Raw genomic sequence first — 139,540 nt, 5'->3', positions numbered from 1 at the left:
ATTAGTAGAGAAGGTGTATGAATACTCAAGTGAGCAGTGTGGTGTTGTAAAGGCATGAGGAGAGGTGTAAAGGTGTAAGAAAAATTACACGTAGTTCCACAAGGTGACAGTAAAGAGCTGACACGGTGCCGCTGTTATTATGGAGTACAACACATCACCTGGTGCTGCTGCCTGTTTTAGATTGCATTGCACTTGTTTTTATAAGACTTATAGGAACTGTAAAGGAAAATACCAGCGAAAGGAAACTCCACAAATGTACTGATCTATCTATTGCCTGGACCCGTATTGTTCAATAGTAGGCCTACTTAATAAACAATTGCTTTTTAAAAAATCAGCAGCCCTAAAAATATCATTTCTTTCTATTCAGTAAAACATTTGTCATGGTGTTAAAAAAAAAGCATATAGCATAGGGTACCAATATGCTTTCACAATTCAGTGATCACAGATTTGCACTTGTTTAAGCCTTAAGCTAAGGACTGAGGACTTTGTACTTCTTAGACCAAACCTTTACAATCACGCGGCAGACAGGATCTTTATAGTGTAGATATAACATTGGACATGATAAGCTAATATTTATTTATTTTTTACTTTGAAGTGAAAGGTTATAATTAGCTGATGTCTTACATTCAACAAGTTGTGCGTGAAAAAAACGCTTTAAAATAATCGATAATAATAATAATAATAAATAGAATAATACAGTCATGAAACCATGACTGTTTCATTAATTAACTGGAATATAAAGTACTGTGCTCCCAGAGACGTGTGGAAGTATCGTAGGCTCCATACCCAAGTGTGTTTCTTTGGAGCGTTATCCCACGGTTACTTGAACGCAGCATAGCTTTGTGATTGACAGCTCCTTTAACCAAGCGTTTGAAGTGGGAGGGCTTTAGGTCATTATCCATTTCCGGAACCAGAGGAGCACACACACATACACACGTGTGAGAAAACCTGGCGTTCAGTGTTGCCTGCTCTCTTCTGAATATCACCAGGTCCAGGTAGGTGAGTGGGAACGTTTGGAAGAGCAAAAGTCCTTTTTTTAAAAATTATTTGCTTTTACCAGCGACATTTGAGTTCAGGTTTACAAACACGTTAACTGGGGGTGTTAGCTAGCTAATAGATGCTCTGCCGTCTTTGCTAAGTTTTGAGTGATAACTAATCCCCTTCATTTAGTCTTTTAAGTGCCTGCTTCAAGCTTGGATCCGTCAGGAAGTCTGTGCAAGTGTTTGGCGTTTGGAAAATAAGGAGTGTTTGCAGCCATATTTCGCTACCGCAGTCCCACAAACGGTAAGTTGTTGGTATTGTTTTCTAGGCCAGTAATGCCCACTTAGTTATGTTATCGTTACTCGCAGATACTGAAATGTAGTGTTCACAGTTATACTTTGTGCTTTCCATTTCTACGTAGAGTCACGTAATAACGGGTAACTGATGTTGTAGTACTGATGTTATATCATGTCATCAGTGCTGGTATCTTGCCACACGCTTCAGATCTGACTGGTGCGTCACACCAAAACAAAGCGTGCTGTAGTGTTGCACTTCGACAGTTTTGAGGTTGTCCCTGCAGCAGTCAAAGCAGAAATACGCCTCGCCTTGGTAGTGTCCACGAGGCGTCCGATTCAGATGACCAACGCATTTCGGTGGCTCCTTTCAGTGTGACGGAGTAGCAGCTCTACCCTGAGCTCCTCATTTCATCTGCAAGGGTATAGCCCACACACCCTTTGGAGGAAACTTCAGTTCTGTCAGTTGTATCTGTAGGCTCACTCCTTTGATCACTACACACGGTTCATGGCTGCAGAAAGAGGCCATTAGAAACTAGAGCATTTGGTAAATTGACGGCGTCACACACGATTCAGTGTGACAGACTGGTACAACATCCATGCTATTGCACCACACCAAACCGTCAGTCAAAATATTGGAGTGTTTCTTTAACCTGATTTTAAAAAAATGAAATGAATAAAGCATACCATTCAGACTAAAACAGGAGAAAGTGCTGGGCTGTAAACAAGCAAGCTGATGTTTAAAAAAAACCCAAAACAAATCACACAAAAATACCACACCGTGAGACTCGGGTTTTATATATGTGTGCGGCTCATACTGTTAACTAAATTCCTTATTGCTCCAGCTGGGCACTAATGGCTGAATCCGAGCCTGTGACCGTCGTCGTCCCAGTTGGAGAAAAGCGAGGGTGCCCGGAAGATGAAAAAGATGATGCACCATCAAAGAAACCAAAATTTGAGAGCGATCCTCCGCAGCAAGATGAGATGGACGAGCCCGAGGGGGACGCAAGTGATGGAGAGGAGGATGGTGACACATTTGCTAACATGATGAAGCATGGTCTCACCGAGCTCGATGTTGGCATCCTAAAGTATGTCAGTGACCACGAAGGCTTCTCTGGAGTCCTGAAGGAAAGGTTTGTTTGTCATCTGGAGTTAATGAAGGATTTAAAGAGTTTGCTTAACAAAGAGTAACCAATCACTTTCTTTGTTTTTTGCACTCAGATATTCTGATTTTGTTGTGCATGAAATCAACAAAAATGGCAAGATTGTGCATTTGGATGACCTCTCTGTCCCGGCGGAGGCTGAGGTAACGTTGCTTCTTCTGCTATTTTAACAAGCCTCAGATTCATCATGAAGGCACACTTCGCATTAACAAAATAAGACTAAAGAGAACTCCAGGATCGGGTTACATAATACTCTCCAATATGGTTTTTGGTTTGTTTTTCTGCTGTTTAGGAAGCCCAAGAACCTGAACAACAGCCAAAAGAATGTGACCTGCTAACTGAAGAGCAGAAAAAGCAGCTTGGAGAGCTTCAGCTGTTCAAGAACAAAGAGGGAAATGTCTCAATTGAGGTAACAGGTTAAAAGGAGTGCTCCAATAAAAAACACACAAAAATCCATAAAACTAGCTGACAGCTTTATGTAATGTTCTTATTCATTTATAGGTACTGGATGATTCTAAAGAGAAACGGACATTGGTCCACAAAGCCATCAAGAATCAGTTTCCTGGTTTGGAAACAAAGACTGAAGAGAGGGAAGGGCGGAAGTTTATAGTGGCTTATCATGCTGCTGGGAAGAAGGCTTTAGCAGGTATGTGGATCTCAGGATGGAAGGCCAAACTAAGTTAATGTTTTAGGAATGTTAATGAAATTTATTGCACGCCTTCCTCACTTCAGCTTATATTTTATCTACTGCAGTGCATGTAGCCCGAGCAGCAAAATACGATGCATGCGCTTTTGTGTAAGCATGGTCAACACACCTGCATGTTTCTACTGAGACCTTTACTCAACACCACAAAGGATGGTAGAGATTAGCAGAGCCACACAGGCCAAAAGTTTAAATATCACACTTCACTCCAGGCCCATGCATGAGATCTCACCCCTGACAACTCTACCCACAGACCATAAGACTCTCTTTCTTAGTAACATTATTCTATCCTCCTTTTGCTCTTCTCTGGTGGATAGAAGTCAAAACAACTACAGGTAAGAACTTATTCTCCTCCCAGCACCAGAGGAAATGGTTAAAAGCCATGTGGAGTTGGGTTACACTTAGCTTAGGATAAAATACTGTGTCGTAAAATCAGCTTTAATATCGTGTGTCCATGTCGTTTTGCCATTAAGTGATTGGATCTGAGTGCCAAAGCAAGGTTGTTGGCTAACTGCTGAGATATGTTTGGAAGTACAGGATCTATAATGAGTATTTCTATAATATTGGGGACTTATAAAGTACATGCTATGTTTTAATATTAAAAAACATCACAGCATGTTTTTCATCACACCATTTTTCTGTCTCCACAAAAGCTCCAAGGAAACACTTTTGGCCCAAAAACCGTGGCAGTTTCTGCCACTTTGTTCTGTATAAGGAGAACAAAGACACCATGGATGCTATCAATGTGCTTTCAAAGTTCCTCAGGTAGGAGACGTGTGTGTTTTTTAGTTTGTTTTATAAAAAGTAAGGATCATTCATTGATAAAAGAGCCAACACACTAACGGATGTGTGAAATGTTTTTTGCAGTTAAGTTTTGCAGCCCTATGTATAATGATGGATGTCTCTCTAGGCTTAGACCCAACATGTTTTCCTACATGGGAACCAAGGACAAGAGGGCCATTACTGTGCAGGAGATAGCGGTGCTCAAGTGAGTGTTATAATGCAGAGCCCTGCAGTTACTAGTGTGCAGATATTTTTGTTTTTTTGATGATTATGCTAGATGTGTGTTGTTATTGATTCTAATTTATCTCTGATGGGTTCTTGCACAGGATCGGTAATTATAACAGCCTCTTCTTTGTTCACTTAGGATCACTGCAGAGAGGCTGGCTCACCTCAACAAGTGCCTCATGAACCTCAAGCTTGGAAACTTTTGCTACAAAAATCACCCTCTAAAGCTGGGGGAACTGCAGGGAAACCATTTCACTGTGGTGATAAGGTCAGCAGGTGTTAATATACACAGTGCTTGTTTCAGAAATTGATTTTAAAAGCTCGGCATTTGTTAAACTGCCAATTTGAACTGAGGTCACCTTTATTGGCAGTCTCTTCCTGTTTAAAGGGAAGTTTTGTCCTCACTGTGATCAAGTGTTTTCTCCAGGTGGATTAAAGGAAACAGAGTTAAATTGTCCTGCAAAACCATGATGCATTTTTTTAAATTGCTTTTCAGGGTAAAGTGTTCAATGGCTCATTGTTTTTTGTCTTTGTGTTTGCAGGAACATCACAGGAACAGACGAGCAGGTTGATCAGGCAATGAAATCCCTCAAGCAGACAGGTTTCATAAACTACTACGGCATGCAGCGTTTTGGCACAACAGCTGTGCCCACGCATCACGTGGGCAGGTGAGGTCATGACATGGAGATTGTTGCGTAAATTATATAACTATAGGACCATAAACTATAGTGTTTTCCCTCAATTTGTTGGGGACAGGGCTATTCTGAAAAACGACTGGAATGAGGTGATGGATTTGATTCTGAAACCCCGTCCTGGAGGTAAATGTACCACCCTCACTCTGTTTTCTGCTGCAGTTGAAGCGGTTGCAAAAAGTATTTCAAGTTTCCCATTGTCTCGTTTTTTTCTTTTACAGCGGAGAAAGAATTTCTGGTCCGCTGCAGGGAAGAGTGGGCAAAGACTCAGGATCCGGAGGCAGCACTGAAAAAGCTTCCCAACAAGCGCTGTGTGGAAGGACAGCTGCTGAGAGGCCTGTCTATGTATGGCAAGAAAAACATCGTCACTGCATTTGGACTGGTTGGTTTTCTATTGCAGTCTTGTAACAAGTTGATGCAGCAGAACCAAAGGCTTTACCTTAATTATTCCGCAAATAAATCTTCCTTGTTTACAAGTTACAGTTACCCGTGAAACAATTCAGTCAGAGATTCAGACGTACCTCTAGCCTCAATGGAAATTAAATTTTGTGCTCACGCTCTTTTGCTCTTCTCTAGATCCCCCGGAACAACCGCCTGATGTACATCCACAGCTACCAGAGCAGAGTGTGGAACACCATGGTGAGCCGCAGAATTGAAGCCTTCGGTCTGAAGGCTGTGAAGGGAGACCTGGTACTCAAAGGAAGTAAGTTGGCCTTTAAATCACCTGCCTAATGTTGATTATTAAGAGTGGGACACTGTGGGATATGTACAGTAAACTGTAGCTTTTAACCTGGATTCTGTACAGGTCAGTAAATGGGATACAAAGTGTCTTGTTAGCAAACTTTAAATGAGTTGAAAAGTGATTTTCACCCAAGGATCAACATACATGTCTATGTTTGGATATCTTCTCAGGAAGAGGAAGTGTGTTAATGTAGAGTGGGTACATTTTATCCTGAACAAATTCAGGTTGGGCGGGTCACATTTAGTAGTGGTCACACTTGCTCTGTGCTCATTTTAGCCATGCACAATCTGTCCTCACAGAGAGGCCACCTTTTAAAAGCATAAGAATGATACAGATGCATTAAAACACAAGTGCAATGTAGGATTAGAAACCTGAAAGGCTTATTGAGTTTCCAACAAAAAAACAACTGGTCATTTTTTTTCTTTCTTATGATATCATCTTCCAAATGTTATGTTTCCAAAGCCACGGCACACGTGCTGTCTGCAGAGGAGGCAGAGAATCAATCCATCCACAACATTGTGATGCCACTTCCAGGGTTTGATGTCATTTACCCCACACACCACAGTAAGTATAGGCTATGTATAATGCAGAGTTGAGTTTTTATAGCATATAACCCAAATTAACATTGGGTTGTTTTAACACTAATGTATTTAAGATGGTAACACCTGTATAACAAAGTAACGGGTGCTTCCGGTGGAATAGTCTGAGTGGTTTAATAAAATAAAAATTGACATAAAACATTAAATAAACTTACAGCAGAGGAGAAAATTGTTTTGTTTTGTGTTACATTGTCAGTCATACCTGTGTGTTTTGTTTTAGTCGGAGAAGGTTACAGAGAGCTGCTCACTGCAGACGGGCTGGACATCGACAACATGAGGCACAAAGTGAAGGACTACTCTCTGGCCGGAGCCTACAGGCGCATCATCATCAGACCCGCTGATGTCAGCTGGTCAGCACCTCTCACTGCCTTTTTCACACAATGCAGTGCATGACTTGTAACAATCACAATTACTGTTGTGCTTTGCTCTTTCACAGTTAAACATAATGGTAGTGATAGATTAATTGTGTACTGCTCTTACTGAATGCTTTGTTAAACTGTTGCTCTGTTTACTGTAGTACTACATTTCCTTGTATTTGTCGCTGTTCTGTGCAGGGAGGTCATTAATTACGATGACCCCAGGGTGTCTCTGGTGCATAGTGATTTTGAGAAACTAGAGAACAAACCCGCACCTGTCTTCAACAAAGGTAAACTTATTTTTACGCCTGTTTAGATTTGTGTCAACGATGGATGTAAAATTTTATTTAATTTCCATAGATTAAAACTTTTAAACTTGCAGGCATAAGTCAAGTATGTATAAACTCAGTTTATTTAAAAGGGAAACTGACAATAAAACTTACAATATGAGATCATTTCAAGGGCAGATTTTGAATGAAGTACAATAATAAATGGAGGACATGTATGATATCCAACAATCAAAAGCATGAATTATTTATTTTACTAGTTAAAGTAGAAGAAATAATGTTTTGTTTACAACCTGCATAAACTGTGCCACTCTCCTTCCTCCTGACAGAGGGGAAATATCGCGCTCTGCGGATGGAGTTCTCGCTGCCTCCATCGACCTACGCTACTATGGCAATCAGAGAAGTCCTCAAGCTGGACACCAGCATCAAGAAACAGACGCAGCTTAACACGACCTGGTTTAACTGAGACCACGACACCTTCAGGCATGAACTGGACTGTTGATGCAGTGGCTGCTTACTGTTGTTTTTAAGTCATGTGTAGTATGTGTGTATGAGAGAGCATTTGGGTTTTATACAAACCCAAAGATAATTTCTTTGACGTACAAAGAGCAACAGTTTATAATTATTGAACTTTTTTATGTTTTTATTTGCTTTGACAGGTTTTTGTGCTGCACATTGCGATTTCACATATTTTGACAAGATTTAAATATGTTGTGTGCTTTCAGGGCACTCACACATTCAATAACTACTGCTGCTGGTTTTGTACAGAGATGAGAACTTCTTTTTAGCTCAAAGCTAATAGCATACGTTTTTTTTGAGAAGGAAGAGCAATTTAAATTGTTGAGAGAATCGGCACAGTGTGTGTGTATGAACAAAAAAATCTGAAATATTATTTTTCTTTTTTTGTCCTTCCACTTGTAAAAGTGGTAATAAAGCTGTTATCTCTCCTTTCAGTCTTTTCCTCTGCAAGATGTTGTGATTGCAATGAGTACAGTAACACAGTCTCCCTCTAGTGGTTGACCTCTACTACCAAAACAAAAGTGAACAGATCCAGACTACTGATCCTACTGGACACAGTAGTGGTGGAAGAAGCACTATTTTATTTTTTGTATTCCATTTTATATCACTACAGATAAGCTTAGTTCACATTTAGTGGGGGGGTTGAGATCCAAATGTACAAAATATTAATATTTGATTCTGAAGCATAATTAGTTGCCTGCTAATAAAACTGAAGTACGGTTGAGTACTACAGTACAGTACAGACTGTTCAACACTCTCAGGTGTAAGCTGGATTTTTGATGCAAGCTACAAAAAACTAGTGCTGCTACTTACTGTTGTGGTTGGAAGACTGTTATATGTGAGTCTGAGAGAGGATTTAGGTTTTATATAAACCCAAAGGTAATATTCTGTGAAGTGCAAAGTAACTGTTGATGGTTATTCAGCTTTTTTATGCTTTTACTTGTTACTTGCGAGGCTGTATACTTTTTAGGGTGCTCACACTTGGAGTAATCCTTCTGGTTTACTGTGCAGAGATGATGACCAGTTTTAGCTGTAAGCTAAAATGTATTAAATTTAGAAAAAGCAGGTAAAATTGTTGAATCAGGAATGCAATGACAATTATGGTTTGAATTTGACTCTTAGATGTAGTAATGACGCTGTTACGGCCTCTGATCTCTAGAAGGCGTCTGGCTAAATGATGTGACTGCAAAGAACTGATTAACACAGTCGCCCTCTAGTGGTAGTCAGTGCCAACATCAGTATGCTAGTATCAGTATGCAGCTGGTCAACAGGCATGGTGGCCCAGACCAACTGCAATCCTCTCAAATTATTACAGATCACTGCAGAGAGTACTCTGCAGTGATCTGTAATAATTTAAGGTCTTTTCTTAATCATTTATTTATAAACAGCTAGTAAAGTACAAAAAAGATGAGAAGTGAGAGTCCAGTTGAAACATATTTGAAAGAAACCGGAGATATGAATTGTCTCTGAGTTTATTGAATTTATTTAAGCAGAAGCACTTTGCCTCTAAAGCGCTGAATGTATGGAACGTTACAAGAGTTAAAAAGGCAAAAAGATCAAAAACATATTTTTAATGCGTAAAACAATGTGAATAATTCTTATAATAATGAAGTGCTACTGTAAGCAAATGTTTTTATCATGTTATATATATATATATATATATATATTGGCCAGATAGATAAATAGATGGGATAGATGAATACACAGTATATGATATGATTCTTAAAACAAACCTAAAACAACTGAGCTCGTGTGGCGCAGTAGACAGAGATAGTGATGGTGACCAGGGTGACCAGAAGGATAATACGGATGATCATGTAGAGGGAATAATTCTTGTCCTCAAATTCCATTGAGCCAACCACCCACACCCCTTTCCCAAACTTGATCTGTGGGAAACAAAAGAGTGGAAATCTTGTTATTTACACAAGCGCTGCACATTTTACCAAAGGTAAAGACGGGAAGATACTGGAGTAGGGATAGAACGTAACTTTCTGCTAAATTGGGAGCTTAAGGTTTTTGAAATGAAAAAAATAAATTAAACTGGGTACTTAAAGTTCACTCTCTTGATACTTCCATATTTTTAAATTTTCAGAGGACTGCCTTCATTTATGAAGTCACGTTAGAGCGTTGTAGCTTGTTAGAACTTTCAATGAAATAAAACAGTTGGACCATGTCCTCCATAACATTGTGTCATCCGTTTGTCTTTTTGTGGCCTGACCTTTACATCCACCTGTGTGGAGTGAGCACGAGGTGGGCTGGAAGGTGTTACCAGGAACAGCTTATCATCCTGAAGGAGGCTGACCACATACTGAACGTCACCTACGAAGGCTTGAGCCTCCTTTGCTGTCATGGCTTTGGAGAATCCCCGACCCTGCAGGAGGAAGAGTGAATCCAAGGCTCTAAGGGCAGTGACTGAAGTTAATTAGACAGATTATACAATGAGCACTGAAAACCTTATCAGCAGCACTTTATGAGTAATGTGTGGGAATGGGTGTACTGTATGACAGCTATGAGCTGTTATACACCAAAAGTAAAGAAAAAGATAAATATTGTAAGCATCTATTGTAAAAAACTTTAAAATCCTCCAAAAGGTCTTTAATATTCAGTCCCCATCTTATCTTACTCACAGTACCTTATCACCTAAATAGAGAACTTCACTTTCAGACGCTGGCCTTCTTGTAGTTCCTAGGTTATTTAAAAGCAGAATGAGATGCAGAGCCTTCGGTTTTCAGGCCCTCCTCCTGTGGAACCAGCTCACCGTTTGGATTTGTTGGATTACGCTTAAAACTGTCCTGTTTGATAAAGCATATAGTTAGGGCTGAATCAGGTGACTCTGAATCCAGTCCATACTTATGCTGCAATAGGCATAGGCTGCTGGGTATTCCCATGATGCACTGAGTGTTTCTTCGTCACTCATTTTTTTTTCACGCACTATATGTTTGTACACCTCTCTGGATTTTAGCCTGATTCTGCCAGAGGTTTCTTCCTGTTAAAAGAGTTTTTCTTCCCACTGTCGCCAAGTGCTTGCTCATAGAGGGTTTTCTGATGGTTGGGATTTTCTCTGTTATTTTTTCTCTATTATTTTCTATTATGACAGAAAAAACAAAATCAAAACAAATCATTGTACTAGAACTATATTAAAGCGACCTCATGGTTGTACTCACAGTAACGATAATCATGCTGTTCGCAGTGATGATCTTGTTTTGTAGATTATTGAAGCTGGGGTCAGGGTGGTAGAAAAAGGGCTTCAGCTCCTTCTCCCAGTTGTCCAGCTTAATGACTGTTTTCAAGTGCTGGTCTGCGGAGCCGTTTACTGTTGGAGACTGAAACTGGATGACTGTGGCGTTCTTCTCATGGGCAAACTGAGTATGTTGTGTAATAGAGGGACAGTAAATTGTGACAAAAGGACATAAAAAATACAAGCATGACATGTCATAAAGGAAATTACACCATAGAAAATATGCAGCAGCAATAAAAATAATAAAGCAAACTTTTCTGTTCTGATGTATGTTCTATATGTTAACGAGCCAAATGAGTAGTCACATAAATTGCATTTCTATTGTTATATGTCAGAAATTTGTAAGGTTTTGATTACGACATTTAATACAACATTACAACATTCAATAGAAAGAGTAAGGACAAATCTAAGAAATTATGACTCTTAGAGGTGGATCAGTGCATTGACTCAGAGGAAGATGAGGAAAATGAACAGGAACCTCTGAAGATGACCAGTCACGTCCCTGGACCTTCATGATCGCAGTCTGGATTACGTCAAACCTGGTGCCAGTTACCACAATATTCCTCCCTCCACTAAAACGCACACAAACATATGTATTCACACCAAAAACACAGGAAAATGCATATTAAGGAATTGTACTCCTACCCACACAAAAATAAGAGCACAAGCACACAGAGAGAATTAAGGGAAGACAGGCAGGGTTCTTAAAATGCACGTGTGGTAATTTTAATGATTATCATTCTAGTCAGTGTTTCTAATCATGTGGCAGAATTGTGATCAAAAACAATGTCAACTTAGAAGCTTTCTTATTTCTATTTTAAAGGACATATTCAAAAGCAAAACTCAGCCTGTGTCTTATTCTCTTATTTCTGTCCATTGAGACAGTAATCTCGAAACACTGAAGTTTAGAGATTTCAGAAATATGAACTCTGAAAATAACAATGTCAGTCACTGTAGGGAGAGTGAGCAAATTTTCGATCATACCTACTCTGTAAGACTGTATGTAGGTACAGAATGCATTTAGTACTTGGTCATATTATTCGTATTAGGAGATCAATAGTCTGAATGGATGAAAATAGGACAACAACATACACATTTATCCCCTGAACTTTCATCCTGCCCTGCAGGTAAAATGAAGGCAGTAAAAATACAACATGTAACAAACAGATAGAGTGAATGTCACAAACACCATGACTGCATACTGCTGTGTTAAACTGACCAGACAAAGCTTGCTTTGGGCTGGTGATCCTGCACAGTGGGGTTTTCAACAAACCGAAAGCTAGCCGGGATGCTTTTTGTGGTTCTCTTTCCATACTTCATTACGACGTCGAGAGGGTCAGAGGGCACTTTATCCACGCGGTATTCTCCTGTCCTGCAGGTGATATTTTCTCCAAAGTGCTCCCTGCCAAGACAAGGACATAGCTCAGTACTCGCTGGCTGAAGGAGTGGGGGTGGCACAAGGTCACTGTGCAGTGGAAGCCAACATGGCAGCAGGCTGACAGCTTGTTAAAATCTGTCTTTGCTGCTTCTCTTGCTCGTTATTTTTCCGTTACCTCTGCCTAAAATGTCACCGCGAATCGGTTTTGACAGAGCACTGGTGGTCACAACAGTACAGGAAAATTGTAAGAGAAAAAACTCCCTCCTCATTGTGACACTAAAGTTTAGGTCAATTCAATTTTTTGCTTCAAGAATATACACATATATAAAAAAAAAATCAATTTATGGACTTCAAAATGTGCGCAAAGCAGAATTTGCATAGAATTAAATGTCTGAATAACAAGTAGCTCTATTAACTAAAGAGGCTGAATTGAAAAAGTTTGGTCTGAATGAGAATTATTGAAAAAAAGAAATCCTTACACACTGCAGTTCACCCCTCCGATGGTAACCTGGACATCTTCCTTACTGCCAGCATTCAGAAATAGTCCAGAGATTGTAATGAGGGTTCCCCCTGCTTTAGGACCTCTATTTGGCATCACCTCCTCAGGCATCGGGTCCTAATGAAGGGGAGAGGGTGTCACCAAATACCACCTTAATACACACTCATATTTCAAGTACACACTAACTACTGGTAGATGCTGGCACACACTAGAATAACACACACAGATACAGCTCCATGTCAGAAACATTGCTTCTCAGCCTGATCTAACCCGACCCACTCTTTCAGAAACATTCAGACACACAAACTCCCACAAGCACCACATCTGCCTCAATTTGCTGAGCAAACAGTTAGGAGGAGCACTCCCCTGTGGGGAAGCTTTAGCAGAGCCAGAGATATGAAAAGCCAGTTAAATAGCTACGCTGTAGCCTCTTAGAGTATTAAAGTGACAAAGGGAACTGCTGCACAGCATCTGGTTAAAGAGGAATGCCTGCACATTTTGACTTACTGTACAGTAAATTACCACAGCAATGTGCATCTAGGTGCCTAATTTACTGTTACATTTAGCATGTTTGGTCAGTCTTCTTAACTGTCATGCCCTTGGTATGTTTTGATAAGAGTTTCTCTGGAGCTAATAAATGGAAAACATAAAACAGTCCATAAAACAACAAAATCAGCTGAAAGCTTTTGGATGAGTTTAATTTCTCAATAAAAAGTTGTACAACTCAACAGAGGACGTGCAGCTGAGGACAGTGTATGTGTGTGTTTGTGAGTGTGTTTGTGTGTATATGCATTTACCCTGTAGGTGAAGGAAACAGAGGAGGTTCCTCTCTTCCCTCCATTCACCTCGATCTCAACCTGTCCCCAGTCAGCTTTATCAGCAGGTCCAATCTCACACACAACTCTGATCAGAACAACAGAAAAAATAAATTAATAAATAAACAAAAATAAATGCTGGGACTTGACCTGGAAACTCAAAACTGGGTAAAGAATTATTTACTATTTACATATTAAGGCAAGTTTCAACTGTTTTATGATGGTAATGTCCACTATACTGCTAACAAGTCATATTTTTAAAATGACTTTTTTTGTAGTGAGAAACAGAATTTTACGCTTTCGGTTCGGTACGCATATGTATCGAACAATACAAAATTTGTAATTTATTTTATCAACTTTCCTTCTGACGATGCTGTCTGTGTTGAGCGCTCAGTGAATCTGCGTTCGACTACTCCGCCTAGGCTGCACTGTCGAGCGCAGATCCACTGACACAGACAGCATCGTCAGAAGGAAGAGCGCAGGGCAAGCTAGCGAGACAGAAGTTAAGCTCTCCTTGCAACATGGCAAACTGAACCTCCCCCACCCTCATTCAGATCTGGCGTTTGGAATTATTTTGGTTTTCATGTGATCAAAGGAGCTTGCAAAGAAAAGCGTCTGGACTTCTTTAAGTTGCTTGAAGACGTTTCACCTCTCATCCGAGAAGCTTCTTCAGTTCTAAGGTCAAATGGTGGAGAGTCCCAGATATAAACCTAGTGGGAGGGACCCCCCACAGAGGGACAAAAGGACCCCCTGATGATCCTCTAATCGCCTGAGCCAAGGTGGGAAACTGGGTGTGGGTCCCAATCAGCCAGAGTTTCGGGTGTGTTCATTGTGAAACCTGGCCCCACCTTATCATGCGAATTCCTGAGGTCAGATGGCCCAGGATGTGAGTGGGCGTTAAGGCGTCTGGGAAGGGATCTCAAAACTGGATTATAGATGGCAGAGAGTTGGTGTCGTAAACCCCCGCCTCTGTTCAAAGATGGTCGCTCACAGTGGACATAGATGGCTTCTTTTCACTCCTCTTTCAAACCATCTGTCCTCTCTGTCCAAAATGTGAACATTGGCATCCTCGAAAGAGCGTCCTTTATCCTTAAGATGCAGATGGACTGCTGAGTCTTGTCCTGTGGAGGTGGCTCTTCTGTGTTGTGCCATGCGCTTGTGAAGTGGCTGTTTGGTCTCTCCAATGTAGAGGTCTGAGCATTCCTCGCTGCACTGTACAGCATACACCACATTGTTAAGTTTGTGTTTTGGCGTTTTGTCTTTCGGGTGAACCAGTTTCTGTCTGAGCGTGTTGCTGGGTCTGAAATACACTGGGATGTCATGCTTGGAGAAAACTCTCCTGAGTTTCTCTGATACGCCGGCTACATAGGGGATGACAATGTTGTTGCGTCTGTCCTCCCTCGCTGGTGTCTGAGCTTCTTTTCTGTGCCTCTTTGCTGACTTTAAGAACGCCCATTTAGGATAGCCGCACGTTTTGAGTGCTTCCTTTACATGTGTGTGTTCCTTCTTTTTCCCTTCAGGCTTAGAGGGAACATGTTCTGCCCGGTGGTGTAGGGTCCTGATTACTCCAAGTTTGTGTTCCAAAGGGTGATGGGAGTCAAAGAGGAGGTACTGGTCCGTGTGTGTGGGCTTCCGGTAAACTTCGATGTTGAGTTTGCCGTTCTCTTCAATGTGCACAGCGCAGTCCAGGAAAGGCAGACAGTTGTCCTTTGTGTCTTCCCTGGTGAACTTGATGTTCTTATCCACAGCGTTAATGTGTGCAGTGAAGGATTCCACTTCTTGTGTCTTGGAATCTTGTCTTGGAAAGAAGTCCAGACGCTTTTCTTTGCAAGCTCTTTTGACTACGATGACCTGGATGACTGAGAACCTTCACAGACGTTTTCGTGTGATGTATGACCCTGAAGGTAAGCGCGTCATGGACTAAAGTAAAACAGTATGTTGGATGTGCCATGCAATGCTCAATTACATGGGTGGGAACTAGTGTGTTAGCTCAGTTAGCTCGTTAACATGTTGGCCGTCTAGCCCCATGCAGGGGTAGCTCGTTAACGGAGATTTGCCGTGTTGTGGCGTTAACGTCATTTCAACGAGATTAACGCTGACAGCACTAGTGGGAACACAACGAATATGACTGCACATTTACGCCGACATCATCCTAGTGCAAAGACAAGTGGAAGCAGACAAAAACAACAAGCATGCATGCTACAAACTTTACCCGAGTCATTTAGACAGCCGTTAGCACATGATTCTCCTTATGGGGACCTGATATGTTTAATATTGTGGCGAGCTCAGACAAGGAGGAGACGGAGGTATTGTTTGGTCTTGCTTCCCGTGAGCTAGCCAGGGAGCACAGCCGTTTATTGACATCTGCAGAAGAACACTGCGCTAGCTAACTGCTCAGCGTGGCAACCGCACAGCAACAACAACACGCAGAGCGCCCTCTGACCCCGGAAGGACACACCGTCGCAGCGAGAAGGCGTCACCCGTCACTATGGCAACATAAACAAAACATTACTGTACAAACAGAACTCCGAACAGCGCTGACCCGCTACATAGCCCCCACCTAAGGGGTCAGTCGTCCCCGACGACCCCATTACCCCACACAAAGTCCTGCAAATGTCCAGGTGCCTTCTTTTGGCGCACCGGCCGGTCACGACCGGGGGCCCGTTCTTCGTACGTCGCTTACTACATCCAAGATCAAATGACACATCCAAGATCAAATGACACATCCAAGACCAAATCATCGCGCTAACCGTGAGCTCGCTAATCCGGTTCTCCGAACACACCTGCTGTTGACGATTAGTACAGCTGGATGAAGTAATGTGAGATCACTGGGTGTCGTAAAAGGGGCTACGCATCGATAGTAGAAACATTGATCGGCAACCCTCTGATTGGTCGGCGAAAATGTCGAAGGAGCGCGCTCGGTATTTTTCGGCAGCAGAGCAAGAACTCTTGAGTGAGGGATTTCAGGAGTTTCAGAGTTTAATTAAAACGCAAGGGAACACTGCAAAGGCTGCAAAAGCAAGGAGAGAGGGCTGGCAGAAAGTTGCTGACAAATTAAACTCGTAAGTAATTTAATAATAATATTAATAATAATAATAATAATAATAATAATAATAATAATAATAATAATAATAGAGTTGATTTATATAGCGCTTTTCAAGGCACCCAAAGCGCATGACAATGCCACTATTCATTCACTCTCACATTCACACACTGGTGGAGGCAGCTACGGTTGTAGCCACAGCTGCCCTGGGGCAGACTGACAGAAGCCAGGCTGCCATATCGCGCCATCGGCCCCTCTGGCCAACACCAGTAGGCGGTAGGGTAGATTTATCATATCACACTATATTATCCAATATTATATTACATTATATTATATTATAATATGTTATATTATATCCCCTTTCACATTAGAGCCACAACAGGACCCACTAGAACATGGGAACAAGTAAAAGTGAAATATGAGAATATGCTACAGAATGGTAATATTTATCACTTATATTGCTTTTAGTCTCTTGCAAAGAAACCCTGAAATAATCTGTTTGTTTGTTCATAACAGCAACCAAGAAAAGGGCAGAGCAAAAAAAGACAGGTGGTGGTCCTGCACCCCCTCGTCAACAAGTTGGTTAAGTAAATAATATCCTCACGGGAAAATCGATATCTCTCTATGAGCACACTGTCGCGCTGAGCTAAAGGATCCTGTCTGTCCCGCAATATACGCTGGATTCTGAGGACTCTCCTTATCAATCTTGCACCTTCCGCAATGGGTTGCTCGCGTAAACGGACAGGACATGGCTGCGACAGGCTTCCCAAATCCACCTTCGCTTTTATAGCCGTGGTCTCTCATCTTGCTTACACGAAGTAATTTACTATTACTACTCTGAAATATGACTTACATCTGTAATAATCACATACATGTAATAGAATGTTAATAGCACATTTCCCTTTTTTAGGAAATGACCTGTATGTATCTGTGTGAAATCAATAAAAGGATCAAGTGCTGCATTATCTTTGGTTACATTGATGTTATTTATTTATGGTGAAACAGTGGTGGAATATCGCTGTTGCTTTCGTATAAATGAAGCGGACATACCTGCGTGGCCGCGATCTAATCCTGTTTACATAAAGTAAACCTGCTCCCGAGCAGGTTTACGCTTACGGCTCTGTTGCTATGACAGCAAGTCCCGGATGAGCTTTGGGGAACCGAACGATCCAAGATCACGCGAAATCGTCAACAATCAAATCCAGCTAACTTACTTAGCGAGGTACGAAGAACGGGCCCCGGCGGGGGAAAAGTCACTCGGGTCAGAACATGGGGTGCCACCATCATCCCACTTCTGACACCAATGTGGCGAGCTCAGACAACGAGGAGACGGAAGTGTCGTTTGGTCTTGCTTCCCGTGAGCTAGCCAGGGAGCACAGCCGTTTATTGACATCTGCAGAAGAACACTGCCGCTAAGTAACTGCTCAGCGCGGCAACCGCACAGCAACAACAACAACAACAACACACAGGGCGCCCTCTGACCCCGGAAGGACACACCGTCGCAGCGAGAGGGCGTCACCCGTCACTATGGCAGCATAAACAAAACATAACTGTACAAACAGAACCCCGAACAGCCCTGACCCGCTACAATATGCTGCTGAGAATATAGCCCAGAAGAAGCGTATAGTATAGCTTTTATTTTGGAAAGAGCCATTTCTCTGTAATAAACTCTCTTTTCCAAAGATGAGTGTTTCCTCAATCAGATACAGGTGTTACCGCGCCAGATCCGCGGCCCCGAACCGTAGTAAGGAAACCTCTGGCAGTTACTTGAAGGTTCTGTAACTGACTCGTAGCCGGCAACAGCTTACTATACAGGTCAACTCCGCTAGCAAAAAGATCGAAGGAGGCGTAGGAAACTGCTTCACCGAACTTTATTTCTTCTCTAAGGCACGAACACCGCGTACAATGGGCTGAAACAGTTTACTCACAGCGAGCATCGCCGACACAACTCTGGCTGTCGAGGGAGTTATTATATTCCTTTTATTTTATTTTCGTCTCTTCTGTAGCTAACCGTTACTTTCCCCCTTCTCCGCTCTCTCTCTTCACACACACACCAGGCAGTCCCGCTACACACATCCCGAATACATTTCCCATCAGGCTTCATCCTTAAAGGGCCATGCCTGTAACACAGGTCTTGCAAAATCGCTAGCCCGACGTCCCGGGGCTAGCGATTTTTCCAGTCGGGCTACCAAAATCTATCTCTGCCCTGCCCGTCGGGCTATTGTAGGAAGGAAAAATATATGTCAATGCTTTTGCATTCTTTCGGAAATGTAGCTGGGTAATTATGTCACTGGCATCGGTGAGCCACTGTCAATATGTGACATATTAAAATCGCGTTTGAATTTGCGCTTGTTTTTTGCTTTCACTTTGCAAATGTCCAGGTGCCTTCTTTTGGCGCACCGGCCGGTCACGACCGGCGGGGGAAAAGTCACTCGGGTCAGAACATGGGGTGCCACTATCATCCCACTTCTGACACCAATGTGGCGAGCTCAGACAACGAGGAGACGGAGGTGTCCTTTGGTCTTGCTAGCCAGGGAGCACAGCCTTTTATTGACATCTGCAGAAGAACACTGCCGCTAGCTAACTGCTCAGCGCAGCAACCGCACAGCAACAACAACAACACCAACACACAGGGCGCCCTCTGACCCCGGAAGGACACAACGTCGCAGCGAGAGGGCGTCACCCGTCACTATGGCAACATAAACAAAACATAACTGTACAAACAGAACCCCGAACAGCCCTGACCCGCTACAATATGCTGCTGAGAATATAGCCCAGAAGAAGCGTATAGTATAGCTTTTATTTTGGAAAGAGCCATTTCTCTGTAATAAACTCTCTTTTCCAAAGATGAGTGATTCCTCAATCAGATACAGGGCTTGCAAAATCGCTAGCCCGAGGTCCCGGGGCTAGCGATTTTTCCAGTCGGGCTACCAAAATCTATCTCTGCCCTGCCCGTCGGGCTATTATAGGAAGGAAAAATATATGTCAATGCTTCATCAGCTTCAATCAGCTGTCAAAACCTTGATTGATGAAACATGAATGGATCCCCGGGAACCTGCACCAATAAAGTCCATCAGAACTCACACATTCAAAGAAAATGATCAAGATGTATTTTGTGTGACAACTAAGTGAACTGTTACAGCTTATATTGCTGTCTGATAGTAAGAATTGGGATTTGTAATGTTATTCATGTGGAAAGATACTCTGCATAATCATGACAAAAACAAAAATACTGACGGTCCCCAGTGCCACCCACCCCTTAACTTCCTTGATTTGCCTATGGTAAGTTTAAACATCCAAGGAGACGTCCGTCTTGAGTTATTGTATTCACAAGATTTTTTGAGTAATTCTGTTCACAAAGTTGGGTGTCCTCACACCTGTTCGCTATGGTTGAATGGTAAAAAGTGCGTTTTAAGCCCTCTTCCAGCAGAACACTCCAGTCTTAAAGGGGAACTATTGTCATTACTTCCATTTCCAAAACTTTACCAGAGTAGCTTTGCATGATTCACAGACAAAATAATCCTTATTTATCTTATATTGGACTTTGGTGTGGCCCCCAAAGTTCATTCTGTCATGGTCCGCGGTGGTTAGCTTTATGAGGCTCCTGAACCTACCTGTGATCTGCCCCTGGGCAGGGCCACCTCCTCCAGCTCCTGCACACCTGGAGCCAGTTGCAGGCAATCAAGCCAGAGTGATTTAAGCCACACGCTGAGTTTGTCATCAACTCATTTTCTGGATTCATCTTGGCTCACCCCATCTCAACTCTCTGTTTCCACCTACTGCAAGTAAGAATTGCTATACTTAACTGCTTACCACTTCAGGGCTACTTCCACTACCTCCCTAACTCCACTGTCTTCTCTCTTCAGTGTGATTGTTTCCTGCCCAGCTCCAGTCAGCATCTCAGGCCCCATTCCCTCGCCCCAGTTCTGCATTCCCCTCGCCACGTTTTATTGCTTTTGTCCTTGCCACGTTTCCAGAGCTTAAGCCTTAAACCATCTGCTGTCTCTGTTCTGGGTTTCTGCGCGTGAGTTCAGTTCATTACAGACCACTCGGTCCCGTGTGTCTAAACGAGCCATTTTAAAAAAAAAAATGTATTTATTTTTGCTTCCTTTCACTCCCTTTTAAGCTACTTTTTTTTCTTTCTAATTGCAACATTTAAATAGTTGGTAAGAGTGCCGTATCATCGCTTACAGCCAGAACTGTACACCTGATATGGGGGACCCCATCTCTGTGAAATCATACAGATGCATTACTTTATTTTCTTAATTCCCTATCCTACACAGCGGGGATTAGTGGGAGGACTGAAGCCAATCCCAGCTGTCATGGGACAGGAAGTAGGATACAACTTGTAGAGGTTTCAATTGCAGGAGAAACGCGACCATACAGTCTGACACTTACACCTATAGCCAATTTAAAACCCCTCATTAACAGATGCAAGAGTAGAAAAAAAAGAAACAAGTTTGGCTCATTCTCCTTTCTTTTAGCCTAAAAATCGACCCTTTTTTTTTTTTTTTTTTTTTTTTTTTTCCTCCTGTCCAAGGGAAATCCACAAACAGAAAGAGAGTGTTTCTTTCCCTGGAACTCAGATGCATGTTGGAGGTGGAGTGGGGCCAGTTTACCTGGTAATGTTTCAGATTTATGCCTTCAAAGCTGATTCGAGTCTTGTAGCCCACAGGGATGAGCACAGGATCTGGATTCTCGAACCGAGGACAGTTTGCGCTCTGAAACAGAATGAAAACAAATTAGATACTTTAATAATTTACATTTTAAACATCCTAACCACTTAACGGACGCCCTCATCTGTGGCGACAGATAACTATATCGCTGAAACATCCGCTGATGTGGAATCTGATATCCTCCACCCTGCAACGTTTGTCATGCAAGATGGTGGCAGCTGATAGTGGGATTTGTGTATTTATTAATTTTTCAGGAGGAGTTTGGACCACTCAAGCGGTGAATCACATGTAAAGTTTAGATGTGTCCTTTAAAACTTGTGCTATAGTCGTTCTCCACATCTATCACACACATACATGACAGAAAAGAGTCCTTGACCTGTCAGAAAGAACTAACCTGACGGTGCTTGATGATGTGGGAAACAACCACGCTGTTGTCCGCATCGCTGCAGGTGTGGTCCTGCGTGTTCCACTGACATCCCCACTGACTGCTTACACATGACATGCACCTGAAAACACAGAAATATGGACCAACTTGGATAAGGAAATACTTTCACATGCACAATCAGGGTAGAGCATGCACACACAAAAGCACACACAAACAACATCTAAAACATGCAAACTCATCAGAGAGCGTCCGGCACAAAAATCTATGTTGCTGACAATGAAATGGATCTCTGCAACTTCACATAAGCAAAGCTCGTTCATCACACGTTCCTCTGTGTGAAAGAAATGCAGAAAAAAATGAGGGGAAAAAAAACAGCCAGGATCGACTTTCTTTTTTTGATTAATGAAAAGGAAACCGAGGCAATTTCCTCGGCTTGGTAATAGAAGCAGGAGTGAAAATGCAAGAGGTGCATTCAAAACCACCATGCATCACAATTTACAAACAGAGCCTTGATCTCTCATCTGCTCATGCACGGTGATACATTTACATCAAGGTTGTCAGATGATGCTGTGTTCCATGTCACTGTGTATTTTCACTGAGTGACAGAGCAGAACTGAAAGATTAACAGCCTGACTCACGGTGTGTTTTCAGATTTCCTCACTGTGGCAGCACAGTTGTAGAACATGAATTCCCGCGTGGCCAACTCCACAGTCTCATTCACAAAGATCCTGATAGCCACGACCACAAAGTCTGAAGATACAGTAAAACAGTGGTTAAAATGTGATACACTAGCTGTTTATGTGAATACAAGTTTTATATAAAAGATGTGAAGTATGCTTGTACATTTAAAGACAAAAAACAGAGCGATTAAATATTTTGATAAATCTCCTCAGAATCAGTTCAGTGATTATTTAACTGCCTGAACTGCATATTAGTGTATAAAAGCCAAAACTTGAGCTGTATTTAAAAAAAGTTCCATGTTTTGTTTTATAAAGGACTTTTTTTTATGGGACTCACTTTGTTTTGGGCAAGATGTTTGCTGACTACTGATACAAAAAACTATAAACTGAAATAATAAAGCTTAAATTAGATTAGTGTGTTGATTTCGTGCAATTTTCTGGTGCAAATTTGTTGGACACTGTAAGTTCTTCAACAAAATGATGGAGAATTTGCCAGCTGACATTAACTTAACCTCGTGTTTTTTTCAGCCCATTTCCCACCTTGGCCAGTTAGTAATGCAGCGTTAACCATCATGGAGAAGCACAGACATTAGACCTTAAAGACGACAGAAACATGGCAGGGTAATTAAAGAGACCATACCTTGGCCCTCAGGTGTTTTCGGTATAAGCCCAGGCTGGGGCAGATCACAGGAGACCTCACCAGAGTCTGACATGATGCCGTTACTCTGGAAAGACTCAATCTTGCATTGCAGACGGTCAGAGTGTCCAATGGTAGGAAGGGAGGGAATATTGATGTTCACCTGGACAGACAAAAACATACTGACTGGAAACTGTGGCTTCTTAGCCCGTAACATCTCACTGAATTTGTATCTCTGTGTAACCAAAGTTATAATAAAGAAACTGTTTCTCTTTTTAAAGAAAGAAACTGAGAAAGAGAAAGGAGTGACATGCTGCTGATGGGAATTCATGTGTGAGTCAGACGGGCAGGAACACAGAAGAAGTAAAAAATGGGGGAATAGGAAGAGGCTCTCCATCTTCAGACAATCAGCCATGCAGGTTATAATAAGACAGTTTGGATTTTTCTGGGTGGATCAATACAGAGCTGGAAGACCTAGAGCTTGAGGTCTTTGATTCCCAGTTTATTACTCAGTCTCTGCATGTAAGTGGAGTTAGGTACTGCAGAGAAAAGAGGGACAATAAAAGAGAACAAAGGAAGTCAGAGACAGTTTGAGTGAGGAACAAACAGAGCTGTACCTTGCCGGTCTTTCTGCAGGAAAGGTTTGAAGGAGAGAAGGATACAATCTTGACACACTGCTGCTTGGGGCTCCACAACCAGCCATTCTTCTCCTCTGCCCGTCGGCACTCAGACCTCCTGGTACACCTTCAGACGAAGGATGAGAAAATCCCATCAGCCTGAGCTGCACATGCCATGAATGCTTTCACAAAAAGTCAGTTTGTAAATAACAACTCAATGCCTACGTGACTTCCAGCAGGGTCTGTGCACAAAATAAAGATTTATGTATCAAAAAGAAAAACATGCAAGGTCCTCAATGGTAACTACATTTAATATTTATAATATGACAACTTTTAACTCATATAACCTTTAAGCAAGTAATAAAAAATAATATTTTTTCCAACTTCCCAGTTGTGAGCATTTCAGGAATGAGATTAATAGAAAATTATTTTAATAAAATTATATAAATAATAAAGAAATGTAACTGTTGGTCATAAAATGAACTGTCTCAATATATACTGTTATAAATATAATAGGTCTAAAAGTGTCTGCAATAAAACACTGAACAAATATCCTGCTGTGTTTTACAGATGGAATTGCATGTGTGGGTGTTTGTGTTAGTCTGTTGTTGTGTGCATGCATTTGTAAATGCATGCAAGAATGTACTTATGTGTGTGCGTGTGTGTGTGTGATCCTCACCTGCCCTCCAAAACACACCAGCCACAGTAAGGGTCCCTCAGTCCCACGCATGATTGGCAGTCTTTCATTTCGAGGCACGTCTGCACTGGCACCTTGGTGATCTGGATTATTACAACGTGAAATATGATCAAAGGTGCACCTTAAGGGAGACACTGGACAAAAATAACAAGTATTTAAAGTGTAGCTGTAAATGTTCCTTAGTATGTTGCAGGTGTGCAGAGTGGGAGCGAGTGGGGTCTCTCGTGTCTTCTCCCCATGTTTAATTACTTAGTTTATTCAACACAAAGCACTGAATGTTTACTGTAACCAGGGTGAAATTGTTTTCTTTTTTACATGTAAAAGCCAATCCATTAGATCTTATTTCAAGACATCAGTATTTTTCAGATAAAATCTGAATGTTTAACAGCATCAACATTAGAAACTCTTCCCCCTCTGCAGAAACAGATGTGAGTCAATATAATGAAAGCAAAACTTCTGAAATCGCAAACTTAAAAAAGCTTAATGAAACAGCGGACTAAATCATTTTGATTTTATATATCTCCGTGCATACACTGAAAAAATGGGAATTGGGAGGCTTTTGAATTTGCACAAATGAATTTAGTTAATGCTAGACAAGCCTTTCATGTTTCTCTTATTTACATGATTAAATAAAGTACTATTTACTTGATTATAAACAATACTGAGACTACTCATTTTTCTTGCATTGATTTAAAGTTACTAAATGTTGTTTTTACCTGTGCCCATAAATGCCAAATCATTTTTCCATTTAGTCATTGTTTTAGGTGAAGTGTCACTTACTTGACTATTCTATTGGTTAAGCCCAAATAATACAGCAGATATCTACAAGGAGATAAGTTTGTTCAACAGAGTATGTCTTATTAAGTGATGTATTGTGAATTTTCCAACATTGTCCTAACAAAAATTAGGACCCTTTCCCCCGCTTTTTTTCTACTTTGTGTAGAACATATGTGAGCTGCTTCTCAAAACATTATGTATAAATGAGAGAAAGATTGGTACTTTAAAGAAACCATTGATGCTCTTCTGGACTGGAATATCTTTTTTCAATTAAAATGTTTTTTGTGATGGTGGAATTTTTACCTTTATGATTACAGAAGTCAAAACATCAGATGATGATAGCTTACCATCTAAACTCCCCATCTCTTGGCAAGTCTGAATTAGAGGTCTCAGCTGTATCTGCCTTTCTAGTGGATTTGCTTAAAGAGGAGATAGCTTATTATTATTAGGTACATATTCCCTGACATTCTAGAGGTCAACCTTGCACAGTGTGTGACATTAAAGGGCATAACGTATAGAAATGGAATGGTACTGGCCCAAAGGGCAGCAGGTGGATTGCCAGAATACTGAAAAACCATATCTGCATTGTACCACAGCATATTCTACATTGTCAGAGAGCTTGGTGGCTGGTACAGAGAGCACCACAGAGCTTTTGAGCTCAGCCCAGTATCCACAAGAATATACACTCTGTGAACTCCTTGATACTTATCCATTGGTTGGCCATGAGATTGGATCAGTCCACATTGTGACAATGCTATTTGGACTCACGTATGCATTAAACCTTGCCTACCCTGCGGACCTTCGCAACTTTGATGTTTTCCAGAAGGTTTTCATGGAACTGGATGGAGCTAAACTCTATAAAGTTCTTGCTTTAAAAAAACCATCTGTTTCATTGAGAAGTCAAAGACTGCACTTCTGCAATTCTTTGCAGTTTTTCATTTTGTGTTCAGTAACGTTATACTGCTTATGTTTTTATTGCTTTCCCCTCATGTGACTGCAATGCAGGATGATTTTTCCTTTTGGTATCGTGTTGGAAGAAATTTTTACTGACGATTTTTAGCAATATGTTCTAAATCAACCTTAATGTCCTGCTTACATGTTTAAAATGAATATTAAAATTCATGTAGGTGTTTGGTATTAGTTATGTAACAATGTCATTTAAGGCTCAACTTAGTTGAAATCTTGTACAGGTAAATACTTGTACAGAAGCTGAAACTGTTGTCAAATAACACACAAGTTATATTTGTGTAAATCTGTTTATTCATAAAAGCGTGTTGCTTTTTTTCAGGTAGTCTTAATTTAGTTTACATTTTCAATTGTGTAATTAATACAAATGTTATATGTAAGAGATGACAGGATCATCTATAAGCACTTTCTTTTATTTGCTGCTAAGGTCAGTTTTTTGTGAAACATTTGCAAATATATTCTCAAACTAACTTTTTCTTTTAGTTAGTTCTGCGGGCTATCTTTAAAAATGTGTTAACAAGTTTATATGGATGCGATTTTGGACTTGTTCATGGCAGAATTGCTGCTTTCACTGCTGTTACAGTTTAATAAAGGTGTATTGTTCAGTAGCACTCAGTCTTTGCCTTTTTTGTCAATAATGATCAGTTAATATTTCAATTGAAAAAATTAAGTAGGATTTAAAGCCATAATTTGTCTTGCAAGAACATACTTGCAATGTGTTTACATTACATAATATCATTGCGTACCACTGGCAAATAAAAATAAGTTGGTGTTAAATATTAAAATATATTGACATTATGCAATACATTGATATTATGATAATAGATTAATATTAGTACATCAAACATGATTTTTTTAAAGTAATCTGATGTAAATAAAATACTTTGATGTGACAAGCATTAATTACTTGAGGGAAAGTGGAAAATTAAGTCAGTCATACTTATTCATATTATGTGGGACCGATGTACACAATAAAATCAAGTAAATTGAAAGAACTTTTTTTTTCAGTGTACCCACAGAATAATTTTTTGCTTTGGATCAATTTTTTTCTCTTTTAAATGAATACAGTCTTTGTGGAGCTCAGTCTTAGCACCAGCAAGTACTCTGCCAGAATTTTAATGTATAATAAGTGTTAAATATACACACACACCCTTTTCTCTGTGGTAATGTAGAGGTGGCTCTGGCTTTGGTCAAGGAAAAGGTTCTTGTTGACCTTCTCTCCTATGTTGTTGCCAACATAGGAGTACGGCTCGTTGCCATATTCACCTGGTCTCAGGTGTACCTGGACAAAATAAACAAAAGACAAAAGGTAAGAGAAATTTGAGGTTTTAAATTCACTTGATACACCTTCCCTCAGATAAAAGTTTAAACTGAGGAAAAAAATATCCAACAAAAAAAACCACAAGAGAACTCAACCTTGAAGACCTCTCCGTTGGCGCTGCCCAAAAAGGCGATCGTGTGGTCATTCTCCACAGCAACAGTTACAGCAGTCAGATGGACCGACATGGTCAACGCTGCATCTGCCTTTAAGGCAAATGCTGGCTTGCTTGCCAGAGGCGAAGGCAAATACTCTGCACCACACTTGAAGTTTCCCAATGCATCCTTCTGTAAAGGGAAAGGATAACAAGAAGGGACGATCAGACATTGCTTGCTTTTCACTCCAATAACATTAACTGTCTTTGCAGTACTGTTCGTATCCTACTTAAACTTTATAACAGAGATGGGAAATGTGCTTTGAACACTCGACTATTTTAATCTACAATCTAAAATTGGCTTTGTTTTGACTGATCATTTCTTTGATTACAATAATGAATTAAAATAATGAATAAAAATTACAAGTAAGTATTCGCTTTAGAGTTGGAAGTCTGAGACGAGAACAATAGGAAAACTCGTGTTAACGATCACTTAACAAGAAACTACTAATACATGCAAGTATCGCTGAACTTCTATCGCTGCACCATCGAGAGCATCCTGACCAACTGTATAACAGTCTGGTACGGGAACTGCTCTGCCTCGGACCGGAAGGCGTTGCAGAGGGTCGTGAAAACTGCCCAGCGCATCGCCGGAGCACCACTTCCTGCCATAAAAGACATCTACAGGAAGCGGTGTCTGAAAAGGGCTGGGAAAATCATCAAAGACCCCAGTCACCCATCACATGGACTCTTCACCCTCCTGCCCTCTGGGAGGCGCCACAGGAGCCTCCGGACTAAGACCACCAGGTACCGGAACAGCTTCTTCCCCACAGCTGTCAGACTCCTGAACTCTGCCTCCTGACATCTGACCCACGTTAAACTCATGGACTGAACATACACACACCCACAATGGACAACTGTACCCTCAAACACAATAATAACATGGACTGAACCACCACTCACAACCACTAGCACTTTATATAGCCTCTGTAGAAACTATCTACACCCTCACTTATCTTAACTGCACTACTGTATAGCTCTGTGTAAATAATCATTCTGTACATTCGATAATTTTTAATCCTACAACTGTTTACAACTTGCATAGTTCCCATTTCTGTATAGCTGTGTATCCCAGATTCTGTAAAGTTATTTATTTCATATTCTGTATAGTTTTTCATATTTATATCCTGTTCATATCCTGTACATAGCTTGTACTCACTACAGCCTGTACATACTTATAGTTATAGAATATTCACAACATACTTCATACCGTGTACATTATAACATACCATAATAGACCCATTTCTGTAATATACTCACATATCTATATTATTGCTAATATATATTGTAATATATCTATATCACTAAAGCACTTCTGGATGGATGCAAACTGCATTTCGTTGCCCTGTACCTGTGCATGTGCAATGACAATAAAGTTGAATTCTATTCTATTCTATTCTAAGTAAAAAATGTAAAATAACCAGTTAAGTTGGGCCATAACTAAAAAAGTCTTTGGCATATTAAAATTGTTCATGGAATACTTCAAGTATTTCTGAGTAGGTACTGATCTCGGTATTAAGCTCAGTCTCTCTAAAGTAAATACCCTACAGCTGCAGACCCTATGGTGGGAGCTGGAGATGTGAAACAGCTAAAATATCAACCAGTGGTGCAGGGTAGCAGCGGTCTTGACATGTCAGAGGCAGCAAAGGGAAAATTTTAAAACATGAATAGACCGCCAAATTTGACAAGTGTATTTAGTACATGGAGAGAGGAGAGTGATCCATATTAAAGTTCGGCCCATAACTTCAACAAAGGCGTAATTTTGGTGGTTTTGTCTTTCTACACCACAAAGGCAGGTTCTAAATCAAATAATCAATAAATGATTGAAGTTAAATTTAAGCTTTAACTCAAGGCATTTTACCAAATCTTCGCCAAAATTTATTTGGGAATTAGAGCCCAAATACATGTCAGTGCAAATGAGATAGGCTAACATTCAGCTGAAAAAATAAATCAGAATCAAAAATAATAAAAACTTCAGGAGTAAAGAAATTAATAATCTGGTACTTTCTTAAAAAATAAGGAATGAAATGGCCAGCTCAGCAACACATAAAGACCTGAAAAAATGATTTCCATAGATAAGCAAAACAGCTTCATAATATCTAAGTCAAAAACACCCAGGTGAGGTAGACATATCATTGTCAAGACACCTCCATGAATGGGAATACAACAAGGTTCAAACTATTGGTGACACTCAATAACAAGAGGATCAGATTAAACTTTGCCAAAGAAAATCTGAAAGAACCTTTACAGCTCTCAAAAAATATTCTTAAAGTATGGAGAGGAGAGAAACAGCTCATGATCAGATTGGGCATGTATCGCTGCCACTGAAACTGGGTCACTATTGTCTGATTACTGTGACTGCTGATCGAAACAGAAACAGAAGGATGAAATGTGAAGTGCACAGGGCTATACTCTCTGCTTAGACTCAGACAAATGCTAAACAAACAAAACCAAAAAACTGTGTAACCCCTTAATTAAAGAAGAAAGTCTGCACTTTAGCCACATCTTGATTGTGTGATTTAAAATCCACTGTGGTGGTGTACAGAGACTACAAGAATTGTGTCTTTCTCCAACAAATTATGGACCTAACTATACATCTATATGGCCTGAAGCAGCTTATCTCACTCAGTTTATAGAATTACATTACAATTAATACCATGGTCAGATTACAAGTTATCCAGGGAACGAATTAAATGTTGAGATTTTATAATAAAAAGTGATAACTGCATTAAAGATTATACTAATCTGAGTTTTTCAAAACATTCTTTTAAATTAGAGTCAGCTGACAAAGAAGCACTTACAGAAATTTTTGAAGTGCATACTGTGTAGGCTTGAGATGAGTAGGGTACGTCCACAGCAGGAACCCCAGAAATCTCCCCAGAGTCACTGTAGCATGCACTGATTATATCCATCAGCTGATGCCTCAATGATGTTCTCAAACACAACCCAGTCCTGGTAGTCCTCAAGGATTCGTGTGCTGATTAGTTTTGCACTGTCCAGGCTTCCATAGCCCTTTCCAACAAGGAACACTTTGAAGGTCCGGCCATTTTTTGTGTAGTTGGACATGACGCTCACCACGTTCACATTATCCTCTATGCTAGCCACGTATGTCCGCTGTCCTTTGTTGTCATTGTTACAACTCTTGTTCTACATTAGACAGGTTGAGGAGGGAACATATGCCTCTGTACCGACTGCCACATACTATTAGTGAACCATTGGATGGGTGGACCAGCAGAAGTTTGTTGCTGTTGGGCATGAGCACTGTGTCCTGACAGCCTGAAGCAGGAGGTGTACATGTTTTGGCATCTTTTTTTGGGCCCGTCTCAGTGCGGGCCTCCTTCTGGAGGGACGGGCTCAGCTGGAAGATATTGTTGACTGCTCCCAGGTAGATGCGACCAGTCTGTGGGTCCTGGACCACATTGTTAATCAGGGTTTCAGAGATGAATTCCACAGTGGGGATTTTTCCACTCCCCCCTTGGGCTTGAGAGACTGACAACCAGATTAGGAAGAAGAGGGTGGAGACCCAGCTTGCCATCTCTGGAAGGAACAAAAAAGAAGGTTTTACTATTAATGAAGTTAAATGGCACCTTAAATGTACATTAACTATCAAAAAATGACACATCAAAGAAGGGTTGCTGTGTGGTTAATATACAGTGGGGCAAAAAAGTATTTAGTCAGCCACCGATTGTGCAAGTTCCCCCACTTAAAATGATGACAGAGGTCAGTAATTTGCACCAGAGGTACACTTCAACTGTGAGAGACAGAATATGGAAAAAAAAATCCATGAATTCACATGATAGGATTTGTAAAGAATTTATTCGTAAATTAGGGTGGAAAATAAGTATTTGGTCACCTCAAACAAGGAAAATCTCTGGCTCTCACAGACCTGTAACGTCTTCTGTAAGAAGCTTTTCTGTCCCCCACTCGTTACCTGTATGAATGGGACCTGTTTGAACTCATCATCTGTATAAAAGACACCTGTCCACAGCCTCAAACAGTCAGACTCCAAACTCCGCCATGGCCAAGACCAAAGAGCTTTGGAAGGACACCAGGAAAAGTATTGTAGACCTGCACCAGACTGGGAAGAGTGAATCTACAATAGGCAAGCAGCTCGGTGTGAAAAAATCAACTGTGGGAGCAATCATCAGAAAATGGAAGACATACAAGACCACTGATAATCTCCCCCGATCTGGGGCTCCACGCAAGATCTCATCCCGTGGGGTCAAAATGATCATGAGAACGGTGAGCAAAGATCCCAGAACCACACGGGGGGACCTGGTGAATGACCTGCAGAGAGCTGGGACCAAAGTAACAAAGGTCACCATCAGTAACACACTACAACGGCAGGGAATCAAATCCCGCAGTGCCAGACGTGTTCCGCTGCTGAAGCCAGTGCATGTCCAGGCCCGTCTGAAGTTTGCCAGAGAGCACATGGATGATACAGCAGAGGATTGGGAGAATGTCATGTGGTCAGATGAAACCAAAGTAGAACTTTTTGGTATAAACTCAACTCGTCGTGTTTGGAGGAAGAAGAATACTGAGTTGCATCCCAAGAACACCATACCTACTGTGAAGCATGGGGGTGGAAACATCATGCTATGGGGCTGTTTTTCTGCCAAGGGGACAGGACGACTGATCCGTGTTAAGGACAGAATGAATGGGGCCATGTATCGTGAGATTTTGAGCCAAAACCTCCTTCCATCAGTGAGAACTTTGAAGATGAAACGAGGCTGGGTCTTCCAACATGACAATGATCCAAAACACACCGCCCGGGCAACAAAGGAGTGGCTCCGTAAGAAGCATTTGAAAGTCCTGGAGTGGCCTAGCCAGTCTCCAGACCTCAACCCCATAGAAAATCTGTGGCGGGAGTTGAAAGTCCGTGTTGCTCGGCGACAGCCCCAAAACATCACTGCTCTCGAGAAGATCTGCATGGAGGAATGGGCCAAAATACCAGCTACTGTGTGTGCAAACCTGGTAAAGACCTATAGTAAACGTTTGACCTCTGTTATTGCCAACAAAGGTTATGTTACAAAGTATTGAGTTGTATTTTTGTTATTGACCAAATACTTATTTTCCACCCTGATTTACGAATAAATTCTTTACAAATCCTACCATGTGGATTCATGGATTTTTTTTTTTCACATTCTGTCTCTCACAGTTGAAGTGTACCTCTGGTGCAAATTACTGACCTCTGTCATCATTTTAGGTGGGGGAACTTGCACAATCGGTGGCTGACTAAATACTTTTTTGCCCCACTGTAACTGGACATATGTAAAGAACTGTACGTCAAAACAACCAGACATCTTTACATACAGGCCATTAGTTTGATGAACACTTAGAACACTCACATAGTGTCTGTATTTGAATCATCCACCATACCCGCTTCTGAATCAAAGCATGCTGCATATGCTGTTTTTGTTCTGTTGTACATATCTACATACTATTAAATCTGGTTCTTGTCATTCTTTTACTGAAAAGAGAACACGACTCAGTTAGTCAAAATATTTATAATTATTTTATTTAATCATCTTCTGGAAGAGAGAGACATGCACAGCCCAAAGCCATTTTGCAGATCTCTAGCATATAGTCCTTTACACGTCACACATAGTTTAGATAAAAACAACTACTTCTGTGTTACTTAGTTCTGCTTTTTCTGTCTGGTTTCCTGTTCTTTATTAATATGCCTCTGCAGCTCTTCCTTTATTTTTAGTCTGGCTGAGCACTTGGTTTGTGAGTCAAAGCTGGCCTTCCTTTATACAGGCCTTTATTATTAAAATACATAAAACACTATAATCAGAAAATAAGCACTAAGAACATATCCAGCATATGCTGGATACATATCCATTTCTTATTTATTTAATCATTTACTCCAACGTCTCTGCACCCTGCACAAAACCATTCTTAGTGGTTCCTTTAAACAGAAACAGGGTGGTGTATGAAAAAATTTAAGGAAAAAACATCTGAATTGTACATCAAAAGGACAGAAACAGAGGGAGACAAATATGTTACTTACTGAGTCTTTGTGCAAGCTGGTAGGTGTCTGTCCGTTGTCAGGGTGAGTTAGAGTGTGGATGATGAATGTGTGAATATCTCACCACAAAACCTCAACTCACAGTGTAAAAGCATGTCTGACATCCTCTCACAAATACTAATGAAGATGAGCTTACACTACTTTTTCTTCTTGGTCTGGATGAATAATATAATTTTTTAAACACAAGCTTCACTTATGAGAGATTTAAAACGTTGTGCACGCTCTATATTTTAATGCAAGAATGAGAATTGAAATATATAATTAAATAATATATAGTTAAATTGTTAATTTTTCATTGTCTCAATTTGTAACTTCAATTTCAAAGAAATTGATCGTTCAGTCCTTCTCTTTCATGCAACACATGTGCTGATTCCAGTGCTGATTATACCGAAATCATATATGATACTGAAGTGGGTAACACCAGTAAGAAGGTTCCTGGTTAGCTCAGCCCTTTTTGTGTGGCGTTTGCATGTTCTCTGCATATTTCTATTTCTTTATTTATACATCACTTTTAATTACAACAGTGGTGTAGCGACTTCCACAGTCGCTAGAGGCCGGGGATGGAGCCTGCCTATTTGCCCGACACGCTGTCAACTTTACGCAATAATGCGAGAGGTGGAATTGTTTTCTTGTTTATTAAAGTGCTTTGAGAGTTTACAGAGTAATGTGATCGGCTCCTGATTCAGACTCTTAAAACATCACAGGCTCTAATGCAACAACGGGAAACTCGTTGTGCAGCGGTCAACAAAAAACTACGGCTACCCAGCCCTCCTCTCTGTCAAAATCAAAACCAGTGAATGACAGACAGACTGACAACGCCCTCTTAATGTCACCTCTAGCACCCACGTGACTCCCGTTACGCATCACCATAGCAACCAAACAAATGAAAACCCAGTGATCAACAAAATTCAATACATTTAATTATGGCTCCTACAAGTGGTGTTGACCAAAGTGCTGTACAAACATACAAATCACACAATAAAATAACACACAATAAAATAGCAATATCAATTAACATCAATGCCAACTATCTAATAAAAAATAAATGTGTTTTGACATAAATTACCAAATTCATGCACTTGTGCTGTCTGCAGTTAGGAAATATTTCAAAATTTATTTATTTATTTATATTTTTTATGTTTATGATTTTGATTTGTTTTTGATTTGAGTTTATTGTGTTCTGTAAAGCACAAATTCTTTGAAAATAGAAGAAGCTAATTTAAAATGCTCCCTTGTCACCAGATGCCTGTCCCTGTGCAAAGTCAGTGTCTTGGTTCTTTTTCTGCGACTACTGCAGTTACACAAATCTCCCCCTGTAACTCTAGAGATGGTTGAGTATGGAGCTTTTGAGAGCTAATAACAGGATGGGTAGCATCTGATAAAGCATGTGAATGCCTCGCCTCAAACCATAACTCATGACACCACAGCACTATCTAACTTCCTCCTAATTTCACCATCTATTTCACCATATGCCTTAACATCTCTCATACTCTCATGCTTCTCTCCTCCTGTTATCACCCCAAAACCCCATCCGCTTAGAGACTATCTCTGCTCCCAAACAGACAAAAAAACAGATAAAAATCATCAAAAAATGACTTAGACATTTTAAAAAATCACAAAGAAAAAGGAACACAGTATCATCAACAGCACCAAAGAATAAAACAGTGAAATGTGGGTTATTAAACATTAGGTCTCTCTTCCAAGTCGCTGTTAGAGATTGATCAACAAATACTCCACCTTACAGAAACCTATGTTTAAATGAATCAACACCCCTGAGTCATACTAACTATAAGAATCCTCGAAGCAGAGGCCAAGGGGGCAGTGTGGCAGCAATTTTCCACACCAGCTTGTTAATCAACTGAAGACCAAAACAGACTTAATTCATTTTAAAGTCTAATGCTTGGCCTTGTCCACCCCAGCTGGAAAACTCAAAAAACAGCCTTATTTGTTATCATCTAGCATCCTCCTGGGCCTCACACAGAGTTTCTGTCTGATTTCTCAGACTTGTTACCTGATTTAGTGCTCAGCTCAGATAAATTAATTATTGTGGGTGATTTTAACTTCCATGTAGATGTAAAAGTGACAGCCTCAACACAGCATTTAATCTGTTATTAGACACAGCTGGCTTCTCTCAAAATGTAAGAGAACCCACCCACCACTTTAATCACACTCTAGATCTTGTTTTAACATATGGAATAAAAATTTTACATTTAACAGTGTTAAATAGCAGTGGGGAGTAGACTTCATCACAGTAGATGTCTTTCTGAAAGCTGTAACTAAGTTTAAGAATATAATTCACCCACTGTTATCATGTTCAAGGCCCTGCACCAACACAGAGCAGAGCAACGCTACTCCAACAGAGGTTGATTATCTTGTTAATAACTTTGCCTCCTCACTACATATGACTCTGGATACTGTAGCTCCTGTAAGGTCTCAAATCAGAAGTACCTGACTCCGTGGTATAATTCCCAAACATGTAGCCTAAAGCAGATGACTCGTAAGCTGGAGAGGAAATGGTGTGTCACATAATTTAGAGGATCATCATTTAGCCTGGAGAAATAATTTGCTGCTTTATAAGAAAGCCCTCCACAAAGCCAGAACATCTTACTATTCATCACTGATTGAAAAAAATAAGAACAACCCCAGGTTTCTCTTCAGCACTGTAGCCAGGCTGACAAAAACTCAGAGCACTGTTGAGCCAACAATTCCTTCAACCCTAACTAGTAATGACTTCATGAATTTCTTTACAATTAAAATTTTAACCATTGGAGAAAAAATTACTCAAAATCATTTCACAGATGTAACATTATTTACAGCTACTTTCAGTACCATTGATATTCATTTAGACTCTTTTTCTCCAATTGATCTTTCTGAGTTAACTTCAGTAATTACTTCCTTCAAACCATCAACTTGTCTTTTAGACCCCATTCCCACAAAACTGCTCTAAGAAGTCCTACAAAGAATTAATGCTTCAATCTTAAATATGATTAACCTATCTCTAATAATTGGCTATGTGCCATAGGCCTTAAAGCTGGCTGTAGTTAAACTGTTACTTAAAAAAAAACAACATCTTTTGCTGTTTTAATTAATTATAGGCCAATCTCCAATCTTCCTTTCATATCAAAAATCCTTGAAAGAGTAGTTGTCACACAGCTAACAGATCATCTGCAGAGGAATGGTTTATTTGAAGAGTTTCAGTCAGGTTTCAGAGCTCATCACAGCACAGAAACAGCTTTAGTGAAGGTTACAAATGATCTTCTTATGGCCTCTGACAGTGGACTCATCTCTGTGCTTGTCCTGCTAGACCTTAGTGCAGCGTTCGATACTGTCGACCATAATATCTGATTAGAGCACGCTGTAGGTATTACAGGTACTGCACTGCAGTGGTTTGAATCATATCTATCCAACAGATTCCACTTTGTTCATGTAAAAGAGTTCCACAGGGTTCAGTGCTAGGACCAATTCTGTTTACATTATACATGCTTCCCTCCATCAGAAGGCATAGCATACATTTTCAGTGCTATGCAGATGAAACCTATCTTTCTATGACGCCAGATCACTTCCACAGCATGTCTTTTTTCTGTCTTCTTCCCTTCACCCCAACTGGTGGTGGCATATGGCTGCCCCTCCCTGAGCCTGGTTCTGTGGGAGGTTTCTTCCTGTTAAAAGGGATGTTTTCCTTCTTACTGTCACCAAAGTGTTTGCTCATAGGGGGTCATATGATTGTTGGGTTCTTCTCTGTATGTGTTATTGTAGGGTTTACCTTACAACATAAAGCACCTTGAAGTGACTCTTGTTGTGATTTGGTGCTGTATAAATAAAATAAAATTGAATTGAATACACAATCATTACAACTGTATTTAGTTAGACTATCTACACTACTTCTTCTTAGTTTCATTCTCCTTTTGGGAATAGCAAAAGTGATTCAATTTGCAGCATAATATTGGGTCCATACGTTTTTAGACAATGCCATGATTTTTGATCATTTTGCCTCTATGCTCCATCACAGTCTATTTTAAATCAATCAATATGTGATTGAAATTCAGACTTTCAACTTCAATCCAAGGGATTTTAGAATAAAACATGTCTGTTTAATTAATTTATTATGGATTACAGTCATTTTTATGTATATAGTTTCATAAATTTTCAGGGTTCAGAATGGATTGGACAAATGTGGACATTACTGTAAAGTAACAGACACAGCTGAACATGACCTTGTTTCTCTCTTTTCACTCCCCCAAAAGTGAAAATAGTGAAGCTTGAGATCACACTGATAGGGTCTCCCTCTTCTGGTCACATCAGCAAGTTATTCTTTGACTCATATGGGCTCTTTATCAATCTGCTGCTGGTCACAGCATCCACAGTTGAGATGACCACCTGCTGTCATATGCCAACTGCCAGGATCTGCCCGAAATATCATTCATTCAGTCTCATTCACTGATATAATTCATGGAGTTAATATCGGCTTGTCTGTTTTATGTTATAATACTGTATCATGTGTGACCTCCTGTGTGAAAAAACGAGTAAAGAGACCAGACGCTGAATAAAATGAATAGACAGTCACAAAAAAATAGAGTAGCAGACAGAAAGAGGATTTTATTTTTATATTCTAATTAAATGGCCATAATGTTGTTTCTTTTGTGTGTAGTTCACATTTAATGGTACAGTTTGAAATCCAAATGTCAGAGCAATTAGCAGCGAGTACTTTTCCCAAAATCTAGAAATGCTCTTCTAAGGCTGTAGAACTAGTGCAAACTGAGGTGCAGAGAACTGCTGTAGTTAAGGTGTACGAGAAAATGTAAAACAGCTGGTCTAATCTCTGTCCTGAACAAAAGGCCTACAGAGGCAGGTGTAGTTTTAATTTATAAGGAGCATGGGTTTGCCAGAGATAATGTGAAGATGAACAAACATTTTGATTGTTTTACACACTAATGGAAATGTAATTAATTTTTTAAGACAAATGTGGTGCACCATTAGGAGGCAGGCAGTTGTCATAGAATATCTGGAAAGAGCTGTCAACATAAGTTACTCTCTTCAGGAAATCCTCCAGCTGCTGCACCGTCATCTCTATAACTTTATTATTTTCTCTGTCGTTGAGCCCACGAGATGCAAACGCAGGGAACTTGGAGCGCTCGGAGTACGGAGCATTGTGGTCATAATCAGGGCAACAGTAGGCTGACCACAGGTAGGTAGGGATGCCCACACGGTTGATGTTGTGACGGCGGATTGTGTGGCCTGACGTGGTGACCCCGGTGACCACATAGGCGGTGCCCCTGCAGTAGTTGTTGAGCCTCCTGCGGATAGTGTTCTCGTGTTGTTTCCATGGACCAATGTTGAACTCACGAGCCTGAGGAACCACATTTGTCAACGTGTAGGTGGCTGCTTTGTCGTCAGGGTCGGCCTGGTGCTCGTCTGGATTGAGCTGACCGCGTTCGTAGATCACAGTGTCGGAGTAGTCCTCAAGCACAGCCTGAGCATCCTCAAAACTCCCATGCACATTTTCTGAAGGCAGCTGCTGCATGTCTCTGGGGCCGGACACTGAGGAGAGCTATTAACATGGTCATGTTAAAATTGTAAAATAAACAGGATATTTAGATTTCTTATATATTTATATTATTTATTACCAGCAACAACACTAAATGTGTCATCTTCATTTTATTTAAAGGGTGTGCATTCTGAAAATGGGCTTCACTGATCATTTACAAAAAGATTATTAAAAGGCTGAGATGCTGCTAGTAAAAAGTGTTAGTTCAACTATGTTTATTTTAATATATTTTAACATACATAACCTATACATTTGCACTGATCACAGTGAATTAGCAAAAACAGAACATTCAGGTTGTAATTTTTTGCAGCAACAGCATTTTACTTGATAAAAAAGAACTTTTGACCTTCTGGTAACCTCACAGCAGTGGTAGTAGTGCATTTATTGATAAAACTGGAGTTTCAATTTTCAAACTTTGTGACAAGCACCTAGTGGCAAAAAGTGAAATGATTAGTTGTATTTAAACTGTGGTGAATTACTATTCGTCCATAAGCTCTCATACATATCTGTATCTCAACATATTTGTCATGAATGATATCACGTCATATTGAGAGAAAAAAATGGCATTGGATTGATTATATTGTACAACGGGCATAAAGAGACTTGCAATACAGGTCATTATTTTATATATAACCCTGTTCTGTTGACTACAGCCTATTTACCAGTGCATGAGAATATCAGCAAATATTAGACACACACACACAGACACACACAGAAACAAAATACAGAAACACCACCATTTTTTGGCAGATGGTCAGAACACATTTGAAGGCTCAGACAGCAAAGCTAGCAACCCTGCCTACCTGCGGCTCATACATCCAAGGCACGTCCACTTTCTTGGAGCCGTCTGAGCGCTTGAAGGTGTAGGCAGAATAAATAGGGATGTGGTTGAAGGTGTCGTAGAGGGTTACAAATCGTGGCTTACCCCCATAGAACTGGCAAATCTTTTTAAACGACTGCTCTTGAAGCCCTCGAAGCAGCGTCCCCATATACAAAAATTGCTTACACTCGGATGAAAGGCTTTCCTGCACCTCGCCTCCTACCATCACGACAATCAGAAGACAGATGAAAGCTTGATCTGTTCTGTAGACAGACATGATGAAACATCTATTTCTCCACAGTGCATTTAATCCCCATGAAAGACTCTACCGCTGTGTGCTTTTTGCCTGTCTTGTGGCTCTTTCCATATCAGGCATATTATGCAAATCCTTATCTTGTTCTCCTTTCAGCAGGCAAACGATCCACTACCATGTTTAAAAAGGTACCAATTAACAGGCACAGCAAAGCCGAAAGAACATTTTTCAAGTGGAAGACTTGTAGGCATCCTAAACATATGGTTAGATTTACAAGGATTCTCTATGAAATAAAAGGAGAAATATAGTTTTAAGAAATTGATGACAGTGGTCTGAAATTCAGGCTCATATGCAGCTCTATGCATGAATTTAGGTGAAATGTGAAAAGTGGCATTGCACTTTATTGCACACTTACACGCCTTTTGTAGACTAATGAGTAACTGTTGTAAAAAAAAAAAAAACAGTGAAAAAATGGAAAAACAAGTATTTACACTCTGTATCTGGGTAAAATTCTACTTAATCCTACTAAAGTAAAAAAAAACATTTTTATCATCAATATCTAATAATACTCTTTATGTGGGGTCATAATTGTTATATTATTGATTAATTAGAGTCTTTATTGCTTTAATTTTGCAGCTGAAGATGATTGTGTTTATATACTGCTGGACAGCTTGATGACAATACAACATATTTCAGTTATTAGTTTTATTTTTTATGCTGTATTGCATTGAGGGGCATGATAAAATACAAGAATTATACTGACATTTTAGCAAAAATACAAGTAGGTAGACTGAATAAAATCTGAAAACAGATGCAAACTGACCTCTGAGATCAGCACACAACAGCCTACAGTTTTCTTTTCTTTTTACTTGTATTTACTCTGCCTTTCCTTTCTTCTCAGCAGTAAAGTTTTGTGTGCATGTGTGTGTGTTTGCTTGTGTCTGTGTGCATGTGTGTGCTTGTGTGTGTGTGTGTGTTATAAGAGAAAAGACTGACTGGAATGTTTTTTTGTTTTTTTTTTAGAAACATCTGTTCCCATAGCTACAGGTTAGTGGCAGAATGACCTCTGTGGAAACACGCACTTCCTGTTTATTATCCTAACATCTTCACTATTTACACTGTAATTCCACGCTGACCCCATTCGTCATTATCCCTCCCTCCTTACAATATGTAGGTTTAGACAGGACATTTCCAACTACCTCTTAAAGATAGTCTTTTATCATCTTATAAATTGGAATGATTTTATTATTAAGTCCTAATCATTTATTATTGCATTTCGTAAGCATAACAACTAACAGTGTGAGTCATTGTTTACCATATTCATTATTAGGAAGAAAGTCCAAAAGAGAAAATGCACTTTAAGGATGAGCAGAATGAAGATAAATAAGTCCATAAAACGAATACATTTCTTGGACTAAACTGACTTTGTTACTTCGATCAAAGTGTCTTACTCCTTTGAATATAACTGATAATGCTGTTTGTACAGCTGAAATTGAGAAAGGATCTCAGAATCCATGCTGAGCATGATTTTAATGGACTTTTTAGCAGCTTCCATAAGACATGAGACAACACAGCTGTGGGTTTGGATGTACTTTCACATGGAAATTCTTATTTCTGTCCCAGTTTACACTGGGTAGGGATCAATGGCTTGAAGGCCTTTTCATTGTATTCATGAAGGCTGCCTCTATTCTGATATTGTAGTCTGACTATGAATGTGAGGGCTGTTATTTGCTCTCAGTGTGGGTAGCCGCATTTGACCACTGAGAGCAAATGTGAGACCCCCGACAACAAAGAGGGTGCTTGTGTTTGCACGTATTTGTGTACTATAGGTGCATTTGGATCTGTTTGTGTCTTTGCATGGAGAATACGAGCAGTATAGGAGACGGAGGACTCTGTTTGTGTATCTCGAGTTTGTGGGGGGAAGGATGAGTGGAGTTATTGTGTCTCTTGGGAGGTGAGTATGTTTGTGTTGGGGGGGTTGATGCTTGCAGGTCTTGTTACTTTCTGCTGGGGTGGTCTAGTTTGGAGAATGGGAGAAAGGAGGGTTCTGGGTTTTAGTTTACTTGTGTGTGTGTTTAGGCGACACTGGTGTATATTTAGACTTAAGAAAAACACTCACCTTCTTCAGTTGTTACAGAAGCTGAGATAGAGAGAGAGACAGAAGAAAACCCAGACTGGAAGTTCAGCAGGAGAAGATGGGATGATGCTGATTTCTGTATAACAATCAGAATCAGAATCAGAATCAGAATACTTTATTGATCCCTGGGGGAAATTATTTTTTGTTACAGTGCTCCATTTTAAACAACTATCGTACCATGGTTGTAAGCACCTGTGAATTGGTTTTATCCAAGGTAATAAAGCAAGTATAAGGTAAGCGTCTTCATCAAAATCCTCTCTTATTTCACATAGTCAAGATAAAAAATGTATTTATAAAACACGCCAGTTGGAGAGAGCTTTATGCAGATTTTCAGAATTCACTTTCAGAATTGAACGTGAAAGCAGAAAGCTATAAATGTTTACTCAGTTAAATCATGTTTTGTCATCACAGTGAAAGTGCTCATGGTCCTAGAAATTCCTTACTTAAGGTTTTAGTGTGCACTGTTGCAGTCTTGATTCTGTTTGTTGTCTTGTATGAGTTTTAAATTATGTTAAAATTGCCTAAAATTGTTTGTCTAAGTGTTTAAATTGCTGTATAGAAAAAAGTGAGGTCCTCATGATCCTTAATATATTTTCGGGAGAAGCATGAGCATGGAAAAAACATAAATTTACATAATCCCAAAAATGAGTGTAGCTAAAGTTTTTAAAATCTATTTGTATCTTTCACTGAATTTCCAGACCATCAAAATCAACAGATGTGAACTGGAGGCTTATCCACTCCTGGAATTTGGACCTCTTCACCTAAAACCATTCCTCCAGTGCAGGAATCTTGTCTCTTCACATCTAGATATTATGCTGTTTTGGCTACAGTATTTCAAAACTCCAGTGGATTTTAATGCCAAAACCTTTTCGATAAAAAACCAAGTATATACAGAGTGATGTCAGAACCAGCTTATCTCGCCTCCCCTGCTCCTACCAACCCCCCTCTCTGTGACTACAGTGACTGGTCTCCCTCGTTTTTCATCATCCCATCTGTCTACCTGCTAGCATTTCTGGTTGGTTGTCCTGGCAACAGCCTGGTGCTTTGGGCCTACCTGGACCGAGTGAAGGGGAGGAGGAGAAGGGACCGAAAGCCAGCAGAAGATGGCCAGTTCTGCTGCAGCAACATTTTTAGAAGCAGTCAGCAGCACATTAACAACACTGGCAAATTTCAAAGTTCAAACTGTGGATTTTCCTCCAGGCAAAGCTACAGAACATCCTCCCATTCCTCCACCTCATCCTCTTGCTCTCCCTCCATCTCCCGTCCCTCTTGCTCGCTGACTGACTCTCTGATTGCCAGTTTAGCTTTAGCTGACCTTTGTTTCCTTGTGACTCTTCCTCTTTGGGCCGTCTACACAGCGATGGGCTACCACTGGCCTTTTGGGCAACCTCTCTGCCAGATTAGCAGCTTCCTCACAGCTCTGAACATGTATGCCAGCGTGTTCAGCCTGAGCATGCTAAGTGTGGAGCGCTACTGGGTTCTGACTAGGCACCGGCACTCCAGCCACCATGCACCAAGGAGCTGCCCCAGCAAGGCTTTGTGGATACTTGGAGGGATGTGGGTGCTGGCGGGAATACTGGCACTTCCCGGTTTGCTGCTGCGCTCTGTCCGGGAGGTGGAGCTTGACCCTGAATATGAGGATGACTGGCAGCTGGAACCCGCTGATTCCAGGTCTGTCTTCCTTTCTTGCCAGATGGATTACTCCATGCTGACTGGAGCAGAGCTGGAGGAGGAAGAAAAAAACAGGACAGAGATGTGGTGGGCTGCTGCATTAAGTATTAAATCAACTCTTATTGGCTTCCTGCTTCCTTTTGTCATCTTATTGGTCTGCTACTGCTCATTGGTCCAACTACTCAGCAGACATTTCGGACGGGGCCCTCGTCCTGACCGTAGACGGCAGCGCAGACTCCTCAGGGTCATTGTCACGTTAGTGATGGCATTCTTCCTGTGCTGGCTGCCTCTCCATGTCAATAAAACTGTGTCCCTGCTGCTTGAGTTTGGATTTGTCCCATACTCCTGCTCTTTAGATCAGATATTATTGGCTGCTCATCCATATGTCACCTGTTTAGCCTACCTCAACTCCTGCCTGAACCCTCTCCTCTACGCTGCCTGTGACCCATCATTTAGGAAGAGATGCAAAGGAGCTTTCCTCGTGTTGTGCAGGATGAAAAGAAAAGGAGCAAAGGGAAAGGAAGAGCACGAAGCTGAAGGAGTTGAAGAGAAAGGGGAGCAGAGCTCAGCTTTTCCCATGAGGACACAGGAAGAAACAGCAGACAGGACAGAGGAGGAACAGGAGGGGGGAGTTAGGGAGATGGGTGTTGCCACACCTGAAGAACTCAAGAAGTCAAGATATCAGGGTGCAATGTTTTCTGACAATTAAGTAACGCTAACCCTATGTAATGAACAGTGAAAATAAAATGGAATGCATGACATTGTGTACGTATGTCAGTATTTTCAAAATAAATATTATCATCAGAAGAAGGCATGCAATATATATTCTGGTTTCTGATGCTTTGTTTCACACAGGAAAAATTCCACCCATTCCATTAAGATTCCATGCAAAACATCCTCTCCGGTCAAATCAAATCTTCTCATGTAACATGAACTGTTTCCATATTTTGCACTCCTGTATATCTTGAATTATTTGTTGATTTTTGTTAAACTGTTTTTATTATTCATTATTAAAATGATGTCAGGAAGTAATGTAAAGAATTTTTTTTTCATTTGTTGCAAAGTTTCTGTTGTGATATTTTGATACCATGGTAGCATTTACAGGATATTGTTTTATAGTGATATTATACAGGAAAACTGTTACTCAATAAGGCCCATTTACTAGTTGTTTTTCTCTTTCTCTGTGACCCAAGAATTAATGTGTAAGAATCACAGGATGGTACCTCAAGGTCGAAAATACCACAGAGATCACTTCCTTACTCCCATCCTCCCTTCTTTATCTCTTAGAAAAAGGCTTGTTAAAGGCCAGGTGGTTTGTTTCAGAATTCACTAATGAAAGAACTCTGTATTCTATGTCTAGGAGTGTATTTCGCTGGGATAATCATAAATTGTAGCTGAACTGATAAACTATACAAAGGATACTTCTTTGCTCAGAGGGCAGGAAGACGCTTCCTTATTTGGTCTGTACCGGTTTGAACTGAGAATCTGCTGACACACGAACCTTTTTCCTCTATATAAACTGTTGTATGATGAATAAACCTTTGAGTTGGTTTGGGAAGGCAACCTGAAGCAGTCTGTGTTTCCTTGTTCTCCCAAGCTACTCCCGACGTCGTAACTAACCTGCTGAACGGCATACCTGAGTGTTACTTTGAATAATTTTGAATCTTATAGGGTAAAGACAAAACTCTGCTTATAGGTGCCCACGCCTCGGAGGAAACCCGATCCACGGATGACCCGGGACGGAGATTTCTTTCAGTTTCCTTTGAAAAAAATAAAAGATTTATAATCCCTTTATGAAGAACACTGACTTTAAATGGGCAAGTACAGCGTCCTACCAGGAGGCACACTTTTCACACAGGTATAATGTTCACTTTTTTATGAAGCTACTTCAAATTTTAGAGCTTACCTCTTCAGTGCTGTTGTTACATTCGCTTCTCTAAAGTGTTTCGAATACTCTGGCCCCTCCATTTGTATCAGTAGCAGTACAATGGGACATCATTTAACACCTCAAACAGCAGTCTCCAAAACAGTCATACAGCTCAAACAAGACATGTCATGAATAACTGATTTAAATACTAAGGAAGCCACAGGAAGTTTGAACCTCCATGTACCTTAAAAAAAAATCAACACAAAAATATAAAGTGTAAGTGCAGTGAGGTAGATCTTCAATAGTAAAAAGATAATATAGGTCCAAGGATATACAGGATACAGTACTAATAATATTGTTAATTTGTATTTATTTTTTCATATATTGTATGTTTAACAATGAGTTAAAGTTAAGGATAAAGTTCTGCCTTTGTGGTTTGTATCCAAATAAGACTAATCAACCATGCCCAAACTAAGAAATTAAGAATCTGACTTTAGTTCAAATTTAATGAATTTCTTGTAAATGACCCAAGATACCCCAGCACTGATACTATCCGGTGATTCTGTCACTTTGGGTATCAGTGGGACAGATAATGAACGACGAGTATCGAACCCCGCCCAGCAGGTGGCGCTGCTGCGCTAGTGAACTGTGTGAAAACCAACATAAAACTCATAGAAGATCATATGCGTCGATGAATAACTGTAAACAGTTTTGTACAGTCACTGAATTTTGGTATTATACTGGTATTCGTTTATATGTTGCATAAAAATCTGCCAATGTTGGATCAAAATTAATTAGTCGGCGGTTCATTTTAAACTTACTTCGTGTCCTTTTGGAAACTGTCTGCAGAAACGTCGCTACTCTCATAGTGAGGGTCGCAGTTACTTACCTATTCTTACCCGAGGAATAACGAAGATGGGAACAGCGCTGATTTATGATGACGAGATGACCAAGTACAAACTGCTCTGGGTTGAGTGAGTAGTAAATCCATGTTTACGTTTATAAAGCTTACGTGGCTAAAAAGAAAAATCTTCAAATGTCTTTTCTGCAAATGTCTGTAGCTTAACATGCCTAAAGTATATCAAGGAGTAAATATTTCATACTGTAATTTCACTGAACGGGTAACTTCATCAAATAAGTTATTAGTTTTCTCCCATTACTAAACACTGGCTAAAATGTGCGATCTGTCAGAAGTCATGGGAACCTAAGTTGTTCCTTGTTGCTGGCACGGTTAGTTAGAGAAGACACCCGTTTTGGTTATTACGGTTGCACTTTGTTCGGTCACGTTTAGTCAGGTCGGGGATTTTCAGTGTACACCCACCCGGCCCGCTATAGCTGCTACACCACCTGTTTAAAAACGTTGCGAAATAGTTTTTGTTTTCTTTTGGACTAATTGAGGTCTACGTATGGTTTAACTTTCGCAGTTAAAAAATGAGTAAATGCAATTGTGATATTTATTATGTTTGTGACTCTTAGATGCCAAAATGTGCCGAAAATACTCTAAAGTTTAAGACTCATGCTTTTATTTTGGAAAGACAACGAGCTTTGACCGCCAGCTTTTGTCTATTTGCAGTTCTACTGCTGAAATAAATGTCTTTGTCTGAACCGTGCCATGTTGCTGGGTTTATTCTCTTTGTTTTTGGCTGCTCTCTTTAGGGGTCGCCACATCTCCCTCAATTTCACCCTATCCTAGCATCCTCCTCTGATATACCAACCCTTTACATGTCCTCCTTCACTACATCTATGAACATCTGAATTAACAGCTTCAGCTCTGTCATCATCAAAGGCAGGTCTCACTACCATCTTGTAAACCTTCCCTTTCACTCTTGCTGCAATTCTTTTGCCACAAATCACCCCTGACATTCATCTGCACCCTCTCCACCTGTGTGCACTCTCTTATTCACCTCTCTCCTGCACAGTCTGTTGCTTTGGTTATCTCCTTTACAAAGTCATATTTAGCAAAATGCTGTTTTCCATATCTAACTTCTACAGAGTTCATTTGGCATGTCTCACTGTGTCTTTTATATATTTCTTGTTTTTATATAAGAGCTGAAAGAAATAGAATAGTAAAATGGATCAGTGTCATGTTTATTTTCTAATTAACAAATATTCATTAAGTGTGTAATGTTTTCCTGCAGTCCAGTTTGTAAGATTGAGGTGCCTGAGCGTCTGACTGTGAGTCATGAGACTTTGGTCAGGACTGGCCTGGCTGATCGCTGCGTCTCCGTACCTGTCCGTGAGGCCACGGACGCAGAAATTCTTCTGGCTCACAGGTCATCTTATCTAACTCCTGTCATGAAGGTATGATATAGTTTAGATATTTGTTTCAGTTCACTGAGCTGTGTTTACTTTGCTCCTCTCAACAGTGAGGAATACCTGGAGGCGGTGAAGAAGACTCCTTACATGAGTCTGGAGGACCTTATGGAGTTCACTCGTCAGTATGGTGATGTCTACTTCCACCCAGTAAGTCTCCCGCTTAACAGCCGCTTAACAGGAACAGAAAATCTGTATCTGACATCCTCTTCTGTATGTCATTTACCATCCTAGAACATCTACCACTGTGCCAAGCTTGCTGCTGGTGCTGCACTGCAGCTGGTAGACAGTGTTATGACAGGGAAGGTGAGGAATGGCATGGCTTTAGTCAGGTGAGGCTGAGATACAGCAGTTCTGATATGCACTCATGGCTTGTTCAGTATTAGTGCCTTTGTTTTGTCCATTATTGATGAGTTAATAGGAATGTAAATATTAAGTCTTTACATTTACATTCATATTTTTACTAGTTTGTTAGTGATTAACTTTTTAGTAGTTAATGGGCAAAGTGGGCAACAACAAGTGTAAAATCTTATTTTTTTTACATAACTGCTTCTTTTTTATTATTAATAGACCACCAGGACACCACAGTATGCGCAGTGCTGCTAATGGATTCTGTGTGTTCAACAATGTGGCTATAGCGGCTCAATATGCTAAGCAGAAATATGGAGTCCAAAGGTAATGTGACTTTTAGTCTTTATGCTTATTCTGGTAATCATTAAGGATTTTAACGATCCACAAATCCACAGCTGTATGTATTCACCTCAGATTTTGTCTTCAGGGTGTTGATAGTTGACTGGGATATACATCACGGTCAGGGGGTGCAGTATTGCTTTGAGGATGATCCCAGGTGAGTCTTTGATAAAGGAGAAGCAGATGTTGTCTGCTTGCGTTTCAAATTCTGCTCACTGTGTTTGTTGTTTTCCTTTTCACAGCGTGCTCTACTTCTCTTGGCACCGCTATGAGCATCAGAAATCCTGGCCTCATCTGAGAGATTCTGACTACGACATTGTTGGCAAAGAGAAAGGGGCAGGATTCAATATAAATGTACCATGGAACAAGGTCAGAAATACTGCACACTTATGGTTTCATTATGGGGGTTTTTTCTATTTGCTTCTTGCTTTAGCTTAAGCCTAGTTCACAGTGTCACATAATGCCACCACCAGTGAGGTTATGTTTGTGGTAGTGTGTACATGCATGCTATTTGCTTTCCTGATTGTGTGTGTACAAGCTGTATGTGTGTTTTATTCTTTTACTGAAAAGACCTCATCATGATATTTCAGGTGGGCATGGAAAATGGTGACTATCTGTCAGTCTTCTGTCACGTTCTTCTGCCAGTTGCATATGAGGTGAGCCATTCCAAAAATTACCTTTTTCCTACCTAAAGGCAGGTGATCTATAAAATGTTTGGTTCAAGCATACAACTGTTTTTGATAGTTTTGCCCAGACTTAGTCTTGGTGTGTGCGGGATTTGACTCAGCCATCGGTGACCCAGAGGTATGACATATTTATTAATGTCATTATCTAATTACATGCATGCACTATAAACCTCTGCATCCACTCGCTTACTGTTATACTTACATTTAGGGTGAGATGTGTGCCACTCCAGATGTCTTTGCCCATCTGACTCACCTGCTGATGAACCTAGCAGGAGGAAAACTGTGTGCTGTGCTGGAGGTCAGGCCGCCCAGCCTATACAGCTAAAACATGGAAACAAGAAAACAGCCTGTTAATGTTCTGTTGTCTGGGAACTTGTGTTTTTGTGTTTTCCAGGGGGGATACAACTTGACTTCCCTCGTCCAATCTGTGTGTCAGACAGTCCAGACATTGCTTGGAGATCCTGTGCCGAGACCTGCAAGCCTCAAAAGTCCCTGTATAAGGTGTGCATCACAATCAGTCAAATTTGTGTCTCAAAGTTTGTGTGTTTTATAACTGCAGCAATTTAATTCTTCTTTTTCAGTGCACTTGAATCTCTTCAGTGTGTCCGATCAGCTCATAAGGCCTACTGGTCGTGCCTCAAACACGCAGGTAACCATAACAGAGCCTTTAGCAGAGCCTTTAAGGGACCTGAGGCTGCAGGAGTCTGATAACCTCATTTCTTTCTAACTTGTTTCCATCCTCAGTCAAACTGAGTGATGTAGCATCACTTAGCTGAGGGTTTGCTAGCTGTATTTCACGTTTACGTCCGTTTGAACTTCTCATCACTATAAAAGACATGGTCTCAAAACAGTTACTCCCTTCTTCAGCTGATCTGCCCGCCTCCACCATCAGCACCAGACAGATTAAATTAGGAGAAGGAGAAGAAACGACAGAGAAGGGAGAAGAAGAAGAAAAGGACGCGGAGGAAAAGGTGTGGCCTGAACCTCCAAAACGCGTCACTCCTCCAGTATGTGCTGCTTTAGTGCTCCCTGATGACGTGGCTTGCCCGGAGGGATGCGAATGCTTCAGCTTCTCAGAGGATCTTGACCCACTCTTAGCCAGCAAGTTAAGGTATGGATAAGTGGGTTGTTGTGGCTCATTTCAGTTCATGGTTTTCACCGTAACTGGGTTTGAAATCTTTTTTTTCTCTAAAACAAGGGAGAGTTTCCTCAGAGACGCAGATGACAGTACTGCTTTTATAACCCTCTCCACTCTTATAGCCCTGACAGAGAAAATGGAGAAGAATGAGGTAAAGCCATAATGTTGTTTGTTTCTTTTATGTGAGTGCTATTATGATATCATGTCTTGTAAATACAGTTTGTGCTTTGCTGAGCTGCCTACATGATATAATTTTAATTCCCGGCTCTCAGATCTGCAGTGGCCTTGCACTGGTCCCTGACGTTACCAAGGCGATGACAAGCATTGTCCAGCACGTTACAACTGTTCTCAGCAACCGGTATAACAACCTCGACTTAATCAAATCTTACACCTTCTGCTCTTTTTAAATATCAGCTAGAGATTAAAAATGATTAGAAATATTCTTACAGGAAACACACACATACACAGAATATGCTTGGTCACTTTGCAAAGGAAATGCAGTCTAAACTATTGTAGCTCAGATTTGCACCTACAGCAAATTTAGAATCACCACTTAACCTAAATCCATGCATATCTGGGAGTTATTTGGAACTAATATTTTTATGTACTTTTTAGTGAAATAATCTAAATAAAATATCATTATCTTTCTCGTGTTGTGAACAAGTGAAGTCATTTTATTTATACAGACAGATTTTAGGACGTAACTGCAAAATTAGTAAAAAAATATCACTTGGAAGTGAAGATACTTGCAAAGCACAACTATGGCACAACTACAGAGGTGCAAGTTAACATGATAAATATAGCCTACTAAATATACCGCTGGAGTGCGCTTGTATATTGAAGTTTTATTAGCAAGATTGCAATCTGCTTTGTTAAAACTTGTCTTTATATATGCAGCGTTTTGGTCGTCTGTGTGGGTGACGGGAATGTCCCAAGCCATATTACAGAAGACAGGCGAGTATCATTTATGCTCTCTGTTTTAGTCTTAGTAAAACCAAACTCTAAGGCACAATTGATGCAATAAAACACACTATTTGTCCATAACGGCGAGGACAGCATGCTGAAAAAGTCTTTCTGTTTTCAGGGAAACACTTGTGGTGCAGATGGGCAGTGCACAGACTGAGGAACAGAGCTGCAAATATTACATTCGTGTGTGTCTGAAGAAGGTACTGCTCCTTGCTTTGTAATCACATTTAATATTTGCCAGAAATATACACTCACACATCTCGCTAGTCAGCATTAGCCCCCTTTCCTTTAAAACTGCATCATTAAATATTCAGAGTTTCTGAATTATTACACAGTTGCTAAGGATTTCTGGACAGAAACCTTTATGATACAGCTCTTAAAGGCGACTGAGATGTATTTTTCTGCATAGACAATTTGAGTAGGTTTTTTTTTTTTTTTTTTGCTTTTGTTTTTTAAATGTGTTTAAATGCATTTGTTTGTTCACCCACAGGGCTGCAGTGACACGTCAGGGTTCACACAGGCTGTGTTTGGCCTCCTCCTGCCCCTTGGGTATGAATACGACCCCGGTCTTGTTGTGTTGGTTCGAATGCCAGATAGTGGAGTCAGTGACAGTTTGTGGCAACAACTAATTGGCCTACTGCAGAGCTTTGCACTTGGACATACACTGGTGGTACTACAGGTAAGAGTGCTGGGGAAGATTTCATAAAGGCACACTAGATGTCTTCAACAATGTAGAGCTGCCAGGCAGGAGCTCTGGAGATATATGGTTGGATGGATGTAGTGAAGGAGTCTTTGATGAAGGTAGTGGAGGATATACAAAGTGTTGGTGTGACAAAAGAGGATGATAGGGATAGGGTGATATGGAGGCAGACGATCTACTCTGACAACCCCTAAAGGGAGCAGCTGAAAGAAGAAGACAGTAGATGTCCTCTAATTTTGCTATATTGTGAAACCTTAAGAAGCATTTTAAGAGGAGTTGGCAGCATGTTTGCATACTTAGTGTTCAGTATTAATTCATTTACTTCTTAATTTCAGGAGGAGGAGAAGGCGCTTATCGGACTCACAGCATCCTCCCTCCTCGGTAACCCAGCCGCCTCTCTGAAGCAACTTCAAGCCCCGCTAACAGAAGACACGGAGGCCATAGAGAAGCTGAGACACAGGCTGCAGGCAGACTGGAAATTCCTTCAGACCACAGGTGAGTGCAGCAGCATCACATTTGAAATCAACATAAATATCCACAGATCTTAGAATAACTGCTACTGTATTAACGGGACTTTCTGTCTTCTAAAAACAGCACCACAAACTCAAAGAAGTGATGAAGACTGAGGATGGAGGGTGTCATGGACTTTTTGATACTTTATTTTTGGTAAATTATGACAGCAGTTGTCCTGCTGCTTAGAAATTATGCATGTGTTATAATATTCATTCAAGCAATATCACAATCAACGCCAGCTTTTGCCGTCTCATAAAAAAAAATCTATTCAATGACTTAAACAGTGTTTAAGTTATTTGGTAAGCTGGATTAACCTGTACTGTTGTATCAGCGTATGAGCGTTATCAGCCTTGTTGACTAAACAAAGATGATGACGTTTACAGATCTGCAGCTGACATTTATCTCTTTTGTCACAACAGTTTTCTGCTGGTTACATTTGGATTTTTTGAATTTTCATTTCTTTTATCAGGAAGTTCCACTTGGATCAAAATCAGTTTCACAGGAGACCTAGCCAAGTGCAAAGAGCTAATGAATTTTACAGCAATATAAAAATTATTTAAGCAATCACTGATCAAAATAGTTATACTTTCTTTTTTTTGTGCCATTCACATGATTGAATAGTTGACTGATTTTTGCTGTAAATTGAAATGTTGTGTCGTGTATAGCACACGTCATGTAATTTAACATGAAGTTTTCATAAGCAACTTTGATATTCTCTGTAATAAATGTTACATTTGTAAAAGAAAAAAAATGGCTGCCAAATAGTTTTTTTGTTTTTTTGCTTTTGTACTTTTTCGCCCCAAGGTATCAGTATTGTGGTTTGAACATCGGCATTGTATTGCTATCTTTCCTCACAGAGGTGTTGTTGACCACCAGGGAAGCTGTTTGAGTAGGCTTGCATGCACACTCTCAACCTTTGAGGGCACATTTAACAGTTTTTAGAGCCTTTCAGTCTTCATTCATTCAAGTAAGGAGACCTCTTTTCTGCTGGTCTATATATGTGTCGGCCCTGCAGTCCACTGGTGACAGGTCCAGGGTGTAGCCCTCTTTTGCTGGGTGACAGCTGGGAAAGACGTCAGCCTCCTCATGATCCAGAGTTAGATACAAACAGATGGGAAAGCTGACAGATAAATCACACTAACTATACAGTTCAAAGGTTTGGCATTGATCATAGAAAGGCAGATCTTATATATTGTATTTTAATGTAATTTTTCACCACATTTTACAAGCATAAATCTAGAATCTAACTTTTTATATTTACTTTAAGGTTATGTGTCTCCCCGTTCCTTTTTTCCTGTTGTAACAGCTGTGAAAGGTGATGTTCTGAAATGATCTCTGCATATCTTTGAATTCAGAGATCACCACAATTCTTTGTAAGCCGTGTTTCTTGTGAGACTCACAACAGAAGACTTTTGAGCCTCTCATCATGTGAGATAGAAATGGGTGAGTCATCTGATCACCTAAACTGGAAGTTAATTCAGTACAGTTTAATTAATGGGTCACATACATCCCAGTTTGATCTCAAGTGTGCCAGACCAGTAATACCATGTATAAAAAAACAAACAAAAGCCTCGTTTAATTTCTTGTTTCCTTTATTTCAATTTGAGCCGTAGCCAAGATTTTAAAACTGAAACCACAGGTGATCCATTTCCAGCTTCCACTGGCTCTGCTGTCATTACATTGTGTCTCACAGTTTAGCTGCAACTAAACAGTGGTACTTATTATTTTCATGAACAGTGATGTGTAAATCTGGAAACAGTTTTAGGTTTCCAATTTTCACTCCTGTGCAATGATACGATCACCACAAAATGAATAATTCGTTATATTGAGATAGGTAAAAAGAGTAATTTATTGGTTAACTCCAACGGCTTGGTACGGACGTTTTTTGGGGGGAGGCTATCTGTTGTGCCCCCCTCAAACCCATGGGATGACGCACACGTTGCTTCCCAATCCGACCTGCGGGTGGCGCTGTTGGAGAGCCGGCGAAGCAATGAAGGTTTTACTCACACGTGAATCAGTGGTTTGTGTAGATGCCCACCAACCGCCGCTCCTGCTGTTGTTTGCCTGTCTGTTGTCACTGTGATTGGACCGTTTTTCCTGTGCCTGAACGCAGCACAGGGAGGAGTGAGCCTTATTAACGGAGCACTGTGAGAGGGAGAGAGAGGGAGCTTAGGTACACAGAGACACACAAACATGTCCGGGGCTCCGACCGTGTCTACGAACCCTCAGACCGCAAAAATGAAAAAGGACGAGTCCTTTCTCGGGAAATTAGGAGGAACCCTGGTGCGGAAGAAAAAGTCCAAAGAAGGTGGGCCATTCGAAGTTTTGTTTTTCTTATTTTTGTTTTACATGATGGAAGATCCCCATTTTTCTTTTTCCTGCTCGTGTTTCTGTCCATGGTGCTGCAGTCTGCGCTATGGAAATATTCTCCCGTGGGCATCACTCGCAGCTGATTCACTGACTGTTCGCATGACTTCTAACAAGAGGTGTTCAGTGTTGCTTTATCCCGACTCGTGCTTCTTGTTCCCCTTGTTTATTGTAGCCAGTTGATAAATTCACTGATTTTAAGTTTAAACTGTGTTATTGTAGTTCAGATACAGTTAAAGACGTATACACGAGTCAAGGAAACCCAATTTATTTGTGATGAAGAGTGACACAAAGCTTCGCAGCAAGTCCACGGGCTTGGCACATGAGGCAAGTACATATAAATAGATCGCACACTAGACCGGAATCCAGGTTTATGAAAATAAACATGAGTATCATTGCTATTCTAGCAGGATTAGTCACAATTATCAACTGTTTTGTGATCTCCCACAACAGTCCCTGTGAAATTTAACGCTTGTGTGTGCATTACAGTGTTTGTGCTTTCTATGTGTGCTCTCCAGCCATGTGTTTGTAATCTCCACTCAAGGGCGGTCGCCAGAAGGCACACGGAGGCATTTTAATGGGTTAGGAGTCCCATTTTAAAGGGTATTTAAGACCCTCAAACCACTTTAATTTGCTTAAATATGCATAAAATGAAGCACATGGTGTCACTGTAAATACACAGAAAATAGTTCACAAAATAATTCACAGAAAATAGATTACGCGTTAGATCTTCAGTAAATTGTTTTATTTATTACTTGTCAAGACATTTGATTAAGGAAGTCAGACTTGAATTTTGAAATGAAATTATGCCAAACTTTTTTTTAGAGAATTTGGCTATATTCCATTCAACACAGTGCAAATGGCTTGTAACTGAAAAACTAAAATGTACAAAAATGGTCCCAGGGCTCAGGAAGGGTTAAGCAAAAATGTCCAAAACCTATGTAGATCTGTTGTCTTCAATCAGATTCATGCGATTTTAGATGGAACACGTTTGCATTTTTGTGTCTGGTTAGACACTTTCTGCATCTTTCTTTATAACTCCCGTCCTAATAGTGGAGTAACTATTAGTTACAGTCTCAATGTACTGTATTTCATTGCTTACTTTTCACAACGAATAAAACGGTAAGTTTTAAGGAGGTTAAAAAAGAAAAAAGAAATGTGCTGATGACTACTGAGGGAGTTAATTAGATGATAACTGAGAGGTGGAGTTCTGTGAATTACAGTAATAGTCCTGCTGGTTGAACTTGAGGTTAAAGCTTCAGCATATTCTGCTTCAGTGAGCTAGATTTGCTGTCCATCAGTATAACTTGCACAACCAAGCAATCATTTCTCACAAGTAATTTATATATTACTTTGTTTTTGGTTTTCAGAGTCATACTGCTCAGATTTCATGGTTGCTGTGCCATTCCTGATTTTTAGCATCCATAGGAGATTGGTAAAGAGTAAAGAGAAAGCTGCAAAGCAATGTGACAGTTAACTTATAAAAGCTCCAGAACCTCACATTAATTTCACCAACACGCAGCTCTCATTGCTACATGTGATGACTCTTTCAGATGTGGACAGCCAATCCAATAAGCCACAGAACCAGTGCCTGCAGTTCTTGCAGCTTGTGAGAGCGCAGTGCCCCTGTGTGGTCAGTGGCTATTAAAGCTCACATAAAACGCAGTTCTGTGCAAGGGAGGCAGTCATAGTGACGTTTGAAGGGAATATCAGTATAACAAAAGAAAGGCATGTGAAGTTTGTGTTGCTAATGGAGCGCAGTGTGTAACTGGGGCTTCTGTTACTTGGGGGTGTGACGCTTTATCTCCCTTAAAGAAAACGCCCAGCAGACTAGTTGTTGCTGGAAAAATGCTTCACTTCTGATGAATAATTAGCGATGGGAGTTTGCACTCCTCAGCACCGCTTCCTCTTACTCAATTAAAAGATGTTGCTTAAGGCGATGTAATGCAACGTGTACTGTAAATAAAAAAAATTGGGGGGAAAAACAGAGAGAGAGAGAGAGAGATGGTGCTTCTATAACACAATATAAAGTTGTTGTTGTTGTTGTTTTAAATTTTGATGGGAGTGGTCTGTTCCAGGATCAGATTTAGCTGCATGAAAATGTGTATTTAAATGTGTACCATTGAACTCATTGGCGCACATATAAATACATTTATATTTGTAGCAACATGCTAAATGACTGTGTTTTTAGGGAAGTGCACTACATTTTATTTGCAGTAAGCTCCATGCGTTTTAGTTTTACAGTTCATGGTTTTAAAGATTTCCATTTGAGTTATCCCAATCAGGTAAAAATTGCATTGTAAGCCTCAACCTATCCTTAACCTCAAACAGGTCACTGTGGATGTATTTAAGAGCTAAATACTATGCTTTGCACCACCATCACCAAAGCACCAATTTAGGGAATGTTATTGTGGAATAATGGAAGTCCTTCCCTTCAAAAGAGTTTAGATACTTGAAGAATCAATCCCGGGGTGTTGTATGTGGATAGTTAATATTGGCTCATAGTCCTGCATTTCTGGAGCTGGTCTCACACAGAACAAGTGTGTCTTTATTCCTTGATAAGCTGACAGGAAGTCTGTTTTTCACTGACAAGGCTACTTCCTTTTGTCAGCATAAGGCATGTTGTAACAATGATAGTTAAGTGAATAGGGAATGAGAAGACTGTGTCACATCCTTGTTGTCGTAGGATGGATGCTGACAACAGTAAGTGATCAGTGTTTCTTACCAATGTGTTTCAATTTTCTTTATTTCCTCTTTTTTTAATTTTTAAAAAGCACATTTTTTATAACGTATATTTATATATTTTTAAAGTACAGCTTATACAAAACTGCTAAACACAGAATATATTTAGCATAATGTTGATTTGCTTTTAGAAATATCATTATATTTGCTATTTAAAAGTTTAGCTTCCACAAAATGTATTTTATGTTTCAAGCAGTTGTGCAAGTACTTGATCAGGGTGGCTCGTTCCTGTAGATCCTGTTGCATAAAGACTTGAAGGATACAGCAAAAAAAAAAAAAAGTGTATTTATAAGTTTCTTAATAGGAGCTTTTGCAAAATGTCGTTCAACAGTGCACAGTTAGTACCAACATGGGGATTGTTAAAGTAATTCAAGCACTACAGTACTCATTGGAGAGTGCTGAAAATGTCATTTTCTTCTATAAAAGTGGCTCGTTAATATTGTCTCATATGCTACATTCACTAAGAGTTGGCAGATGTATGCTTCTGCTAATATGTTGTTCCTGAAAAAATTATCCTGGATTAAATAGCTTTGGACTTCCTTTTACCTTTTGACCTTTTCTTTAATTAGAAAAAGAACACGCTAACATCCTTATAGCAGGAGAGAAAATTAACAGAACAGCTCAGGAGGAGCAAGAAGAGGTATATGCAAGTGTAGACAGAGTAAATACAAGTAAATAAAACGTGTAGTTTATTGAGCTAAATAGTTGAAATTGTCATCTTTAATATCCATAGAAAGAAGCCGCTGAAGCGAGCTCAGTGTGATCTCCTTGCTGCTGTTGCTCACTGGTGCCTGTGCTGTTGTAAATAACCAGAGCTATATTTAAGGCCCAGTCTGTCCTCTCCATACTGCCGCATTATTTATATCTTTCCCCTGTGAGTCAGTAGAACTCCACCCCCCCTCAGGGAGTTGTGGAGCCACACAAGTCGATTTCAGTCTGCTTTACGCTGTTATTTTTGATGGAGGCTGGTTATCCATATGACAGCTTTTTGTTTTCTTTTAATTTAAAGCAAAAGAAATTTCACCATGTGCTTCTGCTGATTTGAGTGATCACTGTTCCCTGTTTGCATGGCGGTTTGCAGTATAGCAGATTTTTTTCTCGAATACGTCCAGTGAAGCTGGCGTAAGATAAACGTTCTTGACTGCAGGCTTTGTTTGTATTGAATTAGTGTACTGTTAACAGACAGTCACTGCCTGATTGATAATCTCCTACATTACAACAGGCTCCGAATGAGCCTGAGAATCGAGCCCTGAAACCAGTGTACTAGTTCTTATGCTGTTGTGAAAAGATTAGACTGTAACTAGTAACCTTTAGTTACTGACCAGTAGACAAAACATTTTAGAAAATGCTCTTTTAAGTGTTTAAACACTATGCTGCAGTTATAATACAGGTTGCACATTACAGTAAATTAGTGATTGTAATACCTCATCGGTCATCCTTTGTCTTTGTCCATGGTTTAATATCCCAGTGGCAGCCAGTGTGTCGGGATGATGTGGTGGGTTTAGGTCCACTGTGGTGTCTTTTTTTCTGTTCCACACACACCACACACACACACACACACACACACACACACACACACACACACACACACACACACACACACACACGGACATTACGTTCAGCCTCTCCTGTAACTGGACCGCATAGGTGGGGTGGAGGGTTGTGACAGAAATACACGTGATGACGCCCCTGACGCTCAGCTGCACCGACTGCAATTCACACACACACACACACACACACACTCTCACACACAAACACACACTTATATACACAATTGCTGCGCACACATACACTCCTGATTTTTCTACCTTCCCTCACTGCCATTCGGACCAAATCGGTTGATTTCTTGATTTGTTGTGAGGACATGGCGGGCCTCCTGTGTGGGACCAAGAGGAAGCAACAAGGTAATGTGAATTTCATGCTGGAGTTTAGGGAAGCTGGATGTGGGAAAGGGGAACCAGAACCTGTTACCTTAGTGCAGTGTTGGTTTAAATGCAGCAGCGTGCTGTTTCGGTTGTTACAAGTATTTTTACTTTTCTGTATAGATCTGCTGCAGTAATTGAGTTATCTTTAATAATCTGACCATTTTAAACAGAGATTTTCTTTTTTTGGTGTGACTGTAAAGCAACTAAGCTGTACCCAAAAGCAGCAGCAATGGAGCCAGAGGGACACGAAAGGAGGAAGTAGCACAATTATGATAAAATGCAGCAAAGCAGTTCTGTAATTACAAAGCAAACTGCTGATCTGCAGAGAGATTCAGCCTTTTATCCAGTTATCGGCTCTTGTGAGAAGGCTGAATCAGATAATAAAGCTGCAAGGACCCTTCCTCCTGGGCTAATTGTGTTTATCCTCCCTTCACTCATGCTTTGAAGTTATCATTTTGTTCAGATTGTAGCACGCTGCTGCACATTTTGTTTAATTTTATTCTCAATTTGAGAAATTTGTCCAATGCTTCTAATATGAAAACCTTAAAGGGCAGACAGGTTTTTTTTGTTCTCATGTTTTCCTCAGCCATCCTGAGCTGCTTTATAAACAGTGAGTCGGTGAGGTGACAGATTTGAGACCACTGATTGTGGTCCTGCCTTTTGCGTGGTTTAGAAAGTGAAATTGCAGAAAGATAAAAGGCAATGTGGCCATTAGGGCTAAAAAGCCTTTAAATCCCTGGAGAATCACAGTAGCCGGGAGTGAAAGCATCTTAGAAGAAATTGATTTTATTAAAAGCTAGACTCAAAGTGTGTGTTATTTCTAAGTGTTGGAGTCCCTGCTTGTTTTAATTAGCTGGAGTGATCAATTTTCCCCAACCCAATTTAAAAAAACAAAAAACGCAACAGCTTACTCTAAAATTAAGATGTAAAGTAGGGGTTCTAGCTTTTTCCTAATGAATAAAAGTACAAAGAGTAAAAATGAGAAAGTTACAGATGTGTGACACCTGTGCCACCAGCTCCAAGTCAAATCAATTTCAATATTTGAAACCAAGAAAACGTCCTGTGCATGCAATTCTTTCAAAGCTTCTTACGAAACGGCGAGGATAAGATTGAAGGAATAGTCTGTCTGTAAATTCATATATTGTTCTTTCATCAAATCTCAAACTGTCAAAAAAAAAATCTAATGTTTAAAAGTGATAAGTCAAAACTGTGTGGAAGTGAAACTATTGCCTAGACGACTGAACAGATCATTAGAGGGGCGGAGCACACCCAGCAAATAGAGACCAAACTGGCACCACGCTTTCCCCATGAATTTTTGTGGTGATCCAGGATTACTGGGTTACTACTTACCAGTAACCCTGACAAGTGTTTGCTTTCTGCTCTCTCATTCGCTCCTCCTTTTCTTTCTCTCCCAGAGTCTTTGCACGTCTCATTGTCTGTCGGTCTACCTTCTGTACTGTCTGTTTGCCAGAACGTTTTACAGGTTTTACAGTTTTTTGTGTGTTGTTCTTTTTCAATAAGTGAGTGATCTCCATGAGGAGGGAAAGAATGCCATCAATGCCCCCTTGCTTCCCTCAGGCACAGACATCCATCCAGAAGATACACTGCTGGGTATGTACATAATAACCACATGCAATCACCGCTAATAATATAATATATGACGTAACCTTTATTTGTGTTCATTTCGGACTTAATCTTACTTCAGTGCAAAAACAAAATGCTGTTTTTGCTGCTGGGTGTCAGAGGTTACTGGGGTTACAAACCATAATATGAATATGTTGACACATGTTGACTAATGGGGAGTTTGACAGTGAAGCAGCAGGAAATGAAAGTGGGTGGAGTGGAAACGCCTTTGTCTTCACTGTGAATCACTGTTGACAGGAGTGTGAGGGTGAACACTGTATATTCAATTTTTGTGGCTTGAAGTTTGTACTTGTGTGAGACATTATTATGCCTACAATTGAAAAGCTGTTAAAACATTTAAAGTTGGAAAGAAGAAAAATTATATATGCTAGTATAAACAATTATTTTGTTTTCCACAGAGGAAAATGCTGAGAGGATCATGTTGGACCCAACATCAAGGGAAAATCCTAAATTTAAAGATCTCTTAAAGGTAGATTTGGTTTAACCTTCTGTGCATAAGCATCTCTGCATTGATTCAGTGCGATCAGAACAATGACAAAATCATGCGAGAAGAACAAGAGTACAGAAACTGTTCAAAGTTCGATTGTATTCTGATGTGCATCCAGGTCCTGATCGACTGGATCAACAGTGAGTTGGAGGAAGAGAGGATCATAGTCAAGGACCTAGAGGAGGACTGTTATGATGGACAAGTACTCCAGAAGTTATTTGGTGAGAGTGATTCCTCTCAAAATCACTGATCATGATTTACAATATTTGCAGTTTTAGAAAATATCAAATAAATGCGCTCTGTCAGCACTGAGTGTATTGAAAATGCAAAGTTTAATCATAAACTTTCATCTAACATCAAACTTACAACAGCACAACATTAATGCTAGAACTAGCTGCACTAACACAAACAAAATATATCACAATTATGGATGGTGTAATTGGCTGGTTGTTGCAATCTGTTGCTTTAGTTAAACTATGCATTTTCAATAAACCAAACATTGGTTATATTCGAGAGTTTCCTATTGCATGATGATTTCTTATTGAAGTAGTACTGCAGTGTTATCTTCTAATGGTGACAGTATAAATTTGGGGCAACTGCTAATGTGATTTAGCGCTATATAAATAAAATTGAATTGAATTAAAAAAAACAGCTGAATTAATACCCACTAAAGTTATATTATCCTGGTTGAGCATTGAGCATGAATGTTGTTCAGTTCAGTTCAATTTAATTTAATTTAATTTAATTTAATTTAATTTAATTTAATTTAATTTAATTTAATTTAATTTAATTTATACAGCACCAACTCACAACAACAGTTGCCTTAAGGTGCTTTTTATTGCAATGTAAAGACTCTACAATAATACAGAGAAAAACAAAGAAAACCCCAACAGCTCACTATGAGCAAGCATTTTGGCGACAATGGCAAAGAAAAACTCCCTTTTAAGAGGAAGACAGCTCTCCCAGAAACAGGCTGAGGAGGGGCAGCTGTCTCCTGCCACTGGTTGGAGGTGAGGGGAGGAAGACAGGACAAAGACACACTGTGGAAGACAGATTACTAACAACTGATGATTAAAGTGTAGTAACTAGTGTGTAAAGATATTGTGGGTGAGAGAGGGGGAAAAAAGATGAGTGAAGAAGAAACATTCAGTGCATCATGGGAAGTCCCCAGCAACCGTGGCCTAATTCAGGGAGCATTCATCATCACCTCATTCAGACCTAACTATAAGCTTTATCAAAAAGGAAAGTTTTAAAGCCTAATCTTAAAAGTAGAAAGGATGTCTGTCTCCTGTATCCAAACTAGGAGCTGGTTCCACAAAAGAGGGGCCTGCCGGCTGAAGGCTCTGCCTCCTATTCTACACTTAAATACTCTAGGAACTACAAGTACGCCTGCAGGCTATGAACAAAGTCTCCTATTGGGGTGAAATGATACCCTGTGGTCTTTAAGATAAGATGGGGTCTGATTATTTTTATGTTGTTATTATGTGATGAGAAGTATCATAAATTCAATTCAGGATTCTGCTTGTAGAAACATTTTTGTGAACACTTTATAAACATTAACATCTCTAGAGTTACACTATAGTAAAATACATGTTTAATATACTGTGTTAACAACATAAACATTCCTTTGTTGCCTGAAATGTGTCTTCTTCATTGTGCTGCAGTGTCTAGTAAGGTCTTTGGATCCCCCCTTGTGACTGGATTCTGTCATTACAGTATAAAACTGTTAAACACTAACAAATCAGCATTTCAACTAATTGTATAACAGTTACAATATCTATCTATCTATCTATCTATCTATCTATCTATCTATCTATCTATCTATCTATCTATCTATCTATCTATCTATCTATCTATCTATCTGGGGTGCAATGATACACAAAATTCACGGTTCGGTTTGATACTTTGGTGTCACGGTTCGATATTTTTTTCGATACAAAAAAATGTTCATGCCTTTTTAATTTGTCATTTATTAAAATTATAAATATATATTTTAACTGAAAAGTACAGTTTTTAAATTTAATGTTGCTGAAACAACAAAGTAATAAAAAATAAATCTATCTGATTGAGGAATCACTCATCTTTGGAAAAGAGAGTTTATTACAGAGAAATGTCTCTTTCCAAAATAAAAGCTATACTATCCGCTTCTTCTGGGCTATATTCTCAGCAGCATATTAAACATATCAGGTCCCCATAAGGAGAATCATGTGCTAACGGCTGTCTAAATGACTCGGGTAAAGTTTGTAGCATGCGTGCTTGTTGTTTTTGTCTGCTTCCACTTGTCTTTGCACTAGGATGCTATCGGAGTAAATGTGCAGTCATATTCGTTGTGTTCCCACTAGTGCTGTCAGCGTTAATCTGAAATGACGTTAACGGCACAACACGGAAAATCTCGGTTAACGAGCTATAGCGAATCGCCCGTGCGTGGGGCTGGACGGCCAACACGTTAACGAGCTAACTGTGCTAACGCAGTAGTTCTCACTAATGTAACTGAGCATTGCGTGGCACATCCGACATATTGTTTTACTTTTGTCCATGACAGTTACCTTCAGGGTCATGCTTCACATGAAGACCAAAATAGTTCCAAAGGCCAGATCTGAATGAGGGTGGGGGAGGTTCAATTTGCCACGTTGCCACGAGCTTAACTTCTGTCTCGCTAGCTTGCGCTCAGTGGATCTGCACTCGACAGTGCAGCCTAGGCGGAGTAGTCGAACGCAGATCCACTGAGCGCTCAACACAGACAGCATCGTCAGAAGAAAAGTTGATAAAATAAATTAAAAATTTTGTATTGTTCGATACATATGCGTACCGAACCGAAAGCACTGTATCGAACGGTTCAATATCGATACGAGTATTGTTGCACCCCTACTACCTACTATCTATCTATCTAGATAGAAGCAGTTTATACAAAATGCATACATAATTGCATATGTTCCTGAAGTGTTAAGAACAACAGTTAAAATGCACAGCAAGAAAATATTTTCTGTGAATTTTGATGTGTGATTTCTTGCATTTAGTTTTCACGCTCCTTTCTCACTTTGGTTCTTTGTGAAAATTTAGCCTCACAGAGTTAGTCTGCATTTATAGATCCACATTGTTGTCTGCAAAGGATATTTCTGTCTATTTATTTCATTTTTTTTTAACTAGACCTAATCTGTTAGCTTCTAATTTTTCGATGCTTTCTTACTTTTCTCTATGTGGTAAAACACAACTTTTTCCTGTTTTTGCGACAGAAAAGTTGTCAGGCAGAAAGCTGAACGTGGCGGAGGTGACGCAGTCAGAAATTGGCCAGAAACAGAAGCTTCAGACGGTGTTAGAAGCTGTCAACGATGTGCTGAGGCCTCATGGCTGGACCGTTGAGTGGAGTGTAGACTGTGAGTTTTTGTGCTGACTTCAGTGATATGCATGAATTACAGAACTCTTAAGGAACATAGAAAACATCTGAAGCATTAGAGGTTGATATATTTGGAATTTTCATCATCTTTCATCAGATGTTTACTTCCTAACAAAAATCTTTCAACTGCATCCATCCTAAGATATGATAATCACCATGAGTCATCATCATCATTAGGATTTTATTCTCAGACTTTGAAAGGCTTCTGTCAGAGCCACAGAAAAGATTGTAAAATCTGAATAATACTCCCCCTCACAAGAGACAATATGTGAGTCCATCAGCACTTTTAGTTTGTGTTGTTAACAATGACTTTACTACACCAAGTCGTGCTTTATCCTTTGTCAGCTGCAGGTTTTCGGTGTTTCTTTTTGAAAAGTGGTGTTTTTTCAAAAGTTTCAAAAATTGTTTACATTTTTATGTGAACTCGCTCTTTGAAAGAGGGTTTAATCTTCACTTTATTTATTTTTACAGCTATCCACTCAAAGAACCTGGTGGCTATCATCTATCTTTTGGTGGCTCTCGCTATGCACTTCCAGGCCCCAATCAGGCTGCCCGAGCACGTCTCCGTACAGGTGGTGGTGGTCAAGGTAAAGTCTCCCATCAGTTTCCCTACATCTGTGTCCCTCCCTGAGCCTGGTTTCTTCCTGTTAAAAGGGAGTTTTTCCTTCCCTCTGTTGCCAAGTGCTTGCTAATGGGGTTCTTTTTCTCTTTGTATTATTGTAGGGTCTTTATGTTACAGTATAAAGCATCTGGAGGTGGCCATTGTGATTTGGTGCTATATAAATAAAATTGAATTACACTAAATTGAGTTACAACCAAAATAAGAGAAAATGGAAACAAGTAGAGATTTGTTTTAAAAATCACAAATAAATCATTAGAAATTGTTTTGATGGTATCTTACATCAACTAAAGAGCTGTGTAAAAACACAAATAGCCAAGACCAATCCAAAATATGATACAATGAGGCATGTGACAGCTGTTTCTATCTCTCTTCATCTTTCTGTCTTTTTTTTTTTACTGCCCATGTGATTATCATAATGGTGTATCATCAAATGTATTTATTCTCTCATGTAATAATGTAATCAGTAGAATTTATCGCATGTCTGTGCAGAAACGAGAAGGCATCCTACAGACAGCTCTAATGACCAAGGAGCTGACGAGCACCACAGAGTAAGAGCTGATTCTTAGTAGTTATGCTTCTAAGTATTACTAGCATCTGATGCATTGCATCATAACTGGAGGCTAGAAAACGAGGTGCACAGAGAAAAAGAATTGTTGTTGATATTTTCTTCTCATTTTTTGTTTTTCAGAATGATGATGGGAAGATTTGGTGAGCTTCTGAACACATCTCTTTAACACTGTGGAAATACTGAACTTCATTTATTTAGCATTTATTATTTTTGTTAAAACAATCATTATCTTGGGAAAATGTTCAATTATTTTTATAAATGAAATATTAATAGCTCAGTAAAGACTTAGCCTGGCTCCAGCCTTTACCTCAGAGGTGGGGAACTCCAGGTCTCAAGGGCTGGTGTCCTGCAGGTTTTAGATATCACCCTGGGTCAGCACACCTGAATCAAATGACTAGTTCATTACCAGGCCTCTGGAGAACTTCAAGACATGCCGATGAGGTAATTTAGCCATTTAAATCAGCTGTGTTGGATCAAGGACACATCTAAAACCTGCAGGAAACCGTCCCTTTAGGCCTGGAGTTCTCCCACCCCTGCTTTACCTAATGGAAATCATACTATATGAGAGTCATAAACAAGCACGTTTTAGTTTGCTTTCAAGGAGGCAGGCTTATATTTTTTTGAAAGTGGTCTTGAGTAATAGTTCTCCAGGTTTTCTGGATGTCTTTCAAGGTTTTTCTTTGGACACTGGCTGCTGTTTCACTCATTTGTAGTCCAGACGTAACCAGTTTGAGGTCGCTGTAGATCAGCAGGTAGAGCAGGTCCTCTACTAATTAGAAGGTTAGTGGTTTGAGTCTGCATGCCAAATATCCTTAGGCAAAATACTAACCCCAAGTTGCTCTCTGATGCATCCATCAGTGTGTTAGATGAAAAGCACCTAGACATAGAAAAAAGGTCTTGAGTGAATGAGGCATGTTGTATAGAGTTCAGATATAGTAACAAACGCTATATAGGAACCAGTCCTTTTACCAATTTCAGAGGAATGTATTTGTTCTTTTTAGTGAATAAAAAGCAAGTACATTAGTTAATATTAGTTGTTTAAGACAAACAGATGAATCATTCAAGTTTTTTTTAAAAAGGCACCTAACTAAGGGATGAGCTAGTGGTGTGTCTACACATATCAGACAACTCAGCAAAGAAACTATTTTAAATTTTATCTTTAGGGAAATTTTTGCTAGCAGCCTGTTACATAAACACATAATACAAAATAATATTCTTGGACCAACAATGTGTTTCCAAAAGAGCCATTAATTGAAAACATGACATATCTGAAGTTTAAAAAAAAACTGTTCAGAAACTGGAAACGAGGAGGACAAGAGGAGAAATGACAGGCCTAAAAATGATCTACAGGAGATAAACATGACTGAAAGTCATTTCCTTTAGAAATGGCAAAAATCCAGCAAAGACCTTAGCGATGCATCTGGACTTTCAGTTGATCCATCTGCTGTTCACTGAAGCCTTCTAAAATGGTCTGAAACGGAGGGGTGGCTGTCAAGAAGCCATTCTTCAAGAAGCGAAACAGAGATAAAAGGCTGAGGTGTGCCAGATGACACAACTACTGGACTGAAAATCAGAGGATATGGGTCTTATGGAGTGATCATTTCAAATATCTAATTTTTGGTTCAGATTATCATCACTATATGCGGAGGAAGTAAGGAGAGAGGTAAAACAGTGAGTGTCTACAGACATGTGACAGTGGAACATCAGATTTTGATTCACAATGCGGTAGCATTTGTAAAGTTTCTGATTGGCAACAGCTTCATTTTCCAGCATGACAATAATCTCAAACACACTACCAGTGCAGTAAAAGCATAAAAAATAAAATAATAGATCGCTATTACTCATGGATTGGCCTCCTCAGAGCTTGGGCTGCAACACTCAACACAAGAACAGAACAAAAGGCAGCGAGTCAACATCCAAAGAGCTTTGAACGTCTTTCTAGAACCTGCAGAACTATTGCTGAAGAATAGTTAAAGAAATGACAAGAAAGCTGCGTAAGAGAGTTCAGGCAGTGATATCACCCAGTGATATCCCAAGCCTGTCCATAGGCTTGGGATTATAGATCTGGGCTTAGAGCTTAGATTATCATTGATGATGAGTTCGGCCTTATGTTAATCACAGTAGAATAGGTCAAAACATGACAGTAATAAGTTTTAAGTAAAAATTAAACAAAGAAGACTCTTAATAGCAAAAGACAGACAGGCAACAGACCTTTTGACACCATATTCCAATCAGATCTCCTGATCTAAACCAATCAGCTAAGGTCTATACATAGAGGTGGGAGATTATAGTGGTATCTGTCTTCTTTTTGACATGGTTGACAATTCCTAAAATATGAAACCGTTTAAACACTTTTAACCGTGATGTTTTTTTCTCTTCGCCACAGAGAGAGATGCATTTGACACTTTGTTGGATCATGCACCTGACAAGCTTAACGTGGTAAAAACGGTAAAAAAAAAGGATACCTTTCCTTCCTACAATAATAATGTCTAGGACTTGCATGTGTTGGCAGTCATGTTGTAATACTTAATAATGATCTGAATGTGCTTCCAGTCACTCATCACCTTTGTGAACAAACACCTAAACAAGCTGAATCTGGAAGTTACTGAGCTGGAATCTCAGGTAAAAAGATTTCTGTAGAACCTTTGGCCCTTATTATCAAAGTCAAAGGACAATCTATGAATTTTTCATGCATGTTTTATCCTTGGTTCAGATTGTGATTTTCATATAATATAATATTTATTTGAGCAGAGTGTGCTTGTTTTTTATTTTAAAGAATGTGCAATATTCGTGTGTGTGTGTGTGTTTCCAGTTTGCTGATGGAGTTTACCTGATTTTACTGATGGGGCTGCTGGAAGACTATTTTGTCCCACTGTATAACTTCTTCCTCACGCCTGAGAGTTTTGAGCAGAAGGTGATTTCAGATTAAAAAGTCAAACTAGGATTTTTAGCAGGTGATGAAAGTCGCTTTTAACTGCCATTTTTATTTCCCCTCTAAGGTCCACAATGTGGCATTTGCCTTTGAGCTGATGCAGGAAGGAGGCCTAAAGAAACCCAAAGCCAGACCAGAAGGTATTTGTTGTTGTATTACATAATCGCATAATTTACAGGGTTAGTATTGTTGATCTGCTACAGCAGCAGTAATTTTAAAAGTTGTCCAGTAGGTGGAAACCTTGTCTTACACTCTAAAACTGGATAGCTGCTGCTGAGTTAGTTCAGCTCTAAGTTGCATTTTGTAGTCATATCCATATCTTTTATTAGAGATTAAAGGAAATTAAAATGAATTGAATAAGACTTTATTGCTTTATGACCAAAATATGACAAATGATTTCCTTAATTTGTCATATTTTAGTCTTTTGAAATCATTAAGGTCTGAATTTGGTTAAAAAACGTATTCATTATGTTATCTGATACAGCGGATTGATCACTTGAACAAAATTTAAGGTGAAGTCTTCCACTGAGCATTGCAACGGTTCCTTCTTTCCATTGTGTTGCCATGCAGAATTCCTCTTTGTGTTGAATTTAAATTTGACCAATAGTATTTTTTTTCTTGTTAATTTAGTTGCACAGCTTTTGCAGTCTTTGCAGCTGTAGCTGAAGAATTTCCCTTCAGTGATTAGTCAAGGTTTTTTTTAACTCCTGTTGTAAAGAAAAAAATCAATGAACAAATTCATGAATTAATGAAATGAATGAATAGCTATAGCAAGCCTGCATAGGCTTGTCGGATACTGCAAATTCACAAATACTGCATATACACCATACTCCACTTCATTAGATACACCTGTTCTGCTGCTTGTTAACTCAAATTGCCAATGACATGGCAACAACTGAGTGCATTTAGAAATGTAGACAACCAAGACAACCTGCTGAAGTTCAGTGGGGGGAAAGGGTGATTTAAGTGACTTTGAACGTAGCATGGTTGTTGGTGCCAGACAGGCTCATCTGAGTATTTCAGAAACTCCTGATCCCCTGTAATTTTCCCACACAAACATCTCTAGGGTTTATGCAGAATGGTCTGAAAAAAAAAAAAAGAAAGTACATTGCTGATGCCAGAGGTCAGAGGAAAATCTCCAGACTGCCTCGAGGTGATAGGAAGGCAACAAATTTGGGATAAACAGCATTAAAGCATAAATGCCACAGCTTCCCTGAGTGTTGTTGTTGAGCATGTCTATCACGTTATAACCAGTGTCTACCCTTCTTCTCACGAGTGCCTCTAGCAGGATAACGCACCATGTCACAAAGTTCAGATCATCTCAAAGTGACAATGAGTTCAGTGAACTCAAATGACCTCCACAGTCTCGATCTGTGCACCTTTGCAATGTGGTGGAACAGGTGACTGACATCATGGATGTGTAGCTGGCAAAACCTGAAGCAGCTGTGTGATGCTATCATGTCAATATGGACCAATCTCTGATCTCTGATGAATGTTCTGGCACTGCGTTGGATCTATGGCATTAATAATTAAGGCAGTTCTAAAGGCAAACGGGGTTCAACACAGTGCTAGCAAGGTGTACCTAATGAAGTGACAGGTTAATGTAGATATTGAAAGACACAGTTGAGCAAAAAAACCTTGATATCTGTGTTTAGAGGCATACCTTATTCAAGCATTTACTGCACTGCGCACAGCATGCAGTATAAATGCTCTGATCAGTGTAAAGGTTGTCGTTTCCACATCTGTGGGTTCATTGTAAACAAGAGAGGAGGCCCCAAACAGGGAAAGCTGAATGTTCAGTTTCTGTTAAGGCAGGCTAGTTTGGTAAATTCTAATAATCAAATAAGCTCTCATGTAGAACACGTGATGCTTGCAGAGAGAACAGAAAGTCCTTTTGTGCCTTTGAATCTCTTTGTAAGAAGTAATACATCATCTAAGGATAATTTGCAAAGTTTTGGGAGATATTTTAAGCACCATTTAGTTTCCAAAATTACAAATAACCTTTTGAGGGAAACAGTCTAACAGCAATGATAGAACTGGCTCCTTTTCATTTTAAATCTGATTTTATGGTAGCATAGCTATTTATTTTGTTCTTCAGTATTCCAGCCATCCAATTTTTCTTATTAAGATAATTATCAAACATGCCAAGACAAGGAAATCGTTTTCTTCCCCAAACCAGTTCGGGGACACCAGACTTCAATAATCTTTGCTTTTTCTTTTCTAGATGTCGTCAACCTGAACCTGAAGTCCACCCTCAGAGTCCTTTACAATCTATTCACCAACTACAAAACCTCTGCATGAGCTTTTCCTGTCTTTAACGCCTGGCATTACCCTGAACACTGCCCTGTGCCTGCACTGATATTATACATTACAGTCTGGACACTGTAGGAGACCAACTGGGACTGAAAGTCATCATTATGTGGGACTTAAAAAGCCCCAGGGGGTCTAGCCAGAAAAAAGGCTCTGAACGCTAGTATTTAATCTTCCCCAAATGTCAGTATTTATTTTTCCCTCCTCGAATGTTAACTGCAACCCAGGAAACTCTGCAACCTTTAGCCCTGCATTTGAATACATAGCAATCACGGGGAAATGTTAAAACTGGAAAACGTTTGTGTGTCATACTGAACTCATTACGCTCCGTCGTAGATTATTATAAAAAATTATAAAATGCTGTAATATATTATCAAGTGTCTTAGAATGCTTTTCATAAATATGAATGTAATCATTAGCTATTTTCTTTGAAAAAAATTTGATGAGTATATCGGAAATTTTCGTGTCCATAAAATCCAGAAAAATTACACATTTTCTGTTTAACCTTCACAAAAAAAGTTTTATGTAGAAAGTTTGGTCTGTGAGGTTTAGGAGAAAGGTTTCAAGTTGACAACATATTGTCATTTAAGGCTAAATATAGAACACCCTATAATAAAATACACCGAAACTGAGAAAATTACCTAAAAATGAAGAAAATACATCCATGGTGCCTTTGAATAACCTTTATTTAATCCATTATTTGTTCTTGTATAAAGTACAAATAAAAATTTGTCATTAAACAATACAGCATACTGTAATTATATATAAATTATATTTTGTTTTGAATATTTGCAGTCTGTAGATGATAAAACTTTACAATTAAATAGCTCAAATTGTTAGAATCCAACTGGACCTTTCTTTGTGTGTCTGCCTGGTACTCCAGCTTCCTCCCACACTCCAAAGACATGCATGGGGTTATCTTAATTGGTGATTCTAAATTGGGCATAGGTGTGAATGTGAGTGTGAACAGTTGTCTGTCTTTATGTGTTAGCCCTGGAACAGATTGGCAACCCATCCAGGGTTGTTGGAGAGGCTCCTGCCCCTTGCAACTCTGAATTGAATATGGAATTAAGAAAATGGATTAATGAACAAATACATTTAAAAGCCACAAAAGGATGGCAGGAGGTGAAAGCAGCTATCTTGGTGTCAGCAGCTGGTTTGTGGCCTGTCGTTTTAAAGCCTTGAGTTTGGTGTTCCAGCTGTTGCCATCTTGGCACCAGATGTGATGAGGGAGCCATGGATGTGCCTGAGAGCCAGGAGACACTGAAACCTTATCAGTTACAAGTAAGTGAGACCCTAACAAAGTTTTAACTAAGTACTGAATAATTTTGCCTTTGCTTTTGGATGATGTGTGTACTGTGTTATGCTGCTTCCAGTGTTTAAGTAATTTGAAAACCTATTAAACCTTTTAAAATTCTAAGAATTCAGTAAGAAGATCTTTGCAACTCTTCTTTATGCATGCAGTCAATTAGCTTAGCTTAGCTTCACTCAGACTGAAACAAGGAAACAGTTGAGAGAAGCATGTTGAATATCCTGAGGCAAGATGCTGAATCCCAAGTTGCCCCCAACCAATTCACTGGAATGAGAGAGTGTTAAGTTAAAGGTTCTTTGCTTCACATAGAAAAAACCTTGTCTTAATGTGTGTGTGTCTGTCTGTCTGTCAATGAGCCTCTTAGTAAGAGACTGCTTCGAGTGCTCAAATAGAATAGAAAAGCACCATATAAGTATAAGTCCATTTACTAGTATTTGTTTAACAAAGCTAGGCCTAAATCCAGAAACAGTGTGTGAAAAAGTAAGAACTAATCTTATGTCATTTTGGAGGAATTTTATCCCACTCTTCTACTTCTGCAAACTCTAAAATGCTGCTTCAGTTCATTGAGGTTTGCAGGCATTGCAGTTCTTTTAAGGTTTGATTTTTTTTTCTTTTTTCAGCCATTCTGTTGTAGATTTGCTGCTCTTTTTGGTATCATTGTCCTGTTGCATCAACCACTTTAGGTCAAGCTTTGACTATCAGACAGATGGCCTTACCATTTGACTCTAGAATACTACCCTCTACCACTGTGCTTAATAGTTGGTATGAAGTCTTTATACTGATATGCTTTTATTTCATCTCCACTTTGGTCTTATCTGTCCAAAAGACATTGTACCAGATGGCTTGTGGTTTGTTTGAATGCAACTTTGCAAAGCTCTAGCATTTTATTTCTCTTTTGCAATTTCCCCGAGCCCTGTAGATTGGTAAGTGCTGTGAATGTTTTCTACTTGTGAAGATTTTTTCTTATTATACAATGATTGACTACAAATTGTTTGGAAATTGGCAAGAGTTGCTTCTTTACAATCACTGCTGATGTCTTTCCCCCTGTGGCATTGTAATAACACATACCTGAATACTCCAAATCTACAAACTGCCAAAACCTCTTCTTTTGTGCTCACAGTTTTTGCATTGATCGGCAGCACCTGGCTGCCTACCTACCTTCTTAATTGCTTTTGAAACAGTAAGGGTGTACTTTTTCACACACTGCTTTTGTGTTTTGGCTTGTTTTTTTGCTACATAAATAACGATAAGGTAAGGTGTGTCATGTTGCTGTTAATCCAAGGCTGTAATTAAACAATTTTAAGACCTGATTTAGAACAAATTATTAACAAAAAGTCCTGATACATAAAATCTTAAAGTTGAAGAATGGTTTACTTTCTTTTTACCTCTTTTTACTGTACATTATTAATATGTTCCATGTTATTCCTATACTATACTCTTTAATAGCATGTTTTCTCTGAACTATGCATAGTACGCATATTTTAAATCATATTTAAAAGTTCATGCTGTTGCTTCCTGCCTTGACTGCAGTGTGTTCTTGCCGTCCCAGGAGAGTCAGAGTCAGAGTATCTTTATATTGACCAGCCTTTCAGACAGCTCTCCAAGGAGACCCGGACCTATTACTACTCTCCTGAAGCAGAGCTGGCCCTGTGGTGCCACCTCAAGACCTGCTAAGATGTACAGTGCACGACTGCTCATGCATTTTCGAGCCGGTCTGAATTATTGAGAGAATGGATGAGTCAATTCAGACAGAGTTAACACTGGCTGGTTCACCAGTGTGTGTCTGAATTTTTTTTCTTTTTCTGTTTAATCTAGGCTATCAGAAAAATAAATGTGTGGAATCAAGCAGAATGGGAATTTTATTTTATCTCTTGCTTGTGAGATTGGTTAAATTTGCTTTGGCTTTCTGAGCGAGATTGGCTTTTGAACAGACAGTTCCTTCAATTTGGGTTTAGCTAAAGGAATTATAGGTTTATTTTAGGCCTTTATTTTCTTGTCTCTTTCCTTTGTTGCTATGGTAACCTTCCACATCCCCTAAATTGCCCCTCGTCTGACTGATGAGTGGTCCTTTTTCTTTTCTTCAACAAGGCCAGTGCACAGACAGAGGTCGTTGTTTTGTTGTCTATCTTTGCTTTTCTTTTTCTTTTCCTTTTAATGTGTTTGTGTAACCGAGAAGGCCAGATGACGGCAAATTGATCCGGGTGGTCACAGATGGAGATGTGTGAGTCGAGCCTGAGTGGTTCAGGCCTCTGAGTGTCACGCTTCTCACGGCCCTCCTGAAGTGTAGTTTTCAAAACAATACACTTATACCCAAGAGTCTTCCCTGTTCTTGTTCGCTCAATGACTACTTATTATTAAAGTCTTATCCAGGGTTCGTGTCACAGAGCATAAACGCTCCTATCAGAAAACGCTCGGCGTCGAAGCCAATATCAAAAAGAGGAAGTGCTATCTTCTTCTCTGCCACATCCTCTCATGCGCTTATCTTCCTTTTCAACCCTGTGACATGTTATTTTCTTTCAAGCCAACAGTTTTCAAATTGAGTACAGCCAGACCTTTGCATTGATAGAAATAACAAGAGTCTATTCAGATTGAGTACAGCCCTCCACTTCTGATATATCGCTGTTTTGACACTTTGTGGAGTTGACATCAGCTAAGGAACTCAATTCTGCCGAGTCGCTCCCAGAGTGCTGAAGGTAAGCTTATTCAAAAAGACTTTTTGTTTATGACCTTGTTTGAAAGTTACTGTCAACCTCAGGAAAAGGAAGCCACACACAATCTAAACACCCAGAGAAAGAGAAGTTGCTCACCGAGGCGTTTCTGTTCCACAGATCCAGGAAACAACCGTTTGACAAGCTCCAGGTCACGTCTGTTTTGTCAGAGTGTGTTGCTTTATGTGTTTGCTGTGCTTTGTCTCAGGCCATATGATTCAAAATGTTCACAGAAACAAGACCAGCCCCTGTAACTCTGCAGGGACCTGAAGTTCTTGATCTAATGAGTTTGCCGTTGAGAAAAAAAAGAAAAGGGAAAAAAAGAAGTGAGGAAGTTAAGTGGCTTCCTGTTTTGGTATAACGTGTTTTTGGAACAGATCGATTCCAAACCCAATCAGTTTCCGTTTCTCTGTGTTTTTAGAAACGTGTAACACCTTCAGTCAGAGTAATATACCTGCATTAGAAGTTCTGTGTGGCTGAGCTGAGCACAAGGCTGTTTTTGTCTTTGTACTTTAAAAGCAACAATTCTGAGATACAAGATTTCCTCTCAAAGGTAAGCTGTCTGCCATCACAGCCGGCATTTTTCACTGCTGGTCAGTCCTCAAAACCAGCTGAAAACTGAGCAGTATGGCTCCGGACTTACTGAGGCACCACTGAGAGTATTTTCTGCCAAACATATTCATAGAGAAAGTGTTTCTTCATTCTTCTGTGCTTTACAACCCACTTTCCCCCCTGAGAAAGTTGGAACAAATTGTGTACAAATTGTGTATTGTGATGAAAGCAGAATTCAGTGATTTGCACATCCTTTAAACCTTGCCTTTGGGGTGCAAAGACAAATAGTAAAACTGCGAAGTGTTTAAAAAAAGAGATGCACATTTTGAATTTGAAGCCAGCAACATGCTTTGGAAGAGGTTATATTAGGGCTATGTTTCCTGCTGGGTGTCTTTTAATAACAGTCCAAGCATGTGGTAAGTCTTAAGACCAACTGATTGAAAGTAAAATGTTTTTCTGTTCTTGCTTGAAATAGAATTATTATCTTCCTCTTTGTATTTTACATCAAAGTAGGAAATTGAACGGTCCCAATATTTTCAATAGTTGACTATTCTGACTAGAGGAAGGTGATTTTACCATCTGGACTATTTTAATAAGGAGTCATGCTGTTGTGCAGAGTGTGGTTTGACTTTGTTTAGCCAAAATAAGCAGGGTCTTCTTGAAAAGGACATCTGGACAACAATGCAAACAATGAAACTCTGTACCTTTTAGCATTAATAAACCCTTCTCAAAGTTTGCAAGTTTGCTGTTTGCTGTTTATATGAACGGTTCATGTTCCCTTTAATCCAGATGTTGTATTCATGTCTAAAAAAATGTACAGTTTTAATTAGTAGACCACAAGACATCACCTCTGTTCAAATGAATCCAAACTCATTTATTTTGCATGGAAATCTTTTCAAAATTTGGTTTGTAGATGGAACAATGGAGCTTACACTGTTTTTGTAGATGTTCTTCTGGGCCCATGCAGAAAAATGTCTGGTTTGCCTCTTGTTTGCGCGCCCCCCCCCCCCCCCCCCCCCCAACAAAATCAGCTGGTGTCAAGAAGTTCTACCTCACCAATACTTAACAAATATCTAAAAACAATAGTTTCTAATGTAAATCATCCTCTGAGCTGGAAGAAGAGAAGAGGGGTACACCGCTATTCGATCTTTAAAACTTTGAGAACCCTGCTTGATCTTGTATTGATATCATACACTGTGTATTAGAAATTCCTGTAGTTTGTTGTAATTTTATGTAAATGTGTTGACAGGTCAGCAGAGGTGAAGATATCACTTTGCAGAGGAATGATGGAGGAGAACATCTTTAATTATCAGAAAGAAGAAGAGCCTGTGGAACTTGAGTCTTTTCAGGGTATGTTTGCATTTACTCAAAAGGTCAATCTTAGTCATCAGTGATTCATGTGGCACATGTAAAAGATCATCCCAGTGACCTCATATTGAAAATCGTGTCTGCCTCGTGCATTTCTATTAGACTTTCGCCAATATTATATAATGAGGATAATGAATATAGACGTGTCCAGTCTATCTGTAATCATTTAAACCTGCAGGACATGACCTTCGGATCATTTGGGGGCACTGATGTTGTGAACTTGAAAGGTGACAGTTGCTCATTTACACATTTAGCAGACATGGAGGAAATGAGTTTAGGTCCTGTATTCTCTTTCATGTGAAATCTGGTGTGCTCTGGTCTCTGCCACCTCCTGGGGTGAATATCTGGTTTTTAATTTGCTGAATCCTCCACTATGTTCCCCGGCTAGTATCAAAGTTTTTGTGTACCGAATGATGGGTTTATAAGACACCGACTTCATCGAGAAAGCAGTTCTGTTGGGAGCTGAAATTGGCCACAATTCAAAAGCATTGCATAAAGATGCAAGACGCTCCATACAGCAGAGTTGGAGTGGGCTTGTCTTTCTAAGTAAAGCAATAGATTTCGAATAATTCTTTGATCCATACTCCACATAAAATTATGATTCTCGCAGCTTAATTATATTGCCAAGTTAGAAGTTCTGCCGAGATAGATTAGACTAACCGAAACAGCTTTGCGGGCTCTGCTGATTTCTATGTTGCTCGGGAGGGCTGGATGTATGAAGGGAATGCATTTGAAAATGGCCAACCTCAAAGTATATGTGAATAAGCAGCAAACATAGTGGTACTGCCAAAACATGTAAAACCTATCACTGAAATATTCAAAGCAGAAATTCTAAAGAGAGCTATCAGATGCACTTTGGGTGACGTAAGAGACTAGCGCAGTTTTGTTTTCATGTCCATTACAGGGGAGAAGAGGAAACTCATACAACCAACATCTTTAAAAGACCCCAAACTTGAAAAGCTGAAGGAGGTAAGAAATGAATCCCTGCCTTGCACATGTCGGATTCGCTTTCTTCTATTTCACATTTACTGTAACATCAAACGCCCGTCCTGGACAGCCGCAGATCTGAGATTACCTTTGTGTCTTTAGTGGGCTGCATACAGGAATAAGGTGTGAGGATGGGTGAAATTTTAATGAGCATAATTATAAGAGAAGATGGGAGACAGATGTCACGGCGAGGAGCCAGCAGACTCTGCTGGATCAGAATTTTAAACATGTTGTTGTAAAGAGGGCAGCGCTAATGTTTCACACAAATGGAAAAATTGAAATAATTCTGATGTCTTATATGTAAACTTGAGAGGAAAACAAGTGAAATATAAGCTTTCTTTTAGATGAGCACTTGTATCTTGCATTATTATTATTATTATTATTATTATTATTATTATTATTATTATTATTATTATTATCTGTTTCGGGATCCAAAAGCACAATCTTTAAAAACAGGGTCTCTTGCTGTTTTTTTTCTTCATCTGCAACACTGATAAAGGAAAAATGTATGCAAGAAGATGAAAGCGGATAATTTCTCTGACCGTGTGATGAATTATATCTCGGTAGGCACTGGTTGATTGGATCAATAAGACTTTGAAACCCGAGCACATCGTTGTTCAGAGTCTGGAGGAGGATGTGTATGATGGACTGGTACTTCATCACCTGCTGTGTGAGATAATGAATATTTGATATTTCATTTATCATACTTACTTGCGTTTGATAGTGATTTGACTGAGAGGATGAAAAACAAACAGATATTATGTTAAAAAGCTGGAGGTTGTTGTCAGTCAGACCCTATAATGATACTCGGTTGTTTCTTGATTTCTTCAGCCAGGTTGGCCGACGTGCATTTGAATGTGGAAGAGATAGTGCTGACCAGCACAGCTCAGATCCGCAAGCTGGAAATAATCATGGAGGAGCTGGGCAAGAGACTGGGCACGCAGGACAGCAGTCAGATCAAATGGAACGTCAAACGTGAGTCATGCTGCCGACTGGGCTTCGCAAACAAACAAGTCAACAAATGTTCTCTTCTGGCAACCCTCTCATTTCAACAGGATTTGGTGCTATCACAAGGGTACCATGTAAGCTTACACCAACTGCGCAGGATTTTGGTGGAGATAAAATTTCCTGACATTATAGGGTTTCATTTTAATCACACGTCAGTGCTGGTTGCTTGGTTATGCAGAGAAATAACTTATAGACTGCTGAACACTTTACCTAAAATGTTCTTTCTTGGGCTGACACAACATAACCTGGCAGGGCAGCTGTCAGATTCTTGACTACAATTATTTCACTTTCTTTCATTGCCTTCCTTTGCGTTTTGTTCAGGGTGAATCCAAATAGAAGACAGGGAAACGTATCAAAAAAGACTAATCTGTGCGAATGCTAATTAAAAGTTAACATGATTTGGTGATAATCATGTTTGCTGCTGTTCTGTAGTACAACCCCAATTCAAACAAAGTTAGTGTACAGTGTAAAATGTAAATAAAAATCAAATCCAATGATTTGATGAACTGAGAAAATGTTAAGAAAAAATAAGGTCATTTTGACTTTGATGGCAGCAGCTGAGCTAACAGTTTTCATAAAAGAGTAAATTGTCTCATGTTAAACATTCTGAATTTTGATTGATTGAATTGATTTAGTCTGAATAAAATCTCAGTTTATGGGATTTGCTTGTTGCTTTTATTAAAAAAACAAAAACCTAAAAATAGGGCTGTACATGCATCACCATTTAAATTCTTTTAATGTTAGGCAACAGGAGTAATAATAAGGATAATATATTACCAAGAAGGTCAATATAATATGGTAATATTGTCTAACAGGGTCATCATGGAGTTGTTCTTAATGGGAGTGCTCCGATCATTAGCTGTGGAGAAAGTTTTACTTACAGAGTGAAGACATAAATAGATAAAAATAAATGCTATTGTTTAGATTTGCTGAAAACTGGATTGATATTGAAAATAGCTGCTGGTGAGTACTAATGGTAAGTAGGTTATGGGGCCAAGTGTCAGTTTCTTATTTATCAAAGACACTCGTGCCCTGCTTGAGAGTTTGATCACATCGGCCGATTTTTCTTTTGTGTGTGTCTGGTCCTCTGCTGTTTACCTGTCAGTCATCCACAACAAGGACCTTCTGGCCACCCTTCATCTGCTTGTTGCCATGGTGAGATGTTTCCAGCCTGAATTGGATTTGCCCTCTGATGTGAAGATTGAAGTTGTAGTCGTAGAAGTAAGTTGTTCTTGTCAAACTTTGGCACTTTTTCTTTTGCTCCAGGATGGTTTCAGACACACTTTGTGTAATTGTTGCTCATTGTGGTGTGCTGTACACCCAGGTCAGCAAAAGTGGAATCAAATCAGATGTGCAAGTGGAAATCTTAACAGAGGGAAGGTGAGGTGCTTACTGCCTCGTGTGATCCTGTAAATGTGAAGAAAAACTCACCTCATATATATATATATAAATCCTTTTTGCCTTTTCAGCAGCGACACAGACTCCCTCAGCAATACGGAAAGTGAGTGAGAGTGGTCAGAGGTTGAGCTGATGTGACATCTTGAATGTCATCCAAAAAGCATTACAGCCTACTAACACATTTTTTTGGCTGTCTGGTCACCCAGGGGAAGATCCCATCGAGCAACTGCTGAAGCTTGAGGCTCACAAGGTCAACACAGTGAAAAAGGTATAACAAGGACACCAGAAAAAGTAAAGAAGTGCCGAGATTTTTTAAAGGTGTTGACTTTCTCATCTCTAGAGAGAGAGGAACTCCAGTGGTGTTAACACAAATGATAAATGTCACGCTGTGTGTTTGTTGCCTGATCTGAACCTTCAATACATGGCAGATGAACAGAGCTGGCTGGTGAAGGACGGGACTCTTAATCCAATGTGCTTGTAAGGCTTTTTGGCCTTTTTGCAAAAGATGATTTTCAAATACTGTTGAGCATGATCTTTTTCTTTCTTTCTTTCTTTAAAAAAAAAAAAATCAAATAATTTTCACAGACTGCATGTAAAAAAATGGAAGTAGCCACCATGACAACACTCATGGGTTAGTGAAATCCTGTTTTGAAGACTCAATTTTAGGATTTTGGAGCCAGAAGTTCCAATATTTGACTAAGATAACTAAATGCCTGAACACAAGAGTTGTGAGAACACTTGAAATACAGGACAACAAAGTCTGAAATGAGCTATAGGCTGACACAAAGCAGCTCACAGAGAGAAAGAGACAAAAAAATCTCATATTTTAAAAGTGCAGTCGTTTTTTGCTGGCTGACTAATACTTTCCTTGATTTCGAGTGAGCTACACGAGGTGCAGAATGAACAAGTTTAGATGTCTTACTTTAAGAGTCTGATATATTAACCATTCCAACTAATGCTTTGGGTTTTGATGAAGATACCCTAAATTGTCAAGTTGCATTTCAAACTGCACAGTTTTATAATTTCTCTGTTGTAGGCCCTGGTACACTTTGTCAACCAGCATATATCATCTCTGGGTCTGCAGGTGATAGATATGGACAAACAGGTATACACCAACAGCTGGAAACCTTCTACTGCTTACAGGCTTTCTTTTGATAAAAATAGACTCAGTGATTACTTCCCTTATCACTTTCAATGTTCCAATGCTCTGTGGGTTTGCTGTCCAGTTTGCTGATGGTGTGATTCTGCTGCTGCTGATCGGACAGTTGGAGGGTTTTTTCATCCCGCTCTTTGACTTCAACCTGACCCCTGTCAGTGACTCTGAGATGGTAAAGTATAGATTCACATATATGGATTCATGCCACATTCAAAGCTTTATTTTCTCAAAATATAACTCAAAATTCTGTTCAAACGTATTTTATTTTTGGTGCAGTGTACGCATTCACACAAATTCCTTTATTCAGTTCACAAGTGTTAGGAATGAAGTACACTTTTTCATCTGATCATCTATCAATCTAATTCCCGGCCGATCACTTGGATACAGTACTAAAACATGACCCAGAACAGTGCCCATTAAAAGATATGATATGATCAAATGAATATTATACAGTCCCCATAATAAAAGTTGTTGTTGTTGTTGTTAAAAACATAAATGTCAGGTTATTTGGTGATTCTGAATTAGCTGTAGTTGGTGTGAATGATTGTCTGTTTCTCTGTGCTGGTCCTGTGATGGACCACTAACATTTCCAGGGTTGTATAATACTCCAGGGCATACTGTGTGTTTGCCAGATGTTAGCTGGGACAGGCTCCAGCCCTCCCATGCCCCTAGTTGGGAAAGCATTTAAGAAAATAGATGTATGATTTTAAAAGTAATTAGTACCTATAGCTATTACTATGCGATAAAAGCACCAGAGTACAAAAGGCTTGTAGTATATTATCATAGTGGAATAAAATATACAAGTATTATAAAATGGAAATCTTCAAATTTAAAGTTAAAGCACTTCATAATTGTAAGTTCAGCACTAAAGTACAGTTTATTCAATAAATATCTCTACTGTTGTTACAGAGTCAACTTTTTTACCAAAAGTGGGGTAGAATATAGCTTTTGTTGTATGTGATATAGTCTTACAATAAGTGTGGTTCATTGCAGAATTATCTCATTTGAAATTTTTTTGTTGTTTTTTCAAAAAATTCTAGCTTCATAATGTCACCTTGGCCTTGGACCTCTTGAAGGATACAGGCTTTCAGCTCTCCAATGTTGACCCACAAGGTGAGACAAATCCACTTTGTTCACACATAACACACTCAGAACTTGTTCATGACTGTTTTACTGAGATTGAAATGCCAGGCACAGATGATGAAGAAGAAAAAAGGCCTGCAGATAAAATGATCGTTACCATGAAAAAATGAAATCCTACAGCGCTCCAAGACACCAATGTCAAACTAATTCAGTGATGATGCCCTTTATCAGGAGAATTTATCTGGATGACGGAAAAAATGCTAAAATGTGTTTGTATGTCATGCAAGGAAGGGGATTGCTGAATTAATGTGCTCTACACCGTGGAGTGAGAGTTTGAGAGTGTTTTGGAGAGGGAGATGGAATAGCGTGCTGAATATGAATGAGCGCCGCTCGTGCCATGATGAGTATCACTATAGATGATTAGACACAGAGATTGATCCTTACTGTTACTGTTACTAGGCTATATCAATGTGTGGGTGTTTATCTGAATGGATTTGTGTTATCTGTCTTACTGAAGACTGCTGCTAATATTTCACATGGAAAAGAGACAGTTGAAGTGGTTTGGGTATCCGAAGGGCCAACTAATCAAGGTGGTTCAGGCATATCCTATCAGGAGAAGGCCTCAGAGCGAAGCTAGGGCAAACCGAAGACATTACATCTCTTAGGTAGCATGGGAACACCTTGGTGTCCCCTCATCTGGATGAGTTGGAGGAGGAGGTTGGGGGAGACGGGAGCTCTGGGCTTCTCTGCTTAAACTGCAACCCAGACCCAGATAAGCAGCAGAAAATGGATGGATTAATGGCAGCTTTAGTGAATTTTACAGTGTGTAATCAACTGTATTCAATATTTACAAACATAATTTTTGTCAATATTAGATGAAGAACCAGATCAAGGTTTTGTATGTTTAGGTTAGTTTTTTATTATAACAAAATATCATGTTTGTGTGTTTGGGGGCTGTTTTTAATGGTGTAGGCTTGCTGTTGTAAGCCCCATCCACATAAAAAGAATTTGCCAAACGCCAATTGCACTTACAGCCAATCACTTTTTGCTTGTGACGTTGTTGTAGGTAGCCCTCATGGATGTTATGTTATTTAGCATGCAAGATGCCGACTTTCTTTGACATATACTCATGATCTCTAATGGCCACATGTACACATGAAAAGGTTCAAATTCTAGGAAGTCATAAAGCTACAGCATTCGTTTTTGTTTATTTTCAAGTTTAAAGCATACATCTGTGGTGGGTTCATGCGGTATGACTACATCGTATGCCACCAGCAACGCTCATGTGTGTGTTTGGGTAATTTCCTTCGGTCACATAGACTACATCATTCCATAAGGCGGAGAGTGAAATCAAGCAGGTGACCGGGTGAGTTACTGACTCCTCTAAGTGTGGGAATCAATCAGTGGCAAGCAGATTCACTCCACTTCCCTGCAGATGCGCTATTGACAGGAGGAACTTCCCTCTAAACTTGAATCTTCCTCTCTTTAGATCGCTAAAGCTGTCCCACCATATTGCCTCCCAGCCACAGAGCCTGTAATTGTAAAATAAATCCTCGACACGATAACTGTTAATGTAAGGACTAGCACAATTAATCTGTGCCAGGAGCGAGTGGGTAATTTAATTCATTTTTGGTGTCTTTTTAATTAACGGCATAATTGCAGCCACTGAATGAGGAATCCCAGCTCTCAGGGCCTAAAATGAGAGCATGCTGCGTGAATTAATTAGGTTAGCCAATGGTGAAGTCGATCTTTCTGTCACATTCATTCAGTCAGAGCATCTCACAACAGAGAGCAATTTTGTAGGGATCTTATCTCACCAAGGACATATTGATTAAGTTTCCATCTAATGTTTTTTTTGTCCTCCTGATCTATGACCTCTTAGGATGGATTGTGAGAGTAGCTATTAGCTAATGCTGGTAAAAAGTGTCCGCATATTCTTACCGCCTCAGTGGCTTAAGGATGCTGCATGTGGATTATGTCTCCTCTGAATATTGTGACAGATATTGTCTCTCTGGACACCACTGCAACCTTGAAAGTCCTCTACGCTCTTTTCAACAAGCACAAAGGGAAATGAGAGAGGACATCGTGTGAAGAGGAGCGGCGCAGCGGGAAATACAGAAACGACCAAGTAGTGCGTTTAGCCAATTACTAAAAGGTGATTCTGCAGTTTTGAGAAGTTTGGCCGACGCTGTTTCCAGGCTGAATTAAAGGATTAAAGTTATGTTCTGTAAAGTGAAGTGAAATGATGGTTGGAGGATCTTTAGTTTGTGTATTATGATGTAGACTATGTGGCTTAAATATGTGGATCGCGACAGCCGAAAGAGGGTTTGAATAAAAATCATTCAGAATTATGCTTGAATGACTCAAAGTCGAAAGCTCCACAATCATTATAATTTTACTTGTTGCAAGTTAAATAACTTGTTGAAGCAGGATTACAGCCTTACAAATGTATTTTTAATGTCACTGTGTCTTTAAGAAAAATATGTATGTGAACATTTTTATCTCCATAAAGCTTAAAGAGCGCTACCAAAAACTGGAGGATTAGAGCTTCAGATGCAAGTACTAATACAGCAAATTGCTTAAGCAAATGAAAATGAGAAATATTACGATGTTGATGTTTATGCCTAAGCTGATGCAAGTCATTTGATGCAAACAAAATGTCAGTGACTGTCTTTTTAAAATAAGATCCAAAATTGTAACGGTACCAATAAAAGTCAAACAAGCCATCGACAGTCAAACAGGCTTTTAATAAACCTCAGGTTCTCTTTTCCTGTGCCAACGTGTAAAAAATACGTATAAAAGTGTGCCAACTCAATATGTCTTGACTGCACTATTGATTTCTTTACAACTTGTTTCATCATCTGTGTGTGTTTTTTGGTTGTTTTTAACTCTCATGTTTTAGAAAATATAAGCTATAAACATATTGTTGGTTACAATGTATTTATAGCCTTCACTGTTATATATTGCGTGCTGTAGCTGAAGCTGTAAGACCCAGTTTATGATAATGTATAATAATTACCATTTCAACAAAGGAAGCTAAACCTCACACTTCTGTGATTGCGTATGAGCACAGCACATTTAAATATAGCACCGTTAAATCTGTCACCTGTTTACATCATACTGACAGTACAAGGATCAATAAATATTCATTGACAGCATAAATCTACTGCATAGAAGTTTTGTTTTGGCTCACTGGTCACATTTGGTGTACTCTTGCCTAGCCCTTGTTTACCTCTTCTCTTCTTTTTTCAGTACATTTCCGCTTCAGACTAACAGTGTTGGAAAATGAGACTTTTCATTCTTTGTACACCACACCCCTGGCTTTGGCTGTCATTTCTCAATAAACAATGTGGATTTCTCTCTGCTTCTTTATGTGCTGCTCCTGACAGTCTGTGACCTCTTCCCCCCCCCCCCCCCCCCCCCCCCCCCCCCCCCCATCCTTTTATCCACTGAATTGTTCACAATTCAATGTCGTGCAAATGTGAAGAGGATGCAGCATGCAGTGACAGATAAAAGACGTGGTTATTACAAAAACGCATTTTTGTAAATTATGCGTCGAATTAGAGCGAGCTGGAACTGCGAAAATGCACTCAATGATCTCCTATTTACAAAGAAGTATCATTTTTAATTTCAGTTAAATCAAATATATTCAAACCATTGGTGTTTTTCTCATAGAGAAGTTTGTATCTAACTGGTTCTATGTTTAAATAACACCTGCCGTTTCGTTACGAGTTGTGGTTTTAGTTTGTCTAACGTGTCTGTAGTATACATAGTAGTATACGTGTCTTTGTTTGTGTTTTGAGGTTAAAGTATGAAATAGCTGTGACACTGAGCAGTAACAACAATCACGTTCACACAGCTCATTCTCTCTGATGTACTTGCAGATCTCGTTGTTGACATTTGGGATGCCAGTTTGTTTTCAACATAGTGATGGAAAATACTCCTAATTCACGTTTTATTTCCACTGACATTTCGAAAAGCTCGCATAAAATTTGCTTGGCAGTCACATGCAAATATACGAGCTGCTGTATAGCTACAGGCACCGGAGGCAGTGATAGAAAGAGACACTGAGGAGTGAGTCGTTGTTGTTCATCATTTATAGTGGACAGTTTATGTATTGTATATCTATGAATCCAAATTGCTTATCTTTTATAAATCAGTACAAACAGCCTCCTAATTCTGAGTCACTGTAAATTGAATTTGTTTGTTAAAAAACAGACTGCGTATTCATTTACGAGAGGAATAAACTTAGGGTTCATTCAATTTGTATTGTTTTTTTCTAAGTTTGTTCATTTTAATGATTCCCAAGGCAAATTTATACAAACTGGGAAAGCTTTGCAAATATCTAAGTCCTGACTTGTCCACTATTGTCGACTCACATATCGTAGATATCTGCATCCTGCTGTGAAGTGGCATTCAATATGACTTACAGCAAAGATAAAAGAAACTCTTCGTCCTTGATGCTTCATTACTGTCTGCTTGGCAATTTTAACCTGCAACACTTTCACATCATCCTCTGGGTGTAATTTGTAACAAATTAGTATCTGGACTTTTATTAAAATATATGTTCAAGTTCACTAAATGTTGGAATCTAAATAAATGGAGGAATCTGAAGCTCAGGGATTTTTTAATCAAGCGTAGTTATAGTAAGTTGGAGCATTGCATCAGTAAAAACTACAAAACCAACACGTCTGTTATTGTTTTGATAAATGGCTCCAACCTTGAATCGAATTTCCTGACTGAAAGGTGGTGAATGGACTGTTTTTGCTTATGTAAATGTTCCCAATATGAGGCTTTAAATGATGTACAATGAACCATGGAAATATACACAAACTAAGAGCTTATTGCTTAGTGATTTAATCAGTATAAAGTATAGAGTGTATCCTAAGTAGCAATATAACAGATATGGCTCAGATATCATTGTCAGCATGCTCTCCTTATGTGAAGATAGACCCCCTGGTTTATTCTGATATTATAAGTATATATAATATGAACTATAAACACTATTTTTAAGTATTCCATTTAGTGTCTTATATGAGGTTTTAGTTGCATAAATGCAACACAGTATTAGGTAAGAAGGTAACAATAAAGTACTTACAGTTCCTAGAATATTACATGCACTGTACTATTATCAGTAGGAATTTTAGTTGGATGCATCCAACTTGTCATCCTGCCATCCACATATGTTGGCTTGCTGATAGGATTGGGGTTGGTGGGCTTCCCCTGTTAGCAAAATAACGAATCAGCTCCTGGATATATGGGGAAGAACATTAACATCACAATTAGGATGCTGTCCTAAACTGTGGCAGTTTCCTGCTGTGTCAAGCTTAAAACCTTACAGCTCTCATGGCTGCAAATGGGGTGGCGGTGGTGGGTGGGGGGATTAATCATTTGATTTCATTGTATTGCACTATAAAGAACAGCGCCCACTGGCATAACATTGTTATTTCAGTACATTGCTGCACTGCATAAATGATTGACAAGTTTCTCATTATTTGAAGGTGCGTACCCATTCTGAGTAGCACAAATTAAATAGATGCATCCTGGTATTGATGAGTATCATTTTATTTTTAGTTTTCAGTAACCCCTCTCCCCCAAAAATGTTTGTTACATTCATGTACTGCTTCAGAGTAGTTAGCATTTTCTAACTGTGAATCATAGTGTTACATACAGTATTTACTTTAGCATTTTCCTCCTCCCTGAATCATTTCTTCTCTCTTTCTTAGATAAGCAGCGTGACATAATATATATTATGTTATAATATATATCATGAGACACTCTCTTTCTCATGGACTGAGTAGTTTTCCAGTCCCCGGCTTCTTTGTGAGGATTTATTTATTTATTTTCCTTTTTGGTCTGTTTTTTTCACTCCTTTGTTTGTTGGTTTAATTTTCTTGCCTCATTAGTTCAGGGAAGTTCTGATTCCTACGGGATATTGCCTGACTGGCCCAGACTTTCTTTCTTTCTTTCTTTCTTTTTGTTTCTTTTTTGTCAGATTTCCAGCTTTTTATATTTATTTAATTTTCTGTGTCAATGAAACAACTCTTGCTGGTAAACTGAAACTGTGATGCTGTGTCCTCTTTCTGCGATGCCGTCACCGATTCAAGTGGATCTTTTGTTTTTCTTGGTTGTGAACAGAACACGAAAATAGTGAAAATAAGTTTTGTCTGAACTATAGTATTGTTTCCAGGTACTGACACGGTAAGTAGTAGAGTAAGTAGAGTAGTTATTACAAAACTACTCAGTTCTCTTTTACTCTAAACGGTTCTAACTTTTCTTGTTCCCCATTCTTTTTTTACCCGTAGGAACTGGCGAGCCTTTAATTCTTACATGAGTCATACAACAGCTGCATATTAAACAGGTCTGCAGTGCATTGCATTACCTTTCAGTCCACAGTGGCAGATGCTTTTAGAAGAAACATTGCCATCTAATGAGATTTGCATGCATGTAAGTAACTAATTAATACAGCAGTTCTTTTACAAAGAACACCCAATCAGCTTGAAGAGAGAGGGCTTGCTTCAGACAGAGGCTAAACTGAACAGCCGAACAAAAGTATAAGATTATTTTAAAGTTTGAATCATGCAAAAATACTCATGTAGAGTCCGAGAATACAAGTATGGATTTGGAAATACTAGGTCTGTTTTAAAAAGTCCCTTTTTGAGCTTGTTTGCCCTTTTTGGTTTCTTTACCAGGCTATTGTGATGATTGTTGTGACACAAACAACCTGAGTGAAAGTCGGAGAGGATTAATATGTTTTAGCCACTGTATGCATATCGGCGAAAGGCCACAGCTTAGTCTGACACCAGTTTCTAATCCATCCGAACAAACAAGGATAAATTCTAGGATAAACGTCAAGGGGATTAAACCTGTTCTGATCCAACAACAGGGCCTTTTTCTTCCATTAGGACAGCGCATCAATGGCATTGCCTCCATAAAAAGAAAGGTTCTGGGAAATAGAAATACGTAATTTATACCCCCTGAGTTAGGTAAGGGGTAAGAATATTGTAGAAATCATTTAATGCTGTTTTTTAAACTGCTGAGACATATTACTGCCTGGAGTCACCACAGCGGAAGATTTCTAATAAACTGATCGTGAAGAAAACAAATGCCATCTCCATGCCTAGAAACCCTGGAGACGAATAGTTGTCGCGGTCCATCCAAAATGTTGACAGGAAACATGAGTAATATCTGCCTCCCTTGTCACATTGAACAGATGCATCTCTCCCTGCATGAATAGGGGAACAGAGCCAACAAAGCAGAATCAGTTTTTTCAGAAAAAAAAATATGACGGTTGTTATTGTCCTGTTGTTACATATATTTATGTATGTTTATGTTGGCTAAGGAAGAGGCGACAGCTTTCTGGAGAGGTGTGTATGGCTCAAAAATAAAGACATTTGACACTCCCAAGCTTGCAACCTTGTTAATGTGGCCATATGGTATTTCTTTAATAGGCTAAAACACATGATGATAGACATAAACAGTCAAACAATGCCTGAGCATTTTCTTCTTAAAACAAGGAGTTTGTTATGAACTCAAAATATATATTCTGATATTCTGAGAGTCAGAGTGTCATATGTTATATAAAAGGAAAGGAGACAACTTGTCAGAGCTGACAATAAGAAAAAAGGTATGTCAGCATCGCATATTTTAATACTGTTTAGAGTAGAGTGTGTATGCATATACAGTATTTATATATCTTTGTGTATGTATACAAAAGTACAACAAAGGTGACAAAAATAAACTAGCAAACTCAGAACACCAAAAAAAACCCCCAAAAATGCAGAGATACAAGCAAAGAAACACGGAGTGAATACACAAGGGGGTGTGTGATAATAAAGAACAACTAAACTTTAGGGCAGGCCATCACTGTGATATCAATTATATAATAATAAAGGGAAAAGTACAAGATAAACCTCTGCTCATCCATCCATCCCTCCATCCTTTTCCTATTTCAGTGGCTGGAGCCCATCCCACCGATGGGTTAGAGGCCTGTACACCATGAACAGGTCCCACAGCGCTAACACACATAGAGAGAAAAACACACTCACATGCACACGTATGGACCATTTATAATCACAGATTACCCTGCATGCCTTTAGGCCTCAAATTATGACAATGGGTTAAAAGAGACCTTTTCATAATGTTGGCCAAAAAGGCTTTTTAGAAATGTGTCCCCACCAGGGCATAAATAGCATTGTTGGCTACTGACACCTGTGTGCTAAGAGCATCAATCTTAACAAAGAGAGAAAGATACCTTTTTTTATGTTAATTTAACCTCTTTATAGTGCTGAAAATATTTAATTTAATACTGATATTTTACAGTACAAACAAACTTTTACCCAGGCAGGGTAGTCAATGCAATAATAGTTATAATAAAAAAATCTGTTGTCCTATTTCTCGCAGCAGGTTAGACAAAAACAGGCTTTTCATTTGTGGCAGACGACTGTCAGAAATAAAAGCCAGGTCGCATTTAAAGGTTTTGTTAAACTGAAAGATGATAGCAAGACTGTTATCAAAGATCTACTTTACAACTGAACTCAAGCAGCCAAACTGTCCGACGTGAATCAAGGTTGAGTGTCAGCGAGAGGCGAGCAGAGGAACAAAAGGACCCTTTAGCTGTCAGCCTTTGTTTCCAGAGTAATTTCAAGTGATGTAGAGCTGGAGCAGCTTAAATTGGAGAGAGGTCTAAGGCCAGCTCTTATGTTGTTTTGGTTGAACTGCTGAGAGCCCAACTTCACACTAAGTCACAGGACTCTTCTGAGTGCCAGTTAAAACGTCTTCTACGTCCCGCGATTTCAGTTTCTCCACACATACACAGTCTTCAACGCTGTTATAAGATAACAAGCACTACATGTGTGCCACTACAGTCAAGAATCTTTTAAGGAGGAATACATTTTAAAAACAATCATTGTAGAGCTGGAGGCAGCTGAAGAGGTGTGCGTGAAAATTACAGGAGGAAATTACTGTTCGGTAGTTTCAATAAAAACAAGATCCCCTGTGGTTTTCTAAGTGCATGTCTTTTTAAAATGAGTAATGCAATCATCCACTTACTAAAAAAAAAGGTGTTAGTTTATGATCAGGTTTTATGCATTTTATAACATGTTTTTTAAAAGTTATTGCAAAAGCAAAGTGTTGTCCCTGTTTCTCATCTTCAAATATTTCATAAAATTCAGGTCATTTCATACACGATCCTCACAGCGGGCTGCTCTATTAAAATCGGTGGCAACTTGAATTTCCCCCCAAAAAAGCAGATCACATTATTTTCTCCCAAGAGTGATCTTCTTGTTTTGCTGAAAGTAAATTGGACTGAATATCTACACTTCCTATTTGGTGCCTGTGACTGTATAATGAAAACTGATTTAAATAAAGTTTTGTTTACCCTCATTTTTTATGCTCCAAAACCACTGATTCTCTTGGGGGTAAACTTGTCCTCTGAATCTGACCTGTCCTCATTATTTATAGTGAGCCGGGGCTTTAGCAGCTAATACCAAACACGGATATCTTTTCAAGTGGGAGGTCACTGAGGGACAGAGAGACACGCAAGACATCACAGAAAATCTACAGGGAAAAGAACTAGTACTGAAAATCAAATCCCTACAACTTTTCATTTCTTCTTTTTTCATATCAAATAATTTGCATAATTAAAGCAAACTTTACCAAGAGTAATGCAGAATTTCTAGACTATATAGCAAGTATGCTTATTTTGAACCTGTAAGATAAAATGTGACTTCTTTACAGGTTTGTCCTCATCTCAACCATCAGTCGCTAGTCAGCAGGCTCTGTATGCTATAGTGCAGAAGTCTGGGTGAGATTAAGACTCAGCTACCTTCAAGCAAGAGTATCGAGCATCTGTTGCAACTCAATAGTAGGAGAGCTGTACTGGAAACAGTCATCGATCCGCACAATGTACTGATGCAACACGCAAGCTGCTGCAGTATCATCTGCCGTGATATTTTTTAGAAGTATAAGTCACAGTTTAAGTTGTTTCTGAAGACAATTTTACTTCCTACAGACACTTAATAATGAAAATCAGCATTTATTATCAAATAAACGTTCAAATTAATTATTTTAAAAAGATATGTGAAATAACCTCAACACAATGAGGCACTCCACTATATTTCAAATCCATTATTATGGATTTTTTCTTTTCCTCCAGGTATCTGTCACATTATGTCTTTCCTGCAGTTTTCATTCTATTGTGTTATAATTGGCTGTTTTGGTGCAGAGAGCCATACAAAACTACCTCTTAGAGCCTTCGTTTAGTGTTATTTATTTCATGTTCTGTTTTTTTTTTTTTACACAACTCTTTTAGTGTCATCTAGAAAGGACGACCAAAAAAGAACAGACTATTGTGAGGTGGAAAGATTTCTAGATGTTTAGAAAATCCAAAATGCATTGGAAATTAATGTTTAGGTATTCATGATATAGCTTAGAGTTAATCAAATAAAATTCCCTGCAAATCCATTCACTTAGTGGGTACCAGATTGGGCCGCTGCCATCTGACTTCACAACTGACTAAAATGAAACTCCTGTTAAGTGTCCTCTGTTAGGTTGAGATATTGTGACTGTGGAGGCCATTTACAGTGAAATCACTGTCATGCTCAAGAAAGCAGTTTGAGATCATCACCTTTGTGACTTTTAAAGCTGGGTACACTCTGGTCATAAAGGGATGGACATGGTCAGCAACAAAACCTGGGTACATTATGGTGTTTAAATGATGGTCAGTTGGTAATAAGAAGAAAATGTGTGCCAAGAAAATATCCCCACACCATTAGACCATCACCAGCCTGAACTCCTGACACAAAGAAACAATGGAAACATGATTTTATGCTGTCCATACCGACTTCAAATGTCACAGGACAAATCGGGACGCATCAGACAAGACACCATTTTTCCAATTCTGGTGAGCCTGTGCAAACTGCAACCCATTTCCTGTTCTTGTCTGATGGGAGTGGACTCGGCACGGTCTTCTTCTGCTGTAGCCCATCTGCTTCAAGGTTTGAGACGCTGTGTTTTCCGAGCACTTCTGCATACTTTGCATTGTTTTGAGTAGTTATTTTTGTTACTGTGGTACTGATTTTTCCCTGTTATCTCAAAGCAGTCTGGACATTCTCCTCTGAACTCCGGCATCGGCAAGGTATTTTTGTCCGTGGTACTGCCCCTCATTAGATAATTTACATTTCCTGACCATTCTCCTCAGCAGATCAGCATTTTCTAAATGCCCAGACCATCTCATTTATCACCAACAACAATAACCTATTAAACCCCCTCTCTGCCCTATTCTGTTCACCATGGCTACACTGAGTTTCAAAGCTGCAGTTGGCTGATTACACATTTATGTTAATAACCTCAAAGGTGCTCAAAGCTGCTCGCCAATACTTATTCCTTCGAATGTCATTGTCCTTTTTTATTATGTTATTTCTTTTAAATAGCTGTTTTTGTTGCTTTAATCACAAAGGCAAGATGTCACTTGTGTGCGCAGATAAACTATGTGTTGGCACTGTTTAGTTTCTGTGCTTGGGATTATCAATAAACTAGGAGACTTTTTATTTTTCTGTCAGATCTATTTGATGTATTTTTGGTGCCTAGTGACTTTCTCTTTTTTGTGTTTTTTTTTCTTTATTACTGCTCCACCATCTGTGGTACCATATGATATTAATTGTAAATCAAGTTCTTGAAGTGAAGGCTGACTGTGACAGTATGTGTTTTTTAATGGTTGATGTTTGGCTGTTGCACTTTAATTCATGCTGTTAATTTTTATAGTGCTCAAATTCCAGCGCTTGGATTTGAGTATTGGATCCTCTGCACACTTGCTTTTGTTTTCAGGGCTCACTGGCAGTGAATTATTGCAGTAGGTTTTGTTGTTGCTTTTGTGATGTATGAATGGCTGGATACAGGTTATTTGCACAATTGTATGAGTGTAAAATTGGATTCACGGAGATCTGGGTAAGGTTTTTGTCACAGATTGTCACATTTTTATTTCATATTTCCTTTATAGCAACATATCAGTACATCTTTACAGCGGAGCATCAATTTCACAGTATCATCGCTCTTACTATCAATGTGTACTGCTATTGACATCATCAAGTGTCTTACATTGCTGCTGCAGATCTTGTTGGTACTGGTGTTTAGGTTTAGCCATGTCAGTTTTGGGTGGATTCACTTAATTACTGTCACTTCTGATTTCATAGCTATGTTAACATTGCTGTATGCCTTCCAAGAGTGGTGAGGTAATCCAAATAGATGTGTATTTGTAAACATAATGAACATGTTCTGTGCAGGGTCACTGGGTGAGATCTCATTTAGTGACATCATTTAAAACATAGCAAAATAACATAAAAAACCACCGGTTGTCAAAATAATAATAAAAAAAACCCCTTTAAAATCAAATAAAAATCTGAACTTGACTGCTACTAATGCAGAAGACTGAGTTCGTGCTAGTCAAAAGGGATTAGCCTCATTACTCCATAGTTACAATTTAGTCTCAATTTAGTCTAGGATATCTCGATTAAATGGCTCTCTCTCTATACGTCATGGCTATCGGTCAGCATCTATCTCTGAGGAAACATTATACACTAGATTCACCAAAAATCTGGAAAAAATGAGCTTTTAGAGATGGATGGATGTACACCAGTGCATGTCTGTGACATTTCATTTTCCAGCTAGGGGTTGGCTTGTCCTTTGCAGACCTTCAAATCACAGCGGTAGCATTTCAAAGATGTAACATTTAGCCTGCACTGGGTCTCTTATTTTGAAATGTGACCAGATTCTGTATGCCTGTGCGCGCTGCCTTACTTCTAAACATAACATAGTTTTTCTGCTCAGGTGAACATTCCCAAGCATCACTTCTACAAAAAGCACGATCATTTCAACATCACATTCTGTGAAAAAAAGAAGTTAATATCACCTCATAACAATATGAATAGTTTTATTTGTATCTTATTTGACTAAACAATGATATTCAATAAAGGGAGAAAATGTAATTGGTTTTCATTTATTGCTTTAATTTAAAACAATTACAGAATCGTACTATACACAAATAAATCCAACTCATACTTCATTCTGTTGCTGTAAGGTCCTCTGTTACAGTAGTTTGGTGCCGTTTCTAGTATAACATGAGTGCTCATGAAAGCTAGGATACCATTAATAGTCACATTAATATCTGCTACAGATGGATCCTAATATGGGGCAGCATTACAGAAGATCCGGTGTGAGCAGATAGGGCATTGGAGAGTGCAGATCTAATGGAGTTTTAATAGATAAATGTTGGCAGGATGTATCTCGGGCTCCTCAATAACAGCAGGATGTGGAAATCCAGACAATGGCTTTTAAATGGTGATGGATGCTAGCAATTGGTTTAATATGTGCAGATGGGAAGATTGTTGGTTACTGGCATACAGGAAGGCAGAGGACATAGATGGATCGAGTGAAGAAAAGGTGACAGTATGAAATGGTCTCAAGAGCTGAATGTTGCAGGATGACTGGCAGAGGTGCATGAGAGTTGGTACAGAAGTACAAGTCAGACCTTATTAGGAGAGCTCAAAGGGACCTTGACAATGTGATAACAAACTTCCTGGTTGCTGGGGTCATTGTTAAAGGCAAGGAGCAGCAGGTGTCTGATTTGAAGTGGGGTGCTGAGCCCTGACATTGTCTGTCTCTGCCTGTCTTTGCCTTAGTTTTTCACCATCAGCTCATTCCTTTAATGATGTTTCCCCGTCGACCAGGTGTGGGTGTGACTCCAGCAGCTTGAAAAGGTCACTGCCTTAAGGCTGAATGCATCATGTCATAGTTTATTGACTGGCTGTTAAAAAAAAAGTTCATCCTAAGATTATGAAACCCAAAAGTTGAAAAAGATGGTAAAAGGTTATCAGTGAAAAAAAAAAACCCCTCCAATCACCTTTTTTAAGAGACAGAAGTTCTTTTTGTTTGTTCCCCAGACTTTGTCTAGTCACAACATTTTCCAATCCATTAGCTTATGTAAATCTAAATTATTAGCTAATGCATATATAAAACCTCTCCTCTTTTTTTCTATTCTTTCATTTTCATTTCAGTGTGTGGATGATGGAGCTAATCATAACTAACTATCTAGCCAGCTTGAATAAAGTATGCTAACAACAGTTGTCAGTGCAGCTGGCAGAAGGCAGGGTTGCCAGAAAATTGAAATGTGGTGAGGAAAAATAGAAAATGGATAAATTATTAAATGTGAGTCCAGAAGATAGGGAAATTAAAACAAATTATCTAGTGACTAAGAGAAGGTTAAATGAATTTAAAAAGAAACACAAACTCCACAGCATTTCTATTGACATATTCAGACAAAATTTCTGATAGCCTTTTCTTCAGGCTTACATAGGGGCTCCCGTTCCCGCAGTGCTTCTCAAAACTTTGTATGGATTAACCCACTGAGCCAAAAAACCCAAAAGAACAACAAAAAACCCCAAAAGACAAAGACTTCCAAATGGTATCGTCAGAATTTGGTGTGAGGAACATGAAAACATGGATCAATCATACCTTGTGTCAATGCTTCAGACTGGTGGTGGTTGTATGGAGTAGGGGACAGCTTAGTATCAACTGAGCATCATTTAGACACCACAGCCTACCTGATTATTGCTGCTGATCATGTCCATCGCTTTATGAACTAAGTGCACCCGTCTTTTTATGGAAAGGATAATGCACCATGTCCCAAAGTTCTAGTCATCTCACTCTTCTTGAACATGACAATGAGTTCAATCATCCTCCACAGTCATGAGCTCTCAGGCTAACAGAAGGAGATTCACATCATGGATCTCACATCATGACAGACTATGTCAACATGGACCAGTATCCAATATGAGGATTATTTTCCAGGTAGATCAAAAGACAAAAGGTAGGCCTTTTTTTTTTTTTAGCGAGGTGTACCTAATGAAATGGCCTCTGTTGGTGTGTGTGTGTGTGTGTGTGTGTTCATGTTTATACATCTTTGTGAGGACCAAAAACTGGAATGCTACTATACTTATGGGGAAAAAATGCCTGTCCCCATGTGTTTGAAGGCAGTTTTGAGACTCAAAGTGTTGTTTTTCCTCTCAGGGTTACAATTAGGTTATGGTTAGCTTTAGCCTAAGGGTTAGGATTACGCATTCATTTTTGATGGTATACCATCAAAAATGAATGCGTAATCCTAACTAGAGCAAGCATTATGTCAATTAGATGTCCTCAATAAGATATGAAAACAAGTGTGTGTGTTTCCCATATCTTCATTCATTAAACATATTCATTCAGCTTAATTTCACTTCACATTTTTCTCCTGGTTCTCTGAGCCCCACCATCAGTGGCTCTCTCTTCCACAGCTGGTGCACACCCACAGTTTGAGAACCACTGCTTCCAAGGTTATTAAAATAAACCAGCTCCCCCCCACCCCCAAAATAGCACTTGACACAAAGGCATTTAAACACACTGGAAAAGATAAAACTTTATTTCTCCCTGTCGTGACAATACAAAGTCAACAAGTGCAATAACAATCGAACTAAAAACGGTACTGCTCGTTCTATCTAGTAGGAAATACATAGACAGAACGTGGTGCACATTATCGTCATCATCACCACCACCACACCCAAAAAGTGAGGTATCAGCCACTACAAAGCTTCTTTGTACAGGTGGGTATTCAACTGTAAGGCAACTGTTACCATGACAACCTGGACAGAGTGAAACAGCTATGTGCTTCCTTCTTCCCATCCTTTTTTACTGTAATATATATATATATATATATATATATATATATATATATAATTATAATATATATATAATTTTTTTTGACATGGGAAGAGGGTTGAGCTGATACGATTTACAGTACCACATCACATCAGGCCAGAGTCAAGACTGTTTTCAACAAAACAGAAAACATCACAAAACATTAAAAATGAAAAGAAAAGAGAGGAGAGATTCCTTGTATATGTCTCTTGAGGGAATCCATTTGTGACCCTGCTACTGCTTGTCAGAGGCAAAGTGAAGCTTTTTAAAATTCCCTGGGTACGACTACTGTATTACATTATTGGTGATAAGAACAAATGTCCTGTTCCTTATTACAGGTCAAAACACAGCACAGAGCCCTGAAAGCGACATGTTCTCGAACGTATCTGATTTTTTCCCCACTTATCCAGCGTTGGGGACTAATTAAAAATCTCTCCTGCCCTGTTTGCTACTGCTGTTCACACTCTGGGAATAGGAGGGCAGCTCGAGGGAGACAGCAAGAGAGTGTAATTTTGAACCACTGCTGATCTCCAGGCCAATTATTTTACTTGGACTCATCCTGCTTCTCTGCTCCTAAAAGCGATGGCACAAGCTTGCTGGGACGCACACACACACACACACACACACACACACACACACACACACACACACACACACACACACACACACACACACACACACACACACTTAAACTTTAGCTATTGAAATGGGGATTAACTTGCTCTAACAACTCTACAAATTTGAATATTATTGCTGATAACTGAGGATGACGCTAGCAGGCCCCACTTACAGCACTTGACCACAGTTCTGTTAGGTTCCACTTAAACTTCATGAGACAGAGAGATGGAAAAACGAAGGCAACAGACAAGTCTAATAGCTGGCTTTTTTGTGTTTCTGTTGGTGTGTTTGTGTTGAGTCAGCCAACTCTTAATGATTAACAGTATGTGCTGTTAGCTTTCAGCGCACATGCAAAGTGCTCCATGTATAAGCTCAGCAGCTGCCAGACTACCAGATGCAAGACTGGAACAGACAACCCCCTACCCACACCCCCCCCCTACACCCACCAACCCCCCCACTGTACCTACCTTCTGTCCACCTGGTCGTCACACACTGTCACTCATATAAAAACTGGCACCGCTGCAGCTGCTTTGCATGCTTTTCTCCAAACACAAAGGACAGCATTTATGGATAGCCAAGAAAGTCGATCTCAGCAGCTTTGGGTAACAACTTTACCTAAACTATAAGAGGTAAAACAGTCAACTTTTTCCTAGTCTAATAGCCAGTTGATTTACCATTAATTTTGTAAAAATGACCAAAATTCCCCAGTTTTCATCTTCCTTCCTTCAGTTTCCATCTTCCTGTGATACTTAAATACTGATTGCTAAATTTACTTATTTTTTTCCACTTTTTTCTCTGAAACACAAACCAAGCGATTCATTCATCTGTTGATAAAGCAACAGGCAGATTCATAATTCATAATTAAATCAAATCTTTAGTTGCAACCACCTCTAAAGCAGTGTAATAATTGTTTCACTTTTTTGTCAATCCAAAATCCCACAAATAGGGGAAATAATTATTTTCTCCTTTCCTGAATTAATTTTTTTCTGAATTTAAAATCCAGAAAAAAACCCCAAATCACATAAAAGTTATAAATATATTTGCATGCCTTTGAGTGAAATAAATGTTTGATCCCACAAATTGGCTGTGTGCCCAGCACACGAGTCCACACAATCAGTTTCTTCCATTTCAACCTCACCGTGACCATAGGTAAGACCAAAGAGATGTCCAAGAATGTCAAGGACGCAATTGTAGATGTGCATGGAACAACATGTCCCTCCATCTCGAGCTCAATGCAAGATCTTGTCTCATGAAGTGAGGATAATCATGTCAAAGGTGGTGAATCAGCCCAAAACTTCCTGGGAGAAGCTTGTTATTGATCTGAAGGCAGTTGAGACCACAATCACCAAAAACACCATTGGTAGCGCGCAGTGCCCGCAAAGTCTCCCTGCTCAAGAAGGCACATGTACAGGTCCGTCTTTGCCAGTGAACATCTAAATGATTCAGAGAAGGCTTGGGAGAAAGTGCTGTGGTCAGATGAAACCAAAATCAAGCTCTTTGGCATCAACTTGACCCCCTGTGTATGTAAGCTGAGTATGACCCAAACATTACCATCCCCACAGTCAAGCACAAAGGTGGAAACATTGTACTTTGGAGCCATCTTTCCACTAAGGGTGTGGGATGACTTCACCACACTGAGGTCAATGGATGCAACAACAACAGTCCACTGGCCACTTAAGAGCCAGAAGATAGGCTGTGGATGGGTCTTCCAGTAACCCAAAACATACTGTACTGCCAAGGCAACAAGAAAAAGGCCCTTAAGGTCGTGGCCTAGCTAATCTCCCGATCTCAATCCTAGAAAATCTGTGGAGGGAGACGAACTTAGAGTTGTGAACTGGCAGCCAAGAAACCTTAAAGGATTTATAGTTTCTGTAAAGAAGAGTGGGCCAGAATCCCTCCTGAGATGTGTGCAAAAGCAAGCACTAAGTCATGTTTCGCACAAATGAAATACTTATTTCACTCAATGAGGTGCAAATCAATTTATAACTTTTATTTAATGTGTCTTTGTTTTATGGATTTTTGGTTGAGATTCTGTTAAAATGAAACTACTATAAAAATTAGAAACTGTTCATTTCAGCAGGGGATCAAATAATTATTTCCCCACAACATTCGCCAAATCACTGGTTTTAGATCTGAGGGATAAATAAAACAAAGATTTAAATAAATAAATACCATACTGGTGGCGGTTTGAAATAATAATTGACAGTTTTTGCTATGAAATACACTGAGCGTTAACGTAAAAAGTGTGCAAGAGTTTCTTTTAGTAAGAGATAATCATGTCTTTTTTCTTAAAGAGCTGAAAAAAAAAAGAGTTCATTATCCAGAAACAGTATATCTCCATTTAACTTACATCACCGTCTTATTAAATGCAAACTGAGCCAAAAATTCTGTGATACACCTCAGTGATTACCCATTGCTCATTTAGCTGACTCTGATTTTTACATACCATGTGATCCTCTGGTTAAGCTTCTGTACATTATTGCTGACAGTGAAAGGGGTTTACTGATATTTCTTTTGGAAACATTTTCTGTTATGGCTAGTTACTTACAGTTGCCTGTTACCCATGTGGAATTTGGAGCACTTCGTATAAAGAGACTAATGGATATTATTTTGCGTCATATTGCTAATGAAGCTGATCTCAGGCAGCCCTAATAACGAGGAAGGTCAAATAGGTCAGTGGGTGATGTTATAGAAAACTGTCACAAACTTGTAATTTGATAAGTAAGGGTTTCACTCAGGTCTTTAGGCTCTTTGCCAAGGGATACGGATATGTGTAAATTAGCATAAAGACTGTGGCTGTTATGAAGGCATCCCTGATCCTCATTAATGCTTGTGTGAAGATGGAAAACCCTCATGTTTTGAAGTTTCAGCAGTTTATTTTTATGGCCTTACGTCCTTTTCCGACACTGTTTCAAGAAATCGCTTGTTTTGCAGAAAGGAGACCAAAAACATTTTGTATAAGATGTTTGTTTTTCATCGTGGCTGCAGAGGCATTTTTTCTGGTTTCAGTAGGTAACAAAAACATTCTACTCTAAGTGAGATGCTCAGCATCAACCTAAGCCATTACATAATCAGATTGTTAGCCACTCATATATTTTCTCTGACTACTTCACATAAATAAATCACCAAATAGATAACCCACAACTGTGTCTAACTGCTACTGAACACAAAGTGACACAGCAGTTTAATAAACATGTTATATCTAGAAATAAGCTTTTTTTTCTTATTTTTTTTCTTTAAATAGGCAAGCTTTCTCACTTGTGAGTACAGTTTATCCAGTTCATCTTGGATTTGTTTGGGGTACTCCAGGCCTTGGCAGATACTTTAGGGAATCAGTTAAACCCTATAAGCAGATAAATGCATCCATCTCTCCCTTCTGTAGAAGCAGCGATACATTCGTCTGTGTGGCTTTCCAGGCTTTCTTCAGCTGTTTCGCCTGATTCTGTTAGTCTGTGGGTATTTTGTGCTCATTAGAAAGGGGACAGTAGTCACTTCTAGCTACTACAGTATGGCTAGCCCACCAGTGATGCTGTGTTTGTGGTCCAGAGAGGGGTGACTGGGGAACATCTCCTCTGTACCATGTAAGGAAACCAGGTGTTGCTACTCTTCTGTTCATCCACTCACAGCATCATTCTGCCAGAAGGGAAAAAAAGACAAAGCATCAGGGTTCATTCTTAAGCTTGTAATATGTTTTCTGAATTTTCTGAAGCTTTCAACCGTATATTAACTTTTGTGTGGTAAGCCTCAAACTAAGTCCTTTGGCCATTATCAACATGGTGTTTTCAAACAGGATGTGATAAGGAGATCTGAAACCGAAGGAAACTGCATACTAGCAGTTTTAGATAGCGACTTGTCTGACACGAGAGATACCTGCAAAAAGATCATGTCGCATTAGCCTCCTTTTTATTCTAAATCGCAGTATTTACAGTATTTTTAGTCACTTAAAACTTCTGGTCAATGCCGTAAACTGAGTTCAGTTAGCATTTTCCCATAGAGTTCTCCATAACCGGGCAAATTTTGGAAACCAGCCCTCTGCTGGCCTTTACAATAAAATGCAGGTTAAAGGCGCTTCCACACTGGCTTTGCATTTCACACTAGACAGCTGTGCCCATCTTTTATACACTGTCTATGAAATCAAAAGAGCGGTAGGATCATTTTCTCAGCCTTTTTTCTTCCCAGCACCCTGCTGGCCATTAGAAAGGATTCAGTACACTCCCGTGCTGGCTTCAGTTTTCAGACCTGAAAGAGCAGTGCCAGTCACAACACCACCAAACACAATCTAAGGCAGTTTCATACAGAATGTCTGTTGGTGCTGGATGATGTAACCACATCTAGCTTTCCATTGGCTGTGGTTTCCAGTTTTCATTGTACTGGTTAAGTGGCTAGACACTGACTGAATGCCAGAGGAACATAACTCTAACTGTCTGGGAAACAGAGGTCATCTCAGGACTAAAACCTGGCTTTAGGAGAAAACAGAGAAAAGCACTGATTTTAAATATCAGCTATTATCCACCTGTTATCACATGACTAAATTTACATACTCAGGTCACGTGGTAACAACCAGACTTTATCCTTGGTAACTCTCACACGACACCCACTGATGAAGGCCAAGACATGATTTAAAACAATGGAAAAACTAGCGAGTGAAGAAGATGGTATTTAGGATAGCAAACATGCTTACATATTTTAAAGATCTCATAGAACTGGAGCCCACAGAATAAAAAAATGGTTGATACTTTGTGGATATATTGTTGCTTTATCCTCTCCAAAAAGCCAATTTATAGCCCAGAGTGCACGTCTGTATCATCAAATTCCAGAGTAGCCACAAAAGTTGTTTGGGAAAAACTGGCAGGATCCCGGACAACAGAGACTCAAAACTTAATACTTTTAGCTTCATGGATAAAATTGCCTCAGTGTGTGCTCTGTGTTTCATGGTCCACACTGATCTTTATATAACAACATATTGGCTTGAAAATGAGCTCAAGGCCAGAAAACACAAAAACTAATAAAATGGGCCAGCTCTGCTTTTCAAAAAGCAGCCAGCTTCACAGGAATATTTTACAAGTCTGTAATTCTTGTTAAGACTCCCATCACAGCTCTATGAATCACATCCACCAACTGAAAATAATTTCTGCTGCCCAAACAATACGACTGCACTTTAATGGGAAAAGAAAAATTTCCACTTTCCACACCTTAGCAGTGATTTACCCTCCATCCTTGTACACAGCAAATCCAGCATGTCCAAATTAACACTGTCGGATTTGATTTCAACACTATTAAAGTGTCTATATGGGTCCACACCAGAGAGTGTTAATTTAACTCTTTTTGGAGAGTTGGTACGTTAACTCTGATTTAGTGTTAAACACCAAATCTGTCTGGAGTTGATAATTTAACACTTGGTGTTAAGAGTTTATATATTAACTCTCAAAGAGTATTTTAGTTTAACTACGTAAGAGTTATCTTCTAATTCATTCTAAAAAGCGGGAATTTTACTGTTCTGAACTTCTAGAAATTTCTTTTGGAAATAAACATTTACTAAAAAGATGCAATGGTTTTTGAAAAACATTTATTCTGAACTGTGCACCACAATTTCAAAACATTTTCTGAAAGATGTAACAGTATACATGTTCTCACTTTCATTAGAAATTTGTTTATCAAAAGGTCTGACATGGTAAATGCAAATAACAGCATTCTCAACACTTATTTCTTCAATACAATATGCATGTCCTTCATTCATCACTTTGTGGAACTGCAACGCACTTCTGCTCTCCCCCATATTCCATCTTCACAAGCATATCCTGTGCGGAGATCGAATAAAAATTAGTTGACACTAATTAATGGCACAAATAATCCAGTAAACAATTGCAGCACAGTAAAAAAAAAGGAATCCTCTTTGAGCCATTACTTGTGTAAAGTATTTTCCCAAAAGACAAGGACACAGGCAACAGGTAATACTGAACTAAATGTAAAACCTCAACCTTTTTCATTTTTACCTAAACCGTGTGCACAAATCTCTGGAGGGATCTATGCTAACGTAGAACCCAGTCAGGACGTCAGCTACTGCTGTTTGCTCGTTTTTGTTTTTTTATGGGCGATCGTTTTCAGGCTTCAAGTAGCACCATTATACCAACATTTCACATTCTAGACATTGTTTTAGGTGTATTTGACCAAAAGTTTGACTGAAAATTCACATGCAAGCTTTTTTTCAAGGCTGTGGTATTTGCCCGCAAACAATACCTTTCAGCTAGCTAAAACAGAATATTATGCTATCACCGAGCAACACGGCTAATGCCTTTCACACAGCTTTGTCTCAACTCCAAAGAGCCACAGAAGTAAAAGCTCATAATAATAATTGAAACAATCTTTGAAAAAATGACTTACCAAGCATGGCAAACAACTCAAATATGTAGAGCAAAATGTTCTGAAACGGCTTCACTTCAGCTTCGATTGGAGCCGTGCTGAGGGCGGAGTCTGTGAATGTACTCTGTTGGTGTCATAGCCCCTCTAGGAGTTCAGAGTTAAGAGGTCAAGAGTTAATGTTTCCATTTTAACACCTCCAGATTTGACAGAGAAACACTCGATTTTAACTACTATCATTTTACACCTCAGAGTTACATTAAAAGAATGTGACTCTGCTTAGAGTAAAATTAACTCTACCTTTGCAAGGAGACTATTAACACCAAAAAATTTAACACTTTTGAATTTGCTGTGTAGGGACACAGAAATATTCTTTTATCAACAGTGTGACACAGAGTGCTTTTGGTTCTTGAAGGATACTTGACTGCACTTTAGAGAAAATGCAAAGTAAATGTGTGAAAACACGTCTAATAAAAGATCACAAACACAAGCACAAAAATAAACACAGAAAGTTGCACCAACCCCATCTTGCTTTTGGCAGTGCCAGACGTCACTGCACGACTTTCAAAGAGCTAAACCTGCTCTTCTTCTCTTTTAGCAGAACTGTCTGTGCGTCTGGCTGTCTTTGTAGCATCTATGATGTTAATTAACTCACACCACATGGAGTGTGTTGCTTTAATTGGACAAGGTCTTGGCATGCTGCTCTGTGGACAGACAGGCCAGGAATAATTTTATAATGTACAATTACATTATTACCTCAGAAAAAGGGAACCAGTGAGTTCAAAGATGGATGTGAATATTCAGGAGACAGAGGTAGGCTTTGATCACACTGACAGAAAAAAAAAAAGGGAAAAAATGTGAAATTCTGTTTTAGCCTTCTGGGTCTATCTGAGTGTCCTGTGCAGGCAGCACAGCAGGCGTTTAAGTGCAGGTGTCGAGCATGCCTACCTGTGACCGATCTGATGTAACAGACAGACTGCTCGAGTGGCGGAGGTGGCGTTTACTAGACTGGGCTATAACGCTGAGTCACTGGTGACTGACTGTAAGAAGCAGTGTTACAAAGGCTGGTGAGTCAACTATATATTGAATAGGCTGACAGATGCCACCTCACCTAGACCACTCTACCCATGGCTAAGCTCAGCTGGCCCAGTAAGCTACCAGCCTTGAGTGAGTGGGAGGTTGCTGGCATGAGGTGCTGCTCTAAGTCGGTGCCAAGTGATTCATCGGCCACCAGGGGAATCTGTGTGACGTGTTCTGCTCAAGTGAAGTGGTGTCATTTGATGTTGCTCAACACCTCATTTCTCCCGCTTTAATCTATGACTTCTCGCTGATGCTCAGCATATATTAACCAGAGTTGAGTTATGTACTTTTAATTTTACCACCAAACACGAGCAAAAAAAAAGTAATAAAAAATCTGCTTTTTTTGCCTTCCCCAGATTGCACACTTATTTTTGCTGGGTAAGTCTTAATCAGCGCTGACTGAAGGCAAACTAAATCTATCTAACATATGCAGTAAAAAATGCCAGACTGAATGACAGGAGCAGATCACATTTGTTCCAATTATGAAGTGGGGAGCGTCAAAGTGAGTACACTACACAAGGAATGTAAAATAAGTGATGATATAGAAAATTCTCACTGCCACTTCTTTTAAATCTGCCTTCTAGTGTCATGATGCTGCTCAGTACCACTAACTGCAAGGAGGTGGACAAGCAGGCAAAAGGGGGATGTGCAGATACTGGGAAGCCAGCCAAAGCTTTAATGTCCTAATAGCTGCGGGTGGACAACCAAGCAGGGCTCTAATGCTGCTGAACTTCCTGGAAGGTTTCAGTGCTTTTAAAGGGCTACATGAGAGCCCTGCTAAGATGAGTGACGCCAAAATGTTTTTCTGTGGCAATGTGATATCTTAATGGGTTCCCAGTAGTTTTTGTGCTACCACATCCTGGTCATATGAGCTCAAGAGCTACTTGATCTATGTCATCCAGGACACATTAACCGTCTCAGGCTCAAATTAAACTTTTTGTTGCTAATGCACAACCAAGTCCTGCAGTGGTACTTCTGAGTAAAAAATTAAAATATGCATGTGGGGTAATCAGGTTGTTAGTTTTTAACTGTTACAAATCTGCAACGCCTGCCTTGAGAGGGTTAATGTGAATGGATTTTAAACTGGATACTGAGTGCTAAATGGGAAAATCATTACCGCTATCTGGTAGCACATCTGTATGGTAAACATAAGACTACACCTTTATAGTTTAACCAAGCATAAAGAAAGGAAATGGGGAAAAAATGTTTCCCTGCCCAGATTATAAGTAGATGAGATGAGATGATTTTTGTGCTCCAAGAGTTGTCAATGCTTCCTTCAGTTTTAAACAGCTCCATGTGATCATCTGCTGAGCCAGCTATGATAATTTAACCTCTATCGCCTGATGGTTTTAACTCATTCCACGACCACTCTGAGGCCTCCAACACCACCACCTTCTCCAGGTTCACGTCCTCGCAGGATGACCCCTCCTCTCAGTGTGAGAGCAGCAGAGTTAAGGATGACTGCTACTACTAAAGCTACTGTTGCAACGTGCATCAAGACAGCCACCATAGTTTAATAGGTCAGTTATGTATTTATTAGGTTGTTATTATTATTATTTTATTACATTTATATGTATATACATATACATTTAACTTTTATAGTATTTTTATTATTTTATTTTAATTAGGTCTAATCATTGTGTATAAAGATTAATCAGGTGACCATTTACGAATCTTATTTATATGTTCCTCTTTGACCTAAACACAAATATTTGAATGATTTTTGTGAAATCATGATTTCATTTTCAGCTCATCCACCCGAAGGACTAATGAGCTGGGAAGACATCCGTCATCCATCCATCTGTCAATAATCTACAAGAATTGCTGACATTATGAGTGAGGATTTAATCAAACCTATGCACAATGATCACCCTCGAGGTCAGGGTCATATTTGTCGTTCTCAGTGGATTTGAATTCTCATTAGTTTGTGCAGTACAGCCAGCCAATGATAGGAAAACTTATCACTGCTTTCTGTATTTCACACATTATAATAACCTGTAAATTACAATGGATCGTGTGCCAGATGAGCTGCATCAGTGATGTTCTAGTTTTTTTCTATTTTTTTCTCATTAGCTGAGCGAGTCCACAATCTTTTAAGTGCAGAAAGACTTCCTTGAACTCCTCTTAATAAGCATTAGTTTAGTTCATTTGCAGGGATAAGGCATCCCCAGGCCAGTAGATATAAGACACATAAAGGTCCAAGCCAAACAGCTCCTACATAAATGTATTTTTTATCAAGCTAATGGACAAACTATAACTGCCCATCCTATTCAACACTAGGATAAGCACTTGAACAAATAGCGTGTAGAAAAACAAAGAGTTTGCAATAGTGTTTTTCACAAATCCGTTGTTTCCACTGAGTGACATTACCCTGTGAGTAAACTCTGCTTGGAAACAAACAGTGTGCCCCCCCTGTAATGATAATCCATGACTCCTGGTGTGGCAGGCTGATCATTCGTCTCTCACCTGGATCATACATCGTTAGGTGAAGAAAGAGACAGTTATGTTTTTGTACTTTATTCAAACCGAAGTGAATACGTGAATATGAGATTTTAATAAAGGGCATCCACCGAGGAAAAGTAATAACAGTTTCTCAGGCCGCCCACGCTGAACCCTGAGCAGATCTGCAGCAGCACATACCAGCCTGCTTATGTGCAACGTGGTAAGCAGGATTCCCACACGCTGAGTGCAAAGCTGCGCTCTCTCCCCCTCTCGCTCTCTCTCTTTAAGACCTGACTTGCCATCAGGACCTGCTTTGCTGCATGGGTTACCATTTGTGCTGGATTCCAAAGTTGCTGCGCGACTGGGTTGTTTTTAGATGCTGCTGGGCCTGTAATGGGACTTGACCCGATCTCTGGTTGTTTACATTTGGCCAACAGATGTCCAACTAAGTGGACCCAGTTTTTTGAGCCATAACTCTGCATCCTCTCTGGGGATAAAGATCTGTACCCCCGCAAATAAAACCCAGCTAATGACGCACCGTGTGGGCAACGTCAACTGCGGTATACACACAGAGAGAATCGCCCATAACGGTTACTTAACACATTTAGGAAAAAGTGTAAGCGTTATCTGGATTCTCAGAAGTGTTTCATTGTGTGAAACTTTCCCCCTCCCCCCCAAAAAACTATTCTGATCTTGCCCCAGAAACTGCTCGTGACTGAATTTATCTCGCAGCATCTGTCACTTTATTATTGATGTCAATGATTATGCAAGAACATATTTAGCTCATGGTAAATTTTGTCCTGTTTGTAAAAAATGCGGTTACATTTTTTTCTTGGTATTTTTAGATAGAGATCTTACAAAAGATGATACCAAAACACTATCAGTCCTAAAGCAGTTCCCATTACTCATCACAATGAATTACTATGAACTTATCTTGCTCTCATTTTCCGAGCCCACTTAGTTAATGAGCAGTTTGCTGCTATTTCAAACACCTTTTTTTTTTTTTAAATCGACTTCCTCTGCCTTAATGCTGGCTTCTCGCCAGTGCAGGTCAACCTCACTAGTCAAGGATTGATGAGTCCTATCATACTGAACTGACTTCACGTCTAATGAGGAGGCTCCGCGGATATGTTCAGTCTTAGTTAACCACGTTTATACCAGCAGAGCAGCCCCAGGATCCCTCTGCAGCATCTCAGCTCGTCTATCTATGGCTTCTACAGTCCACAGTGCTTCTTAAAGCCATTTGTCAAAACTCTACCCACATTAAATTATCATGACCCGAGAGAGATGTCTACCTCTAGGAAGAGACTGAGCCACAATCAGAGACAGATAGGGTGCACGGTGTCTGGAGACGCGCAACCGGATGAAAAATCGACTGCACAAAAATGTACGGTTGTTCAGGCTGCGCTCTGCGATTGTGCAGCTATATTCTGAAAGTTTAAACAATGTCTGGCAGAAGAAGAAAGGTTCCCCGCAGCTATGGCGTGTTACAGGTCACTCCTGGCATCATAAATCATCGCGTATGTTCTAACAGCAGTCACATGCAGCCTAACACACCTTCAGACGCCTGTGACTGCTCTCAGCGGTAATAAAAAAGATACGCTGAACACATAGCAGATGGTGTTTTGCCGCAGAAACTCCACAAATGATTTCTAATGCGACTCACAGTCGACTCATTCAAGTTAAATATGAGCTAGGAGCCCCAGGCGGGCACTGCAGCTTTCACATTATCCTTTTCTTTTCTATTCATTAATAATGATAGCTCCCTAATGAGTTGGTCAGACTTAAAACCAAGAAATATCTCTCACCCAAATTCCTCCTATAAAATAAAAGAAAAAAAAGGTTTATGTTGACACAGAGTGCAGCTATTTTGAGATGAACGACGCATACAGATCAGACGCTTTGCAGAAAATGATTCACTGCTGGGCAGAAGGGAGTGGAGCTCTAAAAGTTCTGTTGAAGTCTGTAACCCAGTGAATTGACAGTTGGTAATACCACTGGTCGGATCTAATCGCGAGTGTGATATCTATATCTTTGTGTTTACAGTGCGCCCCTAACGAGCGACTCTAGGAAATTAGGATCCGGAATGTTTGAGCTTCCTTGCTGCTGGCTTTCGGAAAAGTATGCTAAAAATGTTTTAATTTGTCCTGCTAGACACAGTTTCCTTGCCATGTTGCTGTCTGCAAACAAAACAATGAGCACAAAAGAAAACACGCAGACAAGAAAATGAGAGGCAGAATTAAAGGAACGATTTTTTAAAGGGTCGGCCGACTTTGGTTCTTAGCATCTGTAGCTATTAATGCTTTATTTTGTCAAACAAGCAAGAGGGTCTCTACTGCATATTTGCTTATCAGAGCAGAACAAGTTATTTTGTATAATAGGCAACAAATGGTTACGTAACACTTCCTACTCTATGGCGTCAAATGAGGGTATCACTGTTTCTGAACTTCTGTGGTATAAATATTGAATTTTTCACTACTTGTAATTCTGTTTTTCTCTTTTGACCGGAGACAGATAATTTTAGTAGTTGCAGAAATGCATCTGTCTATGTCCATGGCATCGAAGTTGACAGCTGTCATGTGACGGGCAGTGACTCACCATGCGGTGGATGTGTTGTAGGGCAGGAGCGTAGGGCTGTGGCTCTCCCCTCTGAGGCTGTGTCTGGGCTGGAAGTGGGTGGGGACCATGGGCTGCGCTTGAGCCTGGGCTTCGCTCTCCTCTGGCATGGACCTGTGCCACTGACTCCGAGCCTTCTTCAGCCAGCGTCCTCCAAGACCCCATTTCTCCAGGTAGATCCGGCACAGCTCGTAGTTTATGGCTGAGTAGTAGAGAAAGTCCAGAGCCAGCAGCACCATCACAAAGAAGCCGTAGATCCACACACCGACCAGGGCTGTATAATTACTGCAAGAGACGCAGACTGGGAGAATTAATGCTGGATAATCTGAAAAAGATGATGATAAACACTTTTCATATCCTCAGAACCATCATCTAGTTACCCTTACACTGGGCTTAAATCCCAAAAGCAACGATAGTGCCTGCCAGGTGTGAATGTTTGCTGTTTATGTGGCAAGACCAAGACATTTATCAAGTCCTCCCTTGATAAAAACTTAAAAAAATAAATATAGGGGGGGGAAAAAAACACCATCTGTTCCATTTACTGCTTCTTAAATACTGCTTCCTAAATTGGACAAAGAATTTCATTAGCGCAAGAGAGTTTTATACGTCTCGTTTTGGCTCTTACATAGTTTTCTCTAAAAATCAGCGCTCTTATTTTTCCACCTCTCATAAATTTTCTTCATGTATTACATGATCCAGCTGGATTTATGTGGGGTGCATTTGAACTTTTTGTTTTAGTCCACCCACATCCATAAAGTATAACAAGGTGAATGAGCAGAAAGGGCTTCAGAAAATAGCTTCCTGAGAGGTTGGGAAAGCAAAATTTACACACATACACAAAAAAATAAAAATAATCTTGTGGTGTCACATTGCTGCTTAAATGCTCAGGGCATGTAGGGTGGAAATATTACACATGTTCACGCACTGAATAAATATTCTGACTCTGAGAGGCAGAGATGACACAGGGTGTTACTTCAAAATAGAGATTTATTTGGAGTGAAACCATTCTTTTAGTTATGCCTTAATATGCAATTAGTGTGACTCCACTGATTAAAGCCCTTAGAAAAAGTGATATTCGAGTGGTTGTAATTCAGTAAATCAACTGAATCCGCTTCTGTCTGGAAACAATGCAGCCTTAGGGGTGTTTATCTGAATAAATTGCTTTAAAACAAACACCGAAGCTGCTTGAATGAATACCATGTCAGTAAATGCTTAACTGCATTTACCTTCCCTCACCTCTGCATCAGAGGCATTTACCTGCTATAATTTAGTTTGTATGTGTTCTAACAGACTAAAAATGCAGGGATATATTTGAGTCAGTCTGATCGCAGAGCAAAGAACGCAGATTGTGCACTGTTTTTAGCGAAACTGATCAGAACCGCACCGCTAACACCAACGCCATTCAATATTAATCACAGCTTTCCCAGAGACAGCAGATTGAAAGGATTATCTGTCAAATATATAACAATATTTGATGTTTTCCTGTGAATTTCTTGGACATTTACTCTAAGATGACTTCTCCATATGTTTCAGATCCACGATATTTCAGCTGCTCTGTTACTTTATAGGAGACGGCGCACAACATTGTGACAAAACCCTTGGAGTCAAAATGCCTTTAGTTTTACCTCAAACTCAACTCTAATCCCATTTTAACCATGAAGTGTAAGAAGGGAGCGCAAAATTATGGCCAGTTTAACTCGCTTGGCCAGCAGTAAATATCAAGCCTGCAGTCTTATTGGCCACTGAGCCAAGATAAAAGAGAGGCCCAACAGGCCATCTGACACTAAAAATGAAATATCATGACCTGCTGCAGGGCACTGTGTACCGTTTGAGACAGAGGCATGCTGGGAGGGCATTAGTACAAAGAGCTGTGGTTTTGTCACCCAAGCCTCCCACTGGGTGCTCCCACAGAAGAAGAGGGACATTTTTCTGTGTCCTTCACTCAGTTTAAATCTGCTTATACTCCACGCCATAAGCACTTCTTTCAGTTTAGTTGTCCTCTGTGAGAAATCTGTCATATCTTGGCATGTGTGCAGTTTTTTTTTAATAATGCCACACTGATACAGCTCTGCAATTTTACACAGACTTTTACTTTGAAACAGTCTAGGACTTTATAGACTCTATATGCTTAATAGCCAGCACTTAACCCCCGGCTTTGCAAAGGGTTTCATGTGGAGGCGTCATACTCAAAACACATAGGCTGCTTTTAGCATCTGCTCTCCTCTGTGGTGGTATTGAATACCGCTTCAGGTGTAGGTCAGTGTCAACAAGGTCTCTGAGCACGATACCATCAAGAAGGTCTGGAGACCAAAACAAGCTGGTTTCATATGATCTGAGATAAATTTATCTGTCGCTGTAGCAACTCACATACAGCTCTCCCAAGATTCAGCGAAGCCAGTTTTCACTAATTAACTGTGACATGCAGGTTATCTTTTGGTATTGTTTGTTTCGTTTTAGCAGGATACTACTTAATGGTGTGGGTATTTTTTTTTAATAGTTTGATTTGTATTGGTTTTTATTAACTCTCCTCTCTCGATTCGGGTTGGTGGATGATGGTGTTTTCATGAAGTACACATGAGGATACTCCACCTGACTTTCATTTTTCAGTCAGGTGATTGGGCTGTACCACTGAGGATAGAAGAAGGAATGGGATGATTTCTGTCTTGGGCTTTTGTTGAAATGCTTTTGTTATTATTTAAATGTCTGTTATAGTATTAGGATGCTCATGTTATTTAATGTAGGAGTTTTTTTCTGTGAATAAATTGTAAATATCTCTAGGTTTGACCCCCATGATTACAGCGGAAAGAAAGTATAAGTTAGGGTTATTCAGGGTTGTTGGGGGATTTGATTTTTGTGGACTGGAGTCACTGTTAGGTTCTCTAATGTCCCTCTGTTTGTAAAGTTTTTGGTAAAAAATCAGTCAGAGCTCTGCTCTTGCACTTGATATAATCTCCATACACTTCAAACAATGTAGTTACTGCCCTGAAAAAGGATTGTTTTCCCCATAAAACCCTACAAGTGTGTTTCATGTTTTAAATACAGTCAGCCGAGGGTATGTGAGACATGTTTAAAATATTTTAAAACCCTCACAGCCTGAATTAAAATTCTGCACATTAAGCTAGCTAAGACTCTTGCAATTTTTTTCTTTGCAAATGCAACTTTTGCCTGAAGTTCACGTTTACTACTACCACAGGTCCTATTGGGCAATTATAATGCCTGATAGCGAACAGCGTGACAAAACTCATAATGGTAACAAAAACACACACCTAAAACAAGAGGTCAGAAACAGACTCTGATGGAAATATGTATAAAACTCCATGTATTTAGTCCTTGTCCATATGTGTCTTGTGCAGCCCATTTCTCATCAGTATGCCATGATTCTCAATATTTGACTTTGTTAAGATGGGCAATGTTCGAACTGGTAACCCTTGAGTAGCATTGGGCATCTAGGCCTGAAGATGCTAACTGTGATGTTTTATTTAATCTCTTTTCTAAACCAAGAAAAAAAGGAAAAATATGACAGTGCAGATTTTTGTCTCAGAAGATTCACAGTGAAAATCCATTTGACTCAAATGGCATCTTAAACGATTACTCACTTGTGTGCATAACCATCAGGGGTGGTGGTGAGGTTGACCTGCATGACCAACTGGAACTCAGTCTCGTTGCAGCAGTACTTGAAGGCGGTGTTGTTGTGGTGGCAGCAGAACATATAGGTCTTGTTGTCTGAGAGGCGTGGGCAGTGAAAGCCAAAGTGGTACCGCCCTTTGTGGTCAGAGTAAGGTTCACACACTCGGTAATGAGCAGAGAGGGCTGCAGTGGTGGGAAACAGGGGGAGAGAAAAAAAAAAAAGAAACCGTAGATGTAATATTCAGGAGCTAAACAAAGGACTCATGACCTTTGAGGCAGAATTTGTGTTTGTCTCCCAGTTCTGAAAATGACAACAACTCTCCAGGAAGCACCTTTCAACCTACAGCATCCAAACTGCAAAAACATAATCGTGAATGCTTGTTTTCTTTGGAGGCCTCTGAAGATACACGAGTGGATTGAATTCGGTTAATACCTCTGGCGAAGGACAAGCAACACAAAACACGGTGTACTTGCAAAAATAATCAGAGAGTAGATATTAAATTATGCATGCAGGCGCATGATGGCAAAAGCAGTCATTTTTATTCTTGAAGGAACACAGAGACTATCAAACTGATTAGCTAATCATTCAAACCAGACGGCATCGTCTTATTTTCTTCATGTCGTCACGCCATCCAGAGATTTCATAGGAGCTTACTGAAATATGAGCTGGAAGTTATGGAACCTAATGGCACTTGTTGCAGTAGTGGATTCTGACACATCAGTGGGTAAACTAGAAAATGTGTAGGTGGTGGTGGCAGACTCGCAGCTTGATTTCTTGTCTTTACCTACAAGTTTCTTGAGGCCACAGAGTTTTGTCTCTGACGGCCCGCTTACTTTTATCATCACGTCTAAACCCAAAGTTTTCCCCAAGAGGGATAGCGGCGTTTTTCTTGTTACTAGTCCAACAAGCAAGTTCTCTGCTTGTTTCACAGAAGAGGCTGATGTCAGGTGGCACATGCTATTACAATTTAGCCTGAATACAGCATTACTCTACCGGTTTAATGAGAGAGATCTGAGTGTGCCAGGTGTGCTCCGGTATACTGGACATCTTTGATAACACCCAAGCGTGATACAAACATAAGGGTGGCTTCTGTGCGTTTGTATGGAAACAACAAACATCTCAGATTACTTGACAAAATGAGTATATAGCACGCTGCTTCCCCTAGGCTGACCGCCTCGCTTCATCCTCCCTCCAAAAGAAGGATCCCCTCTGTTTTTTGTGATTGTGTGTCTGAGTGTTTTTCTATTTTGTCATTCTATTTATAGGTGAACAAAGAGTTTCACTGTGAACCTGGTGCCACCTAACTATATGGTTTTAAACACTGTTGTTTAATCTTGGACCGGTTTCACTTTTATTTAACTCACAGTACAGTATCATAGGTTGTGTTTTTTTAATGCAGTTTTTGTTCTGCACATACACAATACATGACTTAAAAAAAGAATTTCAGTAAAATGGGGTAAATTTCAGAAATCTGAACAGAAATTAATCAAAGCCAAAGTCATCCTGAAAAGTATAACCAGTCATTTGGGCAGATGAAGCCATACGGGTGGAAACAGTCAGTTCTTTATGCAGCTTCATGCAGTCCTCTGGCTTATTTGCATTCAGCCAGAACTACGCTTACGAGTCCCTGCAGCTTTAGGGGAAAGTGAATGTGTTACTGTCTCGTGGGGGGAAATAATAATGTTTCCAAGATGGATTCTGGCAACCAGTAAGGATCAAGTAAAAGAAAAAAATCACAAGAATTGCAAACCAAACTCTAATAATAATAAATAACCTATCTATTTATAAAGCTGATAATCATGCCTGTTTGACATATTCATTGTTTCACAGCCATTTAAAACAGCCTATGACCTGTCCAAAACTATACATAAAGTTCTCAAAATGCCTATAAGCACTGGAAGCCAGAATAGTGACAAATATACAGAATGCACTGAAGCATGCATCATCGTGCAGTTCACTTTTATATTTCTTTGCAGTCTCCGATAGAGGGATTATGTGACAATGTTTTATGTATCTAACAGGAAATCTATTGTTCATTTCCAGCTCCACAATTTTATTCTGGGACTCTGCTGAAGTAACTGCATATGATTCAAAGTCTAAAATAATTCTTATGGATCTACTGAGACTCAGCAGCACCTTAGTTCATCCTCTGAAACAAGCAATTCTAAAACCATTATTAGTTACAGCCACACTAAAGTGTAAGACGCTTCCTCTGACTGCTAAGAAACCAAATGTTTAAAGGATTACTTGTACAGACACTCACTTTATTATCTTTGATTTTGGTGTTTGTTTCATGTGAGCATCCTCCACAAAATAGGTACAACAGCTTGTATGTAAGCATAGCAGTGTTTTTGTTACTTATCTGCAGGTGAACCAATGAGATTTTAATCTTGTTAATAGCTCTATATGTGGCATTTGCAGGTCCTGTAATTCTGTTTTCACTTCTTGAAAGATGCCGCTCCGTGGGACGTGTACCTGATTGATCCTTCTCTTATGTTTTCTTTTTCATCAATAAGCTGCCAGTGCTGTCAGATTTTTAGGCTTCATTGATGTAAAACTGCGTTTTACTGTGATTTAATTCATATCAGCATTTCTGTACTTGCTTGCAGAATCACTCTGGCACCGTGTATTCTTGTTTGGCTTTGATTGATAATTCTCAGCTGAATCACAAATTGAAATGATGTCACTCCATGTGAAGTGCACTGAGCTTAGTTTGATGTTTTTATTGTAGCTTATTTATCCTTCTCATATGTGCTTCCTTTTATGAGCCCAAAAAATATGACTGTGTTGTCAGTTAAAGTGTTTCGGCTGTGATTTAGTTCAAGGTCCACTTGTGCAGGCAGTGTGATAGAAGTCTTTCACTCATCTCAGGCCAAGACAGATCAGCATTTGAAAGAGACCTCTTTCAGGTTATAATGAGCTTGCTGGCCATCTTCGCTTCAGCGATGCTAATTTCAGCAGGAGAGGCTGTAAAATGAAACACTACTGAAGGGCACGGTAGAATTAAAAGTCAAGGATGGCTTCTTCAGCAGTGAAAGGAAGCTCTTCATTTGACCCTTGCGTTGACAATACAAGTCGGTTAATCCATGAAAAAGTTCTGCAGCATGCTCATGTTTTTATGCCCTTTAAAAGAAGAGGGTCAGCGGCTGAGGGTTAGTAACCTGGTAATAAAGAAACAGAGGCCCTTCACACTGTAAGTGGAGTATAAAATTCTCTAATGATGCACAACTGGAAACAGACAAGTTCATCGGCAGTCTCTGGCTTCTCAAATGAACAACAGCTGCTTCTGGAAGCGATACCGTTGTAAACACACCCACCTGCTTAATTTCATTAACACCTCTTGAAGTTTAGGATACAGTTAACAGCTTGGCTCCTGAACTACAGTTTGTTTACTGCCTGTGGTCTGAAAACGGCTGTGGCTCTCTCTCTCTCTCAGCAGTGCAAACACACAACATCAAAACATCAGTCAGTGCTCACCCATCACTTTTTTTTATCCATAACTGCGCTCGCATCTGCAGTTTGTCTTTGTTCTGAAACATAAAGGTTTCATTCGGTGATCCTCGACAAAGAAGACAAAATGATTTTTGCTCACGAGTAACCCATTCACTCAGATCTTTGGTAAGCTGTAAATGTAATGTGCGCATCCTTTTTCTTTAGCTAAGTACAATACACTGTGTGCACCTTCTTGGTGCTATTATCTTTGCCTTTGGTTAGTTTGTCTGCTATTCACTCACAGTCTGTCCGTCTCTGTGTCAGCAGTGTTAAACCAAATCCACGATAGGCTTTTCTACCTCTTCTTAGTCAAGCATGAAAAACAGCTTTGATGAAAAATAAAAAAATAAAAAATAATTTTAAGCTTAATATCAATCTGCCTTTTTTTTAAATAAAATAGTTGCACTTTGATTATCAGGATAATTTGATGATAATGAGTTATTATCAATATTTTCATGATGGTAAATATACTGAGACACAATTACATTTTCAGTTTACAATTTAAAGTTATTCTGTTGTCTAGTCTTTAGTGTTAACTCCAACATCACTGCACCATCGAGAGCATCCTGACCAACTGTATAACAGTTTGGTACGGGAACTGCTCTGCCTCGGGCCGGAAGGCGTTGCAGAGGGTTGTGAAAACTGCCCAGCGCATCGCTGGAGCACCACTTCCTGCCATAAAAGACATCTACAGGAAGCGGTGTCTGAAAAGGGCTGGGAAAATCATCAAAGACCCCAGTCACCCATCACATGGACTCTTCACTCTCCTGCCCTCTGGGAGGCGCTACAGGAGCCTCCGGACTAAGACCACCAGGTACTGGAACAGCTTCTTCCCCACAGCTGTCAGACTCCCGAACTCTGCCTCCTGACATCTGACTCACATTAAACACATGGACTGGACATACAAACACCCACAACCACCTACACACACACACACACACACAATGGACAACTGTACCCTCATACACACAATAATAACATGGACTGAACCACCACTCACAACCACTAGCACTTTATATAGCCTCTGTAGAAATTATCCACATATCTCACTTATCTTAACTGCACTACTGTATAATTCTGTGTAAATAATCATTCTGTACAATAAGATAATTTTTAATTCTACAACTGTTTATAACCTGCATAGTTCACATTTCTGTATAACTGCATATCTCATATTTCTGTATTTTTTTATTTCATATTCTGTATAGTTTTTCATATTTATATCCTGTTCATAGCTTGTACTCACTACAGCCTGTGCATACTTACCTGCATACCTTCATACCGTGTACATTATAACATACCATAATAGACCCATTTCTGTAATATACTTACATATCTATATTATTTGTAATATATCTATATCAGGCTAAAGCACTTCTGGATGGATGCAAACTGCATTTCGTTGCCTTGTACCTGTGACATGTGCAATGACAATAAAGCTGAAGCCTATTCTATTCTATTCTATTCACTTACAGTGATCACTTACATAGATATGTAGCATAATTGCATAACCTTGTGTAACACAAAACAAATCATAAATCATTGCAGAGATTGTTTAGTGTTGTATTTCCTTGTACATTACTACCTAAGTCAGTAAAATTTGGGTTTTATTTGTCATTTCTGGCACTCATTCAGCATTCAAAGCTGTGCTGTACACAATTTGCTTTGTAGTTGTAATCATCGGTCCTTGGGTTTGATGCATTTTTCTGGGAACACGAGGATGGCCATTTTCAAACTAAAGATGGATGTTGAGTGAGGAGGGCAATAACATAAATAACTCACTGTTGACTCTTTTGGTTGTTATGGGTTTTCAACCTGCTGCTTGGCCCTGCCAGCCATAGCGCTGATTTCTCGCTCTCGCTATTCATCCTCCTCCTCCTCCCTGTTTTGTCATTTTCAAACTTGAGTCGGCATATTTTTTTTTCTTCTGCATAATGTGTGTTTTATATCTAAGAGATATGTGTTGGCTGGGTTCTTTGCTTTGTAGCTTCTGGGGTTATAATATGCTCTCTTTTACAGTTTACGCTGCTTGGCCTCGTTTAGAGAGCACCCTAAGGTTCAGTGCGTTTCCTGCCAAATAAAAGTAAGTTCTTGGCAGTAAATGTTTGAAAGCACCCAAATGTTAAATGTGTCTGACTCGACTTCTGGCCATCACATGGCAACATCAGTCTTTCTGTTCCCTGAATTCAGTTTATAACACTGCAGTGGCTTCTCATGCAAAGGACTGACACCTATATTTTGGGGGAAATCCAAAGTTTGTAGAAACTGAGGGCATGTGTAATGTCAGCAGCACTACCTGAAACTCTGATTTGAGTGTCTGCAGAGGAACAGATAAACAGACTCAAAAACAGGCTAGGACTAAAATTCACAGACCTGCAGTGGACAGTAGGAGGAAGATGACCGTCAGGACATTGAAGGACTGCCGGCTGGAGATAGTCATCTTCTTGTCCTCATGTGGGAAGAAGGGAGGGAGCAGGAGGGTGGGGAGAGAGGGGGGGGAAGGGCTGCTTTAGCTGGACGTGGGCATCCTCTGCTCGCTGACAGCTTCTCTCACATGGCTGCTTCTTAGACTCAGGGCTCCTAATGGGAACAAGACAAGCAGGGGGGGGGGGGGGGGAGAGAGAGAGAGAGAGAAAAGATTAAGATATTTGATTTGGATTTCTGGAAGTTCCATCCAACTGTGTGGACAGCTTGTCTGGCAGTGAGCGTCCATGATGCCTTTCCCGAAATCTGTCCTAAGGCTTACATAACAGGACCGCTTGGGCATTCGGTTTAATTGAAACTGGCACTCTGACAACACTGGGGCCAAAAGTTGTTCCATGCTTGCTTTTTCTTGTCTATAAGTCATGGTAAATTATAGCGATAATCATGAATATGTATACTTCCCTGAGCTGAAATTGTTGTCATTTTTTTAGTTGATTCTAATAAAACTGACTTTTTTTTGAGAGATTAAAAGAACATCTTAAACTAGATGTCTTAGTTATGCAACTCTATAAGCTATGCGTTGCAGTAAGGAAAAACTGCACATATCATGCATTAAAAGTACGGTGCTCTAAGTAGAGCAAATATTTAATGAATTGCACAGAATCTGCTCTTTCAGCACAGTGTAAAGTTTTGTGATTGCAGAGCTGCTGTGGAGCACTTTGCTTGTAAGTGATGCATTGTGGGGGTTCGTGAATTCCTCTTGCACATTATCACCATTCGAAGCTTCGCTGTAGTCATCCCTCTACTGATGATAAGTAAGATTAATGGGGTGGCAGTACATTTCGCTTAGGCACACTTGTTTCTGTTTTTTTTTTTTTTATTTATTGCTTTAATAGCCTCATTATGTGCACAGAAATAGTATCTCTCTGTGCATTCGTTTAAGTTGATGTTGCTGATCATTTATATACGAGCCATTTGCAAATTTCGCATAAAAACACCCATTATTTGCTCCCCGAACCTATAAGATCCCATTTTTCTGAATGTAAACTTCATTCAAACATGTACCAGGATCATAGATTGCTTTAGCTGCGTGTATGTGCCGAGAAACTTAAGAGTCTTCTTCTGCACGAGCTAGTTGGAAAATATTACAAGCTCGGCTCCTAAATTATTGAGGACCTGACAGAGGCTGACAGAGAAGGAGAAACTAAGGAAAGAGAGCAACAACAAGGGTGTAGAAGGCCCATCAGTGTTCCTGTCATAAAAAGAATTCAGTTTATTGGTGGATCAAAGCCAGTCTAATGTTGCATCACCAACCTCCGACTTTTTTCTCGAGCTGTTTTGGTAACACTCCGAAGTATGGCGCAGATACAGCTCCATTTGGAGAGCGACTGGAAAGTTTAGTTTCTTTCACATGAGCACACAGTCAGAAGAGAAATGGTGCTAGTGGTGGGGCACTGCCTACGAGCCAAAAATTATTTATCAGAAATATGCAGACAACGTTCACCAGGTCAGATTTAAAAAGTGCTAGAGGTCAGAAACAAGCTATGTTTCTGTTTTTTGGTCAAGAGTTTACACGAGTAGCCACATCAGCCGATGAGTGGGTTCACAGTGAGGTAATGTTTGTGCAGACTAATGCTCAACATTCGTTCCAGATTTCCATTCTGGTCTTTGAAAGTTGAATAGCATCAATTAATTAAATGTTATTATGTTATTATGTTGTAATTTTTCAAGTAAACAGAATATTTTTCAGCTTTGGTAGTCAAATAAAGACGTCAACATGTGCTGTGGAATATTTTGCACAAATCTTTCAGCTCCCTTATTTTTAAACCAAAAACTCACTGAGAAAATTATGTAGAGATACGTCAATTTTGAAAATGTGCTGTAAGTTGATTGCTTACAATGGCACGGCCTGTTTTGCAGCTGGTACACAATGGATCACAGAGTGAGGATGAAACGGGCTGGCTGTGGAGTAAATAGCATTTGGCAATTTTTACACCTTTAACACCTTTTTGCACACTCGGGCAATTGATGCAGAAAGCAGCAAAGCTGTCAGGTCAGTTTGTCAGTTTTACGGAGCTGTAAAAGCGGAAAATGCAGGCCTCAGATATTAGAGGCCTTTCACAGGTCCAGAGCTTAAGATTTTATCCAAAGCCATTCATGAAAAACCGAAACCTCAAAGTAACCTGAGGGCAGAGAGATTCGTCAGATTAAAATACCTAGCCTTTATCCAAATTGCTGTTGACCTTAACAGACTTAAAAATGGGAGGCAACGCCAGTACTGGCAGCAGGATGATAGCCTACACCAGTTAACAAGCATCCAATGTTAATAAGAGAGGAAAAGATGTTTTTCCCCAGCAGGTCACACGAGTTCTGCTAATGGCACAAAAAGAGAATTTTTTTCCTCATGTGATAAAAATCTCACGTGATTAGAGGTGAGAAAATGCCTGCTGTCTTGAATTGCATACATGGACACACACTCAAGAGGAGCAGCAATACGATTAGACTCAAATGTAGACTCTATCCTTAAGAAGACATACGCTCCTATTCCAGGCTGGATAAACCATAACCTTAATAAGACATACAATTAGCTTTATCTCGCTGAGACACAACCTATTGCTTTCTATAAATATGGCATGTAAGCATGTGAGTGTGAGGTCATGCGCTATTGAGAAACATATCAGGCTCCCAAACTGAGCTACAGAGGCTAAACAAATATTTTAGAAGAAATTAAAGCTGTGCAAACACTGTGGAGAATCCCACTCTCTGTCACAGGTGCCGCCCCGTCTCCTATGTGTTAAATGGTTTCAATCCCAGATCAAGGAATAAATGCTGTGCATAACCCTTCCAATATATAATGAAGTTACTGTGGACCACATGGACAGACTGTGAGCTGCAAGTGAAGCACAGCAAGCTTTTTCTGTCAAAGTCTTTTAAAGCATTTTTTGATCTGAAAAGCTGTTCCTTCTTCAGAAAGCCAGGCAACGGGGGTCCCGGGAGACTTGTTAGAGTGGCATTTCATATATTTTTTTCCAGTCTTTTTATTTCTGGTGAAAGCTTTAGTGTACTGTCAGATGACAGCATGTAAAGTATAACGAGGGATTCCCATCCTTTCTAAACCCACTCCTCACAACCAACTCACTGCTGTGGTCTTTTATATACATTACTTGTTTTCCTGTATTGTCACATGGAGTCACCCTGCTCCCTACGCAGGCTATAAAAGGGCAAGGTTCACAGCATCACGGCGCACAGCTTGTTTGCGAAGACGTAAATGTTCAAGGGTTTGTGTAATGAGTCTGATGGTAGTGAAGCAGAGTATGTACTGTAAATACACAGGAGTGCACGTATACAGGCACACACAGCACAGCACACAGTGCATAGCTCCCTGGGACTTAAAATAGAACAAACTGTTCAGCCGAACAGACACACGACACAGATGGAGGGTCTAGATACTTGCTGTGTCTCAAATCAAACTAAAATATACATAAAGGCCATGGAAACACCCACTCTCTGAGTAAATGTGAAAGCTGCTCTGAGGGGAAACACTGTATTTCTACGAAAAAGCATGTAGATTTCATTTATCTGCCTGCGTGTTCCTCATTACTCGCTGAGAACAGAAGCAAATATTAAGTGACCAATTGCTGCAGTAACCACTGCGAAGCTAGCAGCACACTTTTCATCACAACACAGCAGGAGACCCAAATCTGTCAGAAGTTTGATGAGGAAGAGCACAGTGGAAGATTTTTGGGCTATTTGAAGATTACACACAGCGATAAGCGGGGCCTGTCTCAAGAACATCCTTGTCCGAGTCTTATTTTTGTTCAAACATTAACTTTAAAGTATGCGACATGTTATTATGCTTTCTAAAAGTCATTATTTATTTATTTTGGCCTGCAGTGTCCCTTATCTGAGAAGCTTTCAAGTTTGTAAAGGCAAAATCTCGACATTACAATTCTCTCTCTCTCTCTCTCTCGCTTTCTTCCTCTCTACAGCTTAACTTTATTTTTAGACTAAACATTTAGGTCTGTCTTTCTGAGTATTCACATAACCTTTTTCTTCCATGGGTGATAGTAGTTGGATATTTATTCGCCCTCTGTGTCTCATTATAAGAGTAAATGCACTCTCTCTTACTTTCCTTGCTCTTAATCCATGTTAATGTGCATTATCAATCACCCTAAAACACATGAGCATCCGCAGTGAAGTACAGTTTAGAGATGAGACTCCCACTTCACACAAGGGGAAGAGTGAGCAATAGCTAAGTGACTGTGGGTCTGCAGATGGGCTTGCGTCCAAATACATTCTGTTGCAGCCCTCTACCTAATTGATGCTCCCTTTGACTATCATCATAATAAATTGGATTTCGTTCACGTTTGATGGCATTAGAGCTTCACTCAGAAGCCCGACAGTGCTCCATTAGGACATGAGCCCATGTCAGGAGATTTAGAGCTGTGATCTAATGATTGTCATTGGCACAGAGGACTGAACTGTGTGCAGCATCAGTGAGTAAGGAGTGGCAGTCTAAGTCATTAAAAGCAATGACTGGTGAACATGTACAAGATGTGACACAGCTGATGATAAAAGAAAAACTGTCCTTAGAGGATAACAGTAGTCTGGGATATTTATTTATTTACTTAGGGGCAGTTTTAAAGTTTAAAAAAAAGAAAAGAAAAGAAGTACAAAGTACTTTTAATTCACAATGCATAAAAAAGATAAACCTCAACCGCCTTTGCTCGTAAAATCAGTCCGCAGGAAAGAAATTGCATCCTCTTTCAGTTTTAAGGTTTTACGTATAAGGACATAAGATTAGATAAATATAACCTCAGATGAAGTACAGGACATGTCATGAAACGTAAACGTCAAACGTGTGATGTCATTTGCATGCGACACAACAATGGAGGACGTCCAGGCGTTGCTTTTTGTCACACTCGGGGACCATGGTGCTGATCTTTGTGCAGCCAGTTTCAAAAATAGCAGTTTTGATTTTTGTGAAGAAGACGCTCTCACAACTCATCGAGTGACACCATTGACTGTCCAATCGGTGGGTTGCAGTCTGCTGACGTCACAATTTTGGATTGGGTCAGCTCACTTGGAACCCCGGCCATGCAGACACTAAGGAAGTACCTGATATAAGGTACTGCCACCTAATAGAAAACCCTAAAAACTGAGTAAAGTTAAGCCGAGTTGAGTAGGTACAAGTGGAATAGAGCAAATAGTTGCATCTAAACAAATCTCTAGACTTCTGGAACAAGACCAAAGTGGAGAAGTCTGGCCTTAATTCATGTTTACTGATGTTTACCATGTTTACTGAAAGCATAACACAGCATATCCACAACAACACTTCATACCAACTATCAAGCACGATGCTTTAGAGTCAAATAGCAGACCATCTGTCTAATAGTTAAAGCTTGGGAAAAAGTGTATGATGACACTAAGAACAGCAAAAAATGTACAACAAAATGGCTACAAAAAGAGTCAAAGTACTACACCGATATTTTTCAATGGCCTGTCTCTACATTGTACAGAAGAGTGGAACAAAAGAAAAAGAGACTATCGAAGTCATACACAAAATGATTAACTCGAGTTAACGCTGCTAAAGGTGCTTTTTCTGTTTTTTACAACATCTGATGTTGTCATTTTTTGGATTATGTCCTGATATGTTAAAGCTTGCAGCTAAAAAGCCCAGTCGTCCATCAAAATGTATATATTGATAAATCTCCTATTATAAAACATAACTTTTCCTGCTTCAGCATAGAGTTATCTACCCAGGACAGACCTCAGGAATGAAAAGAGAGGTTTTTAGTGTATGTTTGGGGAGATGCTGCAGACAGCATTTCAGATTGCTGCTCGCATCTTTAACAGTACTGAACGATGGATCTAAATACCTAAAGTGAAGCATGACATTTAGTGTTATGGTCTTGAAAGCAGTTATGAAAGCAGCTTCTCCCAGTGGCTCTAATTTTGTAACGTAAACCAGTCGACCAAGATAAAAGGACAAGTTTCTCCATCATCTTCTGTTTGTGATCCTAAATATATCTTTCAATAAATCACAAGAGGTTGAAATAAACATTTAAAAAAATTACAGTTACACAGCAAGCGTCACATTAGCAACAAGGTTGTTTTTGATTCATCAATCAAGTGCGTTTCACACAACTACCCATAATCCTCTCTCAGGAGCCTTTTTCTTTTTTTTGATCTGACGCCTTTTTATTACAAAGTGATCAGAGCAATAAGAGCTTATTTGTGCTGTGTCATTTTGAGCTCCGGGTCTGCAGATATGAATTTGACTGATGAACAGAGTTTCTTCTTCGGTTTACATGAGCCGTCACCTGAATAAATTTTCCAGGTCAAATATTCTAAATAAAGCCCAAAGGCGGCAGCAACATGTTTTCGTCTAAAGCCTGGATGTTGCCTGGGAGACCTTAACGTCACAGAGGACATAAGGAAGAGTGTAGCCTGTAGTAATTACCACCCACAATGTGGTGGACAGGAAATGAATACTTAAAATCCTTAAATATGCTAAGGGAGGAAAAACAGCAGTGTTGCCATAGGGCTTGTTGTGGAGAGTTTGGTCGATACGGCAGCATAATAACCTCGGCTATTGTGAAGTGCACCTAGCTTGCTGCATGGGTGGTCTGTTTCTGTTTCTGACTTGGTAATGGTTTGTTAGCATAACACAAGCAGAAGATGAGAGAACAACTGTAATCAAGCTAGTGTCTGTGGAGGCACACAGTGCATCTACCTGCTGAGAGCTGTCATGTTGATGGAAACCATTCTGCCTTCTATGTTCACTTTATCTCACACCCTTAATTTATCATCAATTTGAATTACAAAGCAAGATTGGAAAATAACAGAGGTATTTGTCTGAACACCCCCTCCCCCATCAGTATAACTAGAATTATAATTCAACTTGCTTTTAAAGTTTCATAGCGCCTGGCAGAAACGGCAGCACCACATTATATTGTTGAGCTAATCTACTGTAGATAGAAAGACTTCTGGCTGGTATTTCTGAGGAAGGCAATATCAGCATCCATCTGGAAATTAACCTCCCCCAGCAGTGGCTCCAAACACATCTGATCACTGCTCAGTGCTTCTCGCGACACTGCTCCAGCCACATCTCAAGTTGAATAAACAACTAATATCACAACTTTGGAGGTTGGAGAAAAGGAATGTGATACTTTTTCTTAAGCTTTAGTCACACAAAATAGAAAAACAACACAGAAAAGGCTAATTAGTGTACATTTAAGCACTTGGGAAATCTGGGAAACCCTAACTCACAGGAAAAAAGGTCTCCTCTGCACCAAATGGGAATTTAACAGGGAGATTCTCTCACAAATAATTTTGGCGGGGCAATAAATATATGCATGGAGAGAGGGAGAGGGAACTAATGAGACAGCTACTGGAGTCTAATAAGTTGAATTCATTATACAATCAAGGTCTCGAAGTCAGCAGGGGGGATGAGAATTCTTGGAACCTCATCTAACATAACGCAGATCACAACAAAGACCTTGTTTCTATGTGATGCAGTATGAATGAATCCAGCTCACTTGATGCTGCATTTGGAAGGGACTGAACGCTTAAGGTTAAGCATCGACTCATAAAACCTTTATTGCATAATAAGAAAAGCAGCTGCAGTGCTTGGTGTCTTTCACAAAGTTTTTCAATCAGTTATTATGCTTTTAACGTGCCGCTTTTGTTTGTTTAATATCTTCTCTAACGTTTGACATATTTCATCTTTTTTTTTCAACAAGAAATAATAATAATAACTACAGCGGGGATCAGTTTCAGACTTTCTTTTTGATTTGAGTTTGCTGCCGCTATAGCTTTGAGAATTTGGGTTTCATCAAGCGACTCAGAGGACTGGGTGTTCTTGAGTTTGACTGCTAAATGTCACAGAGATACAGTAGCTGTCACCCTTAAATCACTTTCAAGGCCACAGAACGCCTTCCAGGAATTGTTCTGCAGCAGCTCCCAACACTTGCCGTTCCATCAAAGTTCAGAGCCGCCAGCAGGCAGCAAAGTCCTCATCTGTCAACGCATCCGCGCTTTGGCACTCGCATTCAGTTTTCTTTGGTAGCGAGACTGTGACTCATGCAGAATAACTGGACTTGTTTGGCTCTGGGATTTGGGAGACATATCCTGGGGAATTTTTCGGTGTCTCTGATGCAGACTGACACGGCAGTATCTCCCAGACAATAGCCAGCATTGTTTGTTTGGATTTGTTTTAAACACCCCACTCTGGGCTCTTTCCCTTTTTTTTTTTCGTTGGAAGTGCTCCCCACCATCATCATCCGCCTGACCCTGGATTTAAAATAGCTCCTACTTGCAGACAAATATCCCAGTGGGAATTTCAAAAAATGAAGCAGAAAGTTATGACAAATATAAAAATATCACTTTGCTGTGTCCCTTTGGCCTGCATTAATTACACAGACCAAAATGACAAAGAGGCAACACTAGCCCTAAAGCTGGCACTTTTGTTCCATGTGTGATGGTGATAAATGGTAAAGACACAAACTCAAGGTTTGCTAATGTTTACTAACATATTTCCGTGCACATTGTTGGAACCATTCGTAGTCCATGTGATTTTTAAACAGAAGATTACGGACTCAATGACTCAACGGCATTCAATAAACCCAGCTACTTTACAAGTTTTGGTTGCCCGTGTAAACCTACACTGCCTGAAAATATCACTAATCCTCAGTGACTTTTACAGTCGCGTCAGATCCAAAAGTAGCACACTGAATTTAACGAAGTGGGTAGTTTTACCCTCAGATAACCCCCACAAGCAAAAGTCTTAAGAGGTCAAAGCCCATGCGACTTCACCCCAAAATAGCCATTACAGATACACTGTAAATCACCTGGAGGTCGCAGAGGGCAGTGGTCATGCACACCTTCACATAGTGTGGCCAAGAATACCTCAGATGAGAATGGATAATACTCCCCACTGCTTCCCTTCCAAATGCTAATGGTGTTTTGGCAGCCAGTTTATATAGCCTGTTAGAAAAATCTTAAACCGCAAGAAACGGTTTGTGAACCGTTCCAGCGATCGTTATTGGAAGTGTTGGTTGACTGGCCATCGTAGTGATATTACACCTCATTAATGAGGCTGTCCTGCTTTTGACCCACATAGAATGAACTCACCTCAGGTTGCATACGTTTGGCAGATTTTTGTGAATAATAACTTCCTACTATGTCCTGAAGTGCTCCCTAAATGCCATTTGAGTTCAACTCAAAGCTCTAATATTATAAGTTTGTGCTAAAAGCCCCGACACGTCTGCAAAACGCTTCTGTTGAACTGATTTCCTGAGACTGTGAATGGATTTATTATCAGAATGAAGAGTTACCTGCTGCTGTTCACTGATAATATGGCGGGTGCGATCAAGCTTATTTAAATATATTCGTCATTATTGGCGAGAAGGATTATAGTGAAGCATTATATATCGTGGTGAATTAAAAATTACAGTCATTTGAGCCATAATGACTCATGGATTATACTTAGGCTTTATATAGCGTGTAATGTCTGCCAGCACGGTGAGCACATATGCACCATGTTTGATGCTACAACACAGACAAATGTTTACACACGCATTGGTTGCGTGACATTTTCTTAAAAGCCCCTGGCTCAGTGGTAGCTGACTTTAGAAACAAAGCCCAATCTCCCGCAGACACACACCTCTTAATCCATATTCATGCATTTTCTGCTTAGTAACAAAAGGCGGCATCGCTTATATTCTCTTTTTTAACAATATGGACCGCCACAAGTTAAAAGGCAAACCAAAAGGAAGGCATTGAGTAAGGATGACCTACAGTAAAGATTTGCACATGAATACTCTCGCCGAGGACCCAGTCTATCATTTTTTAGTGTGGCCGTCCCAGTGCCTTTATAAAAATGATGATCTATTTGACGGAATGGCATTTTTATAATGGGGGTATTGTTTGAGGATTTTGTTGCATGTACCTTTTAAAAATTAAAAGGTGTGTGTAGCTGTGGTCTACCAGTCAGGATAGGATTTCCCAGGCTACTCAAGTCTGCATGTCAAAGCATTCTTTAGCAAGACAGTGAACCCTGAGTTGCCCCCATTGCATGCAAGTGACTGTGAGTATGTACATGAATGTTAAACAAAGTGCTTAGGTATAGAAAAAATGTTAGTATGAATGTCTGTGTGACTTGGTGAATGAGACATGTTGTATATTTTTTTTAAAACACTTTGAGTGCTCAGTTGGAGTAGAAAAGACCTTTAGAAGTCCACGTGTTACAGGAAATCCTGCAAAAAAACCACATTTACTTTAAGTAATGCTTTACCAATCCTCCCCACACACACAAACACATAAAAAAAATTACATCTAAACTTGGAGGTTAAATTTAGCTCTTTATATATGTGCACTTTGACATTATTTCATCCTTCAACTAATGTCAATGAGAAAGGTTACTGTTTTGTGAGATCAAAGTGCGCATAATCCAGAAATTGTGTGCTCAGCTGTTGTCAGTCTCCTTATCTGCCACTTCTCGTTGACACTGATGAATTTATATACCATTACTTCAACACGCTCATTTTATCTGGTGATAAAAGCTTTTTCTCTTTCCTGCATGGTTGAGCCAAAGTGACAGAGGCTCTTCTGCACCTCTGGCTCTGTTATCATCTGTAAGCGTCTGAATTGAGCGTTTAACCCTTTGTTCACTCCAATCGCATCGCAGCTGTCTGTCACAGCTGCTCCCTCTTCCTGTAACACCTCTGAGGAAGGGAGGTCAGGCAGGCATACGGTTACATATGGAGGCTGTTAAGAGCAGGAGACTTCACTGCTCTCCATTTCCCCAATTATTTGGGGTGATTCCTATTATGAGGTGAGGAAAATGTAGATTTGTACCAGGACTCAAACCTGGTGCCGTCATTAAAACTGCAGGATTCCTACCACAGTAGAAATAAAAAGCTGTGTGTCTGCAAAGGAAAAACAACTGAGTTCATGACAACAACAACTTGCACTTGCAAGTTATTTTTAATATGCTCCTAAACCAAATTTCTTCGCTGCTCTCAAACGGGGTTTTGGTTCCCCGTGTCACACATTTACTAAGATTTTTTTTCCCATGCAGCTCCGTTTTGTTTTCTTTCTGTCTGAACTCTAAGAGTTTCCTCTCTCTGCTGCTTATTTACAACACTGTGAAATAACATGTGCTTTTATATGACAGCATAGGCACAGTGCGTAAAGACACAGAGCCTCTCTTATCTTATATTTACTGTGCTCGCCGAAAGTTGCTGGAGTGCAGTAATTTAAAATCATCGCACCTCAAGTGGAAGTAAATACACATGGTTTTGTTCGCAAAATCTTTAAATGATCTGATGGTGATTAGGTTTTGAGTAGATTACGTTTGATTTCACTGACTAAGCTTCCCCTCAGGTTTATGATACACTGGATCACACATTGTAATCAAATAACAACACAGATTTACGTGGAAAGATGTTGATCACCACAGGTTTCCACTTGTTATTAGTCACGTAATAACACTGATCCACGGTTGATGCGGTGGAGAGGCTGAACTGGAGGTTAAACTCAAGTCGATGAAGCATCCATGTGCTTTAGTTAAAGCACAAGAGCAAGGTCAGAGGTCAGATGCTGCTGCACCAATTACTGAGAAGTATGAGGTCATGCATAAATGTCAATAAGTCAATATTAAGATTACCTCTGAGAATGAGAGCTGCGGTCCGAGGTTGTTTTTCTTTTGTCCACTCATACCAAAGATCTTCCCATTATTGTGAATTTAATATCTCTTAAAAATCTTGAGGGAATTTCTTTAAAATTGGAGCAAATGTTAAAAGATGAACGCATGGGAATGTGCTCAAAGGTCACTGTGGCCGCAGGGATGCAAGTGCTAATTAAAAAAAATACACAGATGTTTACTCGGTGGTGTGATGTCCATTGTTTAATCGATGATCAGACATCAGACTGGTGACACAATTTTTTTTTTTTAGTTATCATATTATATGATGAGTTTAAAAGCCAAAGGATATATAAATATCTATACTGCAAACCCTCAACTAAGGTGTCACAGACTGACAATATTACAATATAAAAATTCTGGCTATTCTTTATGTACAGGAATAAACATGCACAGATACTAATTTGAATAATGACTCTGCTCAAGTTAATATTTTCCCAACCTCTGATTTCCCCAAGTATTCCTTTATTCTCCTGTGAAGTATCACTCATCTATGATTTAACTGTTTCAGCTGGATTAATGCTCAAAGGAGTCTGCATTAATGTGATTTCTTTCTTCCCTTTTGTGTTGACCGGAGATACACTCACATACACAGAGCAAACACTGCATTAATATTCAAAACAGCCACTGGGTGAACCTGCTTCTGAATTTCAACAGCTTGTCTCTTATTCGATTATTCTTTCAGCCTCTAATTTCAGAAGCTGCTGAAAAAAAAGAGGAAATGCCTTCCTGATGCCAAACGCCCCCACCCCCCTTGAGGGAGGAAAAGACAAAAAACAATACAGAGCAACAGACCTCAAAGCAAAGCACAAATGTGAAGGAAAAAAACTAAACTCACCCCTTCATATTAGTGCTTATAGACAATGATAAATGTTTAATGGGCCATTTTGCCAGTTGCACCTATGCATACGAGTAAAAAAGTGCATGTTTATGTCCACATAAAGGGATCGGGATGCAGATAGTTACAAGCAAGCTACTAATATTAGCAGTAATATAATAAGACTTCTGGCTTTCCGCCCTTGGCATTGTTACAGAAGTGAAGTACAACAGGGGCCACACAGAGGGAAAGTGAATGCATACAGTTGATGAGCACAGGCCATGTTTTGCCCTAAAGGCCTCTGCTTATTATCTCAGTGGTGATTATTATCTCCCCTGCATATCAGTGGATTCTGATATGGAGGGGAAGTCGGACATGCAAGGGCTCAGTTATGTTGTTACTCACTCAGCTGTAGAAACGTATACATGCATACTTACTAACAAGCGCACAAAAACAAATGAATGTGGAGATAAAACATACATAAAAACACTGTGCACACATACACAGAGGCAAAACGGGGCAGGGGAACTCGGCGTAAATCATGCAGAGAGATTTATCGATGACAGACCGGATTAACCAAATAAATGCAGTTTTCTGCACCACAGTTTGGAAAACAAGACATTTCTGAGCTCACAGAGTGACTACGTGTTGCTGTTTATTTTGGGTTGGACAGTGTAATTATTTGGCTGCTACTGCTGCATGCTGTTTGCAATATTAATCAGTTATACTCACAGCTGGAAAATGTTCGTGATTTTTTTTTCTTTTTTGCAGGGTGTGTAGTGGATAAGGGCATCGAGTCCACTTGGAACATCAGATCGAAGTCTTTGTTGTTTTCAGCGTGCAAGTAAAAAGTAGATCAGTGTTTTGGGTTAGGTGTTTTTTTAAAAGCCGTATTTAATTTTAAATACCACTGAAGTGAAATGATTCAAATAGTAGCCAATCAAAACCAGAAGAAAATGTCCAAAGGGATTTTCATGCTCGAGCGTACCTGAATGATGTGGTCAGAAGTTCCTTTGGGTTGAAAGTGCGGTAAGATTGGCCTACAGTCAGAATGTAATTTGACTTCTAATGAAAGGATTGTGTGCACATCACTCTAACATTAAAATTGGCTCTACTAAATTCTCAGTGAAATAAAGACAGACCGTCTCGCAAGCAGTATTCACATTTACTACTAACAATTTGGTAATCGTTTAACCGTCGAGGCAAAAATATCAAGACAGCTTCTAAAATATAAAAATGTGATGCTTGGGTGCGTTTGGACAAAGTATTCAACAAGTTAAATCAGGGATTATAATCATCATTGCTTAACAGTAAAACTGTAACTTTTTACATAAACATACAGTGTGAAAATAAACCTTTTTTTCCCCATTCTTATTTTATTTTTTGTGGCCTGTGTGTGCGCTTCATGTGGCCACTTCCACCTGCAGAGTGTTCTGCCCACAAATGTCAAACAGGCAACAATGTGGTTTGTAAATTGGCAGTGATGTGGTTTGTAGCTGCCCTTTAGCAAGAAAAGTATAACGGAAATTCACCTCAGTGTTAACGCAAACATTGAAGTTACTTCAAAGAGTAAGAGGGATAGGGTTGATCTAACTCACAGCTGAAACTACCAGTGAAAGTTTTTCTTTTCATTTTTTTTCTTTTGTGACCACAGCTTAACTAAGGTAAGTTTCAATCAGTCCCATTTACTCTTTTTTAATTTTGCTGTTGTTTTATCAAACATAGCAAGTACAAAATAATGAACATTGTCCTAACTGTGCAGGACAGCTTCTTTTTTTGACCCGTAGTTCATGACAAGCTGTTACAGTTGCCTGTAAACCTAGAGTGGTGCTTCTTTGTGCGTCTGTGTTGTTCACTTCAGAGTTTTTTTTGCTGTTTTTTTGTCTTTGCACATTCAGAATATGTCTATTTTGGAATTCAGGTTGTGGGAAGCAATTAGAAGATATTCGAATAAGATTTATTATAGAGTTTAAATTGTGACATTCTGTATACTTTTCTCAATTATTTTAGGGTCATTACTTTACAATATAAAGCTCCGTGAAGCGTCTCTTGTTGTGATTTGGCGCTACAGAAATAAAACTGAATTGAACTGAATTAATGGCAAAGAACTGGTAAGTAGCTTCTTGGCTTATATTAAGTAAATATTACCCCGTATTTTATGCTCAGTGCTCAATGTTCAAAGCTGTCTTCTGTTTAGTGGGAAATAAACATCAATTTCGTAATGACCAGAGAGAGACTCTGAAACGGCGTTTGACTCTGTGTTTACTTCTAAATAACCTTCTCTGTCTGCACTCTGTTATGTCTAGATACATGGCTGGATTACGTGTGCTGTGAGGACGGTCGTATAGCTGAGGCTTTGTGCCTCATCTGGACCGCGATAAGAACCAGCGTCCGTAACACGGTGATAACCACAGTTGTATTAATTTCAGCTCAGCGCCTCTGACTTTTTATGTCTGAGACTCAGGCACCAAAAACTCTTCCTCTGCCAAAAGATTGTCTGCATCTGGTGCCGCCAGCTACTCTGCAGTTTCAACGCCGGTCTGATCATCTGTTCTGAATTTGAAATGCTCCTCACTAAAAATTTTCACCTTGAGGGCTCCTGCCAAGCCAGTGGTCACGACGCCTCTGCTGGCTCCACCTCTGCTGATGTGAGCGCATGTATGTGTGTGTCTACGTTTGTGCACGGATGTGTGTATTCAAGTATATGCCTTGGTGAGATAAGAGTGTGTATACTGTACGCAGCATGCACGCATCAGTACCCTTTCAATGTCAATGACTTTTCTGAGTTGGGACAGTCAGCTGGTCACCGATGGACTCAGCATGGCTGTCCCTGTGAGGCGCAGTGGAGTGGCGGGGTGCGCTTGAGACAAGGTGACAGAGGAAATTGTGCTCAAGTAATGACTGACGGTCATGGTTATGTCCTGTCCTGCCTGTGGAGGAGACTGTGTGTGAGTGACGCAAACATGTGAAGTCCAGGACTAAACACAAAGCTCTAGTGTGCTGCTGGGCAATCCTTTTTAAGAGCAAAATGTTTCACTTTAGGGGTTTCTATATAAACACACCGCTTTCCTGTCACTGAAATGAATATAAGGTAGACTTTGGCTGATGCAACAGCCCTCCTTTTGTGTCAAAGCACATACACGCACAGTCCAGACCAACTGCACTTTCATGCCTCCACCTGTGTTTACACTGTGAACACAATACTTTGTTCCCTGGCGTCTTCCCAGAATACATTTTTAATCAAACTGCCCATCAAACCCAACGGCGAATATTTAACAAACTTCATGGCTCATCGGCTCCCTTAAGCCTCCATCAGAGCCCCTTTGTTGCCACCAGACAGAGACCAACCTTTGCATCTGAAGGCACACTTCTTCTATAAGTGCCGGAAAACAGCAGCAAGAAGGTTTTGTGACAAATAGTGAGCAGTCATATACTTTTCAGTCATATATTGTAAGTAAGCAAAAGCTAAACAAAGCCAGAGTCCTTGGGGAGCCTATTTATTTATGCAAATTATGAAACTGCTCATTCTTAGGGTACAGAAATTACCCAAAGGTACCCAATGATTCACAGAGTAATCACAATATTTGGAAGGGAGGTGTTGTGTTTATGAAAATAATTTTTCTGCTTCTTTTGTTTGACTGAATAATTTCTTCCACTCATGGAAATGAAAGGTGAGGGCTCACTTGAGAGACTCAATACATCCAGTCCACACTAGAACAAACGCGCAGCCACACACATAGCACGCGCACTCTGTCTACGCACATACCCTTAAGAGTAAACACACTTGAACAATGTTCACTGTTGAGCAAAATCATAAAAGCTCGCAACTGCTGCCTGTGGGCCAGGTTTCAGACACCCAGGCGAGAGCAGGATTTTTCACAGAGGAGCAGGATTTTGTGTGAACGAACAAAAGGAATCTCCTTCCTCCGCTGCTCCTTCCTCCTCTAAATCCTATCGTGTGCCACCATGTGTCTCCCACACGCCTGTTTCTAAGTTACCGGCAGCGTCAGCTGCCAATCCCGCTTAATTGCCTCCTGTGTAAAGTGACAGCTGAGGAGTGGCGATGAGAGCGAGCTGTCCTCGCCTTTTCCTGAAGCTCAGTCTCCGCCACCTTGCTAACGAGAGACTCCACCTGAGAATTGTACTGTATGCCTTGGGGAAATTACACAGTAGTTTTGACCTGTAGTGACACTTGAGTATCCAACCTGGGGACTTGCTTTATTAGAAAGAAATATGACTCAAATGTTTCTAGGCACTTTTAAAAAAATAAAATGTTCTCAATTTAGAAAAATGCTCTGCAGGGACAGTTAACTGAAGCTCTAAGGGAGGGAGGGAAATATTTTGAATATGTCTTGTTAGAAATGAAACTAAGTAATAGACATAGAACAATAATAGCAGGCACTGTTTATTTCAATAACAAGAAGCTTCCCTTACCAACCTTGCTTGAGCCTGGAGAAAAAGAAAAGATCTTTTTGCTCACTCCCGCTTGCAGAATTTGCCACCCTGTTGCTCCTTGTTCTCTCTTCCTTTGTTGCGTCTTCCTCACAAACAGATCCTCCTCATCCTCAGGACCAGGGCTGGAATTAACAGCTCATGAGGGAAGCCAGGCGGAAGAGAACGAAAACACACCAGAGAAGAGAAGAAACACACACTTCTCACCCCTAAGTCCTCCTTGGCGGTGTATCCCCATCCGTTAGAGCTCAGCGACTGAGAGTGTGGTGAGAGAGAGAGAGGGAGAGAGAGATGAAATGATACTAAGTGGGCGAGTGAGAGAAAAAGTGAGAGAGGGAGGGAGCGAGAGAGAGAGCCCGTGCGTCTGCACTGGAGGGTGATCTTCTGTACTGTATGATTCCTGTTTATCTCTCTGTCTGTCTCCTCTGCGTGCATTCCTTCCCGACAGAAAGGCACGAGGTCAGCTGTTTTTACAGTAACAACACTTGGTTTCCTCTTGAGGGAGAAGACTTCCTGTTAGTTCTCTGCTCAACTTCTCTCATGGGTGAAATTACTAGCAGTTTTGTGCTTTTTTTTTTAAGAAAATCCCCTCTCTTCTACTTCCTCTCTCCTTCGCGCATAATCTCCCTCTCTATTCATGACTCCAGATTTATTAGCGCCCGAGCAAGCGTTAATCTAATCTCCTCTCTCTAAACATCGCTTGTCCAGAGGTTACTCTGTTGACAAAGAATGCTCTGCAGTTTAATTTTGGACACACACAGTACCAATACACAAACTAACTGCATGTTTGGCAGACAGCGCTCCAATTTGGCTGTATAAAGAATGAAAATGTGCAATTAACTGATATACTGCGTGAAGACAGAATTGCATGATTAATATACGATTCCATCATCTGATACTGCTCTGCATTCAGTCAGTTGTACTGACAAGGCTAAAAAAAAGAAAAGAGCTCATTTGTAATAATGCAAATATTGTCATTAGTCAACATGATAACTGAAATCTCTGGGTTTGAACAGATAAACCGATGAATAAATAAAATACTTTACTTTTTTCAACTCGGTCATCACA

At 39.7% G+C, this 139,540-nt stretch overlaps 9 protein-coding genes across 28 annotated transcripts; 5 read left to right on the top strand and 4 right to left on the bottom strand.

Moving 5' to 3' along the window:
- Positions 1-861: 861 nt before the first annotated feature.
- Positions 862-7,771, top strand: pus7 (pseudouridine synthase 7). 3 transcript variants are annotated; one of them, XM_004563808.4, is made up of 18 exons: positions 862-995; positions 1,171-1,284; positions 2,120-2,407; positions 2,496-2,580; positions 2,730-2,846; positions 2,939-3,083; positions 3,458-3,475; positions 3,794-3,905; positions 4,051-4,128; positions 4,288-4,416; positions 4,691-4,816; positions 4,905-4,966; positions 5,062-5,222; positions 5,417-5,543; positions 6,045-6,146; positions 6,402-6,531; positions 6,736-6,827; positions 7,154-7,771. In XM_004563808.4, exons 3-18 carry the CDS (start codon positions 2,130-2,132, stop codon positions 7,288-7,290), a joined length of 1,899 nt encoding a protein of 632 aa, XP_004563865.1. In that variant the 5' UTR covers positions 862-995; positions 1,171-1,284; positions 2,120-2,129; the 3' UTR covers positions 7,291-7,771. The 3 variants fall into 3 exon arrangements, with proteins under 3 accessions (XP_004563865.1, XP_012778087.1, XP_012778086.1); XM_012922632.4 differs by having other exon boundaries at positions 900-999; XM_012922633.3 differs by lacking the exon at positions 3,458-3,475.
- A 1,026-nt stretch (positions 7,772-8,797) lies between these two features.
- LOC101478621 (plexin-B2) lies at positions 8,798-18,764 on the bottom strand. 6 transcript variants are annotated; one of them, XM_076886011.1, is made up of 8 exons: positions 18,245-18,764; positions 13,256-13,361; positions 12,439-12,575; positions 11,801-11,983; positions 11,060-11,153; positions 10,508-10,705; positions 9,562-9,714; positions 8,798-9,229 (listed from the first exon to the last, which is right to left on the bottom strand). In XM_076886011.1, the coding sequence occupies exons 3-8, from the start codon at positions 12,567-12,569 to the stop codon at positions 9,077-9,079; spliced, it is 912 nt and encodes a 303-aa protein (XP_076742126.1). In that variant the 5' UTR covers positions 12,570-12,575; positions 13,256-13,361; positions 18,245-18,764; the 3' UTR covers positions 8,798-9,076. The 6 variants fall into 6 exon arrangements, with proteins under 6 accessions (XP_076742126.1, XP_014265503.3, XP_076742128.1 ...); XM_014410017.3 differs by lacking the exon at positions 18,245-18,764 and adding an exon at positions 17,531-17,890; XM_076886013.1 differs by lacking the exon at positions 18,245-18,764 and adding an exon at positions 17,367-17,501.
- Positions 18,765-19,909: 1,145 nt separating this feature from the next.
- Positions 19,910-30,150, bottom strand: LOC106675440 (plexin-B2-like). The gene is made up of 10 exons (XM_076887119.1): positions 30,025-30,150; positions 27,168-27,356; positions 26,902-27,033; positions 23,991-24,091; positions 23,312-23,438; positions 22,698-22,857; positions 22,016-22,127; positions 21,387-21,498; positions 20,936-21,037; positions 19,910-19,969 (listed from the first exon to the last, which is right to left on the bottom strand). Exons 1-10 carry the CDS (start codon positions 30,133-30,135, stop codon positions 19,910-19,912), a joined length of 1,206 nt encoding a protein of 401 aa, XP_076743234.1. The 5' UTR covers positions 30,136-30,150.
- A 7,675-nt stretch (positions 30,151-37,825) lies between these two features.
- LOC101464543 (endonuclease domain-containing 1 protein) lies at positions 37,826-42,114 on the bottom strand. Of its 2 annotated transcripts, XM_076886003.1 has the most exons (3): positions 41,992-42,114; positions 39,603-41,889; positions 37,826-38,802 (listed from the first exon to the last, which is right to left on the bottom strand). In XM_076886003.1, exons 2-3 carry the CDS (start codon positions 39,894-39,896, stop codon positions 38,206-38,208), a joined length of 891 nt encoding a protein of 296 aa, XP_076742118.1. In that variant the 5' UTR covers positions 39,897-41,889; positions 41,992-42,114; the 3' UTR covers positions 37,826-38,205. The 2 variants fall into 2 exon arrangements, with proteins under 2 accessions (XP_076742118.1, XP_004563863.1); XM_004563806.4 differs by having other exon boundaries at positions 39,603-41,994.
- Positions 42,115-42,907: 793 nt separating this feature from the next.
- Positions 42,908-44,389, top strand: aplnr2 (apelin receptor 2). Its single transcript, XM_004563859.6, has one exon. It carries the CDS (start codon positions 42,908-42,910, stop codon positions 44,387-44,389), a length of 1,482 nt encoding a protein of 493 aa, XP_004563916.3.
- A 1,130-nt stretch (positions 44,390-45,519) lies between these two features.
- hdac10 (histone deacetylase 10) lies at positions 45,520-53,298 on the top strand. 5 transcript variants are annotated; one of them, XM_076885998.1, is made up of 21 exons: positions 45,520-45,538; positions 46,397-46,521; positions 47,686-47,820; positions 47,914-48,010; positions 48,095-48,192; positions 48,431-48,535; positions 48,639-48,707; positions 48,793-48,919; positions 49,141-49,206; positions 49,295-49,354; positions 49,445-49,534; positions 49,631-49,737; positions 49,818-49,885; positions 50,104-50,347; positions 50,435-50,525; positions 50,647-50,732; positions 51,272-51,328; positions 51,459-51,540; positions 51,831-52,019; positions 52,376-52,535; positions 52,635-53,298. In XM_076885998.1, exons 2-21 carry the CDS (start codon positions 46,463-46,465, stop codon positions 52,664-52,666), a joined length of 2,022 nt encoding a protein of 673 aa, XP_076742113.1. In that variant the 5' UTR covers positions 45,520-45,538; positions 46,397-46,462; the 3' UTR covers positions 52,667-53,298. The 5 variants fall into 5 exon arrangements, with proteins under 5 accessions (XP_076742113.1, XP_012778066.2, XP_076742114.1 ...); XM_012922612.5 differs by lacking the exon at positions 45,520-45,538 and adding an exon at positions 46,180-46,279; XM_076885999.1 differs by lacking the exon at positions 45,520-45,538 and adding an exon at positions 46,230-46,248.
- Positions 53,299-54,693: 1,395 nt separating this feature from the next.
- On the top strand, positions 54,694-72,287 carry parvb (parvin, beta). 3 transcript variants are annotated; one of them, XM_004563799.5, is made up of 13 exons: positions 54,694-54,861; positions 61,109-61,198; positions 61,630-61,700; positions 61,837-61,939; positions 64,952-65,092; positions 65,584-65,699; positions 66,224-66,282; positions 66,423-66,442; positions 68,689-68,750; positions 68,856-68,924; positions 69,115-69,216; positions 69,302-69,374; positions 71,459-72,287. In XM_004563799.5, the coding sequence occupies exons 1-13, from the start codon at positions 54,747-54,749 to the stop codon at positions 71,533-71,535; spliced, it is 1,098 nt and encodes a 365-aa protein (XP_004563856.1). In that variant the 5' UTR covers positions 54,694-54,746; the 3' UTR covers positions 71,536-72,287. The 3 variants fall into 3 exon arrangements, with proteins under 3 accessions (XP_004563856.1, XP_004563858.2, XP_004563857.1); XM_004563801.3 differs by lacking the exon at positions 54,694-54,861 and adding an exon at positions 57,593-57,623; XM_004563800.6 differs by lacking the exon at positions 54,694-54,861 and adding an exon at positions 59,372-59,566.
- Positions 72,288-72,384: 97 nt separating this feature from the next.
- On the top strand, positions 72,385-86,475 carry parvg (parvin, gamma). 4 transcript variants are annotated; one of them, XM_012922614.5, is made up of 13 exons: positions 72,385-75,549; positions 77,366-77,466; positions 78,389-78,453; positions 79,039-79,141; positions 79,303-79,446; positions 80,585-80,700; positions 80,804-80,859; positions 80,949-80,980; positions 81,084-81,145; positions 81,914-81,982; positions 82,104-82,205; positions 83,074-83,146; positions 85,117-86,475. In XM_012922614.5, exons 2-13 carry the CDS (start codon positions 77,400-77,402, stop codon positions 85,188-85,190), a joined length of 963 nt encoding a protein of 320 aa, XP_012778068.1. In that variant the 5' UTR covers positions 72,385-75,549; positions 77,366-77,399; the 3' UTR covers positions 85,191-86,475. The 4 variants fall into 4 exon arrangements, with proteins under 4 accessions (XP_012778068.1, XP_076742117.1, XP_023009316.1 ...); XM_076886002.1 differs by having other exon boundaries at positions 72,385-75,551; positions 77,371-77,466; XM_023153548.3 differs by lacking the exon at positions 72,385-75,549 and adding an exon at positions 75,558-75,715.
- Positions 86,476-102,313: 15,838 nt separating this feature from the next.
- Positions 102,314-138,913, bottom strand: shisal1b (shisa like 1b). Of its 3 annotated transcripts, XM_004563798.4 has the most exons (5): positions 138,459-138,905; positions 121,446-121,652; positions 115,549-115,762; positions 111,935-112,237; positions 102,314-103,090 (listed from the first exon to the last, which is right to left on the bottom strand). In XM_004563798.4, coding segments are annotated over exons 2-5 (585 nt in total). In that variant the 5' UTR covers positions 121,513-121,652; positions 138,459-138,905; the 3' UTR covers positions 102,314-103,089. The 3 variants fall into 3 exon arrangements, with proteins under 3 accessions (XP_004563855.1, XP_024659140.1, XP_004563854.1); XM_024803372.2 differs by lacking the exon at positions 102,314-103,090 and having other exon boundaries at positions 111,931-112,237; positions 138,455-138,913; XM_004563797.3 differs by lacking the exon at positions 102,314-103,090 and having other exon boundaries at positions 111,931-112,237; positions 138,459-138,913.
- Positions 138,914-139,540: the final 627 nt, after the last annotated feature.

Source organism: Maylandia zebra, linkage group LG7, assembly GCF_041146795.1.
Source record: "Maylandia zebra isolate NMK-2024a linkage group LG7, Mzebra_GT3a, whole genome shotgun sequence".
Taxonomy (NCBI): domain Eukaryota; kingdom Metazoa; phylum Chordata; class Actinopteri; order Cichliformes; family Cichlidae; genus Maylandia; species Maylandia zebra.
Note: the sequence above shows the minus strand (reverse complement) of the source record. Positions and strands in the feature narration are given on the sequence as shown.

Excerpts from the sequence above, each read along its gene's own strand:
- pus7 (XM_004563808.4), top strand. The coding sequence starts at position 2,130 with ATGGCTGAATCCGAGCCTGTGACCGTCGTCGTCCCAGTTGGAGAAAAG. Across the intron at positions 2,408-2,495 it reads TCTGGAGTCCTGAAGGAAAG|ATATTCTGATTTTGTTGTGC; the intron begins GTTTGTTTGTCA and ends TTTTGCACTCAG. Across the intron at positions 4,129-4,287 it reads CAGGAGATAGCGGTGCTCAA|GATCACTGCAGAGAGGCTGG; the intron begins GTGAGTGTTATA and ends TTGTTCACTTAG.
- parvg (XM_023153548.3), top strand. The coding sequence starts at position 75,579 with ATGACCTTGTTTGAAAGTTACTGTCAACCTCAGGAAAAGGAAGCCACA. Across the intron at positions 81,983-82,103 it reads TGATAGATATGGACAAACAG|TTTGCTGATGGTGTGATTCT; the intron begins GTATACACCAAC and ends TTTGCTGTCCAG. Across the intron at positions 82,206-83,073 it reads CTGTCAGTGACTCTGAGATG|CTTCATAATGTCACCTTGGC; the intron begins GTAAAGTATAGA and ends AAAAAATTCTAG.
- LOC106675440 (XM_076887119.1), bottom strand. The coding sequence starts at position 30,135 with ATGGATATAATCAGTGCATGCTACAGTGACTCTGGGGAGATTTCTGGG. Across the intron at positions 27,034-27,167 it reads CCAACGGAGAGGTCTTCAAG|GTACACCTGAGACCAGGTGA; the intron begins GTTGAGTTCTCT and ends TATTTTGTCCAG. Across the intron at positions 22,858-23,311 it reads CCTGCAGAAAGACCGGCAAG|GTGAACATCAATATTCCCTC; the intron begins GTACAGCTCTGT and ends TTGTCTGTCCAG.
- parvb (XM_004563799.5), top strand. The coding sequence starts at position 54,747 with ATGTCCGGGGCTCCGACCGTGTCTACGAACCCTCAGACCGCAAAAATG. Across the intron at positions 61,940-64,951 it reads AGTACTCCAGAAGTTATTTG|AAAAGTTGTCAGGCAGAAAG; the intron begins GTGAGAGTGATT and ends TTTTTGCGACAG. Across the intron at positions 65,093-65,583 it reads CGTTGAGTGGAGTGTAGACT|CTATCCACTCAAAGAACCTG; the intron begins GTGAGTTTTTGT and ends TTATTTTTACAG.
- LOC101478621 (XM_014410017.3), bottom strand. The coding sequence starts at position 17,709 with ATGTCAATAAACGGCTGTGCTCCCTGGCTAGCTCACGGGAAGCAAGAC. Across the intron at positions 12,576-13,255 it reads CTGTTTCCTTCACCTACAGG|GACCCGATGCCTGAGGAGGT; the intron begins GTAAATGCATAT and ends CCCCTTCATTAG. Across the intron at positions 11,154-11,800 it reads CCCAAAGCAAGCTTTGTCTG|TGGAGGGAGGAATATTGTGG; the intron begins GTCAGTTTAACA and ends TGTGCGTTTTAG.
- LOC101464543 (XM_076886003.1), bottom strand. The coding sequence starts at position 39,896 with ATGTCTGTCTACAGAACAGATCAAGCTTTCATCTGTCTTCTGATTGTC. Across the intron at positions 38,803-39,602 it reads CTTGGATGTATGAGCCGCAG|CTCTCCTCAGTGTCCGGCCC; the intron begins GTAGGCAGGGTT and ends CCATGTTAATAG.
- aplnr2 (XM_004563859.6), top strand. The coding sequence starts at position 42,908 with ATGTCAGAACCAGCTTATCTCGCCTCCCCTGCTCCTACCAACCCCCCT.
- hdac10 (XM_076885998.1), top strand. The coding sequence starts at position 46,463 with ATGGGAACAGCGCTGATTTATGATGACGAGATGACCAAGTACAAACTG. Across the intron at positions 48,920-49,140 it reads TAAATGTACCATGGAACAAG|GTGGGCATGGAAAATGGTGA; the intron begins GTCAGAAATACT and ends ATGATATTTCAG. Across the intron at positions 51,541-51,830 it reads TTCGTGTGTGTCTGAAGAAG|GGCTGCAGTGACACGTCAGG; the intron begins GTACTGCTCCTT and ends GTTCACCCACAG.
- shisal1b (XM_024803372.2), bottom strand. The coding sequence starts at position 121,512 with ATGACTATCTCCAGCCGGCAGTCCTTCAATGTCCTGACGGTCATCTTC. Across the intron at positions 115,763-121,445 it reads CCTCCTACTGTCCACTGCAG|CCCTCTCTGCTCATTACCGA; the intron begins GTCTGTGAATTT and ends CCACCACTGCAG. Across the intron at positions 112,238-115,548 it reads CCTGATGGTTATGCACACAA|TAATTATACAGCCCTGGTCG; the intron begins GTGAGTAATCGT and ends CGTCTCTTGCAG.